This window comes from Erythrolamprus reginae, chromosome 1 (genome assembly GCF_031021105.1).
Source record: "Erythrolamprus reginae isolate rEryReg1 chromosome 1, rEryReg1.hap1, whole genome shotgun sequence".
NCBI lineage: Eukaryota > Metazoa > Chordata > Lepidosauria > Squamata > Dipsadidae > Erythrolamprus > Erythrolamprus reginae.
In genome coordinates this window covers 40,867,267-40,986,305 of record NC_091950.1, presented here as the reverse complement: position 1 = coordinate 40,986,305, position 119,039 = coordinate 40,867,267, and the positions used below count along the sequence as shown (strand labels likewise).

Here is a 119,039-nt window from a genome sequence, read left to right as displayed (position 1 = left end):
TGGTTAAAAAAAAAACTTCCAGGAGGTGTCTCCAAGTCATTAGAGCCCATCAAACTGCAAATGCTTCTTTCTCCCGTATCACCCATTTGCGTTTGGTGTCATTTAGCTTACCGGACGTATAGGCACATGGTTGTAACTCCCCCAGTTGGTTTCCAAAGAACTGCGCCTACCACCATATCGCTAGCATCTGCTTGTACTACAAATGGTTTGGTGGTGTCCCAGTATTTTAACACTGACACTCTGGCAAATAATGTTTTCAGCTGTTCAAATGCTTGCTGACATGCTAATGTCCATTGCAGAAGTGACCAGGGCATAGCTTTCCAGCCAGATGTTTAGTTCGTAGGAGATCTGTTAGCAGGAGAGCCGCTTGAGCGAAGGAAGAGATAAATTGATGATAGAAATTAGCAAACCCCAGAAAACTTTGTAACTGTTTACGTGTTTTGGAAGCCTGCCAGTCCAATACTGCTTTCATATTAGTGGGGTCCATTTCTATTCCTTCGCTGAGATTTAGAATCCCAGGTAGTCCAGTTGTCTTTTATGGAACTCACATTTAGATAATTTTATGTATACTATCGCATCTAACAGTTTGCTTAAAACTTGACGCACTCATGAAGGATATGATGGCCCAACTAGAGGAAGGCCATGCCTTTACAAAATTAGATCTACAGGAAGTGTATTAGAGAGTTAGAATCAAGGCATGACTTTAAATTGGTAACTCCCTAGTGGACAATCTTCCATTCATCTCTGGCTTTGATTCTAACTTTATAATACACTTCCTGTAGATCTAATTTTGTAAAGACATGGCCTTCTTCTAGTTGGGCCATCATACCCTTCATGAGTGGCAGGGGGTATATATATTCAATACACACTGCATTGATTCCTCAGAAGTCAACACATAAGCAGAAGCTTTCGTCTGTCTTTTCCCTAAAGAAGACACGGGCTGCTATCCGGGATCTGGCCGGTTATATAAACCCCTGTTTCGCCATCATGGGCCTAAGTAGTTGAAATTTTCATCTAGGGGAAATATATCAAGCTCATTAGAGATAAACCTACTCAAATTTACAGTATACAAAAGAAATATACAAAAGAAAACGCAAGTTCATAAGATTATAACAAAATGTACCATCTTGTGGTCTGTTTGGAACATTCCATCCGAGGAAATAGCATTGGCACTAGGTCTCATTAAAGGGTACTTATTACATCTGTCAAATTAATATTATAAACTGCAATTTGTTTTTCAGGTGATATTGCATGGGAAATACAGCAGTGGTTAAGATAAATTTGGGTTATTTGTCTTTCTGCCTGACCTGCTTGCACTGCAGCCTTAGTTAACTGATTCTTCTGCAGCTAAATTAAAAAGGCAACAAAATTATTTGTCCTAGATGTCTCTTCCCCATTTGCCTTTCCAAATGAGCCAATGTTGATAGCTGGGGGCCTCCAGCTAATTAAAAACTATACCTATAGTCATGTCTCACAAAATGGACATGATTAGGCTATCAGATGTGAGTGGCAAAAATCTAAATGATTACAGGATAATAACTAAAAGACAAAGCAAGTGAAATTTGGTGCTATGTTTGCATCTCTGATCTGGTAGTATTACTTGGAATTACAAAATTTTAGAGGCTGAAAATACTTCCAGGCAGGGTACTTGCAACTACAACTCTGACTTGGGATATAGTCAATCACCAATGAATAGATTTGAAAACAATTTATTGCATTGCATTTCTCTTCTTCAAGCTAAAATATCTACTTGTATCTATTGTGTCTTGAAGAATGTAATTTCCAGGCATCATTTCCCCGCATTTATTCTTTAGGCTCCCTCCAATTTTACAATGATTTTAAAATGTGTCTGTCAGAATTAGTAATTGTGGTCTGGAAATTAATATAGCTTTTTTCTTAGAAATGTGCTATTGCAGTGCATGAAACCAATCTTTGGATTGTAATATATATGCATGTATTAATTCTGGAAAATAATGTTTCTTTGCCATTGGAAATTTGAGAAATACTGATTTCTATGTAGGTAAGTATCAGGATTACAGTTTACAGATTATTATGCAGCATATTCTAAATCTATGAATAATTTAGGTGCTGTAGAAAATTTAATTGGATTAATAATTGAATCACAGTTTAAAGCTGTGATTAGTTTTTAACTGCTTCTCATAACTGAAAAAATATAGAATTTTGTTGGCTATTGTCCAAATGAGGTTTTAAATAGACCTTCATTATTTTATTGCCTAGCTTTGTTTAATTTGTTTGGACAGATATTTAAAATTTCTGTTGCTAATATAATTCCTTGCAAATAGAGCAGAAGGTTCATCAGAACAAAAGAACTGATTTATTTTTAATAATAGAGCAAGCAATGTCCATCTAATTATGTACTATTCATCTCCTATTTCTGAATGTTAAAGTCTCTCTTTTTGATCCCAATTTGGCCTCATTTGCATCAAAGAGCATGAGTTGTATTATATTTAATCTGGACATTCATATTGAATGTCTTCAAAAATGTATGTATATGGGGTATTGGTAACATAATTTTAGGTACACTCAAGTGATTTTCTAAAAATGAGGCTATCACATGGTAAAAGATTACAGAAAAGCAAGGAAACAATCCGACATTTTGTTCCATGTCCAATTATGTTTTTCATTTTGAGCAACAATGAAGACTTTCTTTACATAGCAAATGTGGGGAAGAAAGAGGGAAAGACACTTAGATCCCAGCCCTGATCTCCTTACAGTCCAAAAAAGCCCTCTTCAAACAGTTGAAGGATTTATGAAAAATGTGAGTTTTGAACAGAGTTTTTCAATGACCTAAAATGGAAATTCTGGTCCATTCAAGATTACCTTGATTATGAGCTTTGGTGGTGCAATGGTTAGAGTGCAGTACTGCAAGCTGCTTCTGCTGGCTGTAGTTCACCAGTTCAAATCTCACCAGGCTCAAGGTTGACTCAGCCTTCCATCCTTCTGAAGTGGGTAAAATGAGGATCCAGATTGTTGAGGGCAATATGCTGACTCTGTAAAACTGTTAGAGAGGGCTGTAAAGCACTGTGAAGCAGTATATAAGTCTAAGTGCTATTGCTATTGCTATTACCTGTAAATGGACACACCATCAAGTTTAGTCTTTACTTTGGACCATGGTAGGCCTGATCTGTGGATGCAAGACACTGACCTCTGTCCTTTGCCCTAGTCAGATACCATTGTTGCATTTTCTTTTATGATTGTCATTAAATAAAACATAGGAGAATTTCAAGTAATAAATATAATCTGAATAAACAATGGCACACAAAAAAGACCATATCTGGAAGAGGTAATCCATAACCAGCTCAAGTACAATTTATTTTTGACTGACCAAGGCATGGTGGCAGATAGTTGAGATGGGGAAAATGATACAAATGAAGTATTCTGGCAAAGGGCAGGGGGGCCTCTAAGTTCATTCCATTTGAACACCTGCCATCATTTTTTTCTTTTATGTTTTATTGGTTTTATTGTAATTTTTAAATTTGTTCTGAGCTGTCCAGATCATTGAGAGTTGGATCGAATACACATTTATTAAATTATTAGTATTTTTAAAAGCCTTACCTGGCAAGCTGGAATACCCCGCATTGCAATGTTTTCAATATGACCCAGTTGTTTAAATGATTTAACAAATATGGCTGGGATGAGGTTGCCTATAATTGGAGCTGGCAACAGTATTTCAGCATATAACATCTTGCTTACTTTAGTTTACATATAGATGAGGACTAGAGGTCGCCTTCGCACACTTGTCAAAACTTTCAACTTGCAAAGCTTTCAAGTTGCCATAAATCTAAGGGGGTGAGCTGATTACAGGTTAACAGAGTTGGAAGGGATCTTGTAGGTCATCTAGTCCAACTTCCTGCTCAAGCAGAAGACCCTACACTATTTCTGACTAATGGCAGTTCAATCTCTTCTTGAAAGTCTCAAGTGATGAAGAGCCCACAACGTCCGAAAGCGTTGATCAGTTTTCATTCACTATTCCTTGTCTGTCCTTCAGGTGCTTTGGAAAATAGCTTGATTTCCTCCTCTCTGTGGCAGCCCCTCAAATATTGGAACACTACTATCATGTCTCCCCTGGTCCTTCTCTTTGCTAGACTGGCCATGCCCAGTTCTTTTAACCATTCTTCAATGTTTTAGTCTCCAGTCCCCTGATCCTCCTGGTTGCTCTCCTCTGCACTTTATCTAGAGTCTCAGTATCTTTTTTGTAGTGTGGTGACCAAAACTGGATGCAATATTCCAAGTGTGGTCTTACTAAGGCTTTATAGAATGGTATTAGTACCTCCCTTGATGTAAATTGTATCCCTCTGTTAATGCAATTTAGAATTGCATTGGCTTTTTTGGCTACCGCTGCACACTGCTAGCTTACGTTTAGCTGGTTGACCACTACGACTCCAAGATCCCTTTCGCAGTCACTGCTATTAAGCCTGGTTTCACTCAGTTTACATTGTATAGGTTTGAGGGTTCTTTTAACCTATGTGTAGGACTTTACTTTTTTCTACATTGAATTTCATTTTGTTAGGGTCCAGCGCTCGAGTCTGTCAAGGTCCATTTGGATTTTGAGCCTATCTTCTAGGGTAGTAAGGGCGAACCTTTTTTCCCTCATGTGCCGAAAGCCAGTGTGCACACACTATCGCACTTGCATGAGTGCCCACATCCATAATTCAATGCCTAGGGAGAGTGAAAATAGCCTTCCCTGTCCTTCCGGAGACCCTCTGGAGGCAAGACAGCCTATTTCCCAACTTCTGGTGGGCACGATAGGCCCATTTTTCACCCTCCATGGCTCCAGAGGCTTCCCTGGAGCCTGGGGGGGAGGCGAAAAAATCCTCCCCCTTTTTATTTATTTATTTGTTTATTTATTGATTCATTCATTCATTTTGTCCAATACACAATGAGGATTTTAGTGGTTATACACATAGTAAAATACATGATGAAGGTTATAGAGGATATACTCATAGTAAAATATATCTAAGAAAGAATAGAAGAGAAGTTATAGGAATAGAACATATCAATGAAAGAATAGAAGAAGAGATATAGGAATAGAAGAAAGGTATAGGAGATATAGGAGAGCAATAGGACAGGGGACGGAAGACACTCTAGTGCACTTGTACTCTCCCCTTACTGACCTCTTAGGAATCTGGATAGGTCAACCGTGGATAATCTAAGGGTAAAGTGTTGGGGGTTTGGGGATGACACTATGGAGTCTGGTAATGAGTTCCACGCTTTGACAACTCGGTTATTGAAGTCATATTTTTTACAGTCAGGTTTGGAGGCCTCCGGAAGTCAAAAATGGCCTCTTAGAACCTCTGTGTGAGCTGAAAATCAGCTGGCTGAGCTACGGCAAGAGCTCGCGTGCTGGCAGATATGGCTCCGCTTCGCCATCATTGTTCTAGTGTGTTAGCTATTCTTGCCAGTTTAGTGTCATCTGCAAATTTGGTTAGTTCTCCTTTTATACCCTCATCGAAGTAATTTATAAAGATATTGAAGAGTATTGGTCTTAAGAAGGAGCCTTGCGGTACCCCACTGCTTAATTCTCTCCATGTGGACTTAGACCTATTAAGGATTACTTGTTGAGTACGGTTTGGCAGCCAGTTGTAAATCCATCTGGTGGTGAAGTTGTCTATCCCACTTTTCTCTAGTTTACGAAGAAGTAGGTTGCAAAAGGTGTGTATGTGTGCATGTGCGTGCACGTATGTGCTCATCTTTGGAATCAGTGTTGACTTCTGATCACTGCCTTGTCAAGTCTCTGCAGTTTGCATGATTTCAGAAGAAATTGGCCATTGCCTGCTTCCTAAGGTTGAGAGAAAGTCCAAGGTGACTTAGTGCCTAAGGCAGGATTGGAAGTCCCAGTGTCCCAGTTGCTAGTCTGATGCCTTCACATTATACCAAACTGTGTTATGACGAATATTCATATTGTACATGCCGATTTCAGTTTGCCATTTATTTTACAAACTTGAAAACGAGTTTTCAGCTTCTTCTCAGCTTTCTCTCATCTTTCTGTTTTGACTCACAGAGAACCAGCAAAATTCCACTCCACATTAGCAAATAATTAAAAAAAGAATCAGCACTGAAGGAATCTTAAAGAGCATTAAAACGCAACAAACTAATGTCTTAATCTCATAATTTAGGTCTGAAAGCAGGTTTTTTTTAATTAGGAGGGAAGGTTTTTTCATCAGAAGGAAAGCTGATAAAAGAGCTTCTTGTTACCGGATTATTTTTAATCATTATTGTAACAAAATCTCTCTCTCTCTCTCTTTTGTTATTAGTTCTATTTTTTTCAGCAAGATTTCTCATTAGAGGCTTGATTTAAACTGCCATCCAGTGTCCTCTTGTGGCCAAAAGGTAACATTTCATCCACAATCTTTTTTTTCTTCTTACTGGCAAATTTTATTTTATTTTATTTGTTTGTTTGTTTGTTTATTTATTTATTTGTCCAATACACAATGAGGGTTTTAGTGGGTATATATCTATATACACATAGTAAAATACATGAAGAAGGTTATAGAGGAGATACTCATAGTAAAATACAGTATATCTAAGAAAGAATAGAAAAGAAGATATAGTAATAGAACATATCAATGAAAGAATAGAAGAAGAGACATTGGTTGCCGATCAGTTTCCGGTCACAATTCAAAGTGTTGGTTATGACCTATAAAGCCCTTCATGGCACTGGACCAGAATATCTCCGGGACCGCCTTCTGCCGCACGAATCCCAGCGACCAGTTAGGTCCCACAGAGTTGGCCTTCTCCGGGTCCCGTCAACTAAACAATGTCGTTTGGCGGGACCCAGGGGAAGAGCCTTCTCTGTGGCGGCCCCGACCCTTTGGAACCAACTCCCCCCAGATATCAGAGTTGCCCCCATCCTCCTAGCCTTTCGTAAGCTCCTTAAAACCCACCTCTGTCGTCAGGCATGGGGGAATTGACATGTTCCCTCCCCCCTAGGCTTATAAAATTTATGCATGGTATGTTAGTATGTATGATTGGTTTTGTGGTGTTTTTTAAAATTAACTTAAATATTAGATTTGTTTTACATTGTACTGTTATTGCTGTGAGCCGCCCCGAGTCTGCGGAGAGGGGCAGCATACAAATCTGATTAAACTAAACTAAACTAATATAGGAATAGAAGAAAGGTATAGGAGATATACGAGAGCAATAGGACAGGGGACGGAAGGCACTCTGGTGCACTTATACTCACCCCTTATCTGGCAGTATTTTCATTTTCTCTCCTTACCAGTACTCTGATTATCTTTTAAGGAGATATTTTATAAATCAAGAATAGCTATACTTTGTTAATCTATTCTGTTTGGTTAATGTTATCTCTCTCCTTTTAAAATCCCTTCTTAAAACTCTTAAATGGGACTGTCTTTAGCCTACATTCTTTACATTTGGTTTCTGATAGGAATAATGATTAAATATTTGTAATCATATTTTTTTCGATTTACTCCTTGTTCCATCTTCTCTCACTTTCTTTCACTGCTGATCTTATGGCTTGATCTATGATGAAAACTGAATTCTACTGAAGCAGGAATCCTGAATAAGACGAAATGAGTTGAATTTAGTTCTTAAGCCCTATAGTTTGAATCTAATCAAACACTACAAAATCCTTCTGTCAGGTTTGATATTTTTTTATAAATGTTTTTTTTAACACACATACAGAGATACAAACAATGTATTTTCTCTGAACAGGGTATCACTTGAGTAAAAAAAATACAGCGTATAACATCCCCATAAACAATTTTTATATATTTCTGGCATAATGTTATTTCTCTATGTTTTTAAATTCTATTTACCTTCTGTTCTTTTCTGATATTTATACAATATCACCATTTGCCCTTTCTCCAAAACTTTCTTATTTCCTTATCTAGTTAACACCCTTTACAAGCAGTCCTTTCCATCTTAATTCCTCATTTCTCATTTGTTATAATAAAATAAAGTTCCATTTACTTTTCAATACCTTTTCAATTTAGCTTCGTAAATAATAAATTTATTTAAACTTAATTTTTACATCTGCTTTTTTACCTATCCAGCATCATATTATAATACGTTCATCCAAATATTGCTCCCACATGCATCAAACATTTCCCCCCTTTCCATTTCATTCATTATATCATCTTCTTACAATATTCTAATTACAGGTATTAATCATAATACAATTTATCATATTTCTCATTCTTCTTTCCTTTAATTATATAATTAACCATTTTTCTTTAATTTCCCAAACACTCCACTTCTTAAAATTTTATCCTCTTATTTCTTCAACTATCCAACATCATCTAATAAACAATCAACCACCTATTCCATTCACCAATATTAATCTAAATATATATCACTTCTGCCTATAGATATTATTTTCACCGATTTACTTTTTTTACAGTCATTATTTATTTATTTAATTAATTATTCATTCATTTATTTATCTATCATTTATTTGTTTGTTTGTTTGTTTGTTTATTTATTTATTATTTATTTATTTATTTATTTATTTAATATGCCACTGATTCTAAAGCGGACTCAGAGCAGGTAACAAGCGACATAAATACCACAATAATAAAATGTGATCAGAATACACAATAAGATCGGTAATATAATAAAACAATAATATCCAGAAAAAAACATACATACACTACAGTCAATCTAATTACAGGCCTGCCAGAAAAACCAGGTCTTAATGGCTTTCCAGAACACCGGTAGGGAGGAGATAATGCAAATCTCTGGGGGAAGTTGATTCCACAGGGTCGGAGCTGCCACAGAGAAAGCTCTTCTCCGAGGTCCCGCCAACCGACATTGCTTGGTGAACGGGACCTGGAGGGGACTGACTCTGTGGGCCCTTACTGGCCACAATGAGGTGCCCCATAAATAGTATGGCCCTGAGCCACTTAGGGCTTTAAAGGTAATAACCAACACTTTGAATTGCATTCGGAGACTGACTGGCAACCAATGCAACTCGCGTAAAGATGGAGTAATACGGGCATACCGTGGTACACCCGTTATTACACATGCCACTACATTTTGCAACATACACTCCACTTCTTAATATTTCCCTCTCATCCTCACATTCTCTTATCGTTATTTTCTTCTTTTTAAAAAAATATAATTATTATTTCTTTTCTTCTGCCTTAAGATCCCATCTAACCCTTCTCTTTTCTCTTTTCCATTTTCTTCCTTTCCCCACTGTCACGCCCAGTATACTCATTTATGTCTTTTGAACCTATTCTCTTCCCCTTTTCTTTTCTTCTTTTCAGGCATTGCATTGAGATGGTGGGGCTGAGAAAGCTGCTGCTGGTTTGGGAATGGAATGACTGCTGCTTTGTCTTGCCAGGGAACGGGCCACTACCTGCTTGTCCTCTGGTAAGAGGTACACCGGCCCTCCTAGAAGAAGTGGGGGGGGGCATGCAAGGAAGGAGAGGCGCACACATGCACAGTGTGGGGGTTGCGTGTAGGCATGTGTAGTGGGGTGCTTCTGCAGGGGGAGTGTGGGGCACGGTTTTGCACACGTGCCCAAATGGGGGCACACATTGCATTATGGGTGCTGGCACCCGCAAGCATAACAGTGCTCTCATGCTTGGACCTTTGGCACGCAAGGGCAAAAATGTTTGCCATCAATGCTACAGGGCATTGCACCCCAAAACAACTAGACAGTTTCCCCCCCATGCCTTTACTCTGTTTAACAACTACTGTATTTTTTGGTGTATAAGACCAGAGGTGGGTTCCTATAGAACCTGTAGCAAATTGCTGGCGATGTCACGGAACCGATTCTGTCAGGGCCAGTCTGTAGATACTGCCATTTTGGAGGAGGGGATGAGGTTTTTTTGAAAAAAAAAATGGGGGGGGGGGGTTGGCTGATTTCCCCCCCCTCTGTACATGCACAGAAGCTGAGTTTCCAGCACTGCACATGCGCCACCATCTTGTTTCCAGCTTTTTAAAAAAAAATCGAACTATTATCCTTCTCTTTGAACTCTTACCCTTCTCATCTTTCTATTACCTATTTCCTTAGTTTCTTATGACTATAACTTTGTTGTTTATATACTGTATTATGAATTATGTTGATTGCTTATTTAGTATCCAATAACTATCATTGAGTGTTTTATCTTATGATTTATGATAATTGTATTTTATGATTATGCTTATTATTTATTTATTTATTTATTTATTTATTTATTTATTTATTTATTTATTTATTTATTTATTATTTAGATTTGTATGCCGCCTCTCTCCGCAGACTCGGGGTGGCTCACAACAAGTGAAAAAACAATCTACAACAAATCTAAATTACTGTTTAAAAATATTTAAGAGACCCCATATTCTAAACCAGAGGTCCCCAACCGCCGGTCCGCGGACCGGGACCGGGCCGTTGGGGGTTTTCAGCCGGTCCGCGGCGCCAGGGCCCCCTCGGCCTTTCCGCACCACCAGCGGCACTCCCCCCGCCAGCCAGCCAAGCCCCGCGCCCGCCGGAACCGGCTCCTTGCTCTCCCCCCGCCGCCCGCCGCGTTTGCAGGAGGTGGGGAGGGTCGGGCAGCCCGCCAAGGCCAGAAGGGATGCTGCTGCCCCCCCTTCCCTCTCTCCGCCGCTGCGCGTCCTTGACGCCGAGAGGGAATGGCGGCAAAGGTTTTTCTCAGCGGAGGCCACCACCACCACCCCACATAGGGCGCCGTGGCCGCCACCCCCTGCCCTGTTTTTTTTCCCCAGCCGCTGGAGAGCGGCATCTCTGCCTTGCGCGCGCCCCTTCCCGCCCGCGCTTCCTTGTAAAAGCTCCCCCCCCCAAGTCTTATCCCCCCCTCCGCCCCACGGCCGGGCAAGACCAGCCCTACGCGTTGACATCAGCCTGGCTGGCTCCACGCGAGGAGGCCAGCCTGTCCGCAAGCAGCCCGAGGAACTCAGAGGTCTGGAGGCGCCGGCGGAGCGGAGAGAAGCCCCCGCTAGGCTGCGCGCTCCGGTCTTTCCTCGGCCCTTCGGAAGGATCGCGCGCCTCTTCTTCCTCCTCGTTTCTTGGTCCCCATCCTCCTTTCTACTTTCTCCCCCTTCTCTTCCTAGCCCACTCGGAATATTCAAAATAAGAAAAACCTTTGCCGGCGAAGGTTTTTCTTATTTTGAATATTCCGAGTGGGCTAGCAGGGGGATAGGGAGCGCGCGCCCCCGACATTGCTGAGAGCCCGGGACGAAAGTGCTCTCGCAAAGGTGAGGCGGGCAGGGCGTGCGCGCGTCACCGCTGAGAAGAACGGAGAGAGAACGAGAGTGAGAGCAACAGACAGCAAGATAGAGAGAAAGTGAGAAAGAGAGAGTGAGAGAAAGGGGGGGGGAGAAAGAGATAGCAAGAGAGAGAGAACAAGAGAGAGAAAGAGCGTGAGAAAGAAAACAAGAGAGAAAGAGTGAGAGAGAGAGAGAGAGAAAGCAAAAGAGACAGAAAGAAAACAAGAGAGAGAAAGTGAGAAGAAGAGAGAGAAAGAGGGGGGGAGAGAGAGAAAGAGAGAGGGGGGAGAGAAAGAGAGGGAGAGGGAGAAAGAGAGGGAAAGCGGGAGAGATAGCAAGAGAGGGAGAGAGAGAAAGAGAGAGGGAAAGGGGGAGAGAGGGGGGAGAGAAAGAGAGAGGGAGAGAGAGAGGAGAGAAAGGAAGAGGAGAGAGAGAAAGGAAGAGAAAGAAAGAAAGAGGGATAGAAAGAGAGAGTGAGAGATGCTCAGTGAGCCTTTCTTTGAAGTTGCCTTTCTTTCTCTTTCTTGCTTTCTTTCTTGCTCTTTTTCTTTCTCTTTTACCTTTCCTTCCTCTATTTCTTCTTTTCTTTCTCCTTCCTACCTTCTTCCCTCCCTCCCTCCCTCCCTTCAGTCCTTCCTCTCTTACTCTCCCCTTTCATAAGTTTCCTTGCTTCCTTCCTCTGTTCCTGTCCCTTCCCCCTTTCTTTCTTTCCTTCCTTCCCTCCCTCCATTTCTTGCTTTCCTTTTCCTTCCTCCCTTCTTTCCTCCCTCATTCCCTTCTTTCACTCCTTCCTCTCTTACTCTCCCCTTTCACACCTTTCTTTGCTTCCTTTTCACCCTTCTTCTGTTCCTCTCCCTTCCCTCTTTCCTTCCTTCCCACCCTCCGTCCATTCATTCACCCATTCCTCTCTTGATCGCCCCTTTTACGGTGCCGCTGACAGCTAGCTCCCCCCCCCCACCGGGCCATGGAAAACTGGTCTAGCTTAAAGCCGGTCCCTGGTGCAAAAAAGGTTGGGGACCTCTGTTCTAAACACACATACATACAAACATACCATTCATAAATTGTATCTGCCCAGGGGAGATGTTTCAGTTCCCCCATGCCTGACGACAGAGGTGGGTCTTAAGGAGTTTACGAAAGGCAAGGAGAGTACGGGCAGTTCTAATCTCTGGAGGGAGTTGATTCTAGAGGGTTGGGGCCGCCACAGAGAAGGCTCTTCCCCTGGGGCCCGCCAACCGACATTGTTTAGTTGACGGGACCCGGAGAAGGCCCACTCTGTGGGACCTAATCGGTCGCTGGGATTCGTGCGGCAGCAGGCGGTCTCAGAGATATTCTGGTCCAGTGCCATGAAGGGCTTTAAAGGTCATAACCAACACTTTGAATTGTGACCGGAAGTTGATCGGCAACCAATGCAGACTGCGGAGTGTTGGTGAAACATGGGCATACCTAGGTAAGCCCATGACTGCTCTCGCAGCTGCATTCTGCACGATCTGAAGTTTCCAAACACTTTTCAAAGGTAGCCCCATGTAGAGAGCATTACAGTAGTCGAACCTCGAGGTGATGAGGGCATGAGTGACTGTGAGTAATGAGTCCCGGTCCAGATAGGGCCGCAACTGGTGCACCAGGCGAACCTGGGCAAAGGCCCCCCTCGCCACAGCTGACAGATGGTTCTCTAATGTGAGCTGTGGATCGAGGAGGACGCCCAAGTTGCGGACCCTCTCCGAGGGGGTCAATAATTCCCCCCCCCCAGGGTAATGGAAGGACAGATGGAATTGTCCTTGGGAGGCAAAACCCACAGCCACTCCGTCTTATCCGGGTTGAGTTTGAGTCTGTTGACACCCATCCAGGCCCCAACAGCCTCCAGACACCGGCACATCACTTCCACCACTTCGTTGACTGATGATTTATCACTTCTTGTTTGTATGTACACTGAGAGCTTATGGACCAGAGACAAATTCTTTCTGTATCCAATTACATTTGGCCAATAATTGCATTGCATTTCATTGCATTGCATTGCATTGCATTTCATTGCATTGCATTGCATTGCATTGCATTGCATTGCATTGCATTGCATTCTATTCTATTCTCATAACAATACTGAAGGTAGTTTACAAAACCAATACAATAATATATTTTACAATGTACCACTTGGAGCTCCTAAGGTAGAATCTACATTTCATTTAGGATGGATTATAACAACAGAATCTTTTAAGAAATAATTACAAATAAACAGTGAAGGGCTGCAAAAGAATTTACTATCACACTGTGGGCATGGCTTATTGTGTGGGTATGGCTTGATTGTCATGTAACTGGGTAGGAATGGCTTGCCAGCCATGTGACCAGGTGGGAGTGGCTTAACAATCATGTGACCGGGGGTGACTTAAAGGTCATGTGAATGGGTGGGAGTGGCTTACCGACCAAGATAAGTTTTCAAATAGGTGCTTGGACTTTTTTTCAGTTGAGTAAGTCACATTATTTGAATAGCCATGAAAAGGACAAAGGATAGACAGCATTATTTGTTGAGGAGCACAGTAACATTTTGAGGTTTTGTACTGAACACACAAGGTTCAGTATGATAACAGATTAGGCAAGTAGCTCAATTTTCTTTAATTGCTATAAAAGTTCAGTTCTAGATAATGATGAAAATGATTAAAGCGTTTATGGGTAAAACCATACTATTTAATTATTTCCTATTTTAAAAGTAATTAAGGATCTTACTAAGGTACTAGAGAAGGAAGGACAATAAAAAAGCTATTACGTATTCAATGAATAGTGTATAAACTTACTACCCCCACTGTCTACACACACACACACACACACACACCGCAGGGGCACAGCCCATTACTTCAAATAAATCACACAATAGGCTGCATATAATATATTAGCATGAGCTAGCAATCTTTAATTAACCCTTACAGTAAGCATTACTAGTAGAATACCTTATTTTAATGCTTAATAGCAGCATCAATAAAGATAGGGATTGCTGTCAGTATTACTTGTTATTTGCTGTTTTCTCTATTTATTCCCCATTTCAAAAAGTCTGCATCATTCCTTGCCAAACGATTAACTCTTTGCAATCTCTGATTACTGTATATTACAATGAATATCTGTCATTCTATATTCGTGCTTCTTAGCATAGTGTTTCAATGAAAAGAGGTACTGTTCCCTTACCCAGAATCTTCTGCCTGTCCTGTAAGGCAAACCACTCCTAAAATGAAAGCAAGTAAGAAAGTAAAATGGGGTAGCTATACCACCGTGACCTGAATTTGAAGCTGGTGCAAAATAGAGTAAAATTTATGGACTTTAAAGCCCTGAATTATTAACAGCCTGAGAGATTAACCATGTTTATTGCTTGATCACTTAGACCAGTGATTCTCAACCTGGGAATCGAACAACTTGTTTCACAGGGGTCGTCTAAGACCATGGGAAAAGACAAATTTCCTTTGGTGTTAGGAACTAAAACGGCTATTCTGGCGCCTTGGAACATAGTTTTACAGTCTGACCAATCAGGCGTTTACAGTGGGGGTGTTGCTCTGACCTTCCTGCCAATCAGCTTAATCAGACTTATGGTTGGGGGTCACCAAAACATGAGGAACTGTATTAAGGGGTCACGGCATTAGAAAGGTTGAGAACCACTGACTTAGACATTTGGAAGATGTCCCAACTGCCAAGGTTATAGGAACAGGTAAGTGGCTTTGAGGTTTCAGAATAATCCCTCCTCCCCAGTATTCAGGAAAATGGCAAAATGTGCATTCTTTTAATTTTTGGTGGGTTCTATTTATTTTATTTTAAATGTCTGATTCTATCATAGTGGGTCCCCCCCCCCCCCTATTTTGTTTCAGCAGTGAAAGTCAAGTTGTGTGGCACTTAATATTAAGCAGATATGCAGGTTTCAAATATAATGAGAACAACAACTGTGGTGTTTTTTTTCTTCCTTTTAATGTAGGGTACAGTCCTGGATATTGGTTATTATTGCTGTGCAGTGAACATTTGAAGGCTGGGGCCGATAACTAAAATCTCAACAGCAATCATCAAGTGCCTTCATTACTGGAAAATTCACATCTATCTTCTCCAAAGTCATTCCTGGGCAACAATTGGCAAGGCACATTTACTGCCAAGTTAAGCCTGTCACCTTAATTCCTCTTGTGCTTTATGTACCACTTGGCACCCACCCACCCACTCACTCGCGCTTTTATTTAAATTCTGTTTAAAATAAATAAGCGGAAATTTAAAGGGTAGATAACACACCTCTGCTGTTGTAATGGGCAAATTATTTGCTGTTGGTATATAAAAAAGCAGGCAGTGCACATGAAAGGAACTGGTAGAACACATGAAGGTGATTTTCAGGTTTGAAAAGTGAAAGAGCTACACAAACAGCAATCAGAAACAATTAAGAATACTGGAACAAATGCCTCATTCTTTTCTCCAACAAGCCCACAAGGGAAATTGCACTTTCCTTTTCTCAGTCTCATTGCATTACAAATAAGGCTCCCAGCTAACTCATGGCAGGTCCCCCCCCCTCCCACACTCCCCATCTCTTAAGTCCAACTCCAATCAAAAGCTATTGCTTAAAATCTTCCTATTACAGCATGAGTGAAAGGGGTGATTGTCTATCTTGATGAATCTAAAAGATTGTCTTGGATAGAATTGGACAGTTTTTGTGTGCAGAGAGGCCTCATTATAATGTTATTACAAGCCATGCAGAACACTGTTTATTTTTTTTTTTAAAAGATGAAGAATAACACAAAAGAGGGTTGAATATGTGCATGTGAGTGTGCGCAAGCAAACACACACACAGAATCATACACCTATAATGTGAATATTTGGTGCTGATGCTCATGTAGAAGATAAACCACTGCAGAATTTATGTTTACATCTTTATTCCAAAAAAAATAGAGCTTTTCACTTTTTACTCTTTAATTTTTAAAATTATGAATTATATATGGAGATAATCTTGTTCTTTGTGGCTAATTTTGCTGAATTCTGGAAAAAAAGTATCTGAGATCACTATATATACTCAATTCTGCTATATTTTTTTCCAGGGGAAAAATTGAGATTATCAACATAAAGGTTCTGTTAGCCATTCAGTGTCAGCAGCGAGTCTCTGGAGAGGGGCGGCATACAAATCCAATAAATAAATAAATAAATAAATAATAGATATGAAATTGACAAAGCTATTTATGAATACATTATCTGTTTTGTACATTAGTCTATATCGTACATTAGTCTATATGCTGGTGGCTGCATATAGTTATATCAGGTGGTTTTGGGACCATCTTGTATTAAAAAATCTAATGTTTAAAACAGAAAATAGTTCTAATTTTTTAGCATATAGTCTCTTGTGCTGATAACTACTGTATTACCATACTGCACTTTTTGTCCAAGCGATAAAAAGTCATCTTGCACTTGTCCTTTCCCAATTTGTTTTTTGGATCTTTGCAGAGTTTATAGCAGGGATGAAATCCAGCAGTTTTTGACAGGTTCTGGAGAACCACTAATGGAAATTTTGAGTAGTTCTGAGAACCAGGAAATACCACTTCTGGCTGACCCAGATTTTGCAATATCCTTTCCCTGGAGTGGGCTGAGAATAGAGATTTTGCAGTATCCTTCCCTTGCCACACCCACCCAGCCACACCATGTCCACCATGCCACGCCCACAGAACCAGTAGCAAAAAAAATGGATTTCACCACTAGTTTATAGACTGTTTCAGTGAGTGGACTCTGAACAACATGCAACTTCCCAAATATGTAATTTGAAATTAAAAGCAAATAAAGATCAATTTACAAACAAACACATATTGTAATTCCATATTAAATTAGGAATCATATTCAATAAAGCAAAAATAAATTTATAAATGCGGAACCTATACATTTTGTTCATTTGGAATAACTTGTTTATATTAGTATATTTGTGAGATTTTAAAAATTATTTGTTTATTAATCTTCCAGTTAAGTTATTTTTCTAGTGTTAGCTTTGGAAACTCTGTAGTTTACAAGTTATGGGCAAGTTTTTAAATTCTCCAGAACTTTTCATTATGCTAGTGTAGGGCTGCTCCGAGTCTCCGGAGAGGGGCAGCATACAAATCTAATAACTAACTAACTGACTGACTGAGTGACTGACTGACTGACTGACTGAATGAATGAATGAATGAATGAATGAAAAGAGAAAGAGAAAAGCATGTGTCTATTGCCGTAGTGACAAATAACTTGAAGGTATAGAATTAGAAAATAGTTGTCATTGTGAAATGTGTTGTAGTGGTCAAAAGGCTCGGTTAGAATTGGGAAGGCCTGGATTCAAACTTTATTGCTGAACCTGAATGACTAATATTTACTTCTGCCCTGTGTTAATATTCGCTAGATTACTTTGAGCCAGTTGCTATCCCTTAACCTAATGTACAAAACAAGGTTAGGTTATGAGTTTCTGAAGGAAAATTGAGATAAAATCAAATCAAATCAAATCAGGCAAACACCTTCTAGTGGAAGAATTCACTTTTTAAATTTCTAAAAGTTGGAGCTAACAATCTGGCTTCTCCCATTTTCACTGAATCAATAGTTGATCATTATATAAATCCTACTTAATTTCAATCATCTTAAAGAAAAGGTTTTTTGGATTTAAATTCCACTAATCATGATAATCATTGCTTGATTTACTGTTTTTAACAGTTATATTTAGAGGATAGCCTTAATGATGTTTTGTTCTAGGGAGAAAATAGGCATTTTTCTGTCTACTGCCGACCTCACCCTATTCCTAAGAGGTCTTTAAGGAGCGTGCATAAGCGTAGCAGCATGCCTACTGTCCCAGTGCTAATGTTCTCTTTTATTTGTATCCATTTCCTGTATTCATCATTATGTTTATACTTATATAAGTTATCTAATACATCTCTGACAAGACAGATAGACAGACAGACAGACAATGCTTTATGGCTGCATGCCTTCATGGATTAAAATCCTATTTCAACTTCACAAGGAATTTGATAACTGATTGTTGTGCTTTCCAAAATTAGTGGAATTATCAGAAAAGTGTGATGGCAATTGATTGATATTCTGAATAGAAAATCTCACTGTGGAGGTTCTAGGTAAGTTTTTATCTTGTTCTACGTTTATCTTTTGTATTTGGTCAGATTTTTGACGTCTTGTAAAACCATGGGAGCTTCCAGAAATCTCAGAAGCCTGATTCTACTGCTGCTAACAATTGCAGGGAATCTGTTATGTTTAGCCTTATGGTAACATGAAAAAGGATCTGGAAATAATTCTTCAGAGCCACTTACTGTTCAACATTTTTATGTTTTGTCTTCCTCTTCACAAAGCAACAAAACAAGTGTACAGGAGAGTTATATAATAAACAAACAAACAAATACATAAATCATACATGCAATTATGCAAGAGAGGAGAATGGCTATTCATGAGTACAGTGATCCCTCGATTATCGCGAGGGTTCCGTTCCAAGACCCCTCGCGATAATCGATTTTTCGCGATATAGTGGTGCAGAAGTAAAAACACCATCTGCGCATGCGCGCCCTTTTTTTCCATGGCCGCGCATGCGCAGATGGTGTTTTTACTTCCGCACCTGGGAAGACCCGGGGAAGGTTCCTTCCGCCGCCCAGCAGCTGATCTGCTCGGCAGCGCCGCAGCAGCGAGGAGTGAAAGATCGGGGTTTCCCCTTTGCGTGGGCGGACGGGAAACCCCGATCTTCGGCTCCTCGCTGCTGCGGCGCTGCTGAGCAGATCAGCTGCTGGGCGGCCGAAGGAACCTTCCCTGGGTCTTCCCCGCCGCCCACGCAAAGGGGAAACCCCGATCTTCGGCTCCTCGCTGCTGCCCGCCCGCCACCCGCTGGCCGCCCGCCGGCCGCTCGAGAGCAAGAGGGGGAGAGATAGAGAAAGAGAGAGAAGGAAAGAAAGAGATGAGAGAGGGAGGAAGAGAGTGTGAGAGAGGAAGAAGCAAGATAGAGAAAGAGAGAGAGAAAGAAAGATGAGAAAGGAAGAGAGTGACGTCATCGGGTGGGAAAGTATTTTTAATTAATATTTTTTGAAAAATCGCGATATAGCGTTTCGCGAAGATCGAGATTGCAAAAATCGAGGGATCACTGTATACTGATTTTTTAAAGGCATTGCAAAGGTTCACTGCAGTCTCATTTTCAAAACACGTATTTTCCCCGTCAGTTTCATAATACTCTTTTGACACACTTGAACTATTAGACATGCTTCTATTACTTTTGATAGCTTTTTAAAAACAATAGTTTCATTCATTCTCATAACTGAGTGAAATGTTTTGTTTGGTTTTTAGAGTATAAATGTTTTCTGGGTACCCAGCTTCTTAATAGAGAGTAATATGGTAATTAATACAGTAATTCTGCTCTATCAGCATTAGAAATAATTAAGTCAATGTTGAGATAGAGTAGAAAATGATTGCCAGCGGTAAGACTAGATCCGGAATTAGTGCAGGAATAAAAAGGAACATTGCTTTTCATAGCTTTAAATTCGTGGGATATTTAGGTTTCTTATCTGCTTGTATTTACCTAGGATATATATCATGTATGGATAGCATTATTAATTTATTAAGTTAAACCTTGTGATATTGTAACGGGTCTGTCATAGCAAATTGGAAGAGAAGTCACCTGGCAAATAAAATAAAATACTACCAGTGCTGTCTGCTTTGAATGGGGAACTGCCACTTGAACAATCTTTTATTGAATACTAAGTGCTAGATTATAGATTAACAATGGCTATCAAGATTTCTATATCGTCTTCTGGTTGAGGTTGCAGCAAAAACAGATGGAAAATAGCTGACTCCGCCAAGCATTGTGAAATCCAGCTGGTAATTACTGTCGGGAGACCCCACAGGGTCATAACTGCCTTGTAGAAACGATGAAGGAAAGAAAAGTGCTTTGCTGACCATGAGAAACTTGCAATTTCCTCGTTAGGTCTGAAGCAAGCTCTCCTGATTGACAGCAGGGAAGATGGCCATTTTTGGTAGTCACAAAGCTGAGACAACCAGGACCACAGGATTGGTGCTGGAGCGGTTCGTGCACAGAGCATTGAAACTCGGTGAGATAATTACCAACTTTTACTCTTAAAGACCTGATTTAAGTACAAGAATTTTAAAAGAGAACTTCCAAGCCTAAGCAAGTGGTGATTAAATACATGGAGGGGGGGGGGGAACTGAAAATCAAGAGGCATAAGAAGCCCAAGGGACGATTTAAAATACTGAAAAACACTTTAAAAGCCTAAAAAAAGCTTAAACAATTGGAAAGGTAATTTTTGGGAAAAATAGTCTTGCTTATTTGTATTTTTAAAACCTCCTAAATTTATTGGATAATTACCGTAGCTGTTTTTGACAGATTGTTTAAGGTTGGATTTCGCAATAAGAGAGCCATCTACTGGAAGAAGGGAAGTAGTATAGCTATTGTATTCTCAGTGAAAGTGAATTCAATACACAGGAATGTCTAATACACAGAATAGAAGTAACAACTGCTGGAAGACAGCCTGACCTTGATTTTATTAGAAGAAGACTTGGATAATTTGAGAATACTTAATGAGATTGTTTCCCCCTTCTGAAGATTTCTAAAAGAAACTAATTTGCAAATAACCAAGTTTTATTAAAATGGCTATTGGATTATAGATTTGAAAGATGGGAGAAATCTAGTGGATTAATTTGGATTTGGACTATTAATATTATTTAACATGAGACAAAAAAAGAAAGGTGATAGAAGAAAAAAGAAAAGAAGGAAAGTTAAATAAGACATTAAAATTTGGACAATTGGGAAAATATATAATTGGAAAACTATAAGGCTGTAAATTACTAAAGATTTTAAAGATTATAAATTTAGGGAGTTTGGAGGTATAATTATGGGATTGATGAAATCTTATTAAGCAGGAGATTCTAAATATTGAGACCGAAATATAGAAAACTACAAAGTAATTTTTATTAAATTGTTATAAAATGGATTTACAGGGGATTATAATGGCATATGAAGAAATATTCTTGATGTTAAATAGTGTGTGTGAAACTATAAAGAATCATAAGGAGACAAGGTTTAGAGACACAGAAATGAATGTAGAAGTCATCAAAAATTGGAGGAAAAAGAGCAACATGATATTCAGAAGATAGATGAGAAATTAGAAGAAGTAGTGGAAGGGAAAAGTCAAAATGAGATGCAAGAAGCTAAAAATAAAGAAGATAAAGGATTAGTAAATAGGAATCAATTAGATAACTCTATAAAAGTTTATAATAAACAGAAAGAGAGAGAGAAATATCTTTTAAAAAAGAAATATATATATATATTTAAAACGAAGTCTTGTGGATGGGTGTTCAAATAATACAGCAGAAAACAAAGGGCATCCAGAAGGGAATGTTCAGTAAGGGCAAATAATATCAAAAAGAGCTACAAGATTCCAAGAGAGAGAGAGATAAAAGACTGACTAAAAAGTCAATAAATGATGGAATTTTAAAAAGGTTAAGAGATGATGGATAATGAGAAAATATATTAATAAATGGAAAAATACAAATAGGGAAAATAGTGTATAGATTAACAGATAATACAATTTATTATAACTGAAAATAAATTAAGTTTAGTAGATGGAAATTTAGGATTAAATAATCTAATTGTATTATCAACATTAATAGTGTGTTAAAGTATATTGTGAATTTAAACTAGTAAGGAATTAGTAATTGGGATTTTGAGATATACAGTACTCCCAAGATTGATTAAATATTTTTAATAGTTGGCTTTATTACCGTATTTTTCAGTGTATACGACGCACCTTTTTCCTCCCTAAAAGAGGCTCATAATTTGGGTGCGTCTTATACTTGAATGTAGCTTTCCCCCCACCAGCCCTAACTAGCTGCTAACGATCTTCCCAGCATTTATCTTGCAGGCTCTTTCATTGTTTCTCTCTGTGAAAAATGTTTTTCAAGCCCTAAGACTTTGCAGGGTTTTTTTCATTACTCTAACTTGCTCTGAGTAAATTTCTTTCCAGCCCTAACCAGGTGCTAACGATGTTCCCAGCTCTTACCGACTTGCAAGCTCTTTCATTGTTACTTTCTGTGAAGAATGTTTTCCAAACTCTGTCTTTGGCTTTTTTTTTCATTATCTATTTGCTCCAAATGTTTCTTTCCAGACCTAACCAGGTGCTAGCAATGTTCCCAGCTTTTACTGGCTTGCAAGCTCTTTCATTGTTACTCTCTGCCAAGAACGTATTCCAAATCCTGTCTTTGTAGGGTTTTTTTCATTGCTTTACTTGCTCCAGATATTTCTTTCCAGCCTATAACCAGGTGCTATAAATGTACCCAAGCTCTTTCATTGTTACTCTCTGTGAAGAATGTTTTCCAAGCCCTAAGTCTTTGCAGGGGTTTTTTCATTGCTCTACTTGCTCAGACTGTTTCTTTCCAGGTGCTAATGATGTTCCCAGCTCTTACTGGCTTGCAAGCTCTTTCATTGTTACTCTCTCAGAATAAAAACTTTTAAGCCCTTAACCAGGGCTTAACATTTTAAGCCCTTAACCAGGGGATAAAATAATGTGCTGAAGCTGACCACACTAAGGATGCTAGCCAGATGAATACCTAGTAAGCAGATTCTTTTCCCTATTCTCCTCCCCCAAAACTAAGGTGCGTCTTATACCCCGAAAAATACGGTAGTAATCCTACACATTTGGAATATTGAAGTTATGATAAAATAATGAGTAGTTTTTAAAATCTTAAATATTAGTGATGTTCATAAATATTACTTTTGAAGAGGACTTTAAATCTTGGAGGGGATGTCAAGACTTGCGTGTGAATTGGATTAAAGTGAGGGAGAGGCGCACATAGTCAGCCTCACTCTCTCTTCCCAGATTCCATCTTGCTCCAATAGCAGGACAAGAGTCAAGACGGAGATGGTCTGGTGCAGTGGTTGACCAGGGCATCTTTCGTGTCTTGCCGTGCTCTTAGCGTACCACATCATTTGCAGAGACCATCTTCATGGCCATTGTCCTAATCTAGAAACATAGAAATATAGAAGATTGATGGCAGAAAAAGACCTCATGGTCCATCTAGTCTGCCCTTATACTATTTCCTGTATTTTATTTTAGGATGGATATATGTTTATCCCAGGCATGTTTAAATTCAGTTACTGTGGATTTACTAACCACGTCTGCTGGGCGTTTGTTCCAAGCATCTACTATTCTTTCAGTAAAATAATATTTTCTCACCTTGCTTCTGATCTTTCCCCCAACTAGCCTCAGATTGTGCCCCCTTGTTCTTGTTTTCACTTTCCTATTAAAAACACTTCCCTCCTGAACCTTATTTAACCCTTTAACATATTTAAATGTTTCAATCATGTCCCCCCCTTTACCTTCTGTCCTCCAGACTATACAGATTGAGTTCATTAAGTCTTTCCTGATACGTTTTATGCTTACGACCTTCCACCATTTTTGTAGCTCATCTTTGGACCCGTTCAATTTTATCAATTTTATCTAGTAGGTCTCATCCATTCAATCCGCTGGAATCTGTCTTCACATGCTCAGGATAGACAAGTCCCTATTCTCACCGAAGGTCAATGACCCAATGACTTCTCTCAACCTGGTTTAACCAGCCTGTCAGAGCAGTTGCCCAGAGTGTGGCTGCTGCGCATGCTACAGCTACTGGGAGCCACAGGTGAGACCAAAGGTGGGGACGAAAGCTGAGTGAGCTGCCCTAAAATTTGCCCTAAAAAGGGCTGCCATATAAGGACACAACATGCTCCTACACCTGCTACCCCTCTCTGAACAGCCCATATACTTCAATTAAATATTAGTAATTTAGTAGGGGATAACAAATACATGGCACAAAGAAATGTTATCCATATTTAAGCGGATTAATGGGGAAAATGATAAAGAATTATAGAGAAGTTGAAGTATTGTTGAAGTTGGAAGAATAGGATTATTTGTATTACTATTATTGTTAGCGTTGCTTAAAAAAGATTTGACCCAGTCAATAACACTGTCCACAAAATATGTATGGTGTGAAAATAAAACTGCAAATTGGTTTTGTTTGTTTTTTTAAAGATTCCTATGTCAAACAAATCCTTGTCTGGATTTCCAATTGTTCTCATCATTGGCCTGAGTCCCCAGTTTCTTATTTGGATCATCCTGACTGTGTCCATTCCTCCATCTTGATACTGTCTACAAGCAGTCTTGACATCCAGACTGTCAAGGAAAGTCTTCCAGTATATGATTTTTATATGATTGCATACCATCTGTTCATTGCTGCTAGACACAAAGGAAAGTTGTATTAATAGTCTTCTTGTGCTCCACTTTTCCCCTCCCTACAGGACATAGCATATTTGCTATGTTTTTCACTTTCAGGTTGAAATACTGAGAAATTAAATTTTTAGGTAATTACCATGCCTCCTATATTCTTTTTTACCACAAGGTATTTGGGGCTTTGAGAAGGAAGCAATGAAAGAAAAATAAAAAAGTGGACATTAAATCAGTGTAAAGAAAGTTATAGAGATTTCTTGCATCTTCCATTTGTCTTTACAATCCAATTACATACAGTACCACATTGCAGTTGGCACAACAGGCATGTGATGGAATTATCTTGCAATCAGGTTGCCTACAAGGACACCAAGAAGATGAGCGGTTTTATTTTATTCCGTCCCCCTTCTTTAAATCTCCTTAGATTTAAAAATGGTTTGGGCCACCAAATTAATTGTTTCAGAGAAAATCCTTCTTTACGGATCACACAGGATAAAGATAGGAAACATGCTTTCTGTAGACGTGAATCAGATGTTCTTTTGGAGTTACATTGATTTTCGCTTTTAATTCCTTGTCTTGCCGACATATACATTAAAAGAATAATGAGGGCTGTATTTGTGCACTTTAATGCTCTCCTTACCGATCCTCATGTACTTTATCTTTGCATTAAGCCAGTGGAGAGGGCTAACTCCTTATGTCAGGTAGAATAAAAATAATTGCAATATCATGTAAACAAGAAGATAGTGGCTTGGCTGACATACGGTTTGGACAGCTAAATAAATTTGCAAAAATAAATGAATAACAGGCAAAACAGAGATGAATACACTATTCAGGTATTGCACTGATGATAATGATGATGATGATGATGATCTAGATATGCTAGTGCGATTGATTAGATGTTGACTCCAGCGATTCAGGTTCCAGTCAAGGACAAATGGAGTCACTGTTGTATAATATATGCTGTTACAGGTAGGGTAGTCTTGTGAAATGACAGTATCAAGTCCAGTAAATTTATTATTATTATTATTATTATTATTATTATTATTATTATTATTATTAATTATATTTGTATGCCGCCCCTCTCCATAGACTCGGGGTGGCTCACAATAATAACAAAGACAATGTAAGAACAAATCTAATATTTTTTTTAAAAAACCACTAAAACCCCCATTATTAAAAGCAAGCATACACACAAACATACCATGTATAAACTGTATAGGCCCAGGGGAAATGTCTCAATTTCCCTATCCTGATGGCAGAGATGGGTCTTAATATATCACTACCACTGTCAATAATGCAAGAGAAGAAGTTTTATGTTCTCCAATGTACAGTAGCACATAGCAAAGTAGTAAACCTAGCATAGCAGCATGGAATAAAGTTTGTTTTAAATGAGACAAACTGTGTAATTAAACAATGTATTTCCATTTGCTTTCAATTTTTATATCCCTACAGCATGGAAGAACAAGCAAAATAATACCAAAATAGGAAATTTAAAATAATTACAATGCTAGTTAAAATGAATAAGCAAAACACTGTCCTCCAGACACGTTAGTCAAAATATTCCTACTATTCTACTCAGCAAAAGAAAAGTTAATCTGGGGGCTGATTGGAGTAGCTGCATACACACTCCCTATTTGTGTAAAAAATACATTCCAAAGAATGAAAGCAATGGGGAACTACATAAAAGATGTGATAAGCCATCATGGTTTATCAATTGGTATTATACTTATGCAGGCGAAGGAGAATGCACCTGCTACTGCCTCACAGTCCTTGCTTCTGACAATAGTCAAGCTACATTTCTGTATTTAAGTTGTCCTTGCAGGCTAAGTGATAATTACATTTATGCTGCACTAATACTGTCTTTTTTCAGGTGTTCTTAAAACCAGGTCTTCAGCCTTTGCTTTAGGCATCAAGGGCCAACTGAGGGTTTTGTTGCTTGATGCACAGCAGCTAATGGAAAGTCATGGTATATAATATCCAAGACCAAGCAAGTTGTTTTGGCAGCTGAGGCAGTAAATGTCACAATTGGCTCTTTCCCCTTACTTGGCAGCAAATACATATAGTCAAGACAAGAATAAAAACCTGCTAAGACAGCTGACTTGGTTTATCTAATGGTAAGGCTGGCTCTCTATAAACAACAATAAACATGGTTGCCACATTGCATCTATGTCGATTTTTGAAAAGCCAGGGACATATTTAGTGTTTTTGAAAAGTAAATTCTACAGAATGGAAAACTATATCAGCAAGAGGTCCCATCAAATAGTTTGGAACCTAGCAGCCCACATCTGTTGTCTTTGGTAAATAAAATGATGTCCCCATAGGGAAGTGCCAAATGGATCATTCCCTCTCAGACACATCTCAAAATTTGCTTCATGAGGTGACAGTCTCATTTTACCTAATGGTTGAAACAGCGGCCATAAAGGTCCCACAGAGTTGGCCTTCTCTGGGTCCTGTCGACCAAACAATGTCGTTTGGCGGGCCCCAGAGGAAGAGCCTTCTCTGTGGTGGCCCCGGGCCTTTGGAATCAACTCCCCCCGGAGATTAGAATGGCCCCCACCCTCCTTCTCTTTCGCAAGTTACTCCAGACCCACCTATATCGCAAGGCATGGGGGAACTAAGATATCTCCCCCAGGCTTTTTATATTTCATGTTTGGTGTGTATGTGCTGTATGGTTTTTAATTATTGGGGTTTTTATATATTTTTATTATTAGATTTGTCCCATTGTTATACTGTTTTATTACTGTTGTGAGCTGCCCCAAGTCTTCGGAGACGGGCGGCATACAAATCTAATAAATAATAATAATAATAATAATTATTATTATTATTATTATTATTATTATTGAAACATTCCCGCTGCCCAGTGAAGGACTGCAAAAAAGTTTACTACCACACTGTGGGCAAGGGTTATTTTGTGGGTGTGGCTTGCTGGCCATATGACCAGGTGGGAGTGGCTTGACAATCATGAGATCGGGGATGTGTGTGGCCTAAAGGTCATGTGACTGGCTTAAAGGTGGCCAACCTGAAGTCACTCACGTCAAGGGTTTGGGTTAGGGTTAGGATGCCTGGCCTCTCCTCGACTCAAAGAGATACAATTTCCCTATCTATTTACTATTACTGAACATCCAAAATATGCCATTTAATTCTAGGTATATATTCCATATGTGTATATACACATTACACCCAGGCACATAAAAATATACATTATCTACTCTATAAACTCTATGTGTATGTACACACACACATGCACACAAAGCTCTTCTAAAATTATACACATTCAACCTCATTTATTGCAATAGGAAAAACATACCCAGAGCCCATAAGGGAAAAAAAGAAAAAAAAAAACCAATTTTTTTCTACCGGTACTGTGTAACTAAACTGATTGTTGCAAGTATGGTTTTATAATTCATGTGATTTTAGTGATGTTTTAATTGTTTTTTTACTTACATTGTATTTATACTTGTTAGCGGCTCAGAGTCCGTTTGGAGTGAGCAGCATATAAATGCAATAAATAAATAAATAAACTTACCTTCTTTTTTTTTTACCGGTTCTGGGTACAATGTCGTCTGGCAGGCCCCAGGGGAAGAGCCTTCTCTGTGGAGTCCCCGGCCCTCTGGAACCAACTCCCCCTGGAGATTAGAATTGCCCCCATCCTCCCTGTCTTTCGTAAACTACTCTAGACTCATTTATACCGCCAGGCATAGGGGAGTTGAGATATTCCTTCCCCCTAGACCATTACAAGTTATGCATGGTATGTTTGTTTGTATGTTTGGTTTTATTATAAGGGTTTTTAGTTGTTTTATTATTGGATTGTCACATGCTGTTTTTATTATTGTTAGCCGCCCCGAGTCTACGGAGAGGGGCGGCATACAAATCCAATAAATTATTATTATTATTACTATTACTATTACTATTACTATTATTATTATTATTATTATTATTATTATTATTATTATTATTATTATTATTATTACCTGACCGTACCCATAGGAACCCATCTTTGCCACTTCCCCTTTAGTATTTTGAAGTCTTTTGCTCCCAATAGCCAAACGTGGGTGGTTGCAAAGAGGTTTCCTCAACTGAACACTGAGCAAGTTTCAGTGAAATAGAAGTGCAGGAGACATTCTTCCTGGAGTCTGGATCATGTCCTTTGCCTTTAGCCTTTTCCTGCTTATGTCATTATCCTTTGCGCCATGTCACCACCCAGCATGCTTATGTAGCTAAACAATTTCATTTTTGCAAAAGCAACATTGCCTAATAATTCTAGGAAGCACCGCAGGAGGAAATGGTGGCTATAAAAATAGGGTTATTTATTCCAGAGAAAGGATAAAGCAAGCACTTGAAATGGTGCCTTTATCTCTTTTTTTAAAAGGAGACAATTCCTTACAAAGTGAATTAAACTACAAAATATGCCAATTTTGATTTCTAGCCCAGTCAACTACCCCACATTTATTTGATTCTGCTTTAAGCCCCTCCATTCTGTTTTTAAGCCCCCTTTTAGAGAACCGCAGCTTCCTTTTCACCTTCCTCCTCGCAGTTTAACACAGATGTCTAGGCTCAGCCTATTGTTCCAATTGTCTGTAGTTTAAAAAGGCTCTGCAGTATTTTGCAGCTTCTATTGTATGCCTGGCTCTTTGAGTGCTCTGCTCACGGCATATTGCTTATCTTGGCTGTGTTTGCTAAACCCATTTACGGTTCTTCCCCCTCCACATTCAGTAGACACTTGTTCATCAGGGAGCTTAAATTGACTTCTCTTCCATTCTGTTTCCTTAACTAAAAATGCACCATTAAGGTTGATTGAAGTCTTTTGAAAACACTTCATGAAAAATGAAAGGACATAAGAAATGAGGCTACCCGTGTTTGCAAATACTTGTTTTTCAGATAAATTGGTGGGAAGAAATCTGAAAGAAGCGGGAACTTAACAACGCAATTGATAGGTGCTGATATGTTCCCCTTGTTTTTGCACAAATTGGCAAAGCGTACATAAAAACACAGTTTGGGAAATGTAAAAATTGGGCCACTCAGCAAGTTGTTTTAAATAAAAGATAGACAGGCTAGAGAAAGCCAGATCAAATGCTTAGATTGCCTTTTGCATTCAGCCCTGAATAAAGCTGCATTTTTACTGTTTAGATGCTATCCTCATCTTATTTTCAATATTGGATTTCAAAAAAGAACAATGTTAAACAATCTTCATGGAGTGTTAATTAAGGTGCAAGTACCTCTTGCAAAATATTTCTATGTGAGTAAATTAATAGAAACATAGAAACATAGAAGTCTGACGGCAGAAAAAGACCTCATGGTCCATCTAGTCTGCCCTTATACTATTTTCTGTATTTTATCTTAGGATGGATATATGTTTATCCCAGCCATGTTTAAATTCAGTTACTGTGGATTTATCTACCACATCTACTGGAAGTTTGTTCCAAGGATCTACTACTCTTTCAGTAAAATAATATTTTCTCATGTTGCTTTTGATCTTTCCCCCAACTAACTTCAGATTGTGTCCCCTTGTTCTTGTGTTCACTTTCCTATTAAAAACACTTCCCTCCTGGACCTTATTTAACCCTTTAATATATTTAAATGTTTCGATCATGTCCCCCCTTTTCCTTCTTAATGAAACCCCCCCCACAAGAATTAGGATTTGAGGTTTTATGCATTTATTCATATTGTGTACTACGTGTATTGTAATTGCATGGTATTAAGATAAATGTCTGAAATTTGAAGCATGTTTAATCACAAGGACTAATGAGAAATACCAAAAGTGCAGCTTGTTGTAAGCATGCAAATATCTTCCTCAGGTGGGCTTGCTTTTGCTTTTTTCATTGAACTGTTAATATATTCAATTAGTATATTCTTTTTCAGAATATACTTACCTGTAATTTAATAGGACTTTATAAATTATATCTTCAAGAAAATATTAGGAATCAGCTTTGGTAAAGAATTGACTACATTCATAGCTTTAGAGGATTGTGGATGGTATCATAGGTGGCAGGGGAAGTAGGGGCAAATGATAAAATGTGTATTGTGATGCAAACTCTGCACTGTATATGTGTGTATATGTAATAATGTAATGCAAATTTAAAAGGGCGCATTTTGCAACATGAGGCCAGGTTTTGTTTTTCTGGTATCCCATAGTTGTTAGGACAGATGACAGTGGTGGCTCTATGCATCCTGGTAAGTAGGATAATGTCCTATTTTTCCTTCTACCGGTAGGTGTTTAAGCATTTAAATTTGTAGTGTGTGCTGTTAAAAATCAATATGCATATATTTGTGATGTATCTTTAACAAGTGAATAGTCTCAAAATTTTGATATTTTGATAGGAGGTTGCATTTTGCTTTTTTATTTTGAGCACAGGGCAGCACTTTTAAAATAAATGTTACACACAACAAAAGGACAGGGTGGTATTTTACAGTATACAGTATTTCTTTTTTAGCTGTCAATCAAAACAGAAAGAGCCCTTTGTATAGTCTCAGTACAGGATAGTTTTACCACCAAAATTGGGACCAGTAAGGTGAGTTAGTGAATTGTTCCTGGTTTTATGATCTTTTTTAAACCAATGTTGTTAACTGAATCACTGCAGTTAAGTAGAATGGAATAGAATAACAGAGTTGGAAGGGACCTTGGACGTCTTCTAGTCCTATTCCCTGCTTAGGCAGGAAACCCTACACCACTTCAGACAAATGGTTAACCAGTATCTTCTTAAAAACCTCCAATGTTGGAGCGTTCACAACTACTGGTGGCAAGCTGTTCCACTGATTAATTGTTCTGTCTCCTTAATTTTAAGTTGCTTCTCTCCCTGATTATTTTACACCATTACTTCTTGTCCTATCCTCAGGTGCTTTGGAAAATACAGTGATCCCTCGATTATCGCGAGGGTTCCGTTCCAAGACCCCTCGCGATAATCGATTTTTCGCGATGTAGGGTTGTGGAAGTAAAAACACCATCTGCGCATGCGCACCCTTTTTTTCATGGCCGCGCATGCGCAGATGGTGGAGTTTGCGTGGGCGGCGGGGAAGACCCAGGGAAGGTTCCTTCGGCCGTCCAGCAGCTGATCTGCTCGGCAGCGCAGCGAGGAGCCGAATCGGGGTTTCCCCTTTGCGTGGGCGGCGGGGAAACCCCGATCTTCGTCTGCTCGCTGCTGCTGCGGCCGCCCAGCAGCTGATCTGCTCGGCAGCGCAGCAGCAGCAAGCAGACGAAGATCGGGGTTTCCCCGCCGCCCACGCAAAGGGGAAACCCCGATTCGGCTCCTCGCTGCACTGCCGAGCAGATCAGCTGCTGGGCGGCCGAAGGAACCTTCCCTGGGTCTTCCTCGCTGATGCCCCCGCTCGCCCGCCCGCCCGCCCGCCGCCCGCCAGCAAGAGGGGGAGAGATAGAGAGAGAGAAGGAAAGAGAGATGAGAGAGGGAGGAAGAGAGTGTGAGAGAGGAAGAAGCAAGATAGAGAAAGAGAGAGAGAAAGAAAGATGAGAAAGGAAGGAAGAGAGTGATGTCATCGGGTGGGAAAAATCGCGATATAGCGTTTCGCGAAGCACGAGATCGCGAAAATCGAGGGATCACTGTAGTTTGATTCCTTCTTCTTTGTGGCAGCCCCTGAGATATTGTAACACTGCTATCATGGCTCCCCATTCCTTCTTTTCAATAAACTAGACGTAACCAGTTCCTGCAACCGGTTTTCATGTTTTAGCCTCCAGATTCCTAATCATCTTTATTGCTCTTCTCTGCACTCTTTCTAGAGTCTCAGCATCTTTTACATCGTGGTAACCAAAATTGGCTGTAGTATTCCAAGGGTGGCCTTACCAAGACATTAAAAAGTGGTATTAACACTTCACATGATCTTAATTCTATCCCTCTGTTTATGCAGCCTACAACTGTGTTGGCTTTTTTGGCAGCTGTTGCACAGTGCTGGCTCATATTTAAATGGTTGTCCATTAGGACTCCAAGTTCCCTCTCACAGTTACTACTATTGAGCAAGGTACCACATATACTGTGCATTTTGGGTTTTTTTGCTTAAATGTAGAATCTTACTTTTTTCATCATTGAATTTAATTTTGTTAGATAGTCTCCAATGTTCAAGTTGGTCAAGATCCTTCTGTATTTTAAGCCTATCTTCTGCCAGCTTGGTGTCATATGCAAATTTGATGAGTTCTCCATCTATCGCCTCGTCCAAATAATTAATTAAAATGTTGAAGAGTACTGGGCCTTAAACAGAGCCTTGGGGTACTCCATGTAGATGCAGTTTGATTGAGGACTACACATTGAGTGCAGTTGGTCAGCCAGTTACGAATCCATCTGGTGATTTTTCTATTTTATCTAGTGGTAGGTTATGGTCTACTTTATGCCTACTGAAGTCCAAGTAAATTATATCAACAGCATTCCTCTGGTCCACTCATTTTGTCACTTTGTGAAAGAATTTGAGTCCATTTTGATTGACTCTGTGTTTACTGTCGACATAACCTGTGTTGTGCCTGACTGTGAATTATGTGGTCATTAAGCAAATCTGACTTCTGTACTGACTTTGCTTGTTGGAAGCTGTTCTGCCGGCGTGTTTCAACTGCCTGTAATTACAGGGTAATAGTCTAGGAAGACACACACCACACGATAAAAGGAAAACCCAAAAGTTTTTATAAACAAAAAAACAGAAACAGCTCCCTTTTTAAATGTCAAAGGGATTTTCTGGTACACACAAGGCACAGGTTAAATGCAATCCAGTTGCTCACCCTATAACTGGGAAATTGAGTCCAATTCTAAAGTCCAGAGAGTCCACACACAATCTTGAACAGCACAAAAACCACAATCTTGATGAAACAATGAATCAGATAAACTGCCATGAGGCTAAAACACCAGGCTGCACTTTTATTTGTAGCACTAATTACAGCAGCCCCACCCAACCACAGGTGGCCTCATTTTCTCTTGTAATAATCCTTCAGTTGTTGTCTCCTATGCATCACTCTACGCACGTGTGGATGTGTCATTAATTCTTGTTCAGAATCCAGGGATGATACAGATGATTGATCTTCTCCTGGGCTGTATGCCAAACTACCCTCTTCCCTGTCACTCACGCTTCCTTGGTCAGAGGAGGCTTCGTCGGCAGATTCCATCGGGAGCAAAACAGGCCTGCGGCATGTGGATGTTTCCCCCACATCCACCTGCACATTCCTTGGGGCAGGAGCTGGGCCAGAGCTAACCACAACAGAAGCTAGTTGACAAAATTGCAAGTGGCGATGGCATGGCTTTGGATGCTGTAATGTTGCCAAGGGCCTGAATTTTGACCATGTCACCAAAAGGGGTGTTGTCATAAATGCGAGTATCGCCATAAGTCAGTTTTTACATGAATCATTGTAAGTTGAGGTCAACCTACACTATTTCTGACCATGGGCAGCTCTCACTGATATATTAGATCAGTGATGGCAAACCTATGGCACGGGTGCCACAGGTGGCACGTGGAGCCATAACTGCTGGCACATGAGCTGTTGCCTTAGCTCAGCTCCAACGTACACATGTGTGTCAGCCAGCTGATTTTTGGCTTCCACAAAGGCTCTGGGAGGGCGTTTTTGGCTTCCAGAGAGCCTCTGGGGGGATGGGGAGGGCGCTTTTACCCTCTCCTGGCTCTAGGGAAGCCTTTGGAGCTTAGGGAGGGCAAAACACAAGCCTACTGGGCCCACCAGAATTTGGGAAAAGGCTTTTTCCAGCTTCCAGAGGCCTCCAGGGGGTGGGGGAAGCTGTTTTTGCCCTCCTAAGGCATTTAATTATGGGTGTGGGCACTTGTGAATGCACAATAGTGTGCACGCATGCTCTTTCGGCAGCCGAGGAAAAAAAAGGTTTACCATCACTGTACTCGATAATACATTTGGAAGTCTCATAATAGCAAGATGTTAAGAGCATTCAAGAGAGCAAAAATGTATTTGTAAATCATCCAAAGTAAGAGAGGAGGCAGCTAATTCTCTTCAATGAAGAGATTTGTAGAGGAGATCTCTTGTAAGATAAGGAAAATGCCTCTGATTGTAAAAGAAAATTATCACAAGGGATTACACAAAGCTTAAAAGCAAGCTAGAGCTTCCAAAGGATAAGTGATTAAAGAGAAAATGGCAGCCTGCAGCCAGCTCACGAAGACAGCTAAGATGGTTATTTCTGTAAGGTGCCGGTCACCCCATATCTTTTCAAACTGTCTCTACGGATGAAAGAAACACATTTTCAGCAAAAGATTAGAACTTTCTCTAGAATTTTAAGATTTGTGCAGAAAGCCATGTGAAATAAGGGCAAGTGGCAGCCAATGAGAAACGTTTCGTGATGGTCCCTCCCTTGTAAAATGTTCTTGGCAGTCAAGGGAAAACTTAGATATTTTAGAAGCAGTGTGTTTGTGTATCTTCATTTGTGATGAAGAAAACAAAGATAAAATGTTGGCTTTGAATATGGAAGCAACCCTCCCTCCCCAGTCTGGATACATGTCTTGGGAACAATAGAATCTGAAGCCCAATGCTCATTTAATTCCCATTCTAACAGACAGTGTCCTTGTATCCCATCCATGGAATGTCTTAATGAGAGAATACAGTTGAAATATTGCGGTCCTTTTCTTTTTCTCAAGTGTTTGCTGTAGGCAAATTATTGATGATTAAAATTTTGTACATGACTTAGGACCAGATTACCTATGGGACCGTCTTCTGCCTCATGTATCCCAGCAACTGGTCAGGTCCCACAGAGCCTGCCTTCTCCAGGTCCCGTCAGCTAGGCAATGTCGTCTAGGAGGGGCCTAGGGGAAGAGCCTTCTTTGTGGTGGCTCCGGCCCTTTGGAACCAACTCTCTCCAGAGATTTGTACCATCCTCACTCTCCTGGCCTTCCGGAAGGCTTTGAAAACTTACCTTTGCCAGCAGGCTTGGGGCCATTGAACTTTAACATCTAGCCCCCGCCTTTAGTGTGACTGGTGTGAGTGAGTAGGGCTGTATGATTTTAAATTTGGGGTTTTTAGATTGTTTTAAATATTGGACTTCTGAACTGGTTTTTGTATTTTTATATGTTGTGAGCTGCTCTGAGTCCTGGGAGAAGGGCGGCATATAAGTCCAATAAATAGTATTGTATCCTGTATACATTTTGCCTTGGGTATTTTTTAATGGAAAATGGGACCCAGGGGAAGAGCCTTCTCTGTGGCAGCCTCAGCCCTCTGGAACCAACTCCCCCCAGAGATTAGAACTGCCCCCACCCTCCTTGCCTTTCGTAAACAACTTAAAACTCACCTCTGCCGCCAGGCATGGGGGAATTGAGATCCTCTTTCCCCCTAGGCCTTTACAATTCTATGCATGGTATGTATGTATGTATGTTTGGTTTTTATATTAATTGATTTTTAATCAATACCAAATTACTATTGTACACTGTTTTATTGTCGCTGTTAGCCACCCTGAGTCTCTGGAGAGGGGCGGCATACAAATCCAATAAATAAATAAATAAATAAATAGTATTATGAAAAATACATTTTCATGTACCGAGAGAAATTATTAGTGGTAGATCTTTTTGAGTCATTAAGATCTGTTTGTATTAAAACTGTTGGCTCCGAGTCTGCGGAGAGGGGCGGCATACAAATCTGATTAAACTTAAACTTAAACTTCTCTCTCTCCCTCCAGCTAATGCCACCTTTCCCAACTCTGTGATTTTTGAAAATTGGACTTACATGTTGTCAACATCTCCCTTTATTTATTAATAAGTAGTATACTGATGTAGCATATACTCTAGATAAGAATAGCTGTTGATAGAAAGGTCAACATATTTTTTAAATGTTATGCATTAGAGAAAATTGTGGTTTCGTTCTTTCATTTTCCACCTGCAATTAATACTGAAAATAAAAGTGCAGTGGAACAAGCTGCCAGACTTTAAAAATGAGTCAGCAATAGTTCATTTCCTTTTCATTTTCAACAGAAAGTGTTGTATTTTATTGTAACTATTTTAAGAAGAACGTGGTTGTAATATGGTAAGTTCATGGCTGTTTTATTTAAGTTTAATTTCAAGGCATTAAATAAACTACAGTATAAGTATAAACGTGTGACTACATAAATGCTTTTAAACATGCCTAGTTCTGAGGGTGATTGGGACAAAATGAACTTCCTGACCCCAGGCAGGGTGGTGGCGGCGGCGGGGGGGGGGGGAGACACAGTATCAACCACCCAGGGGTTCCTGAGAGCAATCATTTTAATTTCCCAGAAGATCCCAAGATCTGGCATACAATCCCAGTCATGTGGCATATTAAACTGGAAGCTCACAGGAAAAATCTGCTTGCCCTGAGGGCCTGCAGGCAGATGTCAGCATTGATGAGCTTTACTCACACCACCCTTGAAGACTAGTAAATAAATAACCAGCACAATGTACTTTATTTGAAACTTAGGGCCTAGGTGAATGGTTCACAACTCCCCACCACCACCATTTAAAATATATAACTTACAAGAATTGACAGAGCAATGAACTACGAAAAGAAGGGCAAATTAGTTAGTTCTTTCTCTGCCTACTGGTTGCCAAATGTTTCCTTATATCAGGGTCCATGGTATAGGGATATAAAGAATTGTTCCATCAATTCTTTTGCCTAAGATCAATTGTAATGATGGTCACAGCTGTAACCTCTCCTTGCCCAGGTTCGCCTGGTGCACCAGTTGCGGCCCTATTTGGACCGGGAGTCACTGCTCACAGTCACTCATGCCCTCATCACCTCGAGGCTCGACTACTGTAATGCTCTCTACATGGGGCTACCTTTGAAAAGTGTTCGGAAACTTCAGATCGTGCAGAATGCAGCTGCGAGAGCAATCATGGGCTTCCCTAAATACGCCCATGTCACACCAACACTCCGCAGTCTGCATTGGTTGCCGATCAGTTTCCGGTCACAACTCAAAGTGTTGGTTATGACCTATAAAGCCGTTCATGGCACTGGACCAGAATATCTCCGGGACCACCTTCTGTCGCATGAATCCCAGCGACCAGTTAGGTCCCACAGAGTTGGCCTTCTCCGGGTCCCGTCAACTAAACAATGTCGTTTGGCGGGACCCAGGGGAAGAGCCTTCTCTGTGGTGGCCCCGACCCTTTGGAACCAACTCACCAGATATCAGAGTTGCCCCCACCCTCCTTGCCTTTCGTAAGTTCCTTAAAACCCACCTCTGTCGTCAGGCATGGGGGAATTGAGACTTTCCCTCCCCCTAGGCTTATAAAATGTATGCATGGTATGTTAGTATGTATGATTGGTTTTTAAATTGGGGTTTTAAATTAACTTAAACTTAAATATTGGATTTGTTTACATTGTATTATTATTGCTGTGAGTCGCCCCGAGTCTGCGGAGAGGGGCGGCATACAAATCTGATTAATAAATAAATGATAAATTAATTAATAAACACACACACACACACCCCAAAAAAAATCCCATTGGAAAGCAGTTTATATTAAAACTTTCCTCTGTCTCATATCTTTTCTTCTTACTCAGATGTAACTGGAACATGTTAAACTAGGATAAAACGAAACATGGGCATTTTTGAATTCAGCCTGTTGTGTGATTTGTGAGAATTCCCAACTTTTTGTCAAACTGAGTTAGGGTTAAATGTCGTGTAAACCCACCCACAGAATCATTTCCAATATGGCTATGTACCCTTTGACAGGTTATTTTGCTCTGCTTTTCTGACAGGCTCCATCCTGCGGTAGACATGAGAGCTTTTTCTTCATGTTCTCTAAAACAAATTAACGTATTTTGCTTTTTGTGAAATGCTAAACATGATTCATTCGAAGCATTATGTGTGGAGATGATACTGTTTTATAGTAATCATTTCATACAAGCCTTCTGTTGAGAAATCATGCTTTGATTTAATCCACAGATGAGATTTCAACATATGGTACATGGATATTTTCCAACTCTTCTCAATTGCACATATTATAGGAATAGATGGGAGTATTATATATTTTTTCTTTACAATGACTATTTCTCAAAAGCCAAAAATATATATATTTAAAAATCATACAGTCAGCCTTCATAATTTTGGATCTCTTGTTTTCCTGCTAAACACATAACAGAGTGGATTTCTGCCCAAACCTACATAATACAGGGAATCCCGGCATATGGTGACATGAGAAAAAAAGCACTCTGGTAATATAATGAAATAGAGAATATTTCTATTAGTAATAGCGTATTACATTTGGAAAACCGTAGTTTTTGTAGTGGTCTTTTTTTCTTTCCATTAATAAATAAAACTTATTTAGAATATAGTTGTATGGAAATTCAAATGCACACAAGTATCAGGTGTTACATTTTTATGTATACCAGCATTCCTTAGTCGGGCACTCAAAATTGTCTCCAGTAATCTCCAGAACAGTTCACGGTCCTTTCGCTGCAGCAAAATGAAAATGTACTGTAGCACTGTAAAGACAAAATTTGTTGTGACATAAGCTTTGGTAGAATAGATTTCATCAGCTTCTCCGAATATTACCTTGAAGTATAGAGACAGACAGCAAATAGTAAGATTAGACAGAATATTTTTTAAAAATTGAATCTGATTGATGGGGATTCTATCCTATAACAGTTTATTATCTCCTAATAAATGTTTTTAAAATACTGACAAGACTTTATGTTATATTCTGAGAAGTCAGCAACTTAATATGTTACTGTCCCAGAGTAAGGCTGATCAAGGCTACTCTCAATAAAATTATGAGGAAATCCATATATTTTCCCAACTCAGATATAGGGCAGTTAAGCTGACAAAGAAAGCTGCTTCTTATGTCCATATTGGCTACACCAAGCTGTGAATAAAGATAGAATCCCTCATCTCCCAGCTGTTCAACTCATGAACAAACTGTAAAAGCTTCCATTTTTGCAGTTAACTCTTGGGAAGCAGCTGTTTGTCAGCTGTTTTGCATTTTTAAAAAATGAGGAAATCTACTGTTATGTTTGGTATATTATGTTCTGAATAAAAAATTAAAATAACCTTATATAATAAACTAAGAAACTGATAATTCATTTGTTTCGGGCCAAGTCAACAAAATATGTAAAAAGAAACAAATGCGTATGAAGTTCTTATTTAAAGCTGAAAAAAATACATTTTTATATTGATGTCAGGACTATGGATCATTTGTTCCTACAATAATATAAACATTTTTTTCAGACTTGAAAGGAAGTTACAGTGGTACCTCGAGATACGAGTTTAATTCGTTCCGGACCTGGGCTCTTAAGTCGAGCAGCTCTTATCTCGAACGACTTTTCCCCATAGGAATTAATGTAAATAATTTTAATTGGTTCCAGCCCTCAAAAAACTCACAAAGTTAGTCTAAATTATGCAGAAAGACATGTTTTTAATGAAGAAATGTACATGTACATATAAATGAATAATGAAGTTTCTTTCACTTAACTTGTAAACTTTCTTAAACTTTTAAATTTACATATGTTCAACTTCTCTGCCACCCAATCCTGTAGGACAGAGGTCCCCAACCCTTTTTGCACCAGGGACCGGCTTTAAGCGATCAAGAGAGGAATGGGTGAATGAATGGACGGAGGGTGGGAAGGAAGGAAGGAAAGAGGGAAGGGACAGGAACAGAGGAAGGAAGCAAGGAAACTTATGAAAGGGGAGAGTAAGAGAGGAATGAGTGAAGGGAGGGAGGGAGGGAAGAAGGTGGGAAGGAGAAAGAAAAGAAGAAATAGAGGAAGGGAAGGTAAAAGAGAGAAAGAAAAAGAGCAAGAAAGAAAGCTGCAAGCACCCCCCCGAGCCCCCCAGGCCGGCTGCAACCTTTTAAAACATGCGCGCCGCTTCGCAGCTGTCTCCTGAAGCCGAACGCGGAAGTTAGTGTTTGGCTTCAGGAGACAGCTCCTTGGCGCTTGTATCTCGAATTTGGGCTTGTAAGTAGAACAAAAATATCTCTCCCCTCCCAGCTCTTATCTCGAGTTGCTCTTAAGTAGAGCAGCTCTTATGTCGGGGTTCCACTGTATATGAAAAGATGAATTAAGAACAGTTTTTACATCAAAAGAATGTTGATGGTGCAGTTCTTAAACTAAAGAAAGCAGCTTTCTCTAAAAGTAAACCAACCACTGGCAGTGGATGGGAAATTATTATTATTATTATTATTATTATTATTATTATTATTATTATTATTATTAATTAGATTTGTATGCCGCCCCTCTCCGGAGACTGAGATTTGAGCAGTTAGGTGAGGTCACTGGGCCTAGCCAATGATGAATGATTATAGTACCGTGTTTTTTGGAGTATAAGACACTCCTCCCTCCACCCAAAAAAAGTGGGTGGAAATGTCTGTGCATCTTAAACAGCGAATGTTGCTGAAGCCCCATCGACCGCCAGCCCCCACCCTTTGGCAGTTTTCAGCCTCTGCGTGTCGTGTTTTCAGCCTCTGCCTGCTCCATTTTAGACCCATTCCAGGCTGCGGGGATCATCACATCGTATTGTCACCAATTGCTGCCACTATGCATTGTGTTTTGGGCCCCTGTGTGTCATGTTTTCGGCCTACACACACCTTGTTTTAGACCCATTCCAGTCCTCCATACATAGCATTTTCAGCCTCCACGCATTGCGTTTTAGTCTCTTCATACTCCATTTTTGGCCTCCGCGCACTGTGTTTTCAGCTGGTTCCAGGCAGTTGAGACTGCCACCGCCGCTCCCCACTGCCTGGAACTGGCCCAAAATGCAACACATGGAGGCCAAAAACAAGGCGTGTGGAGGCTGAAAACCTGATGCACAGAGGCGGTGATATGCTGCGATGATCCTAGCAGCCTGGAATGGTGTGCGGAGGCTGAAAATGTAACACAGGGAAGTGAAAAACATGATCCGTGGAGGCCAGAAATACAACATGGGAAGGCAGCAATGGGCTGTAGCGATCTCCACAGCCTGGAACAGCTGACTGGTGAAATCCAACCGCCAATCAGGTGCTAATGCTGAATCAGGCTGTGATAATGTGCTGATAATGACCAGGCTGTTGGCTTTTTGCTGCAAGGGTACTAGCCAGATGAATACCGATGGAAGCTGGTAGGCGGAGGCAGATTTTTTTCCTTCTTGTTTTCCTCCCCCAAAACTAATGTGCGTCTTATACTCTGGAAATTTTTATACTCTGAAAAATACAGTATAAAGAAACCAAAATTCTGTGCAATGGTCAGTTCCACGTCACTGGAGATTCTCAATCATCCAAATCATGGTTGTTCCAAAGGTGCTTTTTTCAAGAGACAACTGGACTTCCTCGGTTTTTCATTGAAGATGTTTCACTTCTCATCCAAGCTTCTTCGGGACCGTCTTCTGCCGCACAAATCCCAGCGACTGATTAGGTCCCACAGAGTTGGCCTTCTCCAGATCCCGTTGACTAAACAATGCCGTCTGGCGGGACCCAAGGGAAGAGCCTTCTCTGTGATGGCCCCGGCCCTCTGGAATCAACTCCCCCCAGGGATTAGGACTGCCCGCACCGTCCTTGCCTTTCGAAAGCTCCCGAAGACCCACCTTTGTCACCAGGTATGGGGAAACCTAGCTATTATGGTTTATGTATGGTCGGTTAGTTTGTGTGATTGTTTTTCTTTTTATAATAAGGGTTTAAATTGTTTTTTTAACATTAGATTTGTACATGGTGTATTGTTGTTGTGAGCCGCTCTGAGTCCTCGGAGAGGGGCGCCATACAAATCTAATAAATTATTAAATATTATTATTATTCTTGGAGGAGAAGTGAAACGTCCTCAAGGAAAAATGAAGGAAGTCCAGTTGCTTCTTGCCAAAGCACACTTGGGACAATTGTCAGTTTTCCACCACCTTAAGGGGTGCCAATTCCATTTGAAATTAGTTTCCTCCCCAATAAATGTTCTCTTTACATATGTCTGTATGTATACTTTTCACAATCCACTTTTCATTTTAAAAAAGCAGAGAAAAAAATTGTTGAATGAATTACTGATTAGAATTAAACGTTTAGAAAAAGGATTCAGGTTTCTGCTCCCGCTCTATAAATTAACCCAGTGTTTTTCAACCAGTGTGCCGTGGCACACTAGTGTGCCGCGAGACATGGTCAGGTGTGCCGCGAAGCTCAGAGAGAAAGAAAGCAAGAGAGAGAGAGAAAGAAAGCAAGAGAGAGAGAAAACAAGAAAAAGAAAGAGAGAGAGAGCAAGAGAGAGAAAGCAAGCAAGAGAGAGAGAGAAAGAGAGGAAGGGAAGGAGAGAGAGAGAAAGACATAGAGGGAGGTAGGGAGGGAGGGAGAGTGAGAGCAAAAAAGAGAGGAAGGAAGGAAGAGAAAGAAAGAGGGATGGACAGAGAGAGAGAAAGAGGAAGGAAGGGAGAGAAAGAGGGAGGGAGAAAGAAATAGAGTGAAGGGTAGGAAGAGAGAGAGAGAGAATTTTTTTGTCCAAACTTTTTTAGAACCCCCCCCCGCTCAATGTGCCCCAGGGTTTCGTAAATGTAAAAAAATGTGCCGTGGCTCAAAAAAGGTTGAAAATCACTGAATTAACCTTTTTTTCTCTCACACACCAACTATTCCTGCAAAAACACACAAAGCTTTCTGTTCCTCCTAGGAAAGAAGAAAATTAGGTGAAGGTGAGATGAGCAGAAGGGGAGAGAAAGAAAAATGGGAGATCCTTGCTGACAGGAAATACGCAGGAAAGAAAGTAACTGGACAGGGGAAAAAGAAAATATGTTAGAATTAAATTTGCCAGGGAATCTGTTCCTCCAAGTAAGAAATAATTAGAGGCAATCCTCACTTAACAACAACAACTGGCCCAAGAATTTGGTTTGTAAATCATTGTTACATGGGCCAGCACATGAGCTGACTAAGTTTTGCTACCATTTTTGTAATGTTTGTAAAGTGAATCATGTGGTTGTTAAGCAAATCCATTCTCCCAAATGGGGGTATTTTGTTAGAAATGGGGAAAAATTGCCAGAAAGTGGCAAAAAAGGTCACAAATCAGGGACATATGACCATGGGGTACTGCAACCTATTGTAAATACAAACTGATTGCCAGGTGCTCAAAATGGAATCAGGTGATCACAGGGATGTGTGTGTAACAGTCATAACTTTGAGGTTGATTATAGGTAACAATTTTGAGTCTGTCATAACTTTGAACAAATGATTGGTCATTAAATGAAGACTATCTGCTGCTCTGAGGATCAAGGTATCTATAATTTCCATGAAAAAAATCTACTATCATCTTTTTTTCTTGTCATTTTTTTTTTGTTTTAACAACTTCTCTTTCCATCAGGAGAATCCATATTGGGATCATCTGTGAGTGACGATATCTCCTTCCAGAAACAAAAGCAAATACAAAACAAAATTCTGCTCCAAATGTAACCCAAGGACTACATGTAGTAGGTAAATATTAGACCAAAACAAGATATATGTACAGTGTTCCCTCGATTTTCACGGGTTCGAACTTCACGCAAAGTCTATACCACGGTTTTTCAAAAATATTAATTAAAAAATACTTCGCGGGTTTTTTCCCTATACCATGGTTTTTCCTGCCCGATGACGTCATGTGTCATCGCCAAACTTTTGTCTGCCTTTAATAAATATTTTTTAAATAAACTTTAATAAATAAACATGGTGAGTAATAATCTAAATTAAACTTTCTAAGGGAATGGGAAATTGCAATTTAGGGGTTTAAAGTGTAAAGGGAAGGCTTGTGACACTGTTCATAGCCAAAAATAGTGTATTTACTTCCGCATCTCTACTTCACAGATATTCGACTTTCGCGGGCGGTCTCGGAACGCATCCCCCGCGAAAATCGAGGGAACACTGTATTGAGTTTCAATGTCGTGCTTTCTCAGAAAGCTTTCTGGGTAATGTGAAGTCAGTCATGATCTCTTCAGTGTAATATTTCCATAAGATTGTTATAAGTATAAATGGAAAAATTATCATTGCTATGTTGAATTATTTGGAGGCATAGAGACATAAAGCAGATAAGGTAAGTTAAAAAGTAGCAAATGACAGTACCACTCTGAGTTGTCAGAGGACAGCTGCTGAAATCATTAACATGGATTAAATAAACTTACATTATTCAGCAAGGATGATCTATGAGGTCCCATGGCTTGGAAAGTTACCCGATGTACTTTTGGCTTGCCTCATTGCTAATTCAGCATGAATGCTCCGAGAACTACATAATCCCAGGCCTGTGTTCTTTGGTTTCCTACCTGAAAATTAAACTGCAAAATTGGTATTCTCCAAATTTTGGTGTTTTTATTATTTAAGGTGAACAACAAAAAAGTGAATTAAACTGAAAAAACCTGAAGTGAATTATAAACAGCTTACTCCAAGAGAAGACCGCTACAAATCTGCATAATTATTTTCCCACCTTTGTTCTGTAACTAGAACAGCCCTTTTCTTAGGTTTGATATAATTTGGATGACCAGTAGTGGCAGCAAAGAACTTATCGTGTTGTGGTTAGCTCTGGCCCTGCTCCTGCCCCAAGGACTGTGGATGTGGGGGAGACATCCACATGCTGCAGGCCTGTTTTGCCCCCGGTGGAATCTGCTGATGAAGGCTCCTCTGACCAAGAAGACATGAGTGACAGGGAGGAGGAGAGTGTGGCAGACATCTCCGAAGGAGATCAATTATCTAGCTCCTCCTTGGATTCAGAACAAGAGTTAATGATACAGCCACGCATGAGGAGAGTGATGCATAGGCAACAACTGAGAGATTATTATCAAAGAAAATGAGGCCACCTGTGGTTGGGTGGGGCCGTGGTAATTAGTGAGGCTGCTATAAATAGCAGCCTGTGGGTTTGGCCATTGTGGAGGATTATCTGATCGTTGTGTTTCGTGACTGCTTTACTGACTTTGACTTTTTGTGTGCTGATTTTTCCCCGCTTTGAAACTAAACCAGAGCAAAGTGTGTTTCACTTTGTGAAAGAAGGACTGTGAATTGCCTCACAGCTACAAGCTAAGTATCACAGAACTGATAAGGAACTTGTACAAATTACCAGTTTGTTTGAAGACCAGTGCTCTTTGCTATACCAAAAGAGGGCTTGGTTTAAGTGACTTTTCATTATAAAGAACATTGTTTTGAATTTTCAAACGTGTGTGTCTGAAATTTGTACCTGTGAATTTTTGGGAGGAGTCTGCCAGAGACCCCGACACAACATACGGTATGTATCTTTGTTGCCATTTCATAATCATCCACCTTCACAGAACCCAATATGGCAGTTCCAATTGCCACATCTTTTTTGGGTGCCTTTGAATCAGTGTTGAATCCTAGTGACAGCCTGGACTAGTCTCTGCAGTTTCCTTGGCAAGATTTCAGAAGTGGTTTATCACAGCCTGCTTGCTAGGGCTAAGAAAGTGACTAAGTCAATGTATTTGGCTGGCTTTTCGTGGTGTGGAGATAATAACTTGGTCCTTAACATCAATAAGACCAAGGAGCTTATAGGCCCTATATAGGGGACTATAGAAGGAATAGATCAAACATTCAGCCCCTGCTTATCAATTGAAACCGAGTGGAGCAAGTGGCCAGTTTTCTGGGTGTTATCATAAAGGGGACCTCACCTGGGGCACTCACATTGCAGCACTGGTCAAAAGGGCCCAGCAGAGATTATTCTACCTGAGACTTCTCAGGAAACAACAACTGAAAGAAAAACTGCTGGTGGCCTTCTACTGCTATACCACTGAGCAGTGATGGCGAACCTATGGCATGGGTGCCACAGGTGGCACACAGTGCCCTATCAGATGGCACCCGAGCTGTTGCCCTAGCTCAGCTCCAATGTGCATGTGTGTGCCGGCCAGCTATTTTTGGCTTGCACAGAGGTTCTGGTAGGGCATTTTTGGCTTCCAGAAAGCCTCTGGTGGAATGAAGGAAGGTGTTTTTATCCCTCTGGCTCCAGAGAAACCTTTGGAGCCTGGGGAGGGTGAAACACAAGTCTACTGGGCCCATTAGAAGTTGGGAAGCAGGCCATTTCTGGCCTCCAGAGGACCTCCAGGGAGGCGGGGGAAGCTGTTTTCACCCTCCCGAAGCATTGAATTATGGGTGTGGACACTTGCGCATGCCCAATAGTGCACATGCACACTCTTTTGGCACCCAAGGGAAAAAATGTTCGCCATCACTGCTATAGAGAGTATTTTAATTTACTGCATCTGTGCATAGTTTGCCAATTGCATAGTGGCAGATAGAACAGCACTCTAGAGGGTTAACATTATTGCCCGGAGGATCACTGGTTGCCCTCTCCTCTCTTTGGAAGAGCTTTATAGCTCCTGCTGCCTTAAGAAAGTTCAAAACATTCTTAAAGATCCATCTCATCCTGGGCATTCTTTTTTTGAATTATCACCATCTGGCAGACAGTACAGGATAATAAAAACAAGAACAAATAAGCTGAAAAACAGCTTCTATCCCAGGGCAATAGCCATGTTGAATTCTATGGTATGGTGCAATATCAGCAGGGGTGGGCTACTGCCTGGACGTGGGGGGGGGAACGCAGTGGGGTAGCTAAAATGGAGCTCCAACCCAGAGCACCCAATTTGCACTGAAGGATGTTGATAGAAAATGCAGGGCGTTCTGCATAAACCACGCCCATGGTGTGATAGTAAAAATTTTGGTAGCCCTTTACTGAATGTTGGGTTTTCAATTTCTATTATACAGAATGTGAAAGATGTATGCTTTTTAAAATAGTTATAATGTACACTGAAGATGACATTTAATTTTGTTGTACCATGGGCAATGACAATACAGTAAACTAAACAAAACTTAACTTTGTGTCCAAGACAGATTCTATTCCCTAGTTTTTAGCCTGGTGCCTTAACCACTATACCAAACTGACTCTGTCCATTCCATTGCTCTTTTTAAGTCATCTACTCAGAAATGGAATTCATATTTTTAAAGTTCACCTAAAGTAATATTAATTCATCATATTTTTGGTTTATCTAATTTTTTTTAGAAAGCTGCTGGACTACAAAATGACACTGGGAAGTTTTCACAATTAAAGAAGGGGAAAAGTCCTGGTAAGAACTCCCCCCCCCCCACTTAATATGTTACATGAGGGTAATTATTACTATGTCTACATGTTCTAATGTGACATTCTGGGGCAGGTAAGCCTCAAATTAAGATCAGGGTCAACAGAGGATTGGAAGAATGTGTGCTTATCTCATCCATAGAAAACTCATATATACAAGATTGTAATGTACAAAACTGTCCTTACAACTATGTAAAACCCTTGGATAGATGGACTTACATTTGCTTAACTCTTCTGCCCTGATGATTGAGATATGAAATTAGGGTAATTAGGTTCCCATTCCAGTCACTATCTTATATGTCAGGCAATTCCTACTTCAATCCTCAACCAATCAAATTTACCATCTCATGATTCCATTGCAAAGTCCAGTTACCCAAAACCACCCCAGTGAATTGTCCAAATCCATGAGAAATCATTGACAGGAGCCAACGTTTTTGACACGCAGCACAAAATGAAGCCTACCAGTCCACTTATACTTACTTTTGTTAACCTCGCTTCCATTCACTTCATCAATAGTATAGGGAAAACCAAACTCGGCCACATACGCCTGGCTGATTGCTCCTGAAAGACTCATATTGGCAATTTTCAAAGGACATGTTTTGGGGAAAGAAGGTAAGAGGCCAGGAAATCCACACTCTATTGGAGAATTGGCAGAAGGAAGAATCTACATGAGGAAATAAGAAGCAATAAAGTATAATCTAGTCTTGAACATCCTGTAAAAATAATTAAAATGCTGTAGGCCCATGCTTGAACATTCTGCTTTACAAGAAAGAGGGACAATGGAAAAAGATTTGAATAGAATTTGGGGAATACAAGGCAGGAAAACCTAGGGATCTGAATTGCTGGCCAGTTCTGGGGGAGGGAGACAGGTTTTTGTCAGTGTATGGGGTTATGCAAAGTGGTCCTTTCAAGAGGGCAGCAGAGCTGTGGAAGCCCACTGTTAAAAGAGATCGAATATTCAACTGATAGATGATGGAGTCTTGGGGTTTCTCTAGGTTACAATTCCCTTGTAAGGGTTGCCCTTGAGCTGTACTGCAAACTGGTAAGAAAGCTTCTGTTCTTTGGTTTAGATAGGATTGCAGGGGATTTTGGAGGACAGAAGTAGTCTCCATTTTGTTTATTAAGTTTCTTCTATCCACTACTCTAAACTGAGATTCAGTTTGGTCTAGTCATTAAAGCATCAAGCAAGAAACTGGGAAATTGTGAATTCTAGTATCATTTTAGGCATGAAACCAGATAAGTGATCCTGGCCCAGTCATTCTCTCTCAGGCGGCAGCAATGATAAAGCACTTTCTGAAATCTCGCTAAGAAAACTGCAAGGACTTGTCCAGGCAGTCACCAGGCATCCAATAAATAGACAGACAGACAGATATGGATGGGGATGAAGAAGGAAAGAAAGAAAAAGAAAGAAAAAGAGAAAGAAGGAAAGGAAGAGAGAAAGAGAGAAAGAAAGAGAAAGAAAGAAAGAAAGAAAATATTAATCATCTTGTCAGGGACTTTTTTCAAAGTGAAATCCAAGTACTCAACTTTAATGATGGTTATTTCTGAACCAGAGCTATAGATTTTTTTCAGATTAGATGCAGAGGAGCCTTCTTAGTGATGGTCTCTATTCTACAAAGTTATCTATCAAGCCCTCATGGATATTCTTTTTCAACATTTTTTAAAAAAGAAAGTACACTGCAGTTGTTCCAAGAAGAGGTTATTATTTTGTGCCATTCTATATTTCTGACTCTTTGGGTGTTTTTTCACATTCTGAAAAAAAACTTGTTAATGATTTCAAATATATTCAAGCAGATAATATTCCTTTAAAACTGACTTTTAATCCACAACAGTGAAAATAAACTCTTATTATTTTTAACAAACTTTCAGAAATCTTATCAGGCTCCAAGTTTCTATATTTTTGGATTAACATTTTTTTCTTTCTTATAGGATTTAACTGGAACATTTCAGGACTACAAGTTTGCTTTAGTGTTTATTGTAAAAAAAAAATGCACTTCCCACTTTTCTGATATTCTGCCCTAAGTCTGAATGCAAGTTTATCCTCTTTCTGACAACTTCCCATACATTTATTTCTTCTGAGGTGGAGATATGATATTTAATAATTAAACAGCCACCTCCACAGCAGGTTGCTAGATAATTTTGAAAAAATATCTGTGCAAAAATGGATGAACTCCCTCTGCTTCACCTCAGTTACCTTCCAATCCAGAAACTGATTCCTAATTTATTTAAAATAATGAATTTTCTGGAGTCTGCTTTAGCAGTAGTCCCATGCAAGCAGATGAAAGCCCTGATTAGAGCAATAGTGTTTCTGCTGGGGAAGAGAGCCATCTAATTCAACCTTAACCTGATTGGCATTAGCTCTCTTGATATTTCAGGCAAATGATGACTTTTCCAGCCTACCTGGAGATAATTGGGGCAGAACCTGGAATCTTATACATTGAAAACATCCAGTTTATCACTGAGTTGTGGCACTTTCCTTATAAACATTAGCAAGCACTAACAGCTTAAATCTGTGTTCTGACCCCAGTAGGTTTTGACAGTACTTTCTGCCCTGTTCATGTTCTATCTTGAACAACTGGACAAGAGTATTTTGCCTTTCTCTCACTGAAACCCTTTAGAAGATTTTTTTTTTAAAACCTGAAAATTCTGTTAGAAGTCAGCTATGCCTACATCTCATAAAAATCTGGATTGGAAAACTGATGAAATGGATGAAAAAGGCCAAGCAGCATGCAAGAACAAGTTGGTTCAAGACTGAGGAATATGCTGGAACTCAAATGGAGGATATCCTGGTGACGCCAGCCTGTACGTAGAGCAGTCTGAAAATGGCAAGTTATGCCCTTTGAAATAATGCTCCCCCTTTTGCCACACTAGAATAGAATAGAACATAATAGAATTTTTTATTGGTCAAGTTTGATTTGGAATTTGTCTTGGTGCACAGGCTCTCAGTGAACATAAAAGAAAAGATATATTCGTCAAGAATCATAAGGGACAACACTTAATGATAGTCCGGGTACATATAAGGCAATCAAATCATATTGGGAACCAGTCAATATAAATTGTAAGGATACAAGCAACAAAGTTATAGTCATACAGTCATTAGTGGGAGGAGATGGGTGATGGGAATGATCAGAAGATTAATAGCAGTGCACACTTAGTAAATAGTTTAACAGTGTTGAGGGAATTGTTTAGCAGAGTGATGGCATTCGGGAAATTTGTGTCTAGTTTTGGTGTGCAGTACTCAGTAGCGTTGTTTTGAGGGTAGGAGTTGAAACAGTTTATCTGCAGGATGCGAGGGGTCAGTAAATATTTTCACAGTCCTCTTTTTGGCTCATGCAGTATACAGGTTCTCAATGGAAGGCAGGTTGGCAGCAATTGTTTTTTCTGCAATTCTGATTATCCTCTGTCTTGTTGGGATGCAGAACCAAACCAGTTATACAGGGCAGATGACAGACTCAATAATTCCTCTGTAGAACTGTATCAGCAGCTTCTTGGGCAGTTTCAGCTTTCTGAGTTGGTGCAAAAAGAATATATATTTTGTTCTGCTTTTTTGATGACATTTTTGATGTTAAGTGTCCATTTTAGATCTTGTGATAAGGTAGAACCTAGAAATTTGAAAGTCTCTATTGTTGATACTGTGTTATTTAGTATTATAAGAGATGGAAGTATGGGAGGGTTTCTCCTAAAGTCTACCACAATTTTTACGGTTTTGAGTGTGCTCAGTTCCATTTTGTTCCGGTTGCCCCACAAGGTTAGTTGTTCAAACTCCCATCTGTATGCAGATTCATCATTGTCTCGAATGGGATCGATCATTGTTGTGTCTTTGCTTTTATTCCTTCAAGAAGTAGAATTTCCATTTTACAAAAGGAACCCACAACCACAACTTAAATATACTGTATGTACATTATTAGTCCCCAGTGGAAGAAAGCATTTGAGATTAGCTAGCCATTCGATTGAGTTAAACAGTGTAGGAGATTACTAAATAAATGTAATTTTCTTTTCTTCTTCTCCGTGTTTCCCCCACAAATGCAGGGTTTGCCTGTTTTGGTTGTGATAGGAATTGATTATTGGTTATCAGAGCTTGATATCATGAGAGAAAGTGACTGGCCCTAAATCACCCAGCTGACCTTTATTTATTTAATTTATTTATTTATTGGATTTGTATGCCGGATTTTTATATCTAAGGCAAGAGTAGAACTTACAATCTTCTAGTTTCTAGCCTGGTGCCTTAACCACCAGACCAAATTAGCTATCATTCTCTCTAGCACAAACACCTAGATCTTGCCACCCAGTCAATCCATGATCTCCTTATTCAATGAATCCAATTGTGGCCATCCCAGCTATGGCGACAGAGTTGTTCCATTAGCTGTTGACCCCCGCAGACTCCCGACTGGTGCCTCTCTTCTCCACTGCCACTCCAGGGCAGATCTGACCTGGTTTTGATTCTGTTCCAAGTCTCCTAACAGCTGAGGTTCGGGGTTCCCTGTGAAGCACAGGAGACGCCCATATCGCTGGGACATTGGCCACACCCTTTCCTCCTTTGAAAAATTGGTATTATATAAGGGGCTAATTGAATTATTTTCTCCATGTAAAACTTTTGCTAGTGTTAGGCTATTTGTTCCTATAGACAGTACACATAATTATGGAGTAAAAATGTTATTGGAACACAAACACTTCTTGATTTATTTATTGAGAAACATAAGGTGTGGTTATACCCAGGTTATGGCATATTCACATTTTCATAAACAATTGTGAAGTTTCAGATCCAAGATAAAATTTTGTCAAATAAAGTGGTACGTTTATCCCAAGATAGAACAGAGGCTATTATATGGCTGTATGATGGTTTATTCATGCACTTTCTGCACACTTTTCTGCCTTTTTGAGATTGTATTTTATTTTAAACTGGTTTTAACATTTTTATGTATTGTTTTATTAGGTATGTTGCATATACAAATGTGATAAGATAGATAGGTAGATAAATAAATAAATAACAAATTACTTCTTTGCTTCCCAAATCCTCACCCATTCAATCTCTTAAACTTATACCCCATTCCCTTGCTTTTTCATTCTCTTCACCAATTAAGTCTGTTGGAAATCACCCCATTTTTATTTGCTGTCTATGAATTAAGCACAGCAGGACTCACTTGGTTGCCTCTAGGTGACAAGGTAGCATCAAGTATGGATTCCTTCAAAATAAAAGTGAGTCACAAGTATACATTCAAAGTCATTTAGTGCTTCAGGAAAGTAAAATAGAATAAGCTGACCTTGCCAGCCTCATCAGAAGATGTTATTTCAGGTCAATGAGCATATAATGATGATAATTTCTGAGCAGGTAACAGGGACCCAGGGGGTAACAATAATCTTTGGAGTAAGATAGCTTAAGATAGCAGTATTGTTAAATAGACAATTGCAACTCTTATTTCTGATCTGCCGTGATGCCAGCTTTAAATTCTTGATGAAACGTGACAACCCACATGCTGTGTGTCAAAAGTATGCTGAATTATGAAGGAAGGAAGGACAGAAGGACAGAAGAAAGGAAAGAAGGGAGGGAGGGAAAGAGAACTTTCTGAAAGCAGTATTTAACGGGCAGAACCAAATCTGGTTCACTCTTCCCAAAATAGTAACAGCCCAAACCAAACTTAAGTATAATAACCATGCTTTACTTGCTGTTCTATTAAATGGAATTCAGCTCTTGCCCTCTCTTCTGGGCTAACTGTTACGCCATCCAAAACCTGAAGGTTAGGTAAGCGAAATATAAGGAGGGGGCGATGGGAAATCTTACGTGATACCTAAGGAAGGAAGAGAGATGCAAACGGTTAATCCAGGCACTAAAGCATGGGTGTCAAGCTCTATCGTGTCATATGACATCACGTGACGTATCACAACTTTTTGGCCTTTGCACACCTATCTGGATATGGCCTGTGCATGACACATCAGGCCTGCAGGTTGCCAGTTTGACACCCCTACACTAAACCATCAGGTTCTCCATATCCACATCCTTTCCAAAGGTTTAAGTCAATTTCTTGACTTACCGTAATTGAAAGTGAAGAGAGAGTTATAACAAAATTAACACCTCTAACATTAGCACAGGGTAGAGTCAGATGCAACATTCTTGAAACGGCAATCTATTTGTAGAACTTTAAAAGGCATGCATGCAATCCTTATAAGAACAACAACAGCAACAATAACAATAAATCACATACATTTTAAATGTGTTGTGGAACAGTTCTTATTTTGAAAGAGAAGTTATATTGATAAAGAAAGTAATGATGAGCACTGCAGGTGTTATTTTAGTAAACTGGTTGCTGAGTGAATCTGGTTTTCCCATTGACTTGGCATGTCAGAAGGTCACAAAAAAGTGATCACATGACCCCACAACACAGCAACCATCATGATTGCATGTCAGATGATGCCAAGCGTTTGAATTGTGGTCATGGGATGCTGAAGCAATCATAAGGGTGAAAAATGGTCATATGACACTCCCCACCCCATCTGTTGTAATTTTGAAGAGTTGCTAATGAACTCTTGTTAAATCAAGGACTCCCTGTGCAGTTTTGCCTTCTTGCCTTCCACTCATTTACATAGTTTCCTAAAAACAGATTAACTATCTATTTATGAAAAGACTTCAACACATTCATATGCTTAATATCTTGAGTAAATTTGTAACAGTTATGCTAAGCGGATAGGCACTGAAAGCTGCCTTAATCTTAATGTAGCATGTAATATAGCATTTTCTAAATAGGAATATTAGGAATATTTAGAGGAAAGAAAGAAAGGGTACTATGAACTTAAGTCATATTACTGTGTAAAATAGCATACTCACTGGATTTCCATATATTGAAAGTTCTTTAATACAAGGAAGATATTCAAGTTTTTCAAGTTCGACCAAATCCTGCCCCCAAATGAAAAAAAAATAAATTTTGTTCAATATGATTTTACAGGTAATCTTCATGTAATGTCCAACTATTCAGTGGTCATTGTGGACCAGCTGTGCAGCCTCCAGCAGAGGCAAATCCACATTACAGCTGTCTTACGAGCAAGCTATCAAAGACCACTCAACAACCTAAAATATTTGCTTAATGACAACAACAGGGTTGCCAGAATTGCTATCACTAAGTGATTGTTGCATGATATGGTGTATCATTCATTGCATTTATTTGTTTGTTTGTTTGTTTAGTCTGATACATAATGTAGGTATGTGAAGATATAATCATATTAATATACATGAATAAAAGGTTAGAAAAACATTCAATATTATTCATATACACGATGCTAGTAAAATATAAAGCATCTCTTAGCATTGGAATTTCTGGTCCTAATTACCATTATTAAACATGTACTGTATAGATTTTCTGTAAAAAATATATCCACAGTCACACAACATGGCATATGGCTATATGCATAGTAGAGAATCAATGCACTGATAAAGGTTTTTTAAGAGACAACAATTCGACCAATATAATGAAGAAACCCCAGAAGTGCCAAAGATTTGTGTGCTATTTTCAAACAATACTAGGAGCCAAAGAGGGGATAGACAGGGACCAGATGCAATTTGTGGAGCCTAGTACACTATTTTTTCCCTCTTTTTCAGGCCTCACATTCTGATCTCTGTTATAATCCTTTCTGTGGTAGGATTTCCAGCTGATTCACTCTCCTTTGCAATAAAGTAATGAAGAAAACACCACTTTCTATCTCAACCTTCTCCGCCCTAATGCTCTCCAGATGCGTTGGGAGTAAAGCTTCCAAAATTTCACTCAGCTGATATGTTGGCCAAAAATTCAAGCAGCTACAGATTAAATATATTTAGAAGAATGCAATATATTCAGGATGCAAAGGCTGAGGTGTAAGACCTACTGTACCTGAATTCTGTTGAGACCAAGGAAAAGCTTCTGTAGTCTTCCCAAGGGAAGCAAATTGTTGAGTTCACGCAGACGATTCTCCTCCAGGTGAAGAGCCAGCAAGGAGCACTGTCTGGCAAAAGAAGTCTCACTGATAACTTTAATTTTGTTATGATCCAGCACCAATTCCTGCAAAATCTGCAAGCCTTCGAGCCCTTCAATATGACTGATTTCATTTCCTGTTACACCAAAATCAAAAGTGGATAGGGAAAAGATGCAATGGACTAATGGACAACTGAAAATAATTAAAGGGACAAATATTATAGAATAATTATATCCTCTTCACTCAGCCCAAAACATACCACTGAATATCAGGTCTCGATAATGGATATTTGCAACCTCCATTGATTGCGGTACTTAATGTTCCCATTTATGAAGTATCTCTGAATAAATGTGGGATTTATTTGATCTGCAATTGAGTCATGCTTATATTTTTGTGAAATAAATTAGGCTATATCATTTGTTTATTTCAAAGTTTGTCTGTCATATAAATTCAGCAGCTGGTGGCTTATTATGCTGAATCCATAATGTGTATTGTAACTATAGTTACAATAACAATGAATTAGTTAAATGTGTTAACAATTAATATCCCAAGCTAATCAAGTTGGCTTTCTATAATGGGAAGCAAATGATGTCATGAGAACAGACAAATATGGTACGATTTTAAACCCATGTAAATACAGTAATATCCTTCCCTCCCTCTGTCATGGTTCCAAGTAACACCCCAAACGAAAGAAAACTCAGAAGCTTGAGTTTCCTCAAAGTTCCATTTTATTAGATGATATATTGGCACATCTGGGAAAACCCAAATCTGAAAGCTTCCAGTTCACACCCAAAAGAAAGTTCAAGTTCCTGCCTCAGTACCCATATATCCATCACATTGTCCAATCAATGCACCGTTCTAACTGGAGGTGCCTCCCCCACCTCCAGTTGCAGAGCAGAGTGACCATCACTCTCGCAGAGAGGAATGTTACTTTGACTATATCTCCCTACTCACCCAATCCTCCCTCCCTGTTTCCCACAGCACTAAATGTGGCAGGCCTGAAGATCCAAGATGGTTTCCAGGCCTGATGCTCTCCCTCCCTCCTTCCCTTTTTTCTTTTCTTTTTCTTCAAGTCAGCAGGTGCCTAGACTAGGGGTGTCAAACTTGCAGCCTGCAGGCTGGATGCGTCATGCGCTGGCCACGCCCATCTGAGCAAAGGAGGAAAGGCAGGATGTCTTGAGATGTTGTGACAATGCAAGTTTGACACCCCTGCCTGCTTCTTAGAGCTGCAAAAATGATTGGCCTAAGGTCATCCATCTAGGTTTGTGCCTAGGTTGCAGTAGAATTCATTTTTCCCCAGTTTCTGGCTGGTACCTTAAATCCTATTCCAAATTGGCTTTCTCTTTAATGTTTAATATTTAATAAATCTAATATATGGTTCTTTATTTTGTAGTTTGAGTTTTTCCTATGCTACATTAGGTGTTCAGGCTCTAAATTAAAAAGTGGGAATTAACCAACAAAAAAGTGACATCTCCTTTACATGTGAAAGCATACCAAATGTATATTTACAGGAAGAACTGAAACGTTTTCCTAGGCCAGGGATAGGCAAAGTTGGCTCTTCTTTGACATGTGGACTTCAACTCCCAAAATTCCTGAGCTAGCATGACTGGCTCAGGAATTCTGGGAGTTGAAGTCCACAAGTCATAAAAGAGCCAACTTGGCCTACCTCTGTCCTAGGCAAAGGCTAACAGGCAGATATATTTTTTCATGTTGAATATTTATTTATGTATTTATTTATTAGATTTGTATGCCGCCCCAGCTAGACTTGAAGTAGGAATTCTATGACTGCAACATCCTTTTTAAAGGTGCGGGAGGATCAAGGCAGTAATGCACATTTCATACCCATGTCTCTGCTAAAACCTCTTTTCCAATCTTACCTCCATTCACAGGTTTTGCTTATGTACGTAAGTCTGCAAACTTATTTTTTATCAGAGACAGCAGGGCATAAGATAACACTAAGGCTTTGGGGTGAGAGGTATTTTCTGAACTTAGTATTAAAACCATCCATTTTCAATATTGTTTCTATGAGAGGATATTTCTAATTTCTCAAAAGGAGAAAGGGGGGTGATATAGGCTTTTTTCCTATCCAACCTGTTTGTGATATTATGCCATAATAGCATCATAAAGGAACTTACCTGATGAAACACATTATCTGGATTAGTGATGTAGGCTTTATGATATGGTGCCTATAAAGCATGTTATTATTTGATCTAATGGTGATCCTCCTTAGGGATTACTGTTAGGGATCACATTTTCATTTGGTATTTGAAATATATTGTTGCAGTGCATAATATCCTTCTTTAAAGTACTAGACAACCGTGGTCTTTTTCATGATATTCTGCTCCATGTGCCACCCCATGTACCTGCTTTCATGCAAAAGGAAACTACAAATACATAATCATGATATTGAATTAGCTGCTATTGTTACTTACCCTGTAAAAACAAAAACTTCAGATTCCTTAGCCTACTAATCTGTAACAAGGCCAAATTTGTAATTCCATTATAGCCCAAATGGAGAACTTCTAAACTCTCCATTATTGGAGGCAAGCTTTCGTTGACTCCTGTGTCCCTAAAATGAAAACAGAGTCTGAGTCAGAATTAATAGCTAAGTAAAAACTGAATGTGGAAATGAAATTCTGCAAAGTTTTTCAGGACCGAGGCTAGGTCTTAATACATCCTGTTATATTGTGGGAAATGATGCAGCAATCTAAACATGAACTTTAAACAATGACATGGAAATTCATTTTTCCTTAAGGAATTGGAAAGGAAAATGGAAATAGCTATAAATTACATTTTACCTTTTGTAAAAAGTTTATGATGACGATCTCTTAGCAATATTTTGGCAATATCTCCAGCTATATGTTCCAGACTTTCTCCATTTCACTACATTTTTTCAATCTTACCTTGATGAGAATTTCTGAAAAATGCCAGTATAAAAGCTGTTGTCGACACATGATGCCCTGAATATTAGCACATCCAGTAGATTGAAAGATCGGCAATGAGTCATACAATCACCTACAATGATTTATTTCCTTACTGGGCCAGTGTCAATTGGTTCTACTTAAGTCATATCACAATTAAGAGTCTTTCCTTACCTAGCCTGGCTTTTTGGAATCAACTGCCACTAAATTATGTCAGCACTTCAAAGTAGATCAAACTAAGAATCCAATGTCATGTATGTCAGTTCTACTTTTTCTGTAAAGTTACACTAACAGAATCTTGCAAGTTTGAATGCATTGACACCTGTTTATCTTCATGAGAAGTAGGGAAAGTCTTGTTTACTCAGGTCACCTTCCTGCCCTGCATTGAGTTCTTTTTTTAATCTGATGGTTATCTTGGTAGCAACTCTTCCTCCTGTCCCTCAAGGCCATTCCTCCTACCCTCTCTAATTATGCTTGCCCATCAGTGTAAAATAGAAGTAAAACTGTTTTCCTTAGCACCCTGATTGTTTTTAAAAAAATAAAATCACCTTTTTACTGAATGTGCAAATGCTGAAGTTAATATATGTGATGCATATTTTAGTTTAGAGAATCATTTTTACTGTGATAGTATAACGTACTGCAATAGGTTATAATATTTATGCTTTTATATTTGTACTGACCTAATTATAATCACACGCTCAATAACAAATAAAAGCACTACTACCGGTACTATTACTATTACTACTACAGTACTACTATTGCCTCTTCTTCTTTCCATTTCTTCAACAGTTCATTGACCAGAAAAACATATTAAAATATCTATAGCTAGCAACGATTTTCCAGGCTCTTTTCCAGGCAAATGAATTGCACATAAATATAAATAAAAAAGAGATCAAAGCAATTGCTTAGTTATTGCACATGTGAACCATATAGCAGTGAACTAAATACAGTGGTACCTCTACTTAAAAACTTAATTTGTTCCATGACCAGGTTCTTAAGTAGAAAAGTTTGTAAGTGGAAGCAATTTTTCCCATAGGAATCAAGGTAAAAGCAAGTAATGCATGCAAACCCATTAGGGAAGAAATAAAAACTCAGAATTTGGATGGGAGGAGGAGGAGGAGGACAATCACTGCGAAAGGAAGAAAGTCAGGTGAAGGGAATTTTAAAAATCCAAAACTTTAAGGCTTAAAAAAAAAAAAAGAGGGACTCTGAGCCAGCGAAGAGGAGCACGCGCCTCCCATACACCTGTCGCGAGGCTGCCTTCCATATACTGCGCTAGAGGCAGAAACCCAGGCAGGCGAGAGGGGGGAACCTTCCGCTCCTTTGACCAAAAGGCTGCTGCTGCTGCTACGTGATTCCTCTGTCTTCCCATGCTGAAGGGCTTCCCTCTCCTCGCTCACTCGCTTTGTAGCCGGTGCTTTCCTTCACTGTGGTGACTCCTCGGTTTGACTGAGGCTGAGTTGATCCAGCTGGAGTGAAGCGCCCCCTTTTGCCTTTCTGCACCTAGACATTCCAGGAGGCAACCTCGTGCCGGGTGCATCGGAGGCAGTGCGAGGGAGTCACCACCGTGAAGGGGTTTATTCCCTCTCCAAGCGCCCAGAGAAAGGAAAATGCTCCGTTCGCTCTGGGCTGCCCAGAGCGAAGGAAGCGTTCCTTTTCTCTGGGGGCTGGTAGAGGTTTATTCCCTCTCCAAGCGTCCAGAGAAAGGAAAATGCTTCGTTCACACTGGACTGCCAAAGCCTCCTTAAGCGCCACCGAAAGGCTCCTCTGGCAGCCCAGAAAAGCCCGAGATGGCCAGGATTAAAGGGGGAATGGCAGGAAACTGGCCGGGCCTTCGTGCTGCTCTCAAATTTCCTGGGAATTTTTTCCGGGCTCGGGTTCTTCAGTAGAAAATGGTTCTTAAGAAGAGGCAAAAAAATCTTGAATACTCAGTTCTTATCTGGAAAAGTTCTTAAGTAGAGGCGTTCTTAGGTAGAGGTACCACTGTACTGGCTTGGGATATAATATTTACTTTTCTCCTCAAGTAAGAATCTACTTAATGCTTTGTTTAAACATAAAGGAATACATTAAACATTATGCAGCATGACTTATCAATTAATTCAAGAAGAAATAAATGAGATCTATAGTAGTAGTGGAGTGTCAAGCCAGTAATAGAGCCAACAGTTGCAGCATCTTGCCAACCATGAAAATTTTAAGTCAATTAGTAATTTTCAAACTTTACTTAGCTTGAATTTGAAATGCCTCATTCTGAGTTTTAAAAGCCATTTCACATTCAGAACAGACTGCTTAAATTAATTTTTTTCCGCTGAAAACAGTTTTGGCACATGGCTTATGCATTACCCAGGCCTCCTTCGAGGAAATATATAACGTAAAATACAAAATATTACTCAAAACATATATGGGATTAAAGAAGTGTTCATGGGTGTCCAGTTAACTAGGTTGATGCTCAGCAATTTCCTATTACAAATTCAGAAGGTTTTTCTCCAGAATTGACCTGGCCTAGAGGAGAAATGTTTTACTTGGAGGTTACTTCCAGTTCCAGGTAGAGTTCACTTCTTTCCAAGTAACTACATCTTCTTTTTGTTACTGACATTAAGGCTGTGTACCTGCTGCTTTTTGAAGACCCTTGCTGTCCATATCCACTGGACATCACTTTCTGATGTAATAACTGTCTGCTTGTTAAATGATTGGAAGGCTTTTGTCTTGGGAGAATGGACTCAATGTGATTGTAATTGAGGCAGAGAACCTGCATGAAAAATGGGATTAATTCTGCTCAATTTAGATAATAAGTAGTAGGGCTAACAATTAACTACTGTATGTGAAAATTTAAGAGTAAAAAAGATAATAATGATAAATTATTTTATTTTATTATTTATTTATTTATTATTTAGATTTGTATGCCGCCCCTCTCCGAGGACTCGGGGCGGCTCACAGCAGAGAAAACAAATCATAAATAATCCAAGCAAGTTTAAAACATTTAAGATTTAAAAGAAAACCCCATATACTAACAGACACACTCACAAGCATACCATACACAATTTAAACATGCCCAGGGGGAGATGTCTTAATTCCCCCATGCCTGACGGCAAAGGTGGGTATTAAGGAGTTTACGGAAGGCAGGAAGAGTAGGGGCAGTTCTAATATCCGGGGGGAGTTGGTTCCAGAGAGCCGGTGCCGCCACAAAGAAGGCTCTTCCCCTGGGGCCCGCCAACCGACACTGTTTAGTTGACGGGACCCGGAGAAGGCCTACTCTGTGGGACCTAATCGGTCGCTGGGATTCGTGCGGCAGGAGGCGGTCTGGGAGGTATTCTGGTCCGATGCCATGAAGGGCTTTAAAGGTCATAACCAACACTTTGAATTGTGACCGGAAATTGATCGGCAGCCAATGCAGACTGCGGAGTGATGGTGAAACATGGGCATACCTAGGTAAGCCCATGACTGCTCTCGCAGCTGCATTCTGCACGATCTGAAGTTTCCGAACACTTTTCAGAGGTAGCCCCATGTAGAGAGCATTACAGTAGTCGAACCTCGAGGTGATGAGGGCATGAGTGACTGTGAGCAATGAGTCCCGGTCCAGATAGGGCCGCAACTGGTGCACCAGGCGAACCTGGGCAAACGCCCCCCTCGCCACAGCTGAGAGATGGTTTTCTAATGTGAGCTGTGGATCGAGGAGGACGCCCAAGTTGCGGACCCTCTCTGAGGGGGGCAATGATTCCCCCCCCAGGGTGATGGACGGACAGATGGGATTGTCCTTGGGAGGCATAACCCACAGCCACTCCGTCTTATCCGGGTTGAGCTTGAGTCTGTTGACACCCATCCAGGCCCCAACAGCCTCCAGGCACCGGCACATCACTTCCACCGCTTCGTTGACTGGGCATGGGGTGGAGATGTAAAGCTGGGTATCATCGGCGTATTGATGATACCTCACCTCATGTCCTTGGATGATCTCACCCAGCGGTTTCATGTAGATGTTGAATAGCAGGGGGGAGAGGACCGACCCCTGAGGCACCCCACAAGGGAGAGACCTCGGAGCCGACCTCTATTTCTGCCCTGATTAAACATGCAGTAGCTACTTCAAAAACACCCTTCCTGAATTAACATGCTAGATGGGAAGAGCAGGAGTTGATTTTACATCATCTAAAGTCAGAGAAGATTACTACAGTGACATCAGATCCTCACAGCACAAATATAAACAGGCAACAGTCACTAACTAGTCACTACTAGCAGGTGCGAGAAAATGCAATTCCAGCTAAGTTAAACCTTGACGTAGTCATGTTTGAAGTAGATCTATTTAAATAATTGGGAGATGTTTGTGTGACTACATTTAAGAAAACTTTCTGGCATTAATATACTGTGATAATGTACATTTCTCCAAATCTTTGCTATTTCTATAGGTCAGGCACACATGCACAGAAATATACAACAAACGGTGTATATAATCTGTACTGTTTGCTGGGAGACAAATTGCTGAGAAGCAGAATTTTTTTTCCTTGATTGTCTTCTCCTAACTAAGGTGCATCTTATGCTCCGAAAAATACGGTATCTGTCATACATAGTTTGGACTATCACATCACCTTTTCCACAAAACCTCAAGGACTAGTTAATGATAGGAGAGTTTTATTACTGAGTAGAATAAGGGATAGCCCTATGAATTCTGCTTGTAGGTGAGTTCATCTAAGGACTCATAATTAAAGAACAATCTGGCAAAGAAATATTTCTGAAATAATGGCCCAAGGGAGTCATGAATTGTCTAGTAATGTCTGTCTGTCCATCTACTATCTACCTGCCTACCTATCATCTATCTGAGAGATGTAGAGAAAGTGATGACAATTCTTCTCAGTGCTATGATTATAAATAATCTGCTCAAGTTAAAGCCTTCAAAAGATGCAGAGAGACTCTGATGAAGGCATATTTGGATCAAAAATGGCCTGCTGTTTATCATTGCCAGTAGTGGAAGAACTACCCAGTTCAGTGATATTAAGTTAATGCACATCTAGAGGATGTCTCACATTTAGGATAAAAAATATAGTTAATTGGATGGTGTATGCATACTAAACCTAGAAACATAGAAGACTGACGGCAGAAAAAGACCTCATGGACCATCTAGTCTGCCCTTATACTATTTCCTGCATTTTATCTTACAATGGATATATGTTTATCCCAGGCATGTTTAAATTCAGTTACTGTGGATTTACCAAACACGTCTGCTGGAAGTTTGTTCCAAAGATCTACTACTCTTTCAGTAAAATAATATTTTCTCATGTTGCTTTTGATATTTCCCCCAACTAACTTCAGATTGTGTTCCCTTGTTCTTGTGTTCACTTTCCTATTAAAAACCCTTCCCTCCTGAACCTTATTTAACCCTTTAACATATTTAAATGTTTCGATCATGTCCCCCCTTTTCCTTCTGTCCTCCAGACTATACAGATTGAGTTCATTAAGACTTTCCTGATACGTTTTATGCTTAAGACCTTCCACCATTCTTGTAGCCCATTTTTGGACCCGTTGAATTTTATCCATATCTTTTTGTAGGTGAGGTCTCCAGAACTGAACACAGTATTCCAAATGTGGTCTCACCACGCTCTATATAAGGGGATCACAATCTCCCTCTTCCTGCTTGTTATACCTCTAGCTATGCAGCCAAGCATCCTACTTGCTTTTCCTACCGCCCGACCACACTGCTCGCCCATTTTGAGACTGTCAGAAATCACTACCCCTAAATCCTTCTCTTCTGAAGTTTTTGCTAACACAGAACTGCCAATGCAATACTCAGATTGAGGATTCCTTTTCCCCAAGTGCATTATTTTACATTTGGAAACATTAAACATAAAAATTTAGACATGAGCTACCCGCAGTGTTCTCTCATTTCTCTTTAGAGGAAACTTAAAGCAACTACTGTGAATATTTCCTTATATTCCCAATATTTTTGTGGCACTTAATTGTAAATATTTTTGATAGGCAATATTGCCCAAAATGAATAAATGAAGTAATAAACAAGCCATATGAAGAAATAATCATTGTGACAGTAATATGAAATAGCTAAAACATATATCAGGGTCAATACTATTAGAATATCTACTACGCATGATAGGAAACTCACCTTAATATTAGGTAGGAAGATCAAGCCACTGAAAGAGGTAAGATTATTGTTCTGTAAATTCACACTAGTGATGTTCTTAAACTGGTCTACTGGCACAAGATCTACCATTCTGAGTCAGACAAAAAGGGCATTTGGGGGAAAGAGGAAGTAAATGAAACATGGTGCTTTTTCTGAGGCAAACTTTAGAGTAGTACAAATATAAACATTGGTTTATTTCTTTGCAAATCTAATGCATTTGGATTAAAGGAAACACTTTCTGCCGTTGCAGGTATTTACTTATCCAATCTAGAATTGTATAACTTGACTAGTGGAAATACTGTAGGTCCCAAGCAGATCACATTAGTATAGTTATACATCTAGGATTTATTAAAAACATGTATAGGATAGTAGGTATTGGTATAAACATAAGCAAAGTAGTTAGAGGTAAATTTGGACAATAGGACAGTAAGACAGGGATGGTAGGCATAATGGTGCGCTTATGCACACTCCTTTCAGGCCTCTTAGGTATGGGGTGAGGTCGACCATAGAAAATCTAAGGTTAAAGCTTCTGGGTATGGGGAAGAAACCACAGAGTCAGGTAGTGCATTACAGGCATTGATCACTCTATTGCTAAAGTCGTATTTTCTGCAATCGAATTTGGAGCAGTTCATATTGTGTGCTTATGAATTATTGTGGTTGGAGCTGAAGTATTCACTGACCAGTCCAAGTTTTTTCAAAAAATAAAACAAACCTAAAGCATCTGGTTAGTGGAATTGTTTTTAGAAACTGTTGCACCAATAATTTTTAATATACAGTAGAACAAATAAGTATTAGCAGTAAGGTGCTTTTTAAAACTCCATTGACATCTCAGCCCCATCTTAATATATGACTTAGACACACCCCTATTTCTCAGTCTAATCTACTTCACAGTTTAAAAAGGTATTAGGAAGAAAAGAGAACCACTGTAGGATAGTAGGATCAAATGCAATAATTAAACATCAAATTAATAAAAAATAGGAATTGATAGTACAGAAAGATGAATTATCATAAAGTTATTTTCACCTTAATATCTGAAATCAATTCACCTGATCATAGAGGCTGTCCAGTTTAATTCTTGCATTTTGCTGAAGTTTGAATGGCCCAGTCTTTCTGCCACCATATCAGCATTAAGTTTGCCACCAAACTGATCTTTCGCATTTTCTATTTCAGCTGCTTCCTATATTAACAGCATTTTAAAATGTAAGCTGAAAATGTATGTAGTATTAAATATAGCTGAATTACAACCCCCAAGGAATTATGATTAATGGCTTCACTTAAAGTGGTGGGAAATATTTATTGGGATACCATGTCATTAGGCTCTGTGTCGAGCTTTGTGTTGTTCAAGATTTTTATTAATGACTTGACTAATGGAGTTAAAGAGATGCTCTTTAAAACTGGGGAGAACATAATTCTCCAGAGTTTTTGTCTGTTCTAACTTCCACTGCACTCATATAATCCATCATATTCTGATTTCTCTTCCATAATCACCTATCTTTTTTTCAGAATCTCATCAACTCCATTCAACCACTTGTTTCCTGGACTTTCTCCTCCTGTAAGACCTATTCAGTGTTCCTTTATTTCATTATGCAATTAAATCATCCTTATTTTCCTTATTTGACTATAACACATCAGCATACTGTACCTTCTTCATTCTGATCATTCATTTTTGTACTGAAACCAGTTTTATTCAGCATTTATTCATTCATGACCCCATCTCATCTTATTTTACCTATGAGCATTTCTTAAGCACCCTATCTCCATTCCATTCAATTTACTATTCTATACTGTTTCTCTAGAGATCCCTCGTCCCATTTCCATGAAGCCACCTGGGTAGAAATGATCTTTTATTTCAACAAATATTTTCTTTTTAACACACTACTAACTCAATCTTTCTACCAGCGTTTGCATATCTTAACTGCTCTCTGCTTTTTCATTTTTAGTAAACAGTCTACTAACGTATACACATTTAAGGACAATCAGTAATTAATTTACAATCACAATTGAGACCAGAACACTTATTACAGTTATAATTGTTGGAGGATATATGAGGGTATGGGTGGCTGATGAGGCCAGAACAAGGCCAAAATAGATCTATCCTAACCTCCCTTAATTTTCAAATTCAGCAAAAACATGTGGCATATACAGAATATAGTTTGTTGGCTATGAATAAATTAATTAACTGCCTTGGATATGGCCCTGGATTGGGCCGAGAGGCAAAAGGAAGCATTGAGCTCCTCCCATATTTGGTATACTAGGGTGATTCGACAGAAAAAAAACCCATATAACACTTCCCTAGTACAAAGCTGAAGGGATTAGATACTGTAGCCTAGAGGTTAATTCTCTGCTTTACAAGGCAAAGACTGTAAATTCAAGGCCGAAATAGATCGATCCTAGTAGTCTCCCTTAGTTTTGAAATTCAGCAAAAACATGTGGCATACACACACACACATTTATTCATGTCTGTCTTTGTCTGTTTATCTATCTTTTCATTCTCCCCCTTGTTTTTCTCTTTCAAACTTGACATTTGAAACTTACCACAGCAACGCCATCCAAGGCTTTCAGAGAAGGAATTTGAAAAATGACAAAAAGGCGGTAGTTTTCTTGCTTCCAAACAATCAAATTTCCATAAAAGTCCAGTATAGTTAGATTATTGAGCCCCTAGGAAGCAAATAAATTAACTCAAAATTAAATGTGCAATTAAAGGGAGAATCCTAAAACAATGCTTTTGAGGTGGATTACAAAACATGAAATGTAATAAGGATTGCTGTTTGTGGTGGAAGAGTTTATATGGAAGAGTTTATTTAAACTTTTCATACATTTTAATGCCTCAAAATGTTTTAAAGGAATTTGTGTTTTAAGTAGAAATAATTAATATCTTCTTGGCATCTACACAGACCAAAGCTGCCTACTTAGGAATCAATCTGCATTGCTAGCAAAAACATTGAATTCTGATTTGAATACTTTTTCTACAGACATTACTTGTTAAATATTTTTAATACAATGGAATCACTGCTGCCATCTACTATTAATGTTTTGATAATAAATAAAAAGGAGTAAGAAATGAATAATGAACTATAGTTCATTATAATTTTTGGAATTATTGTAATTAAATATTTTGCCAACACACCTCTATAGAGAATTGAACTATATGTCTTCTTTTTTTTTGGTTAAAAGGTAAAAAAGTGCAAAAGGAAAAGTATTAATGGGAAAAGTGCATGGGGAAAAATGCCTCCTTGTATGTCAATACAAATTGGGCTAGAGCGGTTTTGAACTTTGATGCAAGTATGCAATATTAATGTAATATCTTAAGAAACTATTATTTGTTAAATAATAGCTGCTCAACTCATAAGACTTTATTTTTCTTACTTCACAGCTACATTTTAGGCAGTATCAGACTTCCATACTCTAATGCACTTAAAATAGATTGAGACTATATTTTCCTAATTCTAAGTCAGAATGCTGTCCCTGAATTCTGTATATTAATGATTTATAGGATGGCAGGTAAGAATAAACAATGTAGAATCTGTCACTGATGATTTTTGTTCATAGTTTAAAGGAGCAACATCTTTACTTTAACATCCAAAGTTACCTTTAATTGATATATTTCTTGGTTTGAAGACACATAGTTATTGCTGATGTAGAGTTCAATGAGTGCATAGGCCTTTTGTAAACCTCCCAGTGACGTGATCCGGTTGGTTTCAAGAGAAAGGTAATGGAGGTGCGACAGGTTATCAAAGACATTTCTCTCCAGGCTGGTAAGGTGATTGTTGTTGGCACTCAGTCGCATGAGTTTGGAGAGTTTTGAAATACCTGGTAAAAGAAAAAGAACAAGCTTTCTGAAGAAATAGGAAACAGTAAGAGAACAGCATCACAGTAAGTAGAGAACAGACAGACAAGGAATCATGTTGATCTACAACTTCAACTCCTCTTCTCTAACTAATACAGGCGTGGGTTCCTCCCGGTTTGGATCGGTTTGCCCAAACTAGTAGCAACCTGCTGGTGATGTCATGATGATGTCACAAACTTGGTTTGGTCGATGCCTGTCCATGAGCACCGCTATCTTTTAAAAAAAACATTTTTCAATTTTGGGGGAGGATTTTTTTGAAATACTGGAATTAGACAATTTACAACTACTTCGCCTCCAAACTGATCTAAATGTAGTTCATAAAATCATATACCAAAATGTCCTTCCTGTTCATTGCTTCACCTTCAACTGCAACAATACACCAGCATGTAATACATTCAAACTAAATGTAAACTGCTCCAAGCTCGACTGTAGAAAATACAACTTCAGCAATAGAGTGATCAGTGCCTGGAATGCACTACCTGACTGTGGCTTGTTCCCCAAAGCCCCAAAACTTTAACCTTAGACTGTCTACAGTTGATCTCCCTCCATTTCTAAGAGGTCTGTAAGGGGCGTGCATAAGCGCACCATTGTGCCTACCATCCCTGTCCTGCTGTCCTATTGTCCTCTTTTATCGTTACTTTTTTTACTTATGTTTATAGAAACTACTACTATCCTATACATGTTTGACAAAGAACCAGACAAACAAATAAATGATAGCTGTGCAGGTTTTCTGGTAAAAGCTACCATATCCCCAAAGTACAGCTGTACAGAATTAAAAACAGAAATATATTACCTTCAAGGTTGACAATGCAGTTTCCATCTAATGTGAGTTCCTCCAGATTAAGGCAATTATCTAAACCGTCTATTTTAGTCAGATTATTGTTGCTGAATGATGCCCATCGCAAATTCTCTAACTGTTCTAACCCGCTGATTTTACAGAGATGCTGTCCATCCAGATCTAATACAGTAATCTGTTTGCGGGAAAAGAGCAACACACAACTTCCTCTATAACAAACATTAAGTGACTATAATAGCAACTATAATATAAGGGGAACTGGGTTGGGGAGTGCCTTGGGAGTGTTGGATGGTATGCCATATCCCCTTCTCTCTGATCACTCCATTGCAGCCATTTTACTCCAGTCTGCCTTCTTCATTAGTTCCTTTCATCTCCCACTCATCCTATTTTTAATACCAACTTTTCCCTGGGTTTCCAAAAAGTTAGAGTACAGCAGACCAAGAATCAGCCAATGTAATGTAATAACTGTTGGGTATTGGCTGAGGAAGACCCTGGGTTAGTCAATTTTAGTCAATTTTTTTTCAGCCTAATTTATCTCAGAAGGCTACTATGAGAGTAAAAATGGATAACACATCTGCACTTTGCTGGAGATTTTGGAAGGGAAGAAGTGTGGGGCCTAGGTGTATTACACAAAGAAGTAAAATTACAAGTAAAATTTGTCTGGTGCACCAGTTGCGGCCCTATTTGGATCGGGAGTCACTGCTCACAATCACTCATGCCCTCATCACCTCGAGGCTCGACTACTGTAATGCTCTCTACATGGGGCTACCTTTGAAAAGTGTTCGGAAACTTCAGGTCGTGCAGAATGCAGCTGCAAGAGCAATCATGGGCTTTCCCAAATATGCCCATGTTACACCAACACTCAGCAGTCTGCATTGGTTGCCGATCAGTTTCCAGTCACAATTCAAAGTGTTGGTTATGACCTATAAAGCCCTTCATGGCACCGGACCAGACGATCTCAGGGTCTACCTTCTGCTGCACGAATCCCAGTGACCAGTTAGGTCCCACAGAGTGGGTCTTCTCTGGGTCCCGTCAACTAAACAATGTCGCTTGGCGGGACCCAGGGGAAGAGCCTTCTCTGTGGTGGCCCCGACCCTCTGGAACCAACTCCCCCCCAGAGATTAGAATTGCTCCCACCCTCCTTGCCTTTCGTAAGCTTCTTAAAACCCACCTCTGCCGCAAAGAATGGGGGAACTGAGATACTCTTTCCCCCTAGGCCTTCACAATTTTATGCATGGTATGTCTGTCTGTATGTATGTTTGGTTTTACAATAAGGGTTTTTAACTGTTTTAATATTGGATTGTCATATGCTGTTTTACTACTGTTGTTAGCCGCCCCGAGTCTACGGAGAGGGGCGGCATACAAATCCAATAAAATCAATCAATAAATCAATCAATAAAATGTAGTAAGTGAACACAAGAGCAAAAGATGTGACATCCTGCCAAAAGATAATATAAAGAGTGTAAAATTATTCCACTTAATAGAAACTGGATAAAAAAGTAGAAGGGCCTGGAATATTAACAAAAGGGAAGGACTATGTAGTAAAATCCCCATTTTCCCTCCACACGCCTTACGCTAGAATGCCAGTTGTTCTGAAATATATCCACTTTGTTATTGCTTATCTGACTCAAGATTTTGGCATACGGCAAGACACTAAGGATATGCAGCTTCTCCTGATCTGTCCGAGAATACTCTATCAGAGACATCTGGAGAATAAAGACAATCAGATTAAGTGGTACATTAAAATAAAAACATATGTTGCACATTTCAATTACAAGATTATACAATTTAGTAATTTTCAGTTATTACATACACTGTTAACTCTGCCTTTAGTTCTATCTGTGAGGTATAATAAAAATTCTCCACCAACCTCATCTCTCCTTTATCCGAAAGGATTTTTTTTCTGCTTTCTAGTTACATATCTCACAGATTTGAGATTACAAATGGTAGTCCTATATACAAAAACTAAAAGGGAATAATTTTCTGAAATGGGTTATTTTGTGAATAATTGACTCCAAAATGCCTCAAATGTCCATAAAGTATAATATTCCTAGAAAACAATTACACAACGTTGAAGCATAAAATAACTCTGAGTCAGCAAGGGAATTATACCATGGGCAATTCAAACATATTCTTTCAAATAATACTGAGAAAAAAATATCCTAGTTAAGTGCTGCTCCAGTTCATAAAACTCAAGGCATATTACATTATGTTTTCCATGATGTCATTAAAAACCTTGCATTTTTAAAAACAGCAATAACCATGATGACACTTAAAGCTAGATTTCAATTTGCCTATAATGTTGTAAGCCATGTACAATTATCATTTTAAGGAACAAAGAACCATCAAACCTCAGTGATTTTGGAGTCTGTTATATATTGAATAGCAGCTGCTGCCTCTTCCCCAGTAATCAAAATTCCATCAAGGTGCCTCAGAGCTCTCAACTGACCAATCACACTCAGGCGCACAGAGGCTGGCTTTGGGAGAAGAAAAACAGACAGTGGGATGCTGTGCTCTAATTTCAAACTCTTCAATGATCACCTCTGCCTGGAGTAATCAGCTTCAGGCTACTTCCACAGCTTGCTTCTCTTTCCTTCTCTCTCTCTCTACTGCTCTCGGTCCTGCTTACAACAAAATCTTTCTAACATACTTCTCTTATTAACACCAATATTGTTTTTATTTCAGATTCCAGTTCTAACTTTTAACTCCATGTCACACTAGTTCAAATGCCTCTTTGTGGCATTTTTATTAAAAAAAATAACTTCTGCAAAAACACATTTAAAATTTCTTCTTTCTTAAGAAATGGATGGAGTTAAAACATTCATTGCTGCAGGCTTGACACACCTATTTTAGTCTTATATTATTTTAAACAGGACAAAATTGCGCAGCTTAAAATTACCAAGAAACGAACAGAGTGCTGCACATGATCTGTAATCTGCTCAAGGCTGCATTTTATGATGGAAACAAAGAACATCAGAAGTTGGACCAATTTAAGCTTCTTTTAAAGAGCTATTGATTGCCTTGATTGCTGAAATGCAAATCCTCTGCTTTATAATCATACATTGATTTTTTCCAATTGTAGAATACTTTTTAAAGACAATTGTTCTTCTAGAAGGAGTAACAGGCAGCAGACCCAGAAATGATTGTATTCATGACAATGTGAAACATAGAAACATAGAAGATTGACGGCAGAAAAAGACCTCATGATCCATCTAGTCTGCCCTTATACTATTTCCTGTATTTTATCTTAGGATGGATATATGTTTATCCCAGGCATGTTTAAATTCAGTTACTGTGGATTTACCAACCACGTCTGCCAGAAGTTTGTTCCAAGCATCTACTACTCTTAAGCATCTACTAATCTTGTCATATCAAGGAAGCAACTTTCTGTTCATAGCCACAGGCCCTATCCTTTGGAATAGTATATACTGTATCTCCCATCCTGATGTACATGTGACTCTAATTCTTCAATTTTTTTCCTGATGTTTCTTATGACCTGGCTCTTTAGTTAGAGTCTGTGAAGCCCTGGTCATTTTAATTTGTGGTCTGGGTGGGTTTGTTATTTGCCTTTGTCTATAAGGTCACTTTTCTTCAAATTATTATTTTTTGAAATACTGTAAGCCACTCAGTCTTTTTGGAATTGACTGGCCATGAAATCCAATAAATAAACTTTGATTAAAGAAGACTTACATATAATGCAGTAACAACTGCAGCTGATTGAAATGTACCTTATGCCATGGATTATGCCTGATATCCAAGCTGAGCAACATCGGTGTATGTTTACGCAAGACCCCAATTTCTTCCGCTGGCTTTTTCAGCTGATTCCAGCTCAAGTCCAAATACTTCAGTTTGTTTAATCCTCTAATGCCTTCAAGAGTTATGACATGGTTATGGCTGGCATCAAAATATTCCAAGCTGGGCTATAAAGTATAAAAGCAATGGTAAATTCAATAGCTTTCATAACTTTTATTTCCCTCTCTCACCTCTTCTTTCAGCCATTCTTCACTTTCCTTCCCAATGCTTTTCTTTTAGCCCATCTGTATTAGAATTTTTATCCACTTTTCCTGCTATTTTTCTTATAAGAATAAAAGAAGAATGTTGCCTGCATATAATGTATTTCTGTCTGTGATAAAATGATTGGCATATGCGAATGGATAAAAATTAATTTTGCAAATTAGTTATCTTACTTTACCAGCAGTTCATAACTAGTTATTTATTCAATTAAGAGACTGGAGGAAAGTGTAGAGTGAAGTATATGTAGTCTTGAGGAGACTGCCAGGAGACCCAAGAGCTATCTTTACGCATGTGAAGGACGGTCATAAAAAATAAGACACATTATTCTAGAAACAATGGGTATAAATTAGAAGAAAGTAGATTATAAATGGACATCAGAATAAAACTATTAACCATAATGGAATAGACTGTATTCAGGAAGGCTATGGAGTGGGGAGTGGACAGTGATGGACTCCTACAGGTACAGTCAGGTATGCAGAACCAGTAGAAACATTTTGGTCAAGTACGCAGTACCGGTAGAAAAAAATTTTTTTTCCCCTTCTGGGCTCTGGATGTTTTTCCTATTGCAGTAAATGAGGTTGAATGTGTATAATTTTATAAGAGCTGTGCATGCGTGTGTGTGTACATACACATACAGTTTATATAGTAGATAATGTATATTTTTGTGTGCCTGCGTGTAATATGTATTTACACATATGGCATATATACATAGAATTAAACAGTATATTTTGGATGTTCAGAAATAGTAAACAGATAGGGAAATTGTATCTCTTTGAGGCGAGGAGAGGCCAGGCACCATAGCCCTAATCCAAACACTTGACGTGAGTGACCTCAAACTTAAGCCACCTTTAAGCCAGTCGCATGACTGTTAAGCCATCCCCGGTCACATGATCATCAAGCCACTCCTACCTGGTCACATGGCCAGCAAACCACACCCACAAAATAAGCCACGGCCACAGTGTGATAGTAAAAATTTTTGTAGCCCTTCACTGGGAGTGGGCATTGGTGCCTTTAAGTCAGTTTTTCTTTTTATTGTTGGTAATTGCCTGGACTAGTTCCTATACATTTCTTGGCAAGATTTTTAAAAAGTGGTTTGCATAACTCCCTCCTAGGGCAGAGAATGACTGGCCCAAGATCATTCAGCTGGCTTCATGCCTACCGCAGAAATAGAACATGGTCTCCTGGTTTCTATCCTGATGCTTTAATCACTATACTGGCTCTTGCTTTCAGGAATTACTGGATTCTTGACACTTCCTGTATCTACCATGTTGAGTTGACAACTTGTTGACTTTTGCTGGCTAGGAAGACAGCTTTTGTGAGGGGCATTGCTGTTGGATGCTGGATCCGAGCTAAAATAATCTCTTTCGGACAACCCACCTCTGCCGCCAGGCATGGGGGAACTGAGATACTCTTTCCCCCTAGGCCTTTACAATTTTATGTATGGTATGTCTGTATGTATGCTTGGTTTTATAATAAGGGTTTTTAACTGTTTTATATGCTGTTTTTATTACTGTTGTTAGCTGCCCCAAGTCTACGGAGCGGGGCGGCATACAAATCCAATCAATCAACCAACCAATCAATCAACCAACCAACCAATCAATCAATCAATAATAAATAAATAAATAAAAAATATATAGTTGATTTTCAATGTATTTAAAATATAGATTTGGGGGGGGGCAGGAATTATGGAGGAAAAAAGGATTTTGGAAATAATGAATTAAGGAAGTCAGAGAGATTTGGAATAACAGTTCTGAGTTATTTAGAAGATATTTTCTCATAGAAAAATTGAGTTAGCTTTCATTTCTTTTTGATAAGCAGTCCTTGAAAATTGGACATTAGAGACCAAATTATAAAGAAAATGGGGAAGAAATTCTTAGTGTACACTTTTGAATACCTTTCAGTCACGTTTTTGGACATTATAGATTAAATGGTTGATAAAATTGAGCATGTTCTAATGAAGTTGTTGACACAGTTGGCAGACACATTCTAGTGAACAATAATAAGCTGCAATGGATGTCTATTTTGAAGGGGATTTAAATGTAATACAAATGGATTTGATGGATGACTCATTCCTTACAGGAGATAAACAGATATTAAATCAGGAAAGTGAACCGTATTTTTTTTCCTTTGGATAGAGAAAAGAGCTCTGCTAAGGGATAAAAAGAGTTACAAGATAACAGAGGAGAAGCATGAAACATTCACCAAAAAGTCAAAAAGAGTTGAAATTCTAAAAAGGACAAGAGATGATAGATAAATATTTTTTTTTACTTGGTGGTTTTTTATTAAGTGCTAGGAGGGGAGTAGAAAATAGAAATTAGGAAAACAATATTATACCGGTATATATGCTGAAATATAGTAGAACATATTATAATTGTAAAAAGGATGTTCAGACTTTAGAAAGAATACAGAGAAGAGCAACAATGATGATTAGGGTACTGAAAGCTAAAACATATGAAGAATGGTTGCAGGAACTGGGCATGGCTAGTTTAATCAAAAGAAGGACCAGGGGAGACATGGTAACAGTGTTCCAATATCTTAGGGGTTGCCACAAAGAAAAGAAGGGGGTGTGGATCATTGATGTCGCTATACCAGGTGACAAATTAATGAAAAACAACAAGAAGAATGTAGCCGATATCCGGATCTTAAAATCGAACTACAACAACTGTGGCATAAACCAATACAGGTTGTCCCAATACTAATCAGCACACAGGGTGCTGGGCCAAAAGACCGCAGCTGGCATTTGAAAACAATAAACATTGATAAAATCACAATGTCAGTTGCAAAAGACCACCGTACTTGGATTTGCACGCATCATACAAAAATACATCACACAGCCTTAGACGCTTGGGAAGCGTTTGACTGTGATATAAATCTTGTTTGCATATAAATCTTGTTTGCTGTGTATTACTGTTTTTTTGTGTGAATATAACAATAACAATAATAATATCAATTTTCCTTCACCAGAAGTCACTTGCAAATACCTGTACATGGAATTAAATTGGTCTTTTATTCACAGAAGAATTTTGGGGAAAGATAAGCAAAAAGCATTTTTGGTGCTTCTGTTATCCTTTCATCCCCATTTCACTTCCTCCAAATTATTGAAACACCCCTCTCCCCTCCCCCCCCCCCCCCGGCAGTAATTTTGTCCTCCAGAATAGAGAGAGGCATTTACCCAAGCTGTAAAAATTTTATGAAAAAAAGCATTTTTCTTACCAAATGGTAAACATCATCTAAACAAGTAAATTCATTAAAACTGATAATAAGCTTGCGAAGTCCAGTGAGTCTGGAGATATCTCGGAGTTTGGTAAGCCGGTTTCCATGTAGATTCAGAACCTATATTAATAGGAAAACAGGAATTGTTTATTGTTTATCCCCTTGAAGAGGAGCAGCATACAAATTTAATAAATTATTATTATTATTATTACCGGTATTATGATTATCTAAGGGATGATGGTTGAGTGTTGTACAAAGCTTTCAGAGCTAAATTGTTTGAAAACAACTATTGAAGTTTCCCTGGGGGGTGGGTGTCAAATTTATATATGCGTAGACACGTAGGAAGCTACAGTGAAGTAAAACAGTTGTCATGTCACAGGACACATGCTGAATCTGAAAATGAACTGGGGAAACCCAAAGCCAAGAATCACCGAAGGCTGATCAAACACAAGTTCTACATGAACAGCTGGAGCAATCTGATGGTAACAGTTTAAGGCCTCGAAGCCCTCAAAGCCAATAAACACAGTGGAGAGCAAAGGAAATACATTCTATGATAAGGTGACCAGATGTCCTGCTTTTGGCGGGATAGTCCTGCATTTGAACAATTTATCCCACGTCGTTTTTTAAAAGTCCCAATTTTTTTACAAACTGGACTGGCCACCTTACGCCTCCATCCACTCAAAGGGGAGAAAAAGTGGGGGGGGCACAGAGGGTCCCCGTTTCCTAGGGGGGGAAAGGCGCCTCCCCCACCCAGAGCGACCCTCTCCAGCCCCTCCAGGCACCCCCAACTCTCCCCTGTTGTCCTCGGTCCAGACTTCCTGGAGGGGCTCTGTGGCAGATCCCATGGAAGGGTGGGGGAAGGGCCCAGGTGGCGGGTGGGAGGGGAGCCCGGACAAGCCGCCGAGAAGATGAGGAGTCCGGAGAAGGAAAAGGAGGACAGAGAAAGAATCAAGAGGAAGATGGAGGGAAGAGAGGGGAGGGGAAGACCCCCAGTCCCTCCCTCTCCCTGGGCGCCTTCCAAAGGTAGGAGAATTGATGTCTGCGCTTCCCTCTTTAGGACTGTAGCAGCGAGGCGCAAGGACCAGCAGGCAGCTTGGTGTGGGGGAAGTGCTGAGGGGCCTTGTGGGAGACAGAATAGGGTTATCCAAACCTCAGGGAGAATAATGTTCTGTGGGCACTACAACAAAGAAATTGTATTATTTGGGTATCACTAGGTAACATTGTTTCTTGGAAGGCAACCAAACATACCCATTTTGTCAGAACATTTGGGCTTAACATAGGCAGGCAGTATTGTGAGAAATTAGATTATTCTTTTAGATTGTTTTCTTGTGAAACCTTTTCTCCCTTTTATCTAAACATGATCAGAACATATTTATTTTGTGAAATCTCCATATGTACTTTATTTTATCCCCAGTCCATCAATGTGACAGACTTAATTTGTCTTTATTTATTCCAGTGTTACAGTAGCATTTTCTCCATATTCCTTTTAAAGACATCCCCAAGTGCATAAGCATTGGCCTTTCCCATCTACTACCTTGGAGGGAAATCAGGTGATTGGTAATTACTGGAAACAGAAGCAATACAACCAAGATAACTGGTAGCAACAAAGGAAGTAAATTTAATGTCAATATTGTATGCTTTTTTTCCAATTCAAGGTACTGGATAAACTTCAACTCAGAGGTAAGGAAAGGCAGAATCTAATTTTCATTCTGTAACAAGGCAGATGAAAAAAGCTACTCACAACAATCTGGCTATAAATGTTGGCCTTTGAGATTGCCATCACTGTTTTTTCATCCAAGCAAATAATTTTGGGTTTGGGCTTAATTATTGGCTCCATGCTTAACACTTCATCATCATGTTGGAGATCCCGAGAAAATACAAAGCCTGCTGGATTTCGTCTTCCATCCTCCCCAATCACATTGCTGGGTAAGGAGAATAAAGACTCCACTTTGCTCTGGATAAAAGATCAGAAAATATTTTTTTAACATGTTTGGACAACGTGAAAATTTTGGACACCATTACATATAATAATGCTGAAGATTTTAAAGATTAATATGCAATTGAAGCCAGATTTATTCTGGGTGAGACTGATTGATAAACAGTTGGAAAAATAGATCTTTGTTTTTTTATATCACTTTAGACTATTATCTGCACACTGAGAAAGATTTGACTTTACCAATAATGGAGGAATGGCTGCTGAAGAGGATGGAATTTGCTGAAATGGCCAAATTGTCAGCTTTAATTAAGAGATGTCTAAGTTTAATTCTGGTTGAAAAACTCTTATTGACTTTTTGCATGAAATAGGAAAAAAAAGTGAAATTATGAATGGGTTTGATGATTAGAAAAAAGTAAGAGTAAGGAATTACTTTATATTAATATTTATAACTTGTTAAAGAAAATTAAAAGTAATTTCTTTATATTCTTTATATTTATATTTATAAAACTGTCTTTGATTTTATGAAACATGCTAACATGGAACAATACTTGAACCTACTCAAATAAGCATTTTTAATTTAATTTATTATCAACATTCTTATTCTTTTTATTCTTATTTTTATATATTTATTCTTTTCTTATTCATTTCTGCCAAGAGGCTACTAACAAAACTAATTGCAAATTTTAACAGTTGATAATCCATAATCTATGTGTATTCCAGAAAAATATATATGATAAAAGCCTTGCTGGGTTAAACCAAGGGAGCATCTAGTCCAACAATCTTAGATTAGGACTGCCCTCACCCTCCTTGCCTTTCGCAAACTTCTTAAAACCCACCTCTGTTGTCAGGCATGGGGAAATTGATTCCCCTAGGCCGTTTCTGCTTTATGTATGGTTTGCATGAGATGTGTGATTGTTTTTACATTAAGGGTTTTAAATTGTTTTAATCATTGGATTTGTATTGTTCTGTTGTTGTGAGCCGCTCCGAGTCTTCGGAGAGGGGCGGCATACAAATCTAATTAATAATAATAATAATAATAATAATAATAATAATAATAATAATAATACAACAACAACAACAATAATCTTGTACTCTTGGTTTTTAAAGTTCTTGTTTCTCTTTATTTTTGTTATTTTCTCATAAAAGGGACTCAGGCCACCTTCTATATCATAGTACCCATATATTAGCAAACAAATTCTCTGTTGATATTAGATAATTTGTTTGGACTGGGAACATAAGAGATGAATTAAAAGAAGAAATCAAGCAACTAGGTTGGAGGCTATTAGAGATTGCTGGAAAGAGAATCATATCATTTGATATATAGTTTCCTTAATTTGGTTTCTTTCTCAAAGTTTAAATTTTTAAATAACAAGACTGCAATACAAAACCTATCTATACTGATCACAAAAGATAACTATTCATGTTACTGATATTATCTTCTTCATTTTTCTGAATAATCCATTATCTGCCTGTACCCTGAAAAATATATTTTTATTAAAGAGATCTCCAGTATTAAGATAAGGGTCTCTGGAAAAAATGCTCTATTTTCATTTGATTAGATATGAATGCATATTCATACTTAATCTAATTAATTTTATAAATGAAATCATAATTAGTGAACTGATAGGTAATAAAATATTCCATACCTGTGTGATGTACTCAAATTCAACGATGTACTCTGGCAAAACAAGCTCATGATCAAACACAAACCATTCACACTGTCGAAGGCTACAGTCACAATTCTTGCATTCCACAGAAGAATATGAATCGGAAGCTAAAGAAAAGGACACAATATGGTTTTCTTGTTTTTTTTTACTTTTATACAGACAATGCAACTTAGAAGAGGCTAATGGGGATATTTTTAATAAAATTCAAAGAACCTCTAGATGAAAACTGCTGGCTAGGAGGTGTAATTTATTTATTTCATTTTTATATCCAGCCTTTATTACTTTATACATAGCTCAAGGAAGAGAACATATCAGGCTCTTTTTTCTTCCCATTTTGTCCACAACAACGTCTATACTGTATATTACCTGTTTGTGTGTGTTTATAATTTTGTAAAATTATATATATGTGTGTTTTTAATTTATACATATTTATATATAATTTATATATATGTATATTATACATACACACATACATAAATAAATACATACATACTGTACATACAGACATAGTAATTCATGATTTACAGATAAAATTTAGAAAAGACTTAAGAAAATTAAGAAACAGAGTTCATCGGGATGCATTCCGAGCTTCAGAAATTGTTTCAAAATTTTAAAGCTCACCATACAAAAATGCTTCTAAAGTTTCAGTATCTAGGATTCCCAAGGTGGTCTTGATACTCACTCAATATCCATTTGAAATTGTTTTGCCATGATAGAACCAATATTTGTGAACTATTTCCATATTATAGTCTGTTACCATCTATTTTTTTAAATGCAGCTAAGAGTAGGCCATTCTTAGGACTGTTTATCCTGACTAAGTGACTGAACAAATTGCAGGAAACTGAAGACTGGGTTAAAAATATGTTGTAAATGCCTTTTGGGGTCTGTTTGAATTTAGTATGCATATGTTTGATTAGATTGCCACCTGGTGGTTATTCACATTCAAGCTGTGCTTTCTTAGGGAGGAAGAGAAGTTTATCTCTTAAAGCAGAGGTCCCCAACCTTTTTTGCACCAGGGACCGGCTTTAAGCTAGACCAGTTTTCCACGGCCCGGTGGGGGGGGCTTTGGTCAAATGGGGGTGGGGTTATGGAGGGGTGGAGCTTAGTGACGCAGCCCTCCACACTTCTCCACAGGGCGGGGAGAATCAGGAGGCTCCTTTGGCGGCTGGGGGCTGCCTGGCTTTGTGATTTTGGCTGGGGGGGGAGTTAGGAAGGTCCTACTTCTCCCCCCCCCAGCCAAAAATTCAAAGCCTATCTGCTGGATACGGGCGATGAGTGGGACAGAGCGGCCCGGAAGCCTCTTGCAGCAGCTGCCACAGCCACCGGCTTCGGCGCCGCTCGTCCCGCTCATCGCCCGTATCCAGCAGATAGGCTTTGAGTTTTTGGCTGGGGGGGGAGAAGTAGGACCTTCCTAACTCCCCCCCAGCCAAAATCACAAAGCCAGGCAGCCCCCAGCCGCCAAAGGAGCCTCCTGATTCTCCCTGCCCGACGCCCCACCCTGTCCTGCATAATGTCCTCTGCCGGGAGGGCAGCGGCGCCGCGGACCGGCTGTAAAAGCCCAACGGCCCGGGCCCGGTCCGCGGACCGGCGGTTGGGGACCTCTGTCTTAAAGAACAATTTCTACATTTTTATACACTTGCATATATAAACATTGGTGGGCTACTGCCGGAACGGCTAATTGTGCACAGCTCCACCTGTGCAGGTAGCAAAATCTTGCACAGGGATGGACATGCGGCGAAGCAAAAAACCTCAGTGAAACGCACCCGCACCCACGTCCCTGTGCGAGATGTTGCTACCTGCACAAAATTGTGCAAAATTGCACTCAATCCCACACTCGCCCTCCAGAGCTGTGGAGTTGCGCACAGTTAGCCTTTCCAGCAGCAGCCCACCACTGCATATAAATCAATGTTATTACTGCTTATTATTAATTTTCAATACCGAAACATCTTGAAGAAGCTGGAACTTCAGCTGGAGCCACTAACTCACATTTGGCTTTGTCTGGTTCCACAGTCCCGTTGGTGGATGTATGTGGGCTGTTTTGAGATGATCTGCGAGGCTTGTAAACACTATCGATCCCATGATAGTTGGCTGGGGTGACTGGATCTGCATCAGAGGCTTCGGCATTATGCCCGAGAAAGACTTTGGCAATTATAAGTTTAGCTGAGAGATGGAAAAAAAAGCTCTTTTTTTATAAACTCAATCTCTTGGAATTCTAATGGAAACTTCCAAACAAATGAAATGGAACATATCAAACCATGTGATTAAAAAAAAAGTATTTAAAAAGCTTCCTGCTTCCTATTTCAGTCAAAATGTTAACATATATTTTAGCATTATTGATATGTGAAATGGTAATCTATTCAACACAGTATCCAGTGTTTCTACAACCAGCACCGCAACTGACATTTCTAACTTGGACACAAATTTAATATAGACTTTAAAAAAAACAGAGTCAGTTGGAAGCTAGGAAGCCATAAATCTGTACTCACCTAACTAAATCCCGTTTCCCTGCATTAGAATTTGAGGTCATTCACTTAACTAAACACAGGGAGATTCAGGATTCACAGAAAAAGACTAGTTGTACATAGTTAAACTGTGGGATTCCCTCCAGCAGTCATATTAATGGCAACCAATCTGGACAGCACTAGAACCTGACTGAACTGTTTAGAGGATCAATGGCTGCTATACTGGAGATCCTTGGTTAATACACTACTCATTCAGCAATCATTTGAACTAGCAATGCCACTGAACATGTGGTAACCATGACTATTGGTCAAATTTCTAGTCATTGAAGGGTCACTGCGGTCAGGTGATCCAGATGCTCAATAACTGGTCCAGTTTTCTGATGACCATGGCACCTTGATTATTGCAATGCGCTCTACGTGGGCTACCCTTGAAAAAGAAAAAGAGTATTACCCATCAGTTCTGTAACTTCTCAAATGCATCTAGATTGCCACTGTGTGATATAATAATTAATACATAATAATAATAATAATAATAATAATAATAATAATAATTATTATTATTATTATTATTATTAATATTTATTAGATTTGTATGCCGCCCCTCTCCGAAGACTTGGGGCAGCTCACAACAGCAATAAACAATTTAGTACAAATCCAATAATTAAAAACTGAAGCTAAAACCCACTATTATTTAAAAACAGTCCATACTATTCAATCATACCACACATAAATCTTACTAGTCAACGAGGGAATGCATCAATTCCCCATGCCTGGCGACATAGGTAAGTCTTCAGAGTCTTGCGTAAGGCGAGGAGAGTGGGGGCAGTTTGAATGTCCGAAGGGAGTTGATTCCAGAGGGCCAGGGCCGCTATAGAGAAGGCTCTTCCCCTGGGTCCCGTTTAGTTGACGGGACCCAGAGAAGGCCAACTCTGTGGGACCTAATCGGCCACTGGGTTTCGTGCGGCAGAAGGCGGTCCCGTAGGTATTCTTTTATAGGTCATTACCAACACTTTGAATTGTGTCCGGAAGCTAATCGTCAGCCAGTGCAGGCCGCAGAGTGATGATGAGACTTGGGCACATGCAGATATGCAGACATCTGTGGTACGATCAATGGAACTTTTCTTATATGATTCATTTATTATTAGATTCATACCCCATCTTTATTTTGTACAACTTCAGGCAGTGTAAACAATGTCCCACTGAGTACTCCAGCAGTATTAAAATCTGCATACCACTTGTACTAATTTTAACTGAATCTATAATGAGTCTTGGGTGCGTTTATTTATTTAATTTAAATAAATCATTATTAAAACTATGTTTAAATCCAGACAGCAACATCTTTAACGTTACCAGATTTGATTGACTCCTCAAAATCTTCTTTATTTCGAGATTGTTTTTGCAGGTTTTCAATCCTTGGATGTTCACAGATACTTAGACTGTTTGAGAGCAGGACTCCATTTTCCTAAAATAACAACAACAACAAAACCCCACCCCACAGCTCACTCACCTGAATGTTACTGCCTCACACAGAGCTTTCCAAATAATTAATAGTTTTAAAATTAACAAGTGTTATGTGCAGATGGAACAGATAAACAAGCACAACAGAAGAATAGATGACAAAACTGACAATGTTAGATTACAGACTGTGAACTTTCCATTTCTAACACATCTACATTAAAACTGAAGAAGATTTAGTATTGACTAACTAATTCACTTCCTTTATTTCTCTCTTTTTTGAAGGAGGAGATTTCTAGCTTTTATGGCACTAAGATGCAGAAAAATAAGAATGGAAAGGGATCTTGGAAGTTTTCTAGTCCAACCCCTTGCTCAAGCAGTCCAGTCCAGGCTGATTCTTTCAGCTGAGTCCAGCCAGATTTACCAATTTTATTACTTTTTGCAGCACTTCTTAAACAAACATTGTAGTTGTTAAGTAACCATTAAGTAAATCCTATGAGCGGGGTTTTTTTTTTTGCTGGAAACTGGCTAAAAAGGTAGAGAATGAGGGGTGAAATTATAAATCACTGCAAAAGGCTGTAAAGGTGAGCTACTTTACTATCATGAAGAAATGTGGTCATACGATTGTCAGTGTGTACACCAGTGTAGCTATCAAAATTTAAAAATTAGGTCATAAATAGCTTTTGGGGGGCAATGTTGAATGATTATTAAGTGACCTGTAGCATATGGAGGGAGACAGGATAGTTTGGTCCCCTGATTACTTTTATGCATTTCTTTAACTATCATAAAGAAATATATAAAAACAGGAATTACATAATTTATTCAAACTACAAAAATCTGCCTTTTTAAAATGCACACAACAAAAATAATGTAAAAATCCTCAAGAATATTTGGAATGGCAGAAACCTCCTTGAAACCATGCCATTTCATAAATAATGGGAATGTTACCCAATATAAAACAACACTGCCTACAGTAAGCTATGAAAGCATTTTGGAACAATGTTATTATTCAATAATGTTTCTATTCTTTCCCTGTAGAAAGGCATTTTGTCTTTGTTTAATAAAAGAAGTACCAATTCATCCTTAACCAGTCCATATCTGTACTGTTTCATGATGTACTTCATTATTCAGATATTTTTTTATAAAATGTTCCCTAAAAGGAAGACATAATAAATGCAGGGGAAAGAAAGTTATATCCTACTATTTTGGAACTTCTGCTTACTGATTTTGCTTCCTGAAAACCTTCTTCCAGAATTTGAATTAATTGCTTTTTCTTCAAGGGTATTTCAGGGGGAGATACATAGAAGAGGTATTCCAACATCTTCTTTAAGTTTCTGAAAGGAAAAGGGGAGACAGGAAGAGAAACAACAAACACATTTTAAAAATAAATTTTGGAACAATAAGAGATAGAACAACTGAATTCTTGATTCACAGTTACTCTGCTATAAAAGATCAAGATTCACCTAATTTATTATCCTGTCTTACATAAAATGTGGCAAAACAAAAAACAGGTGGTTTTAGTGCTGGAAAACTGGAAATGAATGGGTTAAGAAGGATTGACAATAGTAAATTTGACAAAGCAAAAAAAGGTATCAGCATTTCTAAATTGTGCTGCAAATAAAGGTGGGAGGAGGGAGAAAGGATCTGCTAGATTTTTGAATCATAAAGGAAAATTAACAGCAGAAGTTTGAAATATTTAATTCTGTTAGTATATTTTCAGAAGAATTTTGTTACTGTACTCATACAGATGCCTAGTTGCTAGATACACAACTACAGGTCATTAGAATTATTGTAGATTTTGGTTTAAGATTGTCCAGTAATAACTATCACTGTCATTCACTTCTGTGTGGGTATATATGGCTTCCTTCTTATCTCTACCCACTTTTTAACAATATCAAAATGAAACAAACATATAATTAGCCTTCCTTTTCTATGAGAAGCAATTTAAAGGATGTTTAGCCAGGAAACACTGTTCATTCTCTCACATTTCTCTGTTCAGAATTGTTCCCATCCAAAGATTCATATTTTGTTTTTACAATCCTACATAATAACACCCTCACATAAAGATGCACAAAATACAAAATAAGAAATGAAGCATTTTTTTCGTTAGGACATTTCCAGCAGTTCTCCAGATTTCCCCATCATCTATGATATGACAAGAGGCTTGAAGGCAAAGCAGCTATTTAATGTGCATTTCGGGTTTAAAATGGTGCCTTTGAAACTCATCTGACAACATATGGATGTCTTTTGAATATTTTTAATTTTAAAAACTTCTTTTTTAGTTTTATCCTACAGTGCATATTTTAATATTTCTTTTAAATATTTCTCTCACAGATTGCTTTTATTTTCTTTTTATAAACTGCATAAATGCTAATGTAGAAATTCCTTAATAACCCGATACTAAAAATCTTCTTACATAGTAAAATTTTAATAGTCTTCCAAATAAAAATAACTAACTTATCACCTAATATTTTTATGAACCGTAACTCCTACCTGCACCTATGAGGCAGTAGTTAGGTTGTAGTTCATGCTAGTTAATGAAATAATAAACTGTTACTTCTATTAAGTGCCTCAAGCTTTATAAATATACTGGTTGCATTGGGTGTTCTTTACTGCTCATTTTAACAAATTTACTTAGCAGATTCATTAAGTATATTGGACTGGGCTGATGAGCAGCAATATGCCAATGAAGAACATTACAATAGTGTTTCTGATAGCAGCATAATTTCTAATGACATAATAAGAGCCCTTTCTTTTTTTATTTCTGTGGTAAAATAATTGAAATAGCAGAACAACAGAATTGGAAGGGACCTTGGCAGTCTTCAATTCAATTCAATTCAATTCAATTTATTGGATTTATATGCCGCCCCTCTCCGAAAACTCGGGGCGGCGAACAACAGTCATGAACAATATACATGAACAATATGTATACAGTAAAAAATCCAATACTAAAAACTAACTTAAAACCCCTAAATGTATAAAACCAACATACGTACAAACATACCATACATACAGTTGTATCAGCCTAGGGGGGGGAGAAGAAGTCTTAATTCCCCCATGCCTGGCGGCAGAGGTGGGTTTTGAGTAGCTTACGAAAGGCAAGGAGGGTAGGGGCAGTTCTAATCTCTGGGGGGAGTTGGTTCCAGAGGGCCGGGGCCGCCACAGAGAAGGCTCTTCTCCTTCCAATCTCTTCTATTCCAATCTCATCAAACCATGATGATTTGCCATGACCAGGCGGAATGGGGTGGCATTTCTGGAGAGGGATGTCGGTACTGTAGCAACGGATCACCAGTGATGGGAGGTGTAAGGATGGCTACAGCGGTGATGAAGGCAGCGACAGGGCTCAGTTGCGAAGTGGGGAGGCATGGCGACATGAGGAAAACTGCTGGCAGGGATCAGAAACTCCAAGTGACAACCAGCTGTTCCAGCCCAACAATCAGCTGTTCCAGGTCAAACTGGTTGGAGCCCTGCCAGACAGGCTAATACAAAACTGATGATGGAGCAAGGCCAGCCGGGGGGGGAGAGGGCATGGGTTGACTTGATAAAAGTGTACTGGGAGGCGGAAGCTCCCAGGGCTGATTTTGCATCTTTACAGACTGCTATTTTGCTGCTGCTAGAACTCAACATGTGCCAGAGTGTAGCTGAATAAAGCCACTTAAGCCTACAAGTGTATGGTATTTTCATATTGGTTTCGGTCCGGAGCTCGGACCACTGAGAGGAAGTCAGTGCTCCACCATAAGTCCAATGCAATCTGAGCTAATTTTTCAGATAGATAGTTTATTATGCAGACAACAAACTTAATAATAGCAGACAAAAAACAAAGTCCAATTAATTATATTTTTTAAAAAAATAATTTTCTTTAAATCAACTCACATGGATTCATTTAACTCTTCTTTATCCAAAAAGCTTTCAAATTTCTCCTCAAAATTCAGCCTCAAAATACGGTTGTGCACTCTAATGACACGTTTTACTTTCAGTGTAGTGATACCATATACTTTGAAGTCCCAGGCACAAAATCGAGATAAGATCAATTCATAGCATGAATTAAACCTGTGGTTAAGAAAGAGGGCTTGGATCACTATAATTACTCAATAGGAAGATACCCTGCCCAACTAGATTAGACAAAATGAAAAAATCCTCTCCCTTAATTAATTAATTACATTACATTACAATAAAATCTAAGACAATCTCTCAAATTTGAAAACAATTACTGTTATTTTCAGATTAAAAAAACAGTAGGAAGAGAAAGCAGCTGAAATTTACATTTAATTTGCTTTCAAATTATCATCACCTTAAACTAAATTTATATTAGTTTGTTTTGAATGTATCTAATATCACTATCATCTAACTAGTATTAAACTATCACCACCTTACACTAAATTTATATTCCTTTGTTTTGAATGTAACACAAAACATAACAATGAAAGCTGCCTTCCAGAAAATCAGATCATTAGTTAATCTAATACTGATTAAATGACCAACATTATTAACCTTCAGAGTTGAGAAATGATCTTAGCATGCTTATTGGAAGATGCTGGAGATTGAAACAGAGATATTCTACTATATACACCTTTTCTGTTCCAGTTTTCTGAGAAAAAATTGCCGTCCTTTGAATGAGGTAACCTGGTACAATACATATTGTACAAGGCTGCATATTATTTTCTGCTTTCTCATAAACGGGGCTTTCCTTTCTCTTGTAGAAATCAGTCTTCTCCTACATATTATAAGTAAGTATGGTAATAAGATCTGAATCTCTGTATATGCTATCTAGGTGGCAAAATAAGGGTGAACTTCAAGTTAGACTGAGTGGCATCCAGTGTTCAAGGAACAGAAGGTTTATACCCTGCTTTTTGCTACGAAGAGATATTTACGGTAGTAGACCAGGATTACATAGGAAGTTCCCATTTGGAAGTTTCCAAATTCCAGATTTATTGCTTATGCCTACGCACAAGAATATTCTCAATTAATGGTTAGCATCTGCTAAAAGTTAGATAAGGGTCAGGGGAATTCATAGGAGTTTGGACTTAGTATGCTTATAGCTATGTAGAGACTCTAGTCTAGACTGATCCCATTTTTGACACCACCCACAGGCTCCTACAGCTGTTTACACGTCATTTGATTGACCAAGAGTATCTCTTAATTGGAATTAACCACATTTGTTTTCCTTTATCTTGTGTAACTTTCCTCCCTTCTGTTGTCTATATAAAATATTCAGTTTTCTTAAATTATAGGTTGTTACGCGATCCCAACTGCCAAGATTCTATCTGGAACATGGGAAGATGTACTTTACAAGCCACTGGGGCACTACATTTCTTATTGCTGAGACTGACTTGCTGTCAGTTTCCGTTTTTAGACAGGCAATAGCATCTACATACATCATGAATGCATGCAGATAAGCTCCACAGCCAGTGGTCTCAACCCCTCCTACTTGGAACCATTAGAACAGGGGTATCAAACTCAAGGCCTGGGGGCCAAATCCGGCCTGTGGTGTGTACTTAGATCTGGTCCATGGGGTCACCCTAGAAACAGCAATGGACTGGCTGTCAGTGCTTCTTGCCAGTGAAAATGGAGCTCAGGAGGGCCGTGTGCGGCTCTCCTGAGCTCCGTTTTCACTGGCAGAGGGTTGCAGGAGGCCCTGGCAGCTGAAAATGGAGTTTGAGAGCCCATTTTCACTGGCAGGCCACTCGGACCACCACAGGTGCTCTTGACATGAGTGACATCGAGCTGGCCATGCCTATCCTGGTCACACTCACCCCGGCTCACTAAGGAAACCCTGATGCGGCCTTCAATGAAATCGAGTTTGAGACTCCTGCATTAGAACACTGCAAGACTGAAGATTAAACTTTTAGAACACTGCAAAACAATGTACCAAACATCATTTGTTGATCCCTCTTCAAATCGTGTGTTTCCCACAGATTCCAGTTCAGTAAGCAGAAACTGTACTGCCAAATCGCTGGTTTTCTTCTTCTTCTTAACTTCCACTTGATAAATAATTTCAATTCTGCAATATAACACACAGGATAAAGCATAGTTGGCTGACACTGAATGGCAAAGTACAAAAAAGAGCAACGATCTGAAGAACTGCACACAGCAAGTTTTATGAATATGCAGGACTTCAGAGCCAAGGAAGGTCCTAATGAAGGAGGTCCTAATGAAAGGGTTTTTTTTTCCTGATTTTTCAAGTTTCCCCCACTAAAACACAAATATCTATCTTATTTATCTTAAACAAATACAATGGAAATGCATCCAGCATTCAAATTCTATCAAGTGCTCTGCAAGAACCAAAGGCATAGCTGCACTCCACTGCATGTATAAAGTTGCTTTAATAAAATAATAAGCACAAAGTCTCTTTTTTAATGTAGATTAAGGATGGTGTTAGTTAAAGAAATCCAGGACTTGTCAAAGTTCAATGTAACTCCCAGCTAGAATTAATGTATCCTGGTACCTGAAAGAAATGTAATCCTGAATTTTAGGCTATTTATGCATCCCTGAAATAATCCAACCTCACTCATCACCTTCCATTTTTCAGCTCATGGAAGATAGTCTTCCCGTTATAAAGGAGAATACTCGGGGAAATATCCACTTTCCTTTCAGCAAATACAATATTTTTGCTTTCATCATGTACTTTAATGTCCCAATGGAAACTATTTCAAAAAAGGCAAAAGCAGTGGGTTTGTTTTTTTTGTCAGAGGACCCCTGACATCTATGCATGTAAAAATATCAGCATGAAAATCATTCATGTAAAAAAAAAAACACCCCAACACGCTGCTATCCTTCCAGTTAGAAGAATTTTTTAACAGTTGAACGAATTTTGTTCCGCTAAAAAAAATCTAAATATTGAATACTTAAAAAAATACTTTTATTAAACAATTAAACTTTCTCATTTAGGTTCTAGATATTCAATATTGAGTTTATAGAGACATAGCATTTCAAATCCTAAAATCCTACTTTATATTTACACAGAGACAGAGATTTCACATCAAGCCCTACTTTATGGATTTCCGGAGTACTTCTCTCCTTCCTACAAATTCCTTCACAATGACATAAACAGAGCAGAGCATCCTACCTGCCTCTTCCAGAGGGCAGGCACATGTGAAGTAACCGATACCCAGCATACAACCCCCAAACCCAAAGTGGATCTTATCTCAAGCAATGAATTCAGTGTCTTCAAGTCCCAAACCTGTTCAAACAGCAGCCCTTGCACCTTTCACAAGATGTACATACTCCTGCAGTTTCTTGTTCCAGAAATTTATTCTTCTTTTGAGGGCATCTAATTTATGAAGAAATAGTTGCTCCAGACTGGATTCTTCTGGGGTCTCATCTGGACTCTCCACTTCCCCGTCTGATTTTTCATATTCAAAGTCCCAGCTAGAAGAAACTTTACTAGCTTGTATTTTGCCACTTGCTTGAAGTTCCATCAATTCACGTTCCAGCTATTTTAAGACAGAAAGCAAAACAAATGCATTAGTCTGACTTAAATTTATGAAGAATAGGAACATTTAATGAAAAGCTAAAGCCCAAAATTGTATAAATAAAATAATGTGTAAAAATAGGACAAGAACCAGTACGTGTGTTTTGCTGCACATTACTGCATAAATAATAAAATATTTCAGTTGTTATTCCACAATGAAGAAAAAAATATCATTGCACAATGAAGACAAATACAGTACTACAATATTTAGAGCAAAATTATGCAATACATACAATTTCCACTAAAACTATATCTAATATCCATCATTTAATTTTTTTAAAAAAATAGTAATGTAAGGTCATGTAGATTGTGATGCAGAAGGGGGGGAGGGAGGAAGGGAGGGAGGAAGGGGAGAGAGAGAGAGAGAGATTTCATTTGATTTGGAGACTTTGGCCTGTCACATGCTAGAATGTAGAAAGTATTAGTGCAGTTGGAATTTGGGAGGGGCTGTTGCCTGAGGGTTGCAGAGTTGTAGCCAGAACAAATTCCTTCTAGATTTCAAGCTTATCCTTTGTTCACCACCTGCCCAGAAGTTGATGGGAGGACCGGATACCTTGGCAGAACCAAACTGGACCAGGTGATGAACTTGTGGGTGTGGGAACAAGGAAATGAACTTTAAATTGGGTGGAGAAGTCCACAGGATTTCAGATTCGGGTTTTTCCCAGATGGGCCAACATGGCTCTGCTAATAAATTGGAACTTAGAGGAAGGCCATGCCTCGGACTCTGACTTAATTTCAAATGCTATTTGGAATGCTGGGTGGGGGGGGGGGTGTTGGGGGGGAGGGGGAGGAAGAGAGAACATTTTCCTTCCGATACACTTTCCATGTAAAAATGCCTCTTTCCAAGTATTTGCTTCCACAAGAACAAATTGGACTTTTAAGAGCAATAGGCAACGAGAGTAGTGAGACTACTCAGCAAATAGTAAACACAGGAAGAATTAATCTCCATTCCCCTTTTATATTGTGGTATTGCTCTGTATTGGGGCTCCATATGGATACTTTTTCTGGGATAGTTTTCTAAGATAAATTTGAACTTTGTTTTAAAGACTTAGTAAACATATACTAAGATGTACTGATTTATTGACCAATTGCAAAGTGGAAGTATGTTTCAGAAACACTCCAAATTCTATTCCGTTGGGTTGTGTAATTTCAATATCCAACACAGTAAGTTCAAAATTTCAAATGCTTTTATTTGTTATTTATGACATTTTTATGCTGCCTCCCTCCCTTGTGAGGTGACTCTGGGCAGCATTTGTTATTAATTATTATTAGATTGTTTGTCACTCAGTCAGCCAGATGTTTGGACTGGACTTGGCATTTTTGTTACCTATCAAGCTCTTCACAAGGGCCTGTGATTATTACTAGTACTGTTTAAAATGAAATACCTCATGTTATGAAACTGGATAATCTATAAAATAATTTCTTTTGTATTTATTTATTTTATTTCTATAGCCACCGATCTTCTGACTCTGGGAAGGCTATAGCATAAAAACATAATACAAAATAAATAAGGACTTCACAACCATACAAAAGGCCAGATCGGTCAGAATCAGTAGAAGGTTCTAAATCCCATTGCTAACAGTTTAGCAATGCTTCTCCAAAAGTGCAGAAGGGTCCCAGATGAGTGGGTGAAGCCCCCCAGAGCTATTGGTTTGCAGAACTGGGCTGAACCAGGAGCAACCCACCACTGATCAGAATGGTCCTCATCTCATCCTAATTTTCAGCCTGGGATTGAACCTGGAACATTCTGGGTTGCAAAGCCTGCATTCTACCAAGCTTTTAAGAAAAGATCACTACTGAATGGTTGCCATCTTACTCCAGGGGGAAGCAAGTAATTCCTACTTGGAATTACTGAGGGTATAACAATAAATTGTGGGGAGGTCCTTGAAACGTCAATGGTAGAAAACAAAGAATAATATTCAGCCAGAATTTACTTTGGTGATGGCGGGATTTGCCTTTCTTACATGTTTCACATAGCAGTTGAAATGTTTAAGACGATCTTCTGGCAATTTCTGTAGTTTGTTCTTTTTTTCTCTTAGCTTTTCAAGCGCCTCATTTAGTTGCCTATGAACACTCTTGATTCGCATATTGTAGTACATCACTTTTTTCATCACAGTTGTCTTCAAAAGATAAAAGAAAAACTCAGAAAGGAACTGAATGCTGCATTTAAGGATGCATTAATGAATTAAAAATTATAAAATATCATCATGTCATTCTTGGATTGTAGTCCCCAAATTTGAAACAAGGTTGACACAAGTAAGCTTTTTTGTAATGTATGTCTTGTAATGTTTTGTACATACATTACAAACAGCTGACTAGTCTGCAGGCATCGACTGCAACAACTACTCAGGATGTCACCCCAATCTGCAAACATTAACTAATCTGCATACATCAACTGCATCAATTACTCAAGGTGTTACCCCACCAACTAATCAGGATGTTTGAACACAGCCAACCAACCCGCTTGCAGCAGCTGAACCAGCACTCCACACACCCCCACCAGTATTTATAGAGGGAAGGCAGCTCAGACCACGCTTTGTTCGCCCGAGCACAAAGCCGAAAGGAACAGCCTGAAGATGACAAGTGGGATCTCGTTGAAACGTTGCCAGGATTCTATCAACCTTACATGAGAAAAGACCCGAATATGCCATGACCTACATATCTATACTAGTCTCCCTTCCTTTTTATTGTTAGCAAAAATATGTTACACACACATGCACGTGTGTGTGTGTGTGTGTGTGTGTAAGTAAGTGTTATAATGTGGATGATCATATAAGAGGAAAGGGTTTCTTTACTCCTAGGATGGAATACTAATGTAATTAGCTAACAGATGGGGAGTAAAGCCAAGAAATTCAAAGATGCTTGCTCCTGGGGAGGAAAGCTATGGGAAACTTATACTAAGAAAGCAGAGACATTACTCTACCAATAAAAATGTTTATTTATTTATTTGTTTGTTTGTTTATTGGATTTATATGACGGCCCTCTCTGAGGACGTGGGACAGCTTACAACATATCAAAAAACCACAATATATACTACAAATATCTAAATCCAATCAATTTAACTAATTAAATTTAAAACCCTAATACCGTGTTTCCCCGATAGTAAGACCCCCCCGATTGTAAGACATATGGGGGGTTTCAGGGGGGTCGGCTTATATAAGCCATACCCCGAAAGTAAGACATATGTCTTACTTTCGGGGAAACACGGTATAAACGGTATTGCGGGGGGGGGCGATGACATTGCTTCCAAGCTCCCCGCGCGCCCCTCGCCTTCGCTCGCCGCGGCGCCACCGCCTCTTCCCCTGCCGAGGCTCAGCTGCAAGCGGCCAGCGAGGCCGATCGGCTCCGAGGCGAGCGGCCGGAGCTGCGCCCTCCTTCGCCCGCCTCCTTTCCGCTCGCTTCGGAGCCGAGCGGCCTCGCTGGCCGCTTGCAGCTGAGCCTCGGCAGGGGAAGAGGCGGTGGCGCCGCGGCGAGCGAAGGCAAGGGGCGCGCAGGGAGCTGCCGGAAAGGAGGCTGGTGAAGGAGGGCGCAGCTCCGGCCGCTCGCCTCGGAGCCGATCGGCCTCGCTGGCCGCTTCCCCTGCCAAGGCTCAGCTGCAAGCGGCCAGCGAGGCCGAGCGGCTCCGAGGCGAGCGGCCGGAGCTGCGCCTTCCTTCACCAGCCTCCTTTCCGGCAGCTCCCTGCGCGCCCCTCGCCTTCGCTCGCAGCGGCGCCACCGCCTCTTCCCCTGCCGAGGCTCAGCTGCAAGCGGCCAGCGAGGCCGCTCGGCTCCGAGGCGAGCGGCCGGAGCTGCGCCCTCCTTCGCCCGCCTCCTTTCCGCTCGCCTCGGAGCCGCTTGCAGCTGAGCCTCGGCAGGGGAAGAGGCGGTGGCGCCGCGGCGAGCGAAGGCGAGGGGCGCGCAGGGAACTGCCGGAAAGGAGGCGGGCGGAGGAGGGCACAGCGGCGCCCGCTCACCCTTTTTGACTGCCCATCCACCCCTTGACCTGCCTTTAGCCAGCCAGCCGAGCGTCCGTGTCGCCGCGGAGTTGGCCTCCCCTGCCGAGAAACATTGCCGGGAGCGGCGAGGGGATGCTCCCCGCAACCCGCCGAACGTCGAGGTCGGCGCCCGCCTCCTTTCCGGCAGCTCCCCGCGCCCGAAGACGAGCCGGCCCCGGTGCCCGGGACAATGTAAGACATACCCCCAAAGTAAGACACAGTGGGGCTTTTGGGGGTAAAAAGATAGTAAGACACTGCCTTACTATCGGGGAAACACGGTAGCATTTAAAAAATCATTCATTCCCCTTCAGAAACAGACATATCTACACTCGTCGGCCAGAGGGCTGGACTCTAATGGCCCCAAGCCTGGCGACAAAAATGAGTCTTTGGACTCTTATGGAAGGCAAGGAGGGTGGGGGGAAGTACGAACCTCTGGGGGGAGCTGTATATTTATGGTTTCCCCAGTTGCAAGGTATGACTGTGAAAGTTGGGCAATAAGGAAGTCTGAGCACCAAAGAATTTGATGCCTTTGAACTGTGGTGCTGAAAAAGACTCCTGTGAGTCCCTTGGGAATGATTGAGGGCAAAAGAAGAAAGGGACAAAAGAGAATGAGGTGGCTGGATGGAGTCACTGAAGCAGTCGGCATGAGCTTAAATGGACTCCAGGGGATGGTAGGGGACAGGAAGGCCTAGAGGAAAGTTGTCCTTGGGGTCACAATGAGTCGGACATGGCTTTGCGACTATCAACAACAAACCTCTTTCTGGTCTGGTTCTTAAAATCTGTACTCACCTCTGCCAGCTCTTTGATTTGTATAGATGATACATCATAAGTGTCAAGCCTTTGAAGCAAAGGAATGTGATATAGCACATGTGTTGCATAATTGGAAAGGTGACAAACAGGGTTAGTTTCATATTGGGGGTCATTCAAACACAGGTCTGTCAAGTGAGGTAATCTTGCCAAATTGGTAATTTCCTTTGCAAAAGAAAAAAAATGAAAAAGCACCATTTTCAAATATATCTAATATCCAGAACTATTCTAGGCTTTCCCATTCAGAGAAAACCTGCAGAAACCTAGGAATAAAATAAATTGAAATATTTCAATGGTATATTTTCCATATTGCCCTGCTCCTCTGTGAATTGAAATTGTTTGCCAATTTTGTTTCCAAGTACAAGTCAAGAAGCTGGTGATGACTTATAAACCTCTGCATTACATGGGACTGTTTGATTCAAGAGACCATCGCTCCCCAAGCATACCTACCTGTCCCATCAGGTCCAGCACGAAGGGTATATTTTATGTCGTATGAGCCAGGGACTGGTTTTATCAAGTCATGGGGATCCAAGAGGGTAGCACAGCTGTGCAGTGGAAGTATTGATTGGTACTGATGGATATTATCTATCTCAGCTATGAATTTTTTGTAGGATTATATGACATTTATACAGTTTTATATATATATTTGTTTTTAAATTATTGTATTTGTGTTGTATTTGTATTTCTGTTTTATGTGCTTTTTGCTATGAGTTGCCCAGGCATTGAGATAGGTAGCTTTATAAATCTGAACAAAATAGATTAATAAATAAACAAATTATATCAATCAAGCTAAAGAGAAGACAACACTTACTTTAAATGAGCGTATTCTGTTACCAGACAAATTTAATTTTTCAATGCTTTCACTTGGATCCAAGCAGTTTCCTAAAAGAGAAAAGGAGGGAAATTATTCTTGAACTTTTCTCTCTGTTCTAGTCTTGGTTGCTATTAAACAAGGTCAGATCTGGTTAGTGCTTAGTCAGAAAGCCACCTGGAAATGTAAAGCTGTAGGAAAGATTGAAAAAAGTCTCATATAAGTTTTACATTGTTGCTAAGAAAACAGCATGGGTATGCCCATGGAAGAAATAGGGGGGGAAATTGAATCAAGAGCCTTTCTTCTTTGTTTCAAGGGCTTTTTGTGAATTTTAATAGTATACAAGTAAATGCAATATAACAATTTATATAGAACAATAAATTTCTCTATACATGGCCAAATCTTTTTTAAAATATTGGATCCGTTTGCCAATCTAATACTGTATTCTATTTTCCACAATAATCAACAACTACCTCTGGAAGTTCATGGGATGACCTGAACACAGTAGTCCTCCCTCTCCCAATGTAGACTAAGGAACATGATCTTGATAAGATCAAAATCTGTTGCATCATTTTCCTTACTATATACACCCATTAATGTTCCTGTGCCAAAAATATTTGGAAATATGCACCTCTGATCCATAATGGTTATCATTCTTCTTTTGCACAACTGATGTCAGTGATACTGCAAAATCAGAGCCTGACTTGGCTAAAACAGTTGACTGATGCCTCAAGCCCAGTATCAAATTCTGGGCTGAAATAGCATGAAATAGGCTAAAATGGGATTGATGTTGTTTGTCACAGTACTCCCCCCCCTTATTGTTAGTGTCAAAACATGATGTGATTACAAACGCTTGTTACACACTGAAAAAATTGGGTAGCAAAATGAAACATACCCTAGTCTAATTTTATCCCATTGTTCTAAATTTATACTGTATCCAATGTTTCTGACCCAATTAATCATATTTCTTTTAATATCTCCTCCATTTTGTAATTTAATCGAAATTTGTATATTGTTTTCCTTTCTTGGTCTAATAAGATTTTGTCTTGTTCTGTTTTTCTTACTAGTTCTGATAATTACAAAATGTTTGTTATCCTCATCCAGGTGCATTGGGTGGCTCACTTGGGTTGCAAGGATTTGGGCAGCATTTACATGGCTGGGATGCCTGCAAGATCCCTGGCTTCTGAGACAGGCGAGGCCCAGAGAGGAGGTGCTGCGAGGGAGCCCATGTGAGGCGCCACCTTGAGCAGGCAAAAAGCTGGAGGCAGGGGAGGGTCAGTCTCCTTACCTGGTTGGCCACCCTCCACCTTTTTCATCAAGTGTGTGTGTGTGAGAGAGAGAGAGAGAGAGAGAGAGAGAGGTGGCAGAGAGGAAACCCATTCAAATAGCGTTGCCTGCAATTCTTGTTACTCCTCTGTCATTTCTCTCTCTTTTTCCTTCTCTCATTCTCTCTCAGAAACACAGACATTTGATCATTGAAAGGGACGGGCTGAGCTTTGCTTCTATTGTAAGCACAGGATTCCCACAATCATCTGTCCTTTTCTCAAGCAACAGCAGCTGGCTTGGGGTGTGGGGGTACAATTCCGACAGGCTGCATGGTTTTCTGCCTCATTGTAGCAGGAGCCTAAGCAATACCTGTGGAATGCAAGCCATGGTCGCCGCTTGCTCCATAGCCACAAAGTGAGCTGCGGAAGAGAGGGGCCCTCGGCAGCTGATCCAGCGGGGCCATAAGCTCTGTCTCTCTGGGTGCCTGGAGATATTTCCAGCACACTCTTGTGAGCCCCAGCTTTGCCCACAGAGAGTGCCTGGAGATATTTCCAGCACACTCTTGTGAGCCCCAGGCGCCCAGAGAGACAGAGCTTATGGCCCTGCTGGATCAGCTGATCCACGGGATAAGGCTAAGGGGCCCAGAAGCCTTTAGGTGACTAGGGAAGGGAAGGGCTGCCTCCTGTGCTGGCCATAGCCAACCCTTCATTAGGCCCTATTTTCAGGGGAGGTCGTATAGTTACACCCTCCCCCAAAATCAAGCTTGACCTTATTTTCAGGACATGCCCTATTTTCAGGGAAACAAGGAAATAGGACAATCACTTGAAGATTGTCCTATTGTTACTAAAACCATTAAGCTTAGTATCTAAAATCTTAGCTGTACTACTGTACTGCATAGCATGGAATAGAAAAGTTCCATTCTACTGTAAATGACAAGCTACTGAGTAAGAGAAGAGTTCCAAGATGGAAGATCTATTCACTGTTGTTTGCCCCATTAGCAATATGCAAAATAACAGATATGCAAAATACAATGCATCTTGTACCAATTTTACTAATATTGTTATCTGCAAGATTGAGTTCTTTCAGTCTCTGCAATGAAGTCAGCCCCTGTAAAAAATACAGATTATAATATTTAGAATTATATAATGTTGTAAACTCCTAAGAAATGTAGCTATTCTTTAAACCACACATACATTAGACTAGGTTGCATAAAGCAAATGGTTTTGGAAAACCAAAGTTTTAAACCAAGTTGTATTTTGTCTAATTTTCTGCATGTTTCCCGTGATGTAGGATAAACTACAATCATTAAAAGCAGGCCTTTTACAACTATTTTATTTAGCAGATTCCTCATAATTTTACTCCTTTAATAGGGTTAATAGCATTGCAATTCTGGCACTCTATCTGAAGATTACGTTCAGCTAACTCTTATGCTATTTTGTTTTAAATTACAGTGGAGGACCTCTTTGTTCATTTTTAGACAGTTGCAGAGTTATTTCTACTACAGAACAAGAGGGTCTTAGAGTATTATTTTCAAGTGAATATTATTTTAAATTCTGTTTTCGTGATTATTTTATTAACTTGTTTTAGAACAGGTAACTTTAATGTCACTGTCTAAATCTTAATTGTATCTTCTAATTCACTATTCATCATTCTTTCAGAAAGAGGTGGGGCAGAAAACAAAGAAGAAAAAGGGAAAAGGGAAAAAGCAGTAGTCTGTAATTATTGGGGGATTGCAAAATATAATTAATCACTTGTACAACAGGGATACGTAAGAGTATTTCTGAGTTCATATTTGTACAGTTGCCAAATATATTGACCAGAAAGTGCTTTTGGTGATAAAAATGCTACTGTAATAAAATGGAAAATGGATCAGCTGTTCTACTGATTCTTACACTATTTGTAATTATTTGAATACTATCTTCTTCTCTCCCATTTGCTTAACCTTACAAAGAGGAGATAGATGAGAATCAATAGCTCTTCAAAACCCAATCTTACCTGTATTTCTTTAATCTGGTTCCCATTAAGCCAAAGTATCTCCAGCTTTTGTAGCATTTCCAGATTTTCAATAATGGAAATCATATTGCAATACAGGTAAAGTTTTTGCAAAAGAACACATTTTTCCAAACCATCAATTTTCTGCAAAAAAAATCAAAGTAACCAAAGAGGAAAATGGAGAATTTCCAGAAAATTGAACAAAAGTTTAGGGGAAATGCCTTAAGTACACTGATAAATTGTCATCTGAATCTGCCATGCGAAGCTTTAATTTCACAGCCATCCACTAGATTGACATAAACCATTCTATTTTCAGAGTTCCCTTTCTATACATAGACCTAGGCTCTTCCAAATACTTCGTGGTAAGTAATAACCTTTAACTACTTAAAATGAACTACTACTGCATTTAAAATGTCTTAATATTGCAGTAGATCCACAATTCATGATTATCAACTTTTCTTCTAATGCACAAATATGAATTTGAAACAAAGGAGAAGTTAGTCTTTCCTGAATCTAGTTTGATTATTGGAAATTTCACAAGCATGCACATGTAGTTTTTGTGACAACAATGCAGTAATAGTTCAATGCTTCTTTTTCCAGCAACTAAGATTTTCTAGTGGTTTTCTGTCCAAGTTCTAATCAAATCTGACCCTGCTTTTCAAGATCAGCAAAAACTGAGCAGGTATTAGTGGGACAACATCAAATACTGTAATACGGTGAGGTATGAGCTAGATGCGAAATGGTTTGGATGTTTTACTTGGGCAAGACGTCTCCATCTTTGCTAAGACAGCATTCAGACTTAAAATCTAAGTATACAAGTTGAAACTTCAGAGCTACATTCTTTCCAAAAATAGGTGAAGCCTGTAAATTCATTAAAAAGTTGTGTTACGTCTTAGAACATTCCGAATTTGGAAAGGCCCATGCTAAGGTTGGAATGGCCTGCTTTTCAATCAGAACATTCTGTGACAAAATATTTTCTGCACTCTGTATTGCAACCAAATCTTGTTAATGTAACAGAAGGAAGAAATTATTAAAGTAATGCTTTCGACTTTATCTTGCATTACCTAAAATTAAGAAAGTTGATCTTTTCACTGAAGTGATTTTGGAACATCTTTCACAATGTGTAACTTACCTGCAGGAACTTGGAAACTTAATTCAAGCAAGATTTCCTGCAAGGATTAGGCGTGGGGTTTGCCAGCAAGAAAATAGTGGTGTTGCCAAGCCCAGAGTATCTGATGTGAAGGTGTTATAATCATCAAGACAAAGAGCAGTTTGAAGAGGTTTTTTTAACAAACTGGGACAAAAAAAAATGATGGGAACACTGACGTGGATAAGTGAATAATAAAGAGTATCATAACACTAGATTACTCAGCCAGATGTGACATTGAGATGGCAAAAGGACAATTAAAAAATGGATAACATTTTCTCCACTAGAACCTGTAAGAAAACATGAAAAATGTTGTACAAACTGGCAGGATCCCAAAAACAGAAAATATTTTGTTTCAGGGAATACAGCCTTTTAGGCAACTGTCTTCTTCCAAGGCCAGCCCTGCTAAATATTTTTGGGCTTAATCAAAACCATTTTAGCTATTCAACAAAGTGTTTATTCTCATGATGGAAGAAACTAATGAATAAAAAATAAATAAATAAAAATCTCTTTTTATTCATATACTACTTTTTCTAACACAGTCCTGGTTATACACCCGAAGAGTCAGATTCTTCAACACAGAAAAAGTTGAAAAAGTTGCAAAAGAGCACAAGTTAAATGAAGATTTCCTCGTCCCTGGAAATTATAATGCCAGACTTCAGTTCTTACTTACCTTCAAACAGCATTCAGCTATCCATAATTCTTTAAGAAAAGGACAGTTCTCTAAATCAGAAATCCACTGGATTTGCTGCCTAACCAGAGTTAGTTTTGTTAAATTGGGGAAATGAGACAGGCCTACTATTCTGGGGTAGCCTGAGAAAAACATCTCCAAGCTTTGTGTTGAAGGTCCTTCTTGCTCAAGTCTTTCATAAGCCAATCCATTACTTGTACACTGGAAGAAACAGATTATTAATATTTTTCATTTATTATTGAAAGATAAAACTATAAGCAAAATCCAAATACATTAGCTCTATATGATGACAAATAAGTATCCAGAAGAACTCCATATGTATTTATTTTGGTCTACTACTAATTTCAGGGATCCCTTATGTTATTTATTTCATTGATAGACTTTTTAAAAAAAATTACACTGCAATTTACCAACTTGAGATTTGGTCTACGTCCCTTTTGGCTGCCAAGACTTCAAGGACTACATGCATCTCAATGATTTTCATCTTAGCTGAGAAAATTTAATTTACAACATGTAAGACTCTGCCATCTACTCCGTGATGAACAAGAATAAAAATACCATAGCATTATCAAAAATAATTAATGCAAAAAAGACAATATTAAGAAAGACCACGCCATCCCATTAACATTTTAAGAAGAAAATCTGGTAACTTGCATTTATTAATGATAACCTGATTAATAATAATCATAATTTTCAAAAATGTGTTCACATCACATGTTGATCAATCATTATCTTAACAGTTTATAGAATTAACCACATTTAGCATGTCATACAAATACAGTTAACAGAATACTTGTTCATCAGAAACAGTGTAATGACATCAGCAGTGGTGGGCTCCTACTAATACGGCTAATTATGTGCAGCTCCGCAGCTCTGGCGCGCAAGTGTGGAATCGAGAGCAATTCTATGTTTCTATGTTTCTAAGCTTCTATTAAGACTTCAACTCGTGAACTTGCAACATTTATATACTTATAAAAATATCAATTGATAAGGTTATCATATTTGCATATAACACTGAAAAGTATTCGATAGATAGATAGAAAGACAGACAGACAGACAGATTGATCAGATATAGATAGATAGATAGATAGATAGATAGATAGATAGATAGATAGATAGATAGATAGATAGATATAGATAAAGATATAGAGATATAATTTGCATATACATATATTTTACACAGTAAGACCAGATTAGCTAAAATGTTTAGCAATACATCCCCGAAGTGTTGGAAATGTAAACAATCACCAGGTACATATTACCACATATGGTGGAGCTGTAAAAATAGCAAGGAAATTTTGGTTACAAATCCAGGTGAGGTTAGATAGAAGGGTTGGACAATACATGTACCGGTATATTGAATTTAAACCAGAATTATTTCTATTAGGTATTATAACAGATGGCTATAGCAAAGGATCAATATACCTAATACTACACATCTTGATGGCAATGAGAATGATATATGCTCAGCAATGGAAAAGTGAAACACTCCTTCAGAAAAAGACATAATAAGAAATATACCAGTATGCGCAGAAATGGTTAGATTGACATTAGAATTAAAAGACAAGAGACAGAATATTATGATACACGGAACAGATTTTATCAATGGCTGGAAACACAAGTGGGAGTCAGAACACGAAACAATAAGGTTAAGTAGACCTGGAATGAGATATTATATATGTATTGGAATGTATATGTTGGTTAAAAATAACTGTATAAGACCAGTACTGTAAGTAATGTATAAGTTATTTGTCTTCCACTTTAGTTTGTATGGCGGATGAAATGCCAGGATGGTCTCACTATGTTCAATATACATTAAGATTTTTTTATTCTATATTCCTAAAGATTCTCCTTTACAATTTATGCAGTAACAAGGAACGTTCCTTGCAAATACATGGTTGCACACTACAATACTGATAATCAAAATATGTGATTGATTGACAGAATTAATTTAATATTGTAAAAGGTCCCATATTAACCCATTAAATTATTAATCTATTAAATAATAAAGAACAGCAAAGAGAAAGAGCAGTGTATATTATTATTATTATTATTATTATTATTATTATTATTAATTAGATTTGTATGCCGCCCCTCTCCATATAGCAATAATGACAAGAGTTAACTTTCTTTTTCTGTACTGCCAATAAAGCCTGTGTGTCATACGTACAGTATTTAAAAGTTTGTTCATGTACAACACTGAAAAATAAATATTTAATAACCTTACATAAATTCTAAACAAGAAGTGAGGGGTTAGAAGGGGATGACAAATATGATGATATTTTTATAGGCCTAGTTGTAAGATCAGATGGGTAGTTATTTTTTATCATTCTAGAATATCAAAGAGGTTTAAAAAAACAAACCAAAACTTACCAACTCTTTTATTATTTCATCAGAAGCAATCTGGTTTTGAGAATCACTCTGTATCATTTTCTGAGCATTTCAGCTTAAAAGACATAGTTCATACCTATAGATAAGAATAAAAATGGAATATCTTGCTAAGAAATTATGAACCCAGGATTCAGCTGTTAATGGAGGATAAGAGAGGATGCATATGTTAAAAGATAAATTTTAAGATATCTAGATCCTAAACTCCAAAGCATTTCAGATATTTAGAGGCGTGTTTCTCAATGTTAGCAATTTTCAGATATACCACATTTTGCAGAACATAAGACTCTCCAGAGTATAAGATGCAACTACCTTTTGGAGGGAGGAAAACAAGAAAAAAAATCTTCTTTTGCCTCCCAGCAATTTGCTCCTTGCAGCAAACAGCCCATTTCAGCTTCAGCACAGTCTGGTTAGGACAAGAAATCTGCCTCTGCATGCACAAAGGCGGCAATAGGCAATCCCTGCAGCCAGCAAATCAGCTACTTGTGTTAATCAGACTGTGTTGAAACTGAAACAAGCTGTTTGCTGCAAGGAGGCAAATTGCTGGGAGGCAGAGCCCAAAGAGTGGAGCCGTTGGGTGGGCAGAGCTGCATTTGGTGTATAAGACACATCCAAATTTTCATCCTTATTTTTGGAGTGCGCTTATACTCTGAAAAATATGGTACTTCAACTCCCAGAATTTTCAGCAGCTGCCATCCTTGCTGAAAATTTCCATCTATTGAAGGCCAGGAAGTTGCTAAAGTTGGAAAATACTGCTCTAAAACAATTTTCAATCAGCAATAAACATGCTCTGATCAGCCAACTCTCACTAAGTTACCTTCTTAAGTTTCCTTATATGGAAGCTCTGAAATACATAGTCTATTCCAGGGATTTTCAAACCTGTTGGATGAGCAGGCACTTCAGAATCTTACCACATTATCACAGTATTCTCAGCAAGTGGTTACCATAAGTATACCTACTGATAAAATATTTATTTATTTATTTATTCATTCATTTATTCATTCATTCATTCATTCAATCATTCATTTATTGGATTTGTATGCCGCCCCTCTCCGTAGACTCAAATTTGCCAAATTCAGTGATGGTTATCACAAAATACCCATTTACAAAGAAAATAAACATTGTTCACACAATGGACTGTGGATTGTTATTTCATTTATAAATACAAATTTTATTTAAAAAAATGATTGTAATAGTAAGTATACTTTTCCTAGAATACTTGTAAAACATCATATGAAACTAAATGAAATTTAAAAATATCTATAGAACCAGTTTCATATCAGCACATCACTCTGTACCACTCATTCAGGCAGGGAAGGTATGCTGCAGACTGCCAGTCAAATAATTTCAACTGGTGGGGTTGTAGGAAAAAGGGTTTCTCTGCCACTGCCACTGCATTGTGGAGCATCTTGCCCTCAGAAGTGAGGAAAGCTTGCAAACACTTGGCATAAAAACTACCTCAGAAGTCACTACCAGTATAACTGCATATAGGATCTATTCAAAAATGTTTGCGTACGTGTGTTGCAAATAATCCAAAACATAGATCGCCCCACACGATTTTAGCACCCAAGTTCTAGGTTGTTTTTAATAACTGCCTCTAAGAAAGTCATCTTTTGATGAGCTATAAAAATAAACTTTTTGCCCCTTCCCCCAGACAATTAAGATGTTATGTACTAATTTGAGAAAAGAAGTAGATTCTGATTAATTTTTGTATTTTTTACTACTTCTGAATGGGTTGCTCAAAACGGGATAGGTTTAAAAGAAATTTATAATAATAACAACAGAGTTGGAAGGGAGCTTGGAAGTCTTTCAGTTCAACCCTACACTACTTCAGACAAATGGTTATCCAACATCATCTTTAAAACCTCCAGTGTTGAAGCATTCACAACTTCTGGAGGCAAGCTGTTCCACTGATAAATTGTTCTGTCAGGAAATTTTTCCTCAGTTCTAAGTTGCTTCTCTCCTTGTTTAGCTTCCACCCATTGCTTCTTGTTCTACTCTCAGGTGTTCTGGAGAATAGTTTGACTTTCTCTTCTTTGTGGCAACCCCTAAGATATTGGAATAATTTACAGAACACATCTACACTGTAATGGTTATGAAATATGAAATTCCTTATTAACATGCGTTTGCAAAACAAAACACTGATTTTAGATACATGACTCAGTTATCTTCTATGAAACAGACAACAAGCCTCCACTGTTTGCTGTTGTAAAACTTTAAAAAGTTACCGTAATTGGGACGGAAGGAGTTGTACCCATAAAAATGCTATTACTGCAACTAGCAAACAATATTTGTAGGATATAAGAGACTGCGTTAAAATTATAATTTTCCAAAAGACCCTTAATCAGAACAGCATTCTATATACAGTGGTACCTCTACTTAAGAACTTAATTCGTTCCATGACCAGGTTCTTAAGTAGAAAAGTTTATAAGTAGAAGCAATTTTTCCCATAAGAATCAATGTAAAAGCAAATATGTGCAAACCCATTGGGAAAGAAATAAAAAGTCAGAATTTGTGTGGGAGGAGGAGGAGGAAGAAGAGGCGGAGGACAGTTGCTGCCGAAGGAAGAAAGTGAGGAGAGGGGAATTAAAAAAACCCCAAAACTTTAAGGCTTTAAAAAAAAAAGAGGGACTCTGAGGCAGCGAAGAGCATGCACCTCCCATACACCTGGTGCGAGGCTGCCTCCCATCCACTGTGCCAGAGAGAGAAACCCAGGTGGGAGAGAGGATGGAACTTCCCGCTCCTTTGACTGAAAGGCGGCTGCTGCTGCTGCTACCTGCTTCCTCTTCCTTCCCATGCTGAAGAGCCTTTCCTTCACTGTGGTGATTCCTCGGTTTGGCTGAAGTCGAGTTGATCCGGCCAGGGTGAAGCGCCCCCTTTTGCCTTTCCACGAGCTGACGCTCCAGGAGGCAACCTCATGCCGGGTGTATGGGAGGCAGCGTGAGGGAGTTACCAAAGCGAAGTGGTTTATTCCCTCTCCAAGCGCCCAGAGAAAGGAAAATGCTCTGTTTGCTCTGGCCTGCGAAAGCCCCTTAGGCGCCACCGAAAGGCTCCTCTGGCAGCCCAGAAAAGCCCGAGATGGCCGGGATTAAAGTGGGAATTGCAGGAAACTGGCCAGGCCTTTGTGCTGCTCTCAAATTTCCTGGGAATTTTTTCCAGGATCGGGTTCTTAAGTAGAAAGTGGTTCTTAAGAAGAGGCAAAAAAATCTTGAACACCCGGTTCTTATCTAGAAAAGTTCTTAAGTAGAGGTGTTCTTAGGTAGAAGTACCACTGTAGTTATTTAATTTAATTTAATTTAATTTATTTATTTGTCAAACATGTATATAATAGTAGTTTGTATAGACATAAGTAAAAAGTAATGATAGGACAGTAGGACAGGGATGGCAGGCACAATAGTGCGCTTATGCACACCCCTTACAGACCTCTTAGAAACAAATATAGAGAGAACATGATTCCAGACACAACGAGGGATACAAAACAAACCATGAAGGTGTTTTAGTTCCATTGATAGGTTAATGCAGCACAATAAATCCCAAACCTATCTTAATAAAACACAAATGCTTAATTCAAATAACATATTAAGCACAAATTCATATTAGTTCAAGGTGATAATATGGCTCCATCACATAATATGCAACCTAGTATGCTACAGAGATGTGTTTAAACAACTACTTGCCCCTTAGACTACAAACTATCCGCCGCCAATTTCTGCAAACCCGCAAGATGGGTGATTTTGAGCTATTATTTCTCATCTTATGGGGAGGATAAAAGGGTAGGTGGGGTGTATGTGTGCGTAACATCAATGTCATTTCATGAAATATCCCAAGAAATACCAAGTATTTCTCATTCTTTTATGGAAACAATAAGGGGTTCACATATAAAAGGAGCGCCGAAAGCAAGCTTAAAAAGACCCGAACGCCTCACATTATTTTACATTTCTCCTCAAAGGAGAATGCTGCAGTTCCAGTAAAGGCTGAAGAAGAATTCCAGAATTCATGGAGGAAGGAAGGTGCTTCTCTTTGGTAATAGAGGGTGTAGAACAAGAAGCAATGGGTGGAAACTAAACAAGGAGAGAACCAACTTAGAACTAAGGAGAACATGTCTGGAAGACATGTCTGGAAGACAGAAGGAAAAGGGGGGACATGATCGAAACATTTAAATATGTCAAAGGGTTAAATAGGGTTCAGGAGGGAAGTGTTTTTAATAGGAAAGTGAACACAAGAACAAGGGGACACAATCTGAGGTTAGTTGGGGGAAAGATCGAGGGCAACATGAGAAAATATTATTTTACTGAAAGAGTAGTAGATCCTTGGAACAAACTTCCAGCAGACGTGGTCGGTAAATCCACAGTAACCGAATTTAAACATGCCTGGGATAAACATATATCCATTGTAAGATAAAATACAGGAAATAGTATAAGGGCAGACTAGATGGACCATGAGGTCTTTTTCTGCCGTCAGTCTTCTATGTTTCTATGTTTCTAACATTCCTGACAGTTAGAACAATTGATCAGTGGAACCGCTTGCCTCCAGAAGTTGTGAATGCTCCAATACTGGAGTCTTCGGAGAGGGTTGCCATACAAATCTAATTATTATTATTATTATTATTATTATTATTATTATTATTATTAATTATTATTATTATTATTATTATTATTATTATTATTATTATTATTATTATTATTATATTTTAAGAAGATGTTGGATAACCATTTGGCTGAAGTAGTATAGGGTCTTCTACCCAAGCAGGGGGTTGGACTAGAAGACCTCCAAGGTCCCTTCCAACTCTGTTATTTTTATTTTTACATAACAACAACAACAACAACAATATTCCATAGCCTAGGATGATCGGAATCCTGATTGGAATCCTGCACCTGTTAGGGAAAGGTAACGGAGCTAGGGCGATCCCACTAGGTAGGCAAGCGCCCCTTAAGTCGTTCGTCCCCCCCACCAGCGGCCATCACTCACTCACCTGCCTGGAGCCCTTAAGGTGCTGCCCAAGTAAGTCCAGGCTGTGTACAACAGAGGCCTCTCTTGTCACTAGGCAACCACTTTTTTCCCTCGTCGCCCAGCCCCAGCCAATCAGCGGAGGCGAAGCTGCAGTGCGATAGCACGTGACCCGGCTCCACTGTGAGGAGAGATGGTCGTTCTTCCCTCCTCCTTCCCTCTCCCCTCCCAGCGGAATTTTCATAGAGTTGCAATGGGATCCCGTTGGGATGTCTTCGGTCAGCGCAGACCGAATGTTGTGACGCGCCTTTTTTGGGGGGGGGGGGGTCTTTTGTGTGTGTTTGTGTGTGTGTTAAGAGTGGTTTGTGACTCATTACAGTATTGAGGCAAAAGTGTCTTATTGTGGTGAATGGCAGGCACTGGGGTTTCATTGGAATACAGTTACAGCTGTGCTTCAGGCAAGGTTTTTTAAAAAAAAACAACACTCGGCTTCAGAGGGACTGTGATGAATTAAATGTAAAAGTCTGCGTCCCCCCTCCCCTTTTAGTGCAGGGGTCTCCAACCCTGGCAACTTTAAGACTTGTGGACTTCAACTCCCAGCATTCCTCAGCCAGGAATGGTGGAAGTTGAAGTCCTCAAGTCTTAAAAGTTGCCAAGGTTGAAGACCCCTGTTTTAAGCGCAAACATTCTTCGATTTTACTTGCCTCAATCAGATTTACTTTGGAGTTAGTGTAGATTCAATTGTACCTGTTGTGTTTGTATTGATTGGATTTAATTCCAGCAAAAAAGGCAGACAAGTCACCTTTGAAGGTTGGTGGCATCTTGCCTGTTTTATGAAAATAGAATAGAATAAAATTCTTTATTGGCCAAGTGTGATTGGACACACAACGAATTTGTAGTAAAATATAGCCTTTTCTGATCAAAGTTAAAATAAATGCTATCCGGAATATTAAGAGTCAAAATTTACAAATCTGCAACTGAAACTGTAGTAAAGCTTCCATTTAAATATGCTTAAGAATAATGAAGGTAGTCCCTGACTTACAACTGTTCGCTTAGTGACAGTTCAAGTGATAATGGCACTGAAGAAAGTGACATTCTTTTCCAATGGCCATTGCAGCATCATGTGATCAAAATTTAGCTTGGCAATTGACCCATATTTGTGATGGTCGTAGTGTCCTGAAGTCATGAGATCATGTTTTGCAACCTTCTAAGCAGCAAAGTCAATGGGGAAACCGGATTCACTTAACAACCATGTTACTAAAAGGGTCCTTGAAAGGCTTAGAGAATATACAGAGTTTAACCTGATTCAACTTTTGTTAATTGCTGCTGAGAGAAACTCCATTGTTGCCTAATGTGCTATCCGTATATAGATAAAACTTCTAGGCGAATTGCCAAGCTTAGCCTAGCTAAAGTAACTTCTTGAAAAATGAAAAATGCAGATTTTGCCAAGTAGCCTTGTAGGTAGCTTTAAAAAAATGTGTTCTCAGCAAATCTAATGCGGAATAGCGCTCCCTAACAAAGTTCTGAGTTATATGCCAGAAATTGTATTTCTTTCCTCCTTTCTAAAGTCCATTGTTTTCAGAGTGCTGAGAAAAATAAAAAAGGCTGCGTAATATTAAATTATGTTTTTATAGCAATGACGTTCTATGCGAGCTATGTGAGCTATAAGGTGTTTGGAAAAAGATTTTTGCATGCGTGCCTGTTTTTTTCTCTGCCTGCTGTTAAGATGGGAGACTAAAAGAGTCCCCCAGTTTTGCTTTCTAGCTAGAAATAAAAGCTGATTATCAGTAGCCTTATATTCAGAGTTTCATTTGATGCATCAGATTCTGAGCTGAATTCAAAAACCGTACATTACTAATTTAACAACTGCAATGATTCACTTAACAACTGTGGCAGGAAAGGTTGCAAAATGGGGCAAAACTCACAACAAATTTTTCAGTTAGCAATATACATTTTGGGCTCAATTGTGGTTGTAAGTTGAATGCTACCTTTAATTACTATGATGTATGATAGGAATAGGAAGGCTACTAAACATTTGCAAAATGGGGGTAGCAAATATAATACTAGAAATAGGATGAGTAGAATTCTACGAGTTTGTAACATTTTCTGATTTGCTTATAGTTTCATGATGAAAATGAATAAAATAATTTTGACTACAGATGTAAAAACTACAGTCTCAATTATTGAGATTTTGCCTCAGTTTCAAATATTTGGAACATTAATTTGCCTTTTATATCTTGGTGTATACCAGGTGATACTTATTCAAGATGATGCCATCGTTTTAGACTCTTAGCAACCACACATATTCAAGATAAAGTAATATGAAATTTGTCATACTTAGTGCTTAAACTGATTTTTACAGGACTTGTAGGACTTTTTGAATGGACCGACTTGTATTTCAGCAAGATTACGAATATAGTTGTCTTTTAGAAGACATTTAAGAGAAAGTATCATTTGTCATAGTTGCTTGTTGCATATGGCGTATCACATTACATTGAACCTGCAAACCTGTTGTTTATTGAAGGTACAATCGCTATTCATGCTCAGCCATAAACTATGACATACATCCTATTCCAACCAGGTTGTGAACCTAACCCAATTGTGACTAGAAAAATCCAGGCTCAGTTACTTTGAATCAGACATTGTTCCATATTCTTAGAATTGTGAGGATAATGAAAAAAATGGTAAATGATGCTAAAAGATAAGCATATATCACCCTGAGTTCTTTTAAGATAAATGATGTGTGCACTAAAATGGGGAGTAAAAGAAAGCATAGTGACAGAGTGACAGGCTTTGAGATCTTAAAAATCCCAATTACCAATTCCATCTGTACCAGAGGTGGGATTCAGCAGGTTCTGACCAGTTCTGGAGAACTGGTAGTGGAAATTTTGAGTAGTTCGGAGACCCAGTAAATACCACCTCTGATTGGCCCTGCCATCATCTATTATGTGCCTCTCGAATCCCAGCTGATTGGGAGGAAATGGGGATTTTGCAGTATCCTTCCCTTGCCACACCCACCAAGCCATGCTCACTAAGCAATATAACCCGTAGTAACAAATTTCAAATCCCATCACTGGAATTCTGTAAATTTCTGCCTGAGCAAAATTATTTGCTCATCCAAGCTACAAACCTCTTTGGGGTATGTGAAGTGTCATTTCTATACCACCAGATGTCACTTTTTTACATGTGTCTCCCATTTTGTACACTGTAAAAATTTGTTTTATTTTATTTTGTTTGTCAAACATGAGGAAGATAGCTGGTATAAACATAAGCAAATTAAGTACATATAAATGAGGACAACAGGACAGTAAATCAGGGACGGTAGGCACGATGGTGCGCTTATGCATGCTCCTTACAGACATCTTAGGAATGGGACGCAGTCAACTGTAGACAATCCAAGGTTAAAGTTTTTGGGGTTTGGTGAAGAAATCACAGCGTCAGGAAGTGCATTCCAGGCATTGATGATTCTGCTGAAATCATATTTTCTGCAATTGAGTTTGGAGCGGTTTACATTAAATTTGTATCGAGAGAAGTGATATAATGGGCTTCTCTAAGCTTAGGAAACAGGATGGGAATTCATAAAAGGTTACACCTACAAAACAACTGCACATTCTCCTTGTCAAGAAAACAAGTGACTCTCCACCCCAGTGAGCTAGTACTTGGTTAATAAGAGGATCAAGAATTCTCAGCCTAATGAACTCAAAAATAACTTGTGACTTTTTGTGTAAGCAAATGTTGAGATACCCTAAACAGTGCACTAGATTTTGGGTACCTCAACTTCATGCACAAGTTGAAATTGGATTTCTTATTTAATCATAGTCTTGCTTGTTCTGAAGAGTGCCTTTAATTTCACCTGGAGAATCTCCAATGCAACTTTGATAAATGAGGCTGAAACTGAATATGTTCTGTATTCTGATGAGCTGCCCTCTGTCTAGCTACTGACAGGCATTATGGTTGATTGTTCTTCCTCTGAAGTGTATTTTTAAGTGTTTTTAAAATTATTCTTTTGCAGGATTGGTATTCTGAGTCACTTTGCCTCCTCTCACAACTGACCATAGAAATCTGTATAGGATTGATTCTTCTTTAAGTCTAGAAAAGTCTCAGGCGAATATAACCTATAGCACATTCTCTCTTGCTTTCTTGTTTTCTCTTAAATAGTTGCCTCCAATATACTCCTCCCTTTTCATTTATTACAAGGAAAGCATCTCTTCTATAGGAGAGCATCAGAATGGAGGTAAAGGACAGCAAACAAAGGCTATCCACAATGGATACACTACTGTTCCATAGTGTGAACCTGTAGAGACATATGCATAATTTTCAGCTCCATGTAGTAGACATTACAATAAGTCCAGTCTCTGCCATAGCTTTTTGCTGTCTCTTTATGTAACCATGCAGGCATACTCTCAAAAAAAAAAAACCCAGGCTGTCACAGGAGGATGACATTGGCAATAGAGTTTTAAACACTGTCAGAGAGGTGTCTGGGAAGAAAAAGATTGGGAAAACCAATGTCAGGATTAGAAATGGAGCTGAAGGTTTGCAATTCAAATGGCTGAAATGAACAGACAGCAGTTGATTATTGAAGTTGAATTTGTTTTAGTAACAGGCTGGTAAAACTGAGTTGCATCAGTATGGAAACAGATGGAAGATTGCCAAAAATAATTGTTTGGGTGCTACCCTATGAAGTCTGGTGAAAAGGAGGCAGCGTCATAGGACTTAATAGGGCAGAAATCTATTGATGGAGCTGAAGACTATGGAAGAGAAGTAGACAAAAAGTGTACCTGCTAGAGTGAAAAGTCAGCAAATATTGAGCTGTCAGTATGATGGATGATGGCCAGTATAATCTTAAGGATTTTCTTAACTCTGAGTTCAATCGTTTTAATATGGACAGGTACAGACATGCTAGGTATACACATATTGTCATGGCTTGCTGAGAGATTGATTTTGTAGGTGGCTTTGAACTGAAAGGGAAAGAAACTGAAATATTCCTAAAGCAGAGACAACAGAAGGGGAGAAATGTAAAACCATTAGGGAAGCCAGGAAAATTAAACTGCTTGATTGTTCTGCTAAAGGTTTTGGGGGGAAATAGCTTCTGACTATCTCTGTCAAATGAATAAAATTTAAAGTAAAGTCTAACAGCAACTAAAATATTCTGTAGGCTCAGAGAGGCAGGATTTAAACAACAGGGCCAGTTACTTCCATGTGTATTGTTTATAGATGGTGCATTACAAAGATTGAGGTGCCAGCTGCTTTTGTGAAAGGGATTCAGCATCACTGAACTATATTGATATCAGACTATGGAGGAAAGAAAGGAAACCAAAGGAGAAAAACAATTGCTACACACTATCTTGCAATTTTGAACATATCCAATTTCCTCCTATTAGCCCAACAAAAAACATGAATGTGACATACTCCAAATGTTCTTGTTACAAAAGTTCTGATAAGAAATAAATTACAATACAGTTTAGTTTATTGCAACTAAAATCCCTGTCCTTCAGTATATTCATACAGAGGAAAGAAGTCAGAATCAAGGATACTGCTCATTGCTTAATCTTTTAATATGTGGATTTTCAAAGGATCTTTCTCTCCTTTTCTATCATTTCAGATTGTACCCTATTGGCAGGTCTGTTTGTTTTGAGGGGGTAGCGATAACTACTTTCACGGTGGTTGGATGAAAATAATGGCAGTCAGCTTTTCTAGATCAAACATCTTAATTGAGCTGTCTGCACAGAGAAGACATTTCAGCCATAAGCAGACTCATCTGAGGACTGACTTCCTGCAAACAAGAGATCTGGGAACACCATTTACTGTAAAAAAAAGTTGCTACAAGTTTGTTGCAAAGCAATCTTAACGATTGATTTTATTTGGCTGCACTACAAACTCTAAATGGGGTGGGGGTGGAATGGAAGGTGCAGGAAGTCATAGTTGTTCATTTAAATTGAATCAAAGTGAAATCTGAAACAACCAAATTGGGATAAATTGACTCCCACAATTTTATTTGCCACCAAATTTATCTTAAAGCAATATTAAGATAGAACTATACATAAACACTTTTTTGAGATTTGATACCAATTCCAGAAAAAGGGCCCCGTTGCATCAAACAGTTTCAAAAATTATTGTAGTTGGCTCTCACATATAGCAATAGCACTTAGACTTATATATCGCTTCACAGTGGTTTACAGCCCTCTCTAAGAGGTTTACAGAATCGGCACATTGCCCCTAACAGTTTGGGTCCTCATTTTACTGACCTCAGAAGGATGGAAGGCTGCGTCAACCTTGAACTGGTGAGGATTGAACTGCTGGCAGCTGGCAATTAGCAGAAATACCCTGCAATTCTTAACTGTGAGAACAATTAACCAATGGAACAGCTTGCCACCTAGAGTTGTGGATGTATTACTGAAACCTGGCTGGGCCCAGAGGGAGGTGTACCTCTCTCTGAAATTTGCCCAGCTGAGTTTCAGATATGGCATCAACCTCGACCCCAGGCAAGGGGGGGAGGAGTGGCTATTATAGCCAGGGAGAGCCTTTGCCTACGTGGACTCATTGCTCCGGAAATTGCGGGTTGCGAGTCACTCTTGATGAAGTTGGACTTAGGGGTTCAGGTGGGCTTATTTCTCACGTACCTGCCTCCCAGCTGCGTGTCAAAAGCCCTGCCTGTGCTACTCGAGGAGGTAGCCGGGTTGGCGGTGGAGTTCCCCAGACTTATTGTCTTGGGGGACTTCAACCTGCTGTCACTCGGCGAAACCTCTGGGTTGGCACAGGAGTTCGTGGCCACCATGACAGCCATGGACCTGACTCAAGTAGTACGGGGTCCGACTCATGAGGGGGGGCACGCACCTGACATGGTATTCCTTTCCGAGCAATTGAGTAATGGTCTGAGACTAAGGGGCTTAGAAGCAGTGCCTTTGTCATGGTCAGACCATTTTCTACTACAGCTTGACTTCCTGGCTCCAATCCTTCCCCGCAGGGAGGCGGAACCAATGAAGATATTCCGCCCCAGACGCTTGATGGACCCAGAGGGCTTTCAGACGGCGCTTGGGGTTATTCCAGAGGCACTCATCCACAGTTCGGCGGAGTCTCTTGCGGAGGCCTGGAATACGGCTGCTGCGGAGGCTCTCGACCGGATTGCGCCTTTGCGACCTCTCCGTGGCGCTAGACCCCGTAGAGCCCCATGGTTCAACGAGGAGCTCCGGGAGTTGAAACGCCAAAAGAGACGTCTAGAGAAGCGATGGAGGAAGAGTAGGTCTGAATCTGACCGAACACTTGTAAGAGCTTTTATTAAGACTTACAAAGTGGCGCTCAAGGTGGCAAGATGCGCATACCATGCCGCCTTGATTGCATCAGCGGAATCCCGCCCGGCCGCTCTGTTTAGGGTGACCCGCTCCCTTCTTAACCAGGGGGGAGTTGGGGAGCCCTTGCAGAGTAGTGCCGAGGAGTTTAACACGTTTTTCGCTGATAAAGTCGCTCAGATCCGGGCCGACCTCGACTCCAATTGTAAAACAGAGTCGACTGACAATGAGTCAGTCGAGGTGACTGGGGCACGTACTTGTCCACCTGTCTGGGAAGAGTTTGATCTGGTGACACCTGATGAAGTGGACAAGGCCATTGGAGCTGTGAGTTCCGCCACCTGTTTACTGGATCCGTGTCCCTCCTGGTTGGTCTCGGCCAGCAGGGAGGTGACACGGAGCTGGGCCCAGGAGATTACCAACGCTTCCTTGGGGAGGGGAGTTTTTCCAACACTCTATAAAGAAGCGCTTGTGCGCCCCCTCCTCAAGAAGCCTTCCCTGGACCCAGCCGTACTCAACAACTATCGTCCAGTCTCCAACCTTCCCTTTATGGGGAAGGTTGTCGAGAAGGTGGTGGCACTCCAGCTCCAGTGGTCCTTGGAAGAAGCCGATTATCTAGGTCCCCAGCAGTCAGGCTTCAGGCCCGGTTACAGCACGGAAACCGCTTTGGTCGCGTTGATGGATGATCTCTGGCGGGCCCGGGACAGGGGTTTATCCTCTGTCCTGGTGCTCCTCAATCTCTCAGCGGCTTTCGATACCATCGACCATGGTATCCTTCTGCACCGGTTGGAGGGGTTGGGGGTGGGAGGCACTGTGCTTCAGTGGTTCTCCTCCTACCTCTCTGGCCGGTCGCAGTCGGTGTTAGTGGGGGGTCAGAGGTCGACTCCAAGGTCTCTCCCTTGTGGGGTGCCTCAGGGGTCGGTCCTCTCCCCCTTGCTATTTAACATCTACATGAAACCGCTGGGTGAGATCATCCAAGGACATGGGGTGAGGTATCATCAATATGCCGATGATACCCAGCTTTACATCTCCACCCCATGCCCAGTCAACGAAGCGGCGGAAGTGATGTGCCGGTGCCTGGAGGCTGTTGGGGCTTGGATGGGTGTCAACAGACTCAAGCTCAACCCGGATAAGACGGAGTGGCTGTGGGTTTTGCCTCCCAAGGACAATTCCATCTGTCCGTCCATTACCCTGGGGGGGGAATTATTGACCCCCTCAGAGAGGGTCCGCAACTTGGGCGTCCTCCTCGATCCACAGCTCACATTAGAGAACCATCTTTCAGCTGTGGCGAGGGGGGCGTTTGCCCAGGTTCGCCTGGTGCACCAGTTGCGGCCCTATCTGGACCGGGACTCACTGCTCACAGTCACTCATGCCCTCATCACCTCGAGGTTCGACTACTGTAATGCTCTCTACATGGGGCTACCTTTGAAAAGTGTTCGGAAACTTCAGATCGTGCAGAATGCAGCTGCGAGAGCAGTCATGGGCTTACCCAGGTATGCCCATGTTTCACCATCACTCCGCAGTCTGCACTGGCTGCCGATCAGTTTCCGGTCACAATTCAAAGTGTTGGTTATGACCTTTAAAGCCCTTCATGGCATCGGACCAGAATATCTCCGAGACCGCCTTCTGCCGCACGAATCCCAGCGACCGATTAGATCCCACAGAGTGGGCCTCCTCCGGGTCCCGTCAACTAAACAATGTCGGTTGGCGGGCCCCAGGGGGAGAGCCTTCTCTGTGGCGGCACCGACTCTCTGGAACCAACTGCCCCCGGAGATCAGAACTGCCCCTACTCTTCCTGCCTTCCGTAAACTCCTCAAAACCCACCTTTGCCGTCAGGCATGGGGAAACTAAACATCTCCCCTTGGGCACGTTGAATTTATACATGGTATGCTTGTGTGTGTGTATGTTAGTATAGGGTTTTTTTTTAATTTTTGAAATATTTTAATTAATTGGATTATGTATTGGATTGTTTTTTCACTTGTTGTGAGCCGCCCCGAGTCTTCAGAGAGGGGCGGCATACAAATCCAAATAATAAATAAATAAATAATAAATAAATAAAATATGCCATTGCTGGAGGTTTTCAAGAAAGGATTGGCAATCATTTGTCTGGGAGAACATAAGGTCTGCCCATGGGCAGGGGTTGGGCCACATGACCTTCAAAGTCATTTCCACTCCTATGAGAAGTTCTACTTCAGAACTTTTGCCACTGTTTTAAGTGGAAGAACTTCCAACTGTAGTTTGGCAGATCCACCACAAATGGGCCTCCTCTTCAAGTTCTAGAACAATAAAGGTGAACCTTTTTTCCTTAGTATGACAAAAATTCAGAAAGTACCTAACTTGACCCTGCTGGTGTATCACTTGCTCTGAAACAAAAATAAACATTTTTACATACTCCTCTATTTGTTTGTTTTTATTTATTATTATTATTATTATTATTATTATTATTATTATTATTATTATTTATTGGATTTGTATGCCACCCCTCTCCGCAGACTCGGGGCGGCTATTTATTTGTCAAACATGTCTAGGATAGTAGTAATTTGTAAAAACCTAAGTAAAAAGTAACAATAAAAGAGGACAAT

General features: G+C 39.4%; 1 protein-coding gene and 1 long non-coding RNA gene across 15 annotated transcripts; one reads left to right on the top strand and one right to left on the bottom strand.

The window, feature by feature from the left end:
- Window positions 1-20,005: 20,005 nt before the first annotated feature.
- LOC139166652 (uncharacterized) lies at window positions 20,006-24,548 on the top strand. The gene is made up of 2 exons (XR_011559007.1): window positions 20,006-20,237; window positions 24,213-24,548. It is a non-coding gene; the product is annotated as an uncharacterized lncRNA (long non-coding RNA).
- A 13,652-nt stretch (window positions 24,549-38,200) lies between these two features.
- On the bottom strand, window positions 38,201-109,267 carry LRRC9 (leucine rich repeat containing 9). 14 transcript variants are annotated; one of them, XR_011558997.1, is made up of 33 exons: window positions 109,200-109,267; window positions 104,213-104,306; window positions 101,822-102,040; window positions 100,005-100,145; window positions 99,053-99,116; window positions 96,744-96,814; window positions 95,915-96,097; window positions 93,086-93,271; window positions 90,905-91,113; window positions 89,550-89,681; window positions 87,554-87,730; window positions 84,903-85,014; window positions 83,576-83,687; window positions 81,750-81,923; window positions 79,743-79,870; window positions 77,902-78,114; window positions 76,161-76,280; window positions 72,662-72,853; window positions 71,285-71,410; window positions 70,508-70,639; window positions 68,931-69,108; window positions 67,880-68,100; window positions 66,826-66,948; window positions 65,337-65,467; window positions 64,273-64,381; window positions 60,779-60,918; window positions 57,684-57,820; window positions 55,170-55,387; window positions 54,134-54,202; window positions 52,964-53,099; window positions 47,794-47,977; window positions 44,369-44,506; window positions 38,201-38,772 (listed from the first exon to the last, which is right to left on the bottom strand). XR_011558997.1 is itself a non-coding variant. In XM_070750385.1 (33 exons), exons 2-32 carry the CDS (start codon window positions 104,267-104,269, stop codon window positions 44,388-44,390), a joined length of 4,485 nt encoding a protein of 1,494 aa, XP_070606486.1. In that variant the 5' UTR covers window positions 104,270-104,306; window positions 109,200-109,267; the 3' UTR covers window positions 38,201-38,772; window positions 44,369-44,387. The 14 variants fall into 14 exon arrangements, 10 of the variants coding, with proteins under 10 accessions (XP_070606486.1, XP_070606477.1, XP_070606494.1 ...); XR_011558998.1 differs by having other exon boundaries at window positions 47,794-47,949; window positions 52,974-53,099; XM_070750385.1 differs by having other exon boundaries at window positions 47,794-47,949.
- Window positions 109,268-119,039: the final 9,772 nt, after the last annotated feature.

Bases quoted from the DNA above. Each gene is read 5' to 3' on its own strand.
- LRRC9 (XM_070750376.1), bottom strand. From the start codon at position 104,269: ATGATACAGAGTGATTCTCAAAACCAGATTGCTTCTGATGAAATAATA. The intron at 78,115-79,742 runs GTATGGAATATT...TCTTTTATCCAG, and splicing joins AATTTGAGTACATCACACAG to AGCAAAGTGGAGTCTTTATT. The intron at 53,100-54,133 runs GTGAGTATGCTA...TTCCTTCCTTAG, and splicing joins TTTCAATATATGGAAATCCA to GTATCACGTAAGATTTCCCA.